The following is a 111,775-nucleotide window of genomic DNA, read 5'->3' on the forward strand; positions in this document are numbered from 1 at the left end:
ATATATAACGGTAAGTCTCGACATATACGTCGATGACATAATACCGTTAGACAATTGCTCTCAAGTGGGATAATCTCAATAGATTATATTATGTCAAAAGATAATTTAGCAGATCCGTTTACAAAAGGTTTGACAAGAGAGCAAGTGTATAGTTCATCGAGGGGAATGGAATTAAACCCGAAAGCTAATGAGTCATCTTAATGGAAACCCAACCTAGTTGACCGGAGATCCCAAGATCTAGGTTTAAAAGGACAACAGAAATTTTGAATGGCTCACCAGAAGCACTGGGAAGATTTAATCTTCTACCCATTTCTATGATGAGACAGTGCTACCTACAGCGATGAGTAGGATAAGCTATGCTTTTAATGACTCTTATACCTTAAAAATTCAAGTGGGGTATAGTAGGATACTCTTAATAAGAAGTCACCTATATGAGTGTGAAGTGGGGCCGCTTCTATGAGAACTTCTAAGGCTAAGTTCTAGAGCGCTCATGAAATACCAGGAGTTGTTCAGGGCCATATGAACACAACCGTGAGAATCGACTTTGTGCGGGAAGGAATTGTGTGTTTACTATTGTCTCAGTTTACATCAACAGCTGAACAGTTCAAGACATCATGTTCACTGGTTAGCCAGTAAATTCGATAGTAATACACTAGGGAAGGTTCAAGGCTAAAAGTTACCTATCCCGATGCAGTTACTTTCTAATAGTACTCTCTTTAGTGTCTGTATCTTCTTCATTTGTAATCTACACAAATTTTCATTCATGTGGGGGATTGTTGGAAACGGGGACATTAAAAATATAAACTTTGGATAGAATTGTAATAGATTCTGCTAAAATTTTTTTACGTATCTATAAACCAGTGCGTTCCTCTCCGCAAGGAGATGAACGTGGTATATTTACTCTCTCAAATCCGTTTCTGGGTGAATGAGAAATTAGATCCAAAGTGAAGTATTTGATAAGTCTAAATGGAAAAAATGTTAAAACCAATTAAAGTTTACATAAGTCAAGCTTGGGCTTGGATTTAGGCATGGGCTTGGGCCTAATTGTAAAGTCCGGTTATTCTTTTTACTAAATGGAACTTTGGATTGAGCCTGTTTTTGGGCTGGGTTTATTTAAATGGGTTTCACAAATGGTTGGTTTTTGGAATTTAAATTAAAAAACCACTTTTTAGTTTTTTACAAAGGGTTACACCTTTTTCCCAACCATCATAACCCATGGTTGCACCCACCCGAAAAGGCACCTTGCTACCTATAAATACCCCCCTTTGGATCATTTGCAAATCACACCAAAATTCAGAGAATTCTTCTCTTCTTCTGAATTTTCTTTTTCCTTCTTCTCTCTTTAGTCTGTGGGTTCGAGCCTTAGTCAGTCACTCTGAGTCCGAGTTCGAGTCAGAGAATACTACACCGAGCCGATTCGCCTATTCTTTTGGTTTGCAGTGCCACTACCGAAGGAAGACAAGTCATTGTATCCTAGGAGATAGATGCTACTGAGTCCGTTAGCATTATAGCGGGGCGAATCTGTCTTAACGACATAGAATTAAATTCTAGCCTCGACTTTTAATCAGGTTCATTTATTTTATAGTTTTATTTGATTATATTAAACTATATATTATAAGAAATTATATATTTATAGATTATTATTTTATATTTACAGATAATATTTAAATAAATAATATATATAGTATAATTAGACCATATTTTGGATAACAACACCAATAACAGCCTTACAAAATATCATCAGGGTTTCAATGGCAGTGCTCTCGCCAATTTCAATATACTCGTCACAATGATCGGCTGCATAACCATATACGAGTATACGTATTGCAGTTGTCATCTTTTGTATAGAAGACAACCCTAAACGACCTATTGCATCCCTTTTTTGGATGAAGTAGTCGTCATAAGCTTTAACATTATTTAAGATACGAAGAAATAGTTCTCGTCACATTCTGAATCGTCTGTGAAAGTACTCCGGTGGATATGTGCAATTCTCGTCAAAGTAGTCTTTCATTAGTTGACGGTGGCTTCCCTCTCGATCACGATGAATGTACCGCCTCTTACACGGTTTAAAAACTTCCTCTACTATCTCTGGATTCACTGAATTCAAAATCTCACAAAAGGCGTCTTGATTACGTTGAATCATCAAGTCAATAACGTTATCTGATGAAGAGGATGATGAAGAAGGTGATGAAGAAGATGAAGAATTAGAGTCTGATAAAGGAAAAAATCGTGATAAGGAAGCCATTGGAATTTTGAGATTGAAAGATATGCGAATTGATATTTTGTTAGAATGAGTTGAGATAAACGTAATAATGATGAGATGAACAAATGGTTGTTTATATAACATGAAAAATATAGTTGTTAGAAATATAGCCGTTAGGAAAAAGTTAAAAAATAAATTTAATTTTAAATTTTAAAAATATTAATATTTTTAGAGAACGAAAATGCACTATTGGAGTGTATGCGATAACTAAAATTTGGATACTCTAAAACGCTGACGTGGCTATAAAAAATACTGATGTAGTTATTGAAAAATGCTGATGTGACAAATTCAAAAAATTTAATTTTAAAGAATATATTAGAAATGCTCTAAAAGTTGCCACCTTTTGGCATCTGAAAGTTAAAAATTGTGTTAAAGTGATCAAGTGCAAAGGTTGCAAGACATGGATTGATTGCTAAGAAGCACCGACACGTGTGTTTAGCCTAAGGTACCGGTGTTGGACACGTGTCCGACACCTTAAATCCGTGTCGCAATTTTTTATTATTAAAAATTGCAACGGAAACGGCTGTGGACACGTCGGGACAAGGCTGAAGACACGGCGGTCTGTTGATCAAAGTTTTTTTTTTTTTCATAACATAGAGTACGAAACAATGTATATAGAGTATACATCCAGTATATACATATAATACACACAAGAAAAATAATATGGAGAGAGATCAGAGTTAACATACAAGTCATTGTATAAATTGTAAAATGATACAATACAACCATATATACATACACAGAATGAAATCTTGGCTCAGATTGTTTGGAGTTGTTTGCCTTGATTTCATCCGATGAGTCGATTCAGGGCCTGTGCTTCAGTGAGGTCTTGGTGAGGAAAAGTACGGGAAAGAGCCGAAGAAGAAGACCTTTCAGAATGAACAGACGTGTCAATGAAAGAGAGAGAAATATGGAAAGAGATAGAAGTGTCAGATACAAATCTTATCCCTTTTAATGGTTGTTTGGTTACAAGAATTGCTTTGGATTATTTCGGAATAGAAAGACATTCTTATTCATTTGGGCTTGTACATCTTTATTTTATTTTTAATAAAAATAGTAGGACTTAAATATCATGTTTATTAATATAGATACAACAAATTGAACAAAATTTAATTTAATTTATATAAAAATAAATTATATTATTATTTTATTACCGTATCCTTGTATTTTTTTGAGATTTGCCGTATCGTCGTATTTGTGTCGTGTCGTACCTGTATCTTGTGTCCGTGTCTGTATCCATGTCCGTGTCCGTGCTTCTGATTGTGTTGACAAAAATTTACTCATTGCTTATTTTATCCTTCATAATTGATTTGACGAATGAGAAGTTCAGTACATTTGTGGCATGCAAGTGTATTTTTGTTAAAATAATTGACTTATGTGTCGCTTGCCTGTGACCTCTTCAAAGCCAAAATTTCAACTTTTGGCTGTTAAAGGAGGTAATTGCAATAATTTGCAACTAATAAGCGGTTCATTGCGAAAAAATAATAATAATAAAAAAAAAATAAAGAGATTTTGTTTGCATTTTTTTTTGTAGTACAAGGGTTTAATGCAATTTGGGAATTTCTTTTTGGGTCCCTACATTCTCAATTTCTGATATATTATTGTGTCACTCTTCGGATTTTCTCTTCCAATTTTACCATGATATACCTCTTCAATTTTCCGACTTTACTGGAGAAACTGTCGCCGCTTTTCACCACCCTTGATCCCTCTCATTTTTCACAAAGACGCAAAACTCCCTTTGTAAATTTAAATTCTCATTAACATCCCCAGCAAATGCGCTGTCACGTCAGGGATATTTTCGTCTTTCCACAAAGAGAGAGGGGCATTGAGAATCCAAAAATATCCGCGCCCTCTCTCTCTCTATTAAGTCTCTTTTAAGCTGAAACGTCCGGTCTTGGAGCCACCGAACCATCTCAGTCATCACTTAATCTCAACCGTCCATTCGATCATCTAACGGCTCTCAATAGTCGAGGAGTAGTTACCCCTCTCTTCTCTCTGTGGTTTTTATCATAAACCCTAGAAGGTTCCTGCGCTTCGCAGCCCCCTTCTTTCTCTCCTTCTTGTTTCTCTCTCTAACACAAGAAAAAGACTCGAGACCTTCACAAACACACTCCGATCTTCAATCTTAAAGGCATAAAGATTCTGGAAACTGTTAGATCGAGAATCATAGCGTCCCTGTTTCGATTCCAAACACACAAGATGAGATCTTAGCTTCGATTCTTCGATTCTTTGAGGTTTCTCTCAGGTACTGTCTCTTCTTCGCGATCGATATGTTCTTGATACTCTTTTGCATGTACTTTTAGAGAGAGAAACAGAGTTTGTAGATATCTGTATTCTGTTCAGATTACGAGACTCTGTACTGAACAAACTGGTTCTGAGACTGAGTCAGTCCGAGTCCGAGTTTGGCTGAGTCAGAGTCAGAGTCAGAGTCAGAGTCAGAGTCCGAGTCTGAGTCTGGCTGAGTCAGCGTCCGAGTTTGGAGGGAGGGATTGTGATTTATTATTATTTATTTTTCTCTAAGCGGAGAGATTGTGAATTGATGTGAAAGTTGGTGACTCCGAGTTTGGTTAGAAGTACTGAATTAAAGGGGAAGTTGGAGTTTTTGCATGTGGTGAGCCATCAGAGTGCGAAAGGGAGTACGAATTGGTGACTGTGTGTGTGTTGGTCACGGCTAGATTGGGTGGAGAGGACTGAACAAAGGGAAAGATCGAGCCAGGGGTTTGTCTTTGTCAAAACCACGTGCCGATGCCTTCGGTGGGGATGAGAAGAACTACGAGGGTGTTCGGGGCGAGGGTTTTGAGGTCCGGTAGACGATTGTGGTCGGCGGGGGCCGTTGAGGCTAAGCACATGAGAGCTGCTGATGGGGATGAGTGGGCTGAAATTCTTGATAATTCTGGAGACGGGGGTGATGCAAGTCTGTGCAAGGAAAATGGGTGGCATGATACTGGTTTTAAGCATGAAGAAATGGATGTTGATGAAAAAATTGGAGAACCCATCTCTGGAAAAAGTGCGCCGAAGGGTTCAGTAAATAGTAATTGTGTTAATAGGAGGAGGTGGGGTTCTGTCTATCAGAGAAAAAGGAAAACAACAGATACAAAGAGTCCTGAACTTTCAGGTCCTTGTGAAAAGAAGAGGGCTTTGGGGAATAGAAGGTATGGGAATCAATTCACTCGGAAGCAGTGGAGAAAGAAAACAGAAGAGAGTCCTGTAGCTGAAACTAGTTATTCAAATGCGGATCTTGTGGGACGAGCTGTTTTGCAAAGGCGTAAATGTCGAGTTCTTGCTGCTTCTGTTGAATGTTCTTATAGTAGCAGTTGTTGGTTTGCTCGTTTTTTGAATTTGGTTTTGAGATACATGAGGAAGACAAGGGTGACAGTGCCACAGCTTTTAGCTTTCATGTTCTCTGAGCCACTTGCTCAAGTTTTCTCTTCACATGGCATTCATTTTCTACAGGTATGTTGTCATGTTTTTGTTATAGATAGATTTTGTTTTTGTTTTTGTTTTTATACTATTTCTTTGATTTACTTGCTGCAATACGGGAAGCACTCTAGTAGTGAAAGTTTTTGTGTTTTATTTTTCTATTGCAGCATCTGCAATAAGTTTATTTCTTCTATTAAAATTGCTAGGGGGGGAAGTACTTTATGTGAAGAATATTAATTATTTTTTCTGGGGGACCTTTGTTGATGAGTAAGAGTCGGCTTTGTGTTCAGTGATTTGGAAGTTGCTGATTTTTTTTTTTTTTTTTTTTTTTTTTAAAAAAAAAGAAGACATTTTTTGGAGTTCACTTGTAAATTTTTACTGGGTTTGGTGAGAATCACATTTCATATGATAATTTTCTAGAGAATATTGAATCAGTTTAGAGCCCTTTTTTGGATTGCTTTTCTACTCCTTAAAAGCCTTTTATTTGAAAAATTACGATTTAGATGTGTTTGGTAACCATTATAAGTGCTTTTAATTGTTACCAAATTTAGTTCAGTGGAGCGTATGAATGAAGCTAAAATATGCGAATATTCATTAGACAATTTTGTCCATTTTATTTTTTATAAGTGCAATTACACCCATCCCTTAATAAAGTAGTTATTATCAAATATGGTAACGATATTATTATAAAATCAGCAATCCTAAAAGGAAATTAATTCCCATTTTTTATAACTGCAATTACACCCATTCGTTAATAAAGTAGTTATTATCAAATATGGTAACATCATATTAAAGGATATTATTGTAAAATCAGTAATAGAAGTATTAAAAAAAAAAAATTTTTACCAAATAAATTAAAAAATAATTTAATTGTGATAAGTACTTATTATAATGTGTTACCAAATACATAACATGTTTTTTATTGACAGCAATCTTTGACAGCTCTATTGATAAAAAAAAAGGGGGCTCTTATTATGTGGGTTTGTTACTGTGTATTTTTGTACTTTTTTTATTATTATACTTATAACCCTTTTTGTCTTTTCTCATGCTTTTAGGATTCTCAATCCATTAAAAGCTCTGGAAGTTGCAAAATTTTTGGGTCCAAGAGTTCTATACCATTGTTTACTGTGGACTTCTCTGCAGTTCCGTCCTGCTTCATGTATTTACATTCAAGTATGCTTCTTAGATATCTGTGTCTGCCCTATACTCTTGTAAATCATTCAATGGTTATAGACACAAAGGACGACGGAATGGAGCTCGATGAAGTCCCTCTTTCATGCATTCCTTCTGAGAGAGATCTATGCGGAAGCAAAACCATAGCATCTGGCAATGATAATTCTGGGAAGAGGAGGGTGTTGCAGTCAACTGTTGGAGCACCTAAATTAGCTAGTAGAACTGTTCAGTCAAGGAATGGCGTTAATTCTCGCAGTATCCAGAAGAGGAGAAGTTCTCTGAGATCGAGGAGAAAGAGAAATCCATCACTGTTAGGCATGCGCAGAGCTGATGGAGCTTTACTTTCTGATATTTTTAGTTTTAGGCGTGATGGCATTCCATTGTCTCCTGTAACATCTGTCCGTGAACTTAGGAGTTCATCCTACAGGAGTTCCACGGCAAACATCAAAGAAGTGAATTCAACCTTGGCTGGATTGACACAAGACATAGATTCAGCCTGTTGTTCTGCAAACATACTGGTTATTGAATCCGACAAGTGTCATCGGGAAGAAGGTGCTACAATTACATTAGAAACTTCTACTACAAAACAATGGTATCTTGCTGTCAAGAGAGAGGGGATAATGAGATACAGCCTCATGGCACAAAAAATTATGAGACCCTCTAGCTGCAACCGTGTCACCCATGACATAATATGGACAGAGGACAATAATAGTTGGAAGCTAGAGTTTCCCAATAGGCAAGACTGGTTTATTTTCAAGGAGCTTTACCGTGAATGTTCTGGGCGCAATGTGCAAGCCTCGACGAATAAGACCACAATCCCTGTGCCTGGAGTACAGGAAGTATTTGGGTATTCAGGAGTCCATTCTATTATATTTGTACGACCAGATTCATACATCCGTTTTAAAAATGATGAGGTGTCAAGAGCACTGGCAAAACGGACTGCAAATTATGACATGGATTCTGAAGACGAGGAGTGGCTGAACAAATTTAATATGCAGTCCTCTGCCGAGAATGAGCTGAATGAGCATGTCTCAGAGGAGAACTTTGAGTTAATAATTGATGCTTTTGAGAAAGCTTTCTATTGTAGTCCAGATGATTTTCCCGATGAGAAAGCAGCTGACAAACTTTGTCTGGGCCTGGAAAGGAGAGAAGTTATAGAAGCTGTGTATAGTTATTGGATGAGAAAAAGAAGACAGAGACGAACGGCATTGGTTAAGATTTTCCAGGTAAAAGCAGCACCATTTTTCAGAAACATTATTTTTTGTTGGCAATGTCTCTAGTTTTCTGCTATACTTGCCATGTTGGATCTCCTGCTGCTTTCATGCTGTCTATGCATAGTTTTCTCTAAATGTACCATTGCAGATCATTATCACAATTGTACAATGCTAATTATATTTTCATAGAAGTCCCTTACTTGTGTTTTCATTAATTTTTAACCAGGCCTCTGATTTTTTTTTTTTTTTTTTGGGGGGGGGGGGGGGGGGGGGGGGTGTGGTTGGGGAGAACTGGAAAAGGGTGGTGGAGACAGTAAGAATTATAAAGAGCGACTCTTACCTGTAAGAAGTTATTCTCCTCAATGTTTAAAATGAAAAGAAATGCCTTTCATTGATCTGTCGCTCTTTTGGTTTCCATTCAAGTTAAATTGTTTTGTAGATACTCTGTCATCGGTCTATTTTAAAAATTAATTAGGGGAACTTCTATTTTTTAAACACAAATCTTCAGTTAACTGACTGGTTGAGTAACATGGTAGATGAGTAATTACTGTTTTACTAACAAAAAACAAGTACGTCCTCGGGATATATATATATATATATATAGATATTAAAAAATCAAATCTATTTCATTCTTCTCGCATAATATGCAGAATTCAATTTTTGTAATCATGAAACGTTTATATTTCTTTCTATTTTTTGAAAGATCAAACGCTTATATTTCGGTAGTATTGTTACTCTGACCAGATTAAGATGACGCTGGAGAGCTGATTGATGCAGGAGACTGGCTATATTAACTTCTTCTGCACTCATGGTAATATATAAATTCCATTGAGTTGTATTATACGAGTGAAGTAGTGTGTTGACGAGTAAGGGCAATGAAGTAAAAGTTGTGGTGCATCCATTGAATGAGTTACTTATCACTTAAACTAGGAGATTTTAGGAAAAAAATGCTTTGATCGCTGGGAAGTGAAGTTTGGGATGGCTTGCTTGACCATTGATGAAACTGGAATCTGGTTTTTATTCTTGCCCTGACATTGACAAGACGAGACTCCTAGGGGACTTTGGTCAAGGAGGGTTATAGTTGGGCCTCACAAAGCTGTTGTTGTGCCTTACCTGGCAATTTATGTATAGTGTTAGTGGAACCTTTGTGGTTGGAATTGAAAAACAGGAGTTTTGCCTTTGTTTCATAAAAGTTGTTGAACAGGAAGCTAGATTGAGCTTGGCTTGGTGTTAAGGTCTCTTTTAGACAGGTTTTCAAAAGGAAAAAAATATCACCATGGCGGCTGTGGCTGGTTGAAGTGATGCTCTTCTTTCTGATGTGGGCATTCCTTCATCTGATCAGACCCTTGTTTCAGAACACTATTATGTTTAATTTAGATTATGTAATCTTAATTTACATCATGAAGAGGGGATATGAAATATTTTTGACTTTTCTAATACACACACGTGTGTGTGTGTGTGTGTGTGTGTTTGTGTGTGTATTGAGCCTTCTATTTGGGAGGAATCATTTGATAGAAGTTAGTTAACCATTAGTTATCTAATGTTTGGATTAAAAAGGGACTGGTAACTGTTAGAACGCTAGTGATGCCCAAATGCCTGTTAGAACGCGAGTGATGTCCAAATGCATATAAATGTTGCGGGACAAGTCACAAACTCTGTTATTTATTTGCCAAGTGGGTGTAATTGTTAGAGGTTCTTGAGGTCTTTCACAATTGTTATGTCGCAAATAAGCTACAAATCTCTGTAGCTGATTCAGTCTGTTGTACCTGTCAAGTAAGAGTTGGTTGAGATGGCACATTACATACGAGCTCATGCTGCCTTCAGAAAACATAGATGAAGATTATGCAATGTCTCAAATCTGTTTTTCTTTTTTGTTAGGTTGCCTCATCTGGTAATGGTGTGTCACTTTAGCAATATGAACCTGCCTTTCAGGAGGTTACTACATAGCCCTGTAAAAGAAGTGTCTTTTCCTTGTATAAGCATAGGGGATTTGATTCGTGTATGTGAACTGAAATATGCTGCATGTCTAAGAAACCATTTTAATTCATTTGTATATAATCAGCTGCTGCATTTTTATATTCTAACTCACCACCTCCCTTCTTATTTTATTCACTGTACGCATATTATATTTTATTCCTTCTGCTGTTTATGCTTCAAATTTGAGTCACTCTGATGATGTTTCTTACTGCTCTCATTGAGCTGGTTATCTGATGAACATCGACAATCTTTCCTGACAGTGTTATCAGCCTAGGAGACCTCGACTAAATCCCAACTCTGTTCTCCGTAAGAAAAGGTCTTTCAAACGACAAGCGAGCCAATCAAGAAAAGGCAAACAACGGACTTTTTTGCAAGGTTTGTGCATCATTTGTAGCTCTGTCATTTGTTTCTGATTCTTCTTAATGTTCTGAGATTGCAAATATCTTTGTTGCTTCACAAAAATGTAGATAGGGAAAACATGGGAAATTGTGACCTTGAGAAAATTTGTTGCTTCAGTTTCATCTATTCATCAGCTTAAGAAGCTTTTAGATTGTAATGTTGTTGTATTTTAGTATGGGTGTTGTAGGTTATGGTAATGTAAAGCTTTATTCCTGTTGTTACTTTAGTTACAATTGTTACATTGGCAATTTGTTTTTTGTACTTGTTTATGGGTGTGTCTTGAAAGACTTGATTCATCATGTTTCATGAGATTGCCTTGTAGTCTGAAAATGGCAACTGCATGCATATGTAAGCTGTTAGTGGGATATGATTCTTGTTGATTTGGCTAAGCATCTGTCTAAATTTTGTTTCTTTTGTATATTGTATCTTTAGAAAAGAATCTCATTCTAAAGTAATATACAGCCTTGGCAGTCGAACAAGATATCTTCGATGAACAGAGCTCCCTGCTTAAAGTTGAAGAAGCCAAAGCTGCAGCAAGTAGATCTGAGGGGTTGGCTGTTCTCAAGCGTCAAAAAGCCCAGGTGCTGATGGAGAACGCAGATTTGGCAACATACAAAGCTACAATGGCACTTAGAATTGCTGAAGCAGCTCAAGTTGCAGAATCAGTAGATTCCACCGCCTCTTTTTTTCTCGATTAACGGGGTTAATAGGGTATCTTTGTTGCTAATTCAAATGGCCAATTTTTAGACTGCAGGAGAGATGACAGCGTCATGGCTGTTTTTTAAGCCTTTTTGGGTGGTCAGCCTTTGAAGAAAGTGATGTAATTCCGTATATATTTGATTGAATGTACATTTTGTATTATTGGTATTTAACCTTACAACCAAATATGTACAAGGAGATTTGCTTGATTTCTTCAAACAGAGAAAAGCAAAAAAAAAAAAAAAAAAAAAAAAAAATTCCCAAAATTCTAACCTAACCTTTTTTGTACATAATATCTGTAACATGACTATAAAACTTGGAGAGCATGGTATGTGCTTGTTTTTTTAATGTGTTTTTTGAAGGGTTCATTTTTTAAAGTTTGATTACATATTTCTGGATATTTACTGTTGAAAAACCTAGATAGAATAATGGACGTGGGAGATGGATGTTCGTTTAGAGGTTAGTTTTGTGTTGAGTGCTTTCGTTTTTCTCTTATGTAGTTTAAGGATCATTTTTCTTACACAAATGAGGTAATTAAAATGATATGGTTGTGAGAATCTAATAATATCAGATATGGTGTCAATGAATTGTTCCCAAACATTTCTTCTGACTCTTTCCACTTGAACAGGTTTCTCTCTTGGAATTGGCGTTTTGAATGAATTTGGAATCGTAAGAAAATTGAGTCAATTTTAGTTTATATTTGTTTTTCTTAAGCCTATGGTATGGGTAAAATATGCGGACTCAGGCTTTCATAAAAAAAACAAAAACATTGTACTGGGAATAACAACATGAATAGTACAATATATTTTTTTAATTATTTTTTTTTTTATAATACATGAATTAGTAGTATTTAAATTGGGCCGGCCCGTGCCCACAATTGACCTTTGATGAAGGTCGTCTCTTGGTCATGTTCGACAGTTCGAGACAACTAAAACAAAATCGACGCATCTGTGTATTATTTGTGTGCGCATAGACACGCATGTAAAACAGAATTGAATCAGTCATCTACTGTGTGTGTATATATATATATATATATATTAGGAAAAAGCATGTACACTTGATGAATGTTTTGTAACTTATTATATTATTTGGTAAATTATTTTATTAAACAATTACTTATTTTACCTAATTTTTTAAGTTGTTTTAATAATGATTTGAAACTCTTTTATTTTAATTCATTTTTTATCAATTAATAAATATTTTTTATATTAATAAATAAATACTGAAATACTAAAAGAAAATAAAATACTCCTTCTGTCCCTTATTAATAGTCCATCATTGTCCTTTATCTTTTTAAAAAATTTCAAACTTTGCGTTATATATATTTAATGTTTGAAGGACAATTTAGTAATTTAAAAAGGGGACAATGCATTAATTGCATGTTCCATTAAAAAGTTCTAAAACCAAAAATGGACAACTAATGAAGGACGGAGGTAGTACCTAATTTGTGGTAGAGTTTTATAGAGTATTTTTTATATTAATAATTCTTGTCTAATTAGATTTCCTTTTATTAAAAAAGTCATAATAAAAGGTAATTTGTGGTAGAATTTTACAAAAATAATTTAATTTTTTATATCAATTAATAAATATTTTTTTATATTAATAATTCTTGTCTAATTAGATTTCCTTTTATTAAAAACTTATAATAAATAGGTAATTTGTGTTAGAGTTTTATAGAAACTCTTTAAACATATCCTTGTCTAATGTGATAGAGTTTTATTGAAAATAAAATAGGTAATTTGTATTAGAGTTCTATAGAAATTATTATTATTATTTTTTAAATATATCATTGTAGTTTTTTTTATTAAAAAACTCATAATAAATAGATAAATAGGTAATTTGTGTTAGAATTTTATAGAAACTCTTTAAATATATCATTGTTTAATGTGAATTATGTGATAGAGTTTTATTAAAAATAAAATAGGTAATTTATGATAGAGTTTTATAGAAATTATTTTATTTTCTTTAAATATATCGTTGTCTAATTAGATTTTCTTTTATTATAAAATTCATAATAAATAGATAATGTGATAGAGTTTTATAGAAAATAAAATTACTAATTTGTGATAAATTTTATAAAAATTATTTTATTTTTATTATAGAAATTTATATTCTTAGCTATCATTATCGTAAAATTTTATTAGTTCCCTATTGTACACAATTTGTAAAATGTGAGTGAGATACGTACCAAAGCAAAAAAATTAATAGGTGCTCTTAATGTGTTGAAAAGTAATTAAATATAACGTGTTAATAAATGTACACTGCCACTGCCGAGATTAGAACACAACATCAAAGATGGTATACGTGTGAAATTAGTGTACTCATTACTCCATTCCACATGGAGACAATATAAATATTAATTCATAATAAATAAATAATTTAAAATCAAGTTCAACCGAAAATCGAAAAACATTAAAATTAGACTCAAAATAATATATTAAGAATGAATTAAAAATAAAAATAATAAAAATTGAAAAAAAAAACATATAAAAAATTTTCAGCAACAAATTCAATTTAAAAACAAGTCCAACTGAAAACCAAAAAACATTGAAACCTGAGAAAAAAAATACAATCAAAAGTAAACTTATAAAGAGTAAATTAAAAATAAAAACTAAAGAAAAAAGAATAATGATACTTTTGAAAAATAAAAAGTAAAGGAAAAAAATAACAATGATGACGTAACTCAAAATAATAATAAATAATGAATGAACCAAAAATAAAAAAATAAAAAAGAAAACAAAAATAATGAATCACAATCCAAAGTAAACTTACCAAATCAACCACTTCTAAACATCAATTAGAAAGAGAAAAATAAAATAAAATAAAACAAATCAACTACTTCTAAACATCAATTAAAAAGAGAAAAATAAAAATAAAACAAAAGAAAAAAATAATACTAATGTTTCTAAAAAGAAAAAGTAAATAAAAAAATTAACGATCCAACCTTCTCAATACAACGAATTAAGAATAATAAATTTTGAACCATCCAAAGTGTACAAAGAGTAAAATAAAAATAAAAACTAAAGAAAAAAGAAGAATGATACTTCTGAAAAAGAAAAAGAAAAAAAAAATGACTCAAAATAATAATAAATTAAGAATAAACCAATAATAATAATAATAATAATAAAACATAATAATAATGCTTATAAAAAGAAAAAGAAAAAACTTACGAGACCAATTATAAAGAGAAAAGAAAAAATATGCACCACAAGCCTGACCTAATATATATATATATATAAATAAGTTATATGTGATAAAGTTTTATTGAAAATAAAATAGGTAACTCAAATTTTATTAGGTAATTTGTGTTAGAGTTTTATAAAAACTCAATTTTATTAGGTAATTTGTGTTAGAGTTTTATAGAAACTCTTTTTATAAAAATTATTTTTATATTAATTAATAAATATTTTTTATATTAATAAATAAATACTGAATTAGTGAAACAATTAATAAATATTTTTGTACCATTTTTTTTTTTTTTTATAATCAATGAAGAATTAATCCATTCGTTAGCTATTTGAATTTGACTCTTTTATAAATTTTAAATGCCAAATCGTTTGCAAATCATTTCGTTTAGACTCTTTGCGATAGATATTTCATATAAGGTCGTGAGGTCCAGCTGGCAAAAATTAATCACACTTGGGTCAGTGCGTTGACATCATCACACTGACAAAGAACCATTTCGCTGGGAATCCTCTTCATCATCTTCAAGATCTCGCCCATCGTTCTCGTCACGAGCCTCTGCTTCATAGGCTTAACTGTTATCATTGGCAGAGGACTTCGACGACCCACCGGTCTTCTTCAATCATCTCGCCGTCATCCTCTTCAATCTTCATCAACAGCTGCTGGCCAAGGCGGCCCAATCATCTCGCCGCTAGGCGCCCGACAATCATTCCTGCTTCAGCCGGAAATTTCAAATGATCGCCGTGAGTCTTTTCATCCAGCCACCCGCTGGAACTCTTCACCGGAACCGGAACGTTCATCCCACCGGCCAAACGGTCATCATCGGCATGCATACAAACTCATCGTTGAACAGAACGACTGTCACCGTTCAGACCTTGTTATTTGGAATCATCTTCGCTTCTCACCGGATCTCGGTGAACAAACTCAACTTCGGTGTTGCACATCGTCGGCACTGTTTGTTGGGTCAACGAGCTTTTATGTCTGCACCGTTTGTTCGGTCATACCAACACTGTGGTGAAACCGGCTCTTGAGACACAGGAGAGACCGAAACGTTTTTTTATTTATTTTTATCTGCACTCCACCTGGGATTCTGCCTAACAAATTTCATTTTGCTTCGTATAATTATCAAAAGGTCACTACACGACATTATACAAGATAATATATGAATACTATTGACATATAACTCAAAACATGATACCATGATAATTCAAAGTGTTGGCTTCTAATGCAGTCTATGCCATTAATATAGGACAAAGGAAACTTTTAATCTTTTACAAATAAAATAAACACACAGAAACATGCACCATTTATTTATTTAGTTTTTTTTGTCTCGGAATGCTTTATACACACTTCAAAATTTGAAATAAAAAAAAATAAACAAATTATAAATCATGGAGAAGGAGAAAACAAGGTGAAACATCCATAAAGTCAAGGGCCCGTTTGGATCGAGATAACATATAGCATTATGGTTTGGTATGATATGAAAACAACTGTTTTGATATTAGTATGTTTTTAGTGGAAATCGGAATCATATTTGGTAAGGACTGTTTTGTTTTTGATAATTGTATATTAAAAATATGAAAACGCGTTTGGTAATGGCATGCGTTTTAAGGAATTCGAAAACAAAACACATTTGGGAAATTAGTTTTGTTGTCAAAAATTCTGAATCAATAACAGAATATCTTTTTGGTAAAGACTATTATGTTTTTGTTTTGAATAATTATATATATATAATACAATTATAAATTTATATGTAATAGTGTTCATTTTTTTTTTTTATAATTTGAGATAATTTGCTAAAAAATATAGATATATATTCTGTATTAAAGAGTTGGGAAAAAAAATTATGAATAAATTTACATGTATAAATAAGATCATCTGTGATGTTTATGAGGCATAAACATGATTAGTAGCAACCAAATTACAAATCTAACTTTGTAATAATCTTTTAATGAGATGATATCTTTGTACTCCATTTAACTTTGTTTTGTTTCATATATATATATATATATATATATATATATATATTATATAAATTCATTATGAATGAGAGAGAGAGAGATCTTTGTAGTTTAAACTAATAAGAAGCAAAGCCAAAATATTGATTTTCTTGAATTGGTCAGAGTTGAGGTTTGGTGAACATTGAAGCTTGTGAATAGTATTATTTCACTAAGATTAGTTTGAAATTTTATGCTGGAGATCCTTCAAAGTGCTAATATTTTTATTGTTAACTCATGAGACCATTTTCCCTTTTCTTGAGTATTTATTTTGATAACCAACTTCTGAATATTTCATACAATCTCCAACCATAATCAGAATTGATAAATAGGAAGAAAGATTAAAAGCAAGCAATCAAGGAAGATCTCTCTCTTACAAGATTGAACAATAAATCACCCCGAAAAAAATAAAAAAAATAAAAAGAGAGGCATGCCATCAAACAACCTGTTAGAAAAATTATTGCCATCCAAACAAGTACTTGAAAATATTTTGTAGGATTTTAATCAATCATAAACAACACACCAAACCACAAGTTTTTTTTTTTTTTGTACATCACAAACTTAATAAATTGTTGTTGCACCATTCACATATATACTTGCACATATAAGGAGTTAGACATTTCTTTAAAATAGTATGTGTGTACGCAATATCAGATTTGGGCTTCTAAACAGGCCCTAAATTTCCTACTATGTTTTCATTTTCTCTGATGTGCATGTGGCATGTTTTCATAAAAACCTATTACATTTAAAAGTGCTAATTTCAATCAATTATGTTAGCTAATCATAGTGCTAGGCGCACTCAACACTTTATTTTAAGTTGCATTACTTCAAACAGCCACGGATCTACCTTATGTCCCTAGTGAAATATATATATATATATATATAACCATTGTTTTCTTCTTTTTATATTAAATACTTATAAAATTTTAAAATTGCCTCTATTGAAATTATAAAAAAATTCTACTATAGCCCCCATAATAGAAGATGTCTGACGTATCGGCCTATACGCGATCCTCTTCAAGTTATGAAAAAATTCTACTATCGCCCTCATCGACTAGTATGCGATCTTTTTTCAAGTCCGATACGTAATTCGTATCGGCCAGCTTATATTGACTTTGTCCGAATCCGTTATACCGCGACTACGACTATAACCGATTCTGCATTACATAATTTTTTGAGTTCGTGCTGACTTCAAGTAATGTGTTAAAACACACACACACGCACATATATATATATACACCCCTATAAATGAGAGCTATTTATTGTAGATCAACAAGCGTTCAGCAATTTAAGTAAACAAAGAGAACAACAAAGGCATACCCTCACTTTACATCAAAAAAATAATAATAATAAATAAAGAAAGAAAAAGGACAAAAAGCAATCTACTGAGAAGTACTAACTCCATCCTCATGCAGTCAGAGATTCCTTTCTCTCCAAAGGTTCCAAATAATAAAAGCAAAAAATTTCTTCCAAACTTGACCTGATTAGAATTATTAAAAGAATATTTTAGCAAGAAATTTAATCAAATTTGTTTTAACAATAAGTTTTAACATCATTATTTGATTTCAACCGTCATTACTTCTCGAGCTGAAAATGATAATGTCAAAACTAAAAATAAAGAAAAAATTAAATTTGAAAATCAATATTTGTTATTCGGTATTAACTGATGTGACACAATGATAGAAATACTTCAAAAAGAGAGAAATAATATCTTATTTATTAGTAATAAAAAAATCTTTGCTCGATTCTATTTATATTGAAATTGCCAAAAAAAATTTTGATCGTGCATGTAATATAATTCTTAAAAATAATAATTTAAAGTAATTTGTCGACACATAATTTAACTGCATTATAATTTATAGGTATAATTTTTAAAAATAATAATTTAAGTAATTTGTTGAATCATAATTTAATTGCATTATAATTTATAGGTATAACAGTATAATTCTTAAAAATAATAATTTTAAGTAATTTTTTGATGAATAATTTAGTTGCATTATAATTTATAGGTGAAGATCCCAAAACTCCATTTAGAAATAAATGAGTCCCTATCACTATAAGAATCCCCAAATATATACTCATTCCGTCCCTAATTAGTAGTTCATTTTTTTCTTTTTTACCATATTCCAAATTAGTTGTCTTATTTGAAAAGTTAAAACACATTTTCTTTATATTTCCATTATTGTCCTTCTTTTTAAAAAAAAAATTCAAACTTTATAATTATATATATTTAAATTAAGTGTAAAGTACAGTCACACCCCCTAAGGTTTGGCAAAAGAACACTCAGAGAAAACTTATCTATTTTTTAGACAAAGACACTCCTTGAAGGTTCAAAAATGGACAAAGACACCCCTTTACTTGAAAAATTGACCAAACTACCCTTTGACCATTTAAGAGACTTTTTTAACTCTACAATTTAATAAATTTGACCAATCTACCCTCATGAACAATTTATACATTAAAAAATAATAATAAATAAATAAAAAAAGTCTCTTCTCTCTCAATAGTTTGGAACACAGGAGACTGGCTCATTCAAGAGTGACCAACTGATACCTTTACTCTCACAATGTGTGTGGTCCACGTGGATCCCAATCTGCCAAAAAAAAAAAAAAAAAAGGCATTGCGAAGCCAGCTCTGGGACACTAAAACTGATTGTGTACAATCAAGTTCACTTGATTAAATTCTCTTCCTGACTTGATGATTTGATGATGTTTCTTATGCTGCTTGAACAGATTTGAGTTTTATACTAGATTTGCAGAACAGATGAGAAAATTTAAAATTGAAATGTGTTGTGAACAAAGAGAACTGGATTTTGGCTTTATTTTTGACAATTATGTAATTGTCTTACATTTAAAATTATATTCACGATTTATTTTTTACAGAACACTCTATATATTTATTTATTATAAACAAAAATAGGGGTTAGGGACAGTGATGTCATTTTATAAAAAAAAAAATTTTATATATAAATTGTTCATGAGGGTAGATTGATCCAATTTATTACATTATAAAATTAAAAAAGTCTCATAAACGATCAAAAGGATAATTTGGTCAATTTTCTTTTAATATAAAGAAATATCTTTATTTATTTTTGAACCTTTAAAGAATGCCTTTGTCCAAAAAATAAATAAATTTTATTTGAATGTTTTTTTACCAAATTTTAAAAAATGTGATTATACTCTATCTTTAAATTAAAAAGAATAATTTGATAATTTTAAAAAAAATAATGCATTATTTACATCTCCCTTCAAAAGTTATAAAACCATATAAATGAGTAAATGTTGCTTTCCACTTGTCGTCTTCAATGCCGTCTCAGCTTCCATCTTAGAGAGAGAGTCAATCCCTTTCTTCCCCTCAAATGTGACGAAACTTGGAATTTCTCATGCAAGAGCTTGAAACACTCTCTAATACCCATTTTTGTCACCACCCACGATGCCTCGTTACAACCATCCCCCACATTCTTTCTTTATATATACAGATATATTCATTCAATCATTCACCATCAATACCCAATTTCACAACTTCACTAATGAAGTCACACTTGTGATACATGAAGCAAAGTTGTTGGTATCAACTGTTTTGAATCTCTGTTTCTTTCAGTGCTTTTATGGGTTTTTAGTGGGCGATCGACGAAGTTCTGTGCTGAAACAAATAAAGGGTATTACAAAAAAGGGGTCTTTTTTTGAGTGTTGTTGTAGCCGGTAACAATGGCCGCAGCATTGGCGGGAGATGACTTGGCGAGGTCGTTGAGCAGGCGGGGGAGCTTTTCCTCCGGTAGCCGGAAAGGCTGGGCGTCTGCCAGCATCCGGGAGGTGTTTGCCGCCCCCGGTGGAGATGTGTTCCAGAAGAGTGGGAGGGAAGATGATGAGGAGCAGCTTGTGTGGGCTGCGATTGAGCGCCTCCCAACATATGATAGGGTCAAAAGAGGAATTCTCAACAGAGTTTCGGACACCGGAAGGGTTTTTCATGAGGAGGTTGATGTTGCCAATCTTGGAATGAAAGACAAGAAACATCTCATTGAAAGCATACTCAAAGTTGTGGAAGATGATAATGAGAGGTTTCTTCTTAGGCTCAGAGACAGGACTGATAGGTAATGTTCTAATTGGTTAATTATATGTGTGTGTGTGTGTGTTTTTGAGAGTGCATTTTGTGAAGATTTTGATTTTGGGTCAAACAGGGTTGGGATTGATATTCCTACAATCGAAGTCCGGTATGAGCATTTGTCAGTGGAAGGAGATGCACATGTTGGAAGCAGGGCTCTTCCAACTCTCTGGAATTATACCTTGAATACACTAGAGGTACTTTGTTTTGTTTCTTCAGTTTTCTTCATTAATTAATTTAATTTTTTGATTTTCATTTGTGTGTAGATTTTTTTTTTCTTCATATAATTGGAATTCTAGGAGGGACTTTTTGACTATCAAGTTTTACTTATCAGCTGTAATTCTAGCAATATTTTCATTATTAGGGAAATTTCAGGTAAAAAATAGATGTTTATACCTTTTTGGCCTTCTAATTATGCTACTAAAACATCTTGATTCTAAATTGACTTGTTAAAAATTGTTCTATAGTTTTGCTTCTTATTCCTTTATTTTTTGTTGGATTTTTTTTCTTTTTTTTTTTTTGAAATTAACTTGTGGAACCTTGATAAATTGATTCATTTTTTTTTTTTTTTTTCTCTCTCTTTTCCAAATGATTCTTTAAAAAAAAATCTCTTTATTCATGTTGGTTTCAAGTCCTTCATGTTTCTTGGACATCTATGTACTGAAAAAATCTTTATTCATTCAAACAATTGATTTTTATTTTTATTTTATTTTTCTCTTTCTCCTTTTTCACAATATGTTGTGTATAGGGGCTTCTTGGGCTTGTGAGGCTTTCCCCATCAAAGAAAAGGGTTGTCAACATACTCCGCGACGTGAGTGGAATTGTGAAACCATCAAGGTATATATGTTCATGAATTGTGAAACCTTTTACACAGTTTGATTCTATAAGCATAAGATATGTCATAACCAAAACAATTCCAAGTACCTAGCACAGCCATTATCGATTTGCATTTGTGTTTTGTATCTTCGAACTTCCCTTTACAGGCTTTGCTGTCTAAATTTGTGTTTTTCAGAATGACACTACTTCTGGGGCCTCCAGGCTCTGGGAAGACCACATTGTTACAAGCACTTGCCGGAAAGTTGGACAAAAATTTAAGAGTGTGTAGAACTCCAATCCATTAAGAATTATTTGTCTCATTTTTTATGGTCGTGATGTCTTATAGTCCCAAATACTAAGTTCTTGACTTTTAACTTTTGTGGACAGGTAGCGGGAGAGATAACTTACTGTGGTCATGAAATGAATGAGTTTATACCTCAGAGAACTTGTGCTTACATTAGCCAGCATGATCTTCACCAAGGTGAGATGACTGTCAGAGAGACATTGGATTTCTCCGGACGTTGCTTGGGAGTTGGAACCAGATATGAACTAATGGCAGAACTGTCTAGAAGAGAAAAAGACTCTGGAATTAAACCTGATCCGGAGATTGATGCATTCATGAAAGCCACAGCAGTGGCTGGCCAAGAGTCTAGTTTGGTCACAGACTATGTTCTCAAGGTTTGCTCCTCTTGCCACTATTTATATGTTTTACTTTTCAACTCAATTTTACATAGCAAACTAATTCTTAAGGTGAATATAACAGATACTTGGACTAGATATCTGTGCTGATATTATGGTGGGTGATGAGATGAGAAGGGGTATTTCTGGTGGACAGAAGAAGCGTGTCACAACTGGTTCGTAAAAGGCATCTATTTGGAAAAATTAAGGTCCAAGTCATTTTGATTATGTGAAACAGTCTAATGAAAATTGAGTTTTTGCTGAATGCAGGAGAAATGTTGGTTGGGCCGGCAAAAGTTTTCTTCATGGACGAAATCTCAACTGGTCTTGACAGTTCTACAACTTTTCAGATTGTCAAGTTTATGAGGCAGATGGTTCATATCATGGATGTAACCATGATTATTTCTCTTCTTCAACCTGCACCTGAAACTTATGATCTTTTTGACGACATCATTTTTCTTTCGGAGGGTCAAATTGTCTACCAAGGTCCACGGGAACATGTTCTCGAGTTCTTTGAGCGTGTGGGATTTAAATGCCCAGATAGAAAAGGAGTAGCTGATTTTCTCCAAGAAGTTACTTCAAAGAAGGACCAAGAGCAGTACTGGTTCAAAAAGAATCAACCTTACCGATACATTTCAGTACCTGAGTTTGTGTCTCATTTCAACTCTTTCCACATCGGGCAGAAGGTTTTCAGTGAACTTGGAGTGCCTTATGACAGAACTAAAGCCCATCCTGCAGCATTGGTCACTGAAAAGTATGGTATCTCCAAGATGGATCTCTTCAAGGCATGCTTGTCGAGGGAGTGGCTATTGATGAAGCGCAACTCCTTCTTGTACATATTCAAGACTACCCAGATAACAATTATGTCAATATTTGCTTTTACGGTGTTCTTTAGGACGGAGATGAAGGCTGGTCACCCTGAACATGCAGCTAAATATTTTGGTGCACTGTTTTTCACTCTCATAAATGTGATGTTTAATGGGATGGCAGAGCTTGCATTGACAATTTTCAGGCTTCCGGTGTTCTATAAACAAAGGGATGCCTTATTTCACCCGGCATGGGCTTTTGCCCTACCAATTTGGCTTCTCAGGATCCCTCTTTCACTTATGGAATCAGGGATATGGATCATCCTCACATATTACACTATCGGATTTGCCCCTTCTTGGAGCAGGTATGTGCTTGCATCTCCATCCTTAAAACTTTAATCAGTAATATTCATGTTGAAGTACACTGTTATGTTGAGGACATGAATGAAAGAAATGTTCAGTTTAACCTCAATATACGGTTGAATGGTCATTACTAACTTATCACACTATCAAAATTAACTATTTTCAGGTTTTTCCGCCAATTTTTGGCATTATTTGGTATACATCAGTCGGCTTTGTCTCTCTTCCGTTTCATAGCAGCACTTGGAAGAACACAGGTTGTAGCGAATACTCTCGGTACATTTACATTGCTTTTGGTTTTCGTCCTTGGTGGATTCGTTGTTGCCAAAGGTTAGCATTTATATCTAATACTATTGATACTTTTTTTTTTTTTTTTTTTTGTACCCTTTAGCAGAAGTGTACTAATTCTGCAGAACACTAGTCACATGATAAATTTTATGCTGTTTGACACACTACGGAAGTTATTGAAGCGGCCATGTCACCATGTCATTTTTGTGATATTGTAAATTATCATAATTTTCTCTACTTGCAGATGACATCGAACCATGGATGATATGGGGGTACTGGATATCTCCCATGATGTATGGACAGAATGCTATATTCATCAATGAATTTCTGGATGAAAGATGGAGCGCGGTATGCTCAGCCAATAGTTTGCAAACAATTGTGTTTTTTTTTTTTTTTTTTCTTTGTTTAGCTTAAAATTTTCTACCTTCTTTATTTGATTATCTAAGATCTGTAATCTTTTTGTTTCTTACAGCCCAATCCCGACACAAGATTTCCTGAAACTACTATTGGGAAGGTTCTTCTTAAATCCAGGGGCATGTTTGTGGAAGAGTGTTGGTACTGGATTTCTGTTGCTGCACTCTTTGTGTTTTCTCTGCTCTTCAATGTTTTCTTCATTGTAGCGCTGACATACTTGAATCGTAAGATGCAACTTGTGATACTAATATTTCTGTTTCAGTTATGGGATCTGAATACTTCTTTGATAATAATTTGAAATTCTTATGCAGCTTTGGGGGATTCTAAATCTGTTATCATGGATGAGGAAGAAGAAACTAAGAAAAAAAATCGCCCATTCTCTAACACAAAGGCTCCCACAGATAGGACTTCAGCATCTACAGCCCCATTGTCTGAAGGTTTGATATTACACCTTCCTATTTCTCTTCAAAATTTTAACACTGTTGTTTGATCTACTTAATATGCTTCATCTGAGTGATGCAGTCATACGACTATTTGTTTGAGTTAGAATTTGTTGAACAACTGAATTCATTACAAAGTAATAGTTCCATAAATGGCTCCTTCACTCTCAATAACCATGAATGTCTCGGCTCTTTGTTCCCCCTCTACACATTTATCTCATTCTTCCCTAGACTTAGTGTACTTCGAATGCAGAAATTTGGCAATGGATAGAAAAATAATTCAAACGAACAGGTTGCATACCCATATATGAGAGTTGAGACTAAAGAGTTCTAGGAAACTAGAACAAGACTAATGGCCCAGTGGGAGGTCAAGGGTTCAAGTCTCAGTGGAGGCATGTGTGTGTCAGTAAGAAAAGAAACTAGAACAAGATCTTCTGCAAAAGTCACATTTCTGAGAATGTTTACATTTGAATGTTATTGATGACCCCTTCCAGTTCCAGAGGAGTAACCAGGTTCTATATGAGCCCCACCAAAATAAGACAAAGCTATACATGTTTGCTTTTATTCTGTGTGTTAGTACTTCATGCACTGCAACATTCTAGTAGATTGTGTCATGATCTACTATGGTTATTGCTTGGTGTTAAATATTGCAGCGGCCTTACTTTCATTTGGTGCTGTCCATACTGGGGCAAAATCACTAGATACAATCATATAACATTGATACCCATGTTTTGTCTTATAGTTGCTGATACAGCTTGAATTTTATATGACAGGTATTGATATGGCGGTGAGGAACACTCCACAACATACCAAATCAAGTGCTGTAGAGAATTCAAATAATAAAAGAGGAATGGTGCTACCCTTCCAACCCTTGTCCCTTGCTTTTGATCATGTGAATTACTACGTCGATATGCCTGCCGTAAGTCACTTGTCCTGAATTTTTCAATATATGTGTGATTAGATTAGGGTGTTTTCTTCTGTTTCACTCTTTTTGTGCAGCATCATCAAATACTAGAAAAAGAAGGCTGATTCCTGAGAATCCAACAAATTTTATGAAACTTGTTCATCAAAAAAGATTAATACATGTGGTTCAACTACCAACATTAATTTACTCAATTTTGGCTAGTTGATTATTTTAACTGTCTAAATTGATCATTGATGAAGGTTAGAACAGATAATTTTGACCCACCTGGTATGTGGATTGATCAATTTTCTGCTGTTTTGAAATGAATAATAGTTCATCTTAGTCTCATTATACTCAAAGTATATGATGCTAACCACCTTGAGATGTGGAAGAATCAAAACAAAATTTGAAATCTAAAGCAGCTTCAATTTAAATCTAGTGTAAAGGCTCTCACTAGCATAACATATGGTTGGTTCCCCAGGAAATGAAGAACCAAGGCATTGAGGAGACTCGTCTTCAACTATTACGAGATGTCAGTGGTGCTTTCAGGCCTGGTGTTCTAACAGCACTAGTTGGTGTGAGTGGTGCTGGAAAGACCACCTTGATGGATGTCCTAGCAGGAAGAAAGACTGGTGGGTATATAGAAGGAAGTATCAGCATTTCGGGGTACCCCAAAAACCAAGCAACTTTTGCTCGTGTCAGTGGTTATTGTGAACAGAATGATATCCATTCTCCACACGTTACAGTTTTTGAGTCCCTTGTGTTCTCTGCTTGGTTGCGTCTTGCTGCAGATGTAAAGCAGGAAACACGAAAGGTGCGTCTTCTGGTCACCCAAGCCTTGCTTTTTCATTCTTCTTCTAACCCATACAGTCTGTTTTTTCCAATTATATTCCTCCCTTCTCAACCATGTGTTGTTGCATTGCGTCTAAAAATGCTATTCTTTAGTCAACTGATGATTGCAGTATGGCCACATGTCTAACAACTTAAATTTCAAGCGAGGGCAAGGATTGATATTGTTTAACCCTACTGTGCTGTAGATGTTTGTCGAGGAAGTAATGGAGTTGGTTGAGTTGAACCCACTGAGGGATGCTCTAGTTGGCCTTCCAGGTGTAGATGGTCTCTCGACTGAGCAGAGGAAGAGGCTCACTATAGCCGTAGAATTGGTTGCAAATCCCTCCATCATTTTCATGGATGAGCCAACTTCTGGTCTTGATGCGAGAGCTGCTGCAATTGTGATGCGAACTGTGAGAAACACGGTGGACACTGGGCGAACTGTTGTCTGCACAATTCACCAACCGAGCATAGATATTTTTGAAGCTTTTGATGAGGTATTTCCCAACTTCATGGTTTTGCATTCTAGATTAGCTTGGAGTCCCATGCTCCTTCTGAACTTTGCTATTACTCTTGGTGCAGCTCTTCTTGATGAAAAGAGGAGGGCAAGTCACTTATGCCGGACCACTAGGTCGTCAGTCTCACCTGTTAGTAGAATACTTTGAAGTAAGTATCATTTCTCATCTGCAAACTTGGTAAACATGCTCACAATATTGTTCAGAAATCAAAGTGGACATTTATCTAACATTTATTCCACAATGTAATGATACTCACTCATCTGTCGTGACTAATATCTGTGATCTCTTGCAGTCTGTCCCAGGGGTAACTAAGATTAAGGATGGTTACAATCCTGCTACATGGATGCTTGAGGTCAGTTCTTCTGCAGTTGAGAATCAACTTGATGTGAACTTCGCAGACATTTATGCCAACTCTGACTTGTATCGGTATGTAGAAAATTACACTTCCATCTCATTCATTCTGCTTCTTTTGTCGTCTCTTTTTCTGAATAAAGTCTAAACTACGGCAATGTGATCTCTCTCCCTCTCTCAGGAGGAATCAAGCTCTTATCAAAGAGCTCAGCAATCCGGCACCAGAATCGCAGGACCTATATTTCCCATCCCAGTACTCCCAATCCTTCCTTACTCAATGCAAGTCTTGCTTCTGGAAACAGTACTGGTCCTACTGGAGGAATCCACAGTACAATGCCATCCGTTTTTTCATGACAATAGTTATTGGTATTCTGTTCGGAGTTATTTATTGGGACAAAGGAAAGAAGATGTAAGTGATATAACTGGAGTCCTGAATGTACTTTTCTGTCCTAAGGAATATACATTTGCTTGTTGATTGCTGTATTTATCATGGAATAACTTTCCGTCTTTAACAGGCACACGCAACAAGACTTGACAAATCTGCTAGGAGCTATATATTCTGCTGTTCTGTTTCTTGGAGGAACAAACACTTCCGCCGTGCAGACTGTTGTGGCAATCGAAAGAACTGTCTTCTATCGCGAAAGAGCAGCAGGGATGTATTCAGCACTGCCTTACGCATTTGCTCAAGTAAAAAGGATGAAAATTCAGTTTCGAGTACAAATTTTCAAATAAAACAAATTGACGTCAGAATGAAGAAAGCTAATTTCTAATATTTTATGCCCTGCAGGTGGCTGTAGAGATCATTTACGTCGCGATCCAAACTTTCATATATAGTTTACTTCTTTTCTCAATGATTGGATTCCAATGGGGAGTTGGCAAGTTCTTATGGTTCTACTACTACATAATGATGTGCTTCAACTACTTCACTTTGTATGGGATGATGCTTGTCGCCCTTACTCCGAGCTACCAAATTGCTGCAATTCTCATGTCATTCTTCCTCAGCTTCTGGAACCTGTTCTCCGGTTTCCTCATTGCTAGGATGGTAAGTAAACAAAGTCTGCAAGACACATTATTCCAATTATGCTTCCATCTTTTGATCAATACATTTAGTGAGACCTCTTTATAAAATTTCGATTCCTTACATATGCTTGGAACCATATATGAAGTTTTCAAATTCATCAAATATTTATTTTAGAAATTATGCAAAAAGTATGAATCTTGGATTCTGCATTTAATTATGAGCCTGAAATCACATAGAAGAAAAATTATTTCATTTTTTACTTTGATACACGGTTCTGCAAAAATGATTTACAAACAAATCAAAATCTATAGCTGAGAGGTTTGTGAAATCCCTAAATGGCCAAATAAGAAGAAAACACTAATCAATTTTATGGATTTTAATAAATGGCTCAATTTCGTGTGTGTGTGTGTTTTTTTTTTTTTTTTAATGCTGCCTTCAGCATTGAAGTACTTTGTCAATTTCCTTATTAAATTTTTTTAATAAAAAAAAATTATCTGCTTTTAACACCTTAAAAATTTGCAGCAAATACCGATATGGTGGAGGTGGTACTACTGGGGTTCTCCTGTGGCATGGACAATCTATGGCCTTGTGACGTCTCAGGCTGGTGACAAGGATGAGATGGTTGTGGTACCCGAAGATGGTGCCATGCAGGTGAAGGTTTACCTTGAGAAGTACTACGGCTTCAAGTATGATTTCCTCGGAGCTGTAGCCATCGCCCATGTTGGTTGGGTACTCCTATTCTTATTTGTCTTTGCCTATGGCATCAAGTTCCTTAACTTCCAAAGAAGATGATAAGAACACCTCAGAACATCATATTTTTTTTGCATACTCAGCTTTCTGGGAATAACTTGAAGGAAGACAAAAAACAGTTGTTTGTATTTTGTTGAATTTTGTAAATTGTGACAGAATTGTACTCATTTCCTTGTTAAATGAAGCTGCATTGTTTGATTGATGTCCATGGTTGCTTCTTTATCATTTCGCTTTAATTCAAATTCATATGCATTATATTTAAAAGCAGAATGGAGCAAAGATGCTATAATTTTATTTCCTTCCTTCCAACTTGCTTCCTTACTGTTGGTTTATCGAAATAAACAATCCCTGTAAGCTCACTCATGGGGATCGTTTAGAGCAGAACATAGAATTGAAAGCAAATACACCATCCAATGGATCCAACCGATATTTTTCCAATCTCAGATAAATGTATAAAATTTATTTCATCCAGGACTCCAGATGGAATGTGAATTCTGCGTCATCAACCTTCATTTTTTTGGGGGCAGTTGAGAAGCTTTGAACTCCTAATCAAACAGTCTTTTTAGATCCTACATCAACACTTACCACATGTGACAATGGCTTTGGTCTTGAGATTTTGTGGGAAGCATTTCAAAGAACAAGAAAGCATCACATTGACTACAAATTTCTAAATGGTAAAGCCCCTCAGGCTGCTGATTCATAGTGGACTACTTCACATTCACCTTAGTGGACTGCTTCACATTCACCTTCACCATTATGATGAATTAGTTTTTTTTTTTTATTTTTTTCTTTAAGCACGTGTATCGACTCCACAATACACACACCATTCAAGTCAGGAGTGCAGTTCGAAAGCGAAACCTCAAGAACTTACCTTCTGCATCCCTACCAACGCTGCCATGCCTTTGATGGCTGAATGGTTAAACCACAAAAAGCATTTTCGATCATTTTAAATAAGAAAGAAAACCTAAGTTAAACAGCTAACGAAAAGAAGAAAAAAGGTATTTAAGAAGAGTCAAATGGACTTCCCAGAAAGAGGGATTCAATAAGCAAAAAATATTTTGTTCAATTTAACATAAAGGAGACCTTTAGTAAGCTGCAGTTCTCCCTTCTCTTTTTTCCTAGCAAATTGTGTCAAATGCATGAAGCAAACATACAGCTTCTTAGAATCATATATCCAAACTTGCTAAAAGCAAATTGGTAGAGAATTTAAACACCTGAAATATCAAAAGTAGCAACAATTCTGCTTACATAAAGAGGAGGTTTGAATATAAGACAGAATAGCCTAGCCACACCTCCTGACGTCGGTTATTAAAACAAGTCGCAAAACATCTGCCATAGGAGAGTGTTTTCCATTCTAGAGGTGGGAGACGCTTCAATTTCAATATATTTTTTTTCTGCTACCAGTCATACATCATAACATAGCGTCTTGTTCAAATTATGATTAGTAGGTCCTCACTGGGGTTTGACAGGAGCATTTGCAAGGTCTTGAATCTCCTTCTTGCTCTTGATTAGACACTTTCTCTTGGTATCAGAATCGACTTTATCCAGGTCCTCAGCAATGCCCATGTAGCCATACAACACAAGATCCTCCATGTTTGATGCCTGCTTTTCTTCATCACCACCATTGCTACTTTTGCCCTTGCTGGAAGCTATTTGCTCCAAATCTATTCTCCCACGTCTCTTTTCAGCAAAATAGTTATGAAGCCTCTCTGCATCTTGCAGACCAGAGAACGTGCCCAAGAACTTCACCACCAGAATACTATGGTTTGCAGGCTTCCCAAGGCAAACCTTGATTTTTCCCCCACCAAAACCTTTACCTACCATTACGGGAAGGAGGAGAAAATTTTAGAAGAAAATGTCATATGTTAGCACCACAAACCAGACTTGGGCAGATAAAATATTCCAATTGTTCGTAATTTTCAGCTGTTTTCCAGGTTAAAGCAAAAAATAATTACAATCCTTTATAATTATCAAATTAACTGTTCTTATTCCAGAATAATAATAGTATCTAAGATCAATATACATTGACAGCATTGTTGTTTCAGCCAAGAATAATTTAGTTTTGAACAATCATAGATATTGTATACTCACCTCTAAGAAAATCCCCAAGTGCGTCTATACTTATGACTTTCCGCCCTTTAGGATCATTGTCTGAAATGGAGATGTTATGAATGACAATAGCAGGAGGCCAGAGTATAAGGTCCTCTTTCTGAGCTAAAGCTTCGTCACTAGAAATGGACTCTGGAGCCCATGTGATAACGTCTGGGGCAACCGAACTGTTCCACCCCATCAGAACACAAAGTGCTTTCTGAAGACCCAAGTGCTGCGCTCTCAAACCAACCTTGAGAGACATATAGGCATGTGTTACCAGGCGTTGAGTGTCCATGAACTCTTTCGATAGGCTGAAAGAACACTTATTTATGAGCAAATGGAAAAGGAGAATATTACTGCCAACAAAGAACTCACAAGTCTAAGGAAGAAAAAAATCAAGTTCAAAGTACTATCAAGCAAACCATAATATTGACATATTGCAATTACAGCCAGCAAAGCATGTAGATTGATCTGGTTCATATCAAGTTCAAAACGTGTCCAGTTGAATTGAACCACTTAAAAAAAAAAAAAAAAAATGTCAGCACGCACCATAGCTATCTAACATGGACATGAATATACATGTCAGTAGCACAAGGACAAAGCTGAAAATGAAGTAATCAAGTTTATTTATAATCAACAAACCCTAATAATGCCCTCTTTTATCCCCCAACATTACTTGTAAAACTACTTTATACCTGCCTCATCCATTAACCCCCAATATACACTAATTAACCTTCCACTTCCCGGTAGAGAGATTTTGCCAAAAACAAGCACAGAAATCATTCTTCACTCCAAAAATTCCAAGGTGAAATGGATAACTCGTGCAATCACTAATAATTAAATCCTGACCAAATATTGCAATAGTGGAGGCACATCAAGATGAGGAATAATAGCCAACTAACATTTTAAGAAGCTGTTTCAAATCAGCATGGCTGCTCTGCTTATTCGGTTAATCCTCTCTTTTTTAGAGGTTTGAAGGCCGTCCTTAGAAAACTCTCACAGGCAGCCTGAATCTCAAAGGTTAGACCCGTTTAAGCCATGATGTGCCTCTTCAAGCTGTCTAAGAGCTAATCAAACCTTAGAAGTTCATAATATTTTTTGGAGACTAGAAGTCCTGAAGATAAAGCGATATGCTGAAGCAATAAGAAATTAATCATTTATGTATCAACTCAACCATCTTGCACAACTCTCTTCGTTAAAGAATTATAAAATTATGTCCAAACTCCAAACAAGAGGTGCACTGGGTTTGCCCTTTCTATGGTTGCCTCGATCTAAAGGTCGTCTTAAAAAAGGCCACTACTAAATGTGGCTCTGTTAATCAAGGATGCTGCGAAGAACTAACTTTTGTTCATTATTTAACAAAATTGCTGCACTCATGCTCGAACACATTCTCAAGCTTGATCTAAAGCTCCTCCTACATAGACAAATAAATATCATATCCTTATCAAGATGTAGCTAATCTAAAGCTAACAAATCACCCTGTTACAGTCCACAAGACCTTCAATTTGTGGCAATGGGCTTGGCCAAATGGTTAAGGAAAACAAATAAAATAGCAAAACAGAATACGGATTATATTATCATCAATAATTACAACAAACAACTCAACCTAACCCCATTCAGTCCAAGCTGAATCAGCTTACAGAACCCTCAGATGAACTTCTTCAAGGGGATTTATCTAGTAGGAATTACAAGTCTATTCAAGTAGCCCCCACAAAAAAAAGAGCACCACAGATGAATTTGCAGCTATCTTAAATTCTGACAACCCTTGTCAAACAATAAAAGGAATAAGATGATCCTCACAGCCCTTCATTCCCTCAACACTGAATACATACTTGAATATGTTCATTTAATCTCTTTTTCTGTATTAGAAACAAACTAGATAATGCCTTGGATTATTAAATTACTCAGTAAGGATTTCTATCTTGTTGCTCCAAACTCATGTATTTTTGTCACAAACAATCCTTCACATAATCAATCTCTTTCTCGCAACGTGCAAGGGTATCTTCAATTTTCAAGCAGCATTAAAAAAGCTTTGCATAACCTAAGGAGGATATCTTATACCAGCTGAGCTTCAAAAAATAGATGGCGTTGGGAGGGCTGAACACGATACAGACATATTCTTTGGCATTATTTGCTCAAATATGGCTGCTCTATTCAAATACATGTTGTCACGATTGACAGCCCGAGCATTTTACCAGTGCACCAAGCAATGGCCCTTCACCACAACATCTATATCTATATATATACACACACACACACACTGTGTATTTATCTGTGTATATAAAAAATGTAAGAATCAAAACCAAAACCCCAACCCTCTTTATGAATGCATGCCAACACCATTTGTATTTATCAAGCATTGCCAACACTTGACTACCATGCTACTGGTACGTTAGGCGTTGCTGTTAGGATAAAAAATGTGCTTTTGTCAGTACAGCAGCCAAAAAATTGCTGTTAGTAAAACGCATGTTAGGTGTTTTCTCAATTAAAATATTTTTAATGTGGTTGGTAGCAATATTTTTTAAAACACGCCTATTGCAAATTTTCCAATAATGTCCTTTAATAGACTTTTACTATATTTGATAATAATAACTTTATAAAAGAAGGGGTGAAATTGTCTTTATAAAAAAAAATAAGGATAAAATTGTCTAAGAAAAACAGGTGACTAAAATATTGAACCTCTACTTAGAATGCAGTTTTAAAAGATACAAATTTTAGCTTCATTCAAAAGCCCCACTGAGATAAAATTGGTAATTATTAAAAGCTCTTTTAATGGTTACAAAACACATCTAAACATAAATTTTTGAAATAAAAGAGCTTTTAAGCGGTTGAAAAGCAATCCCAAACGGGCACTACAATGGCTTTATGACCACAATAAATTTTATATTTTATTCTCATAATGGTTCCACCAAGGGTTATTATCTTTTTATTTTTCTATTATGTCTTCATATAATTATGATCAAAAGGCAGCAAATGCTCTCTTCATTCTCTCGCATCATAATAATTCAATATATGCCAAGCAGAAAATGGATACTAAAAATGAGGGAAGTAGGATCAACCACCTCATCCATCTATATATCACATTATCATGATTTTGCACTGAGCACTCCCTATAACTCTACACCTCATGGCATGGTATGTATTAATAGCCTCCACCATCTCATTTGCAGATAAGGGCAGCAACTGAATTTTGATTAATAAGGCAGCACCTACAACCCCAAACTATGAGTTATCATTGAAGAGGAAAAAAAAACAAAGGGAAAAAGGCTTAAGTAGAAGGCAACCCCACCTGAAAATTTCAAGGAGCCAACTGAATTTGCCTTGAAAATTAATATTTGCAAACAATAGTTAACTCCAAAAATTACTACTATACCCCATCCATCTCCAAACTTGGTCGAAAAAATTAAATAATAGAAAATTTACAGCTTGTTTGGTGGGAGGGATAATGAATTGAAGGACGATGGGAGAAGGAACGGAGGAATGAAAAGCCTTCCCCTAGTTCGCTAGAGGAGATAGAGAATGAAAAGAAAAGAGGAAAGTCCCTCCCCTTTAGGCCTACCATATCCTTTCCACCACTTTTGGAAAAAAGGAAAGGCAGTATCATGCTCAATTTTTCTTTTGCATTTTTCCCTTTCCTAATAAGTAGAATCCTTGAAGTATGAATAAAGGTGACGTTGTGCAAACAAGGCCAAAGGTTAGGCCCATACCTCCACTCTCCCAGCACCCTTGTTTAGTTGGCATTACACTTGGCCTTCGTGATATGTTTTTCAGGGGAAAATACAAGGCATGGAATGGAGAGAAAGATAAGAGAAAGGGGAGAAGGAGACAGAAAGGAAGGATGAATGAGATCTGCCCTCTCCCCTGTACAAAAATCCTCTTCAAACTCTCTCTCACACACACAAATATATGAACAAATGTAATATATATAAACAAAAGTGTGTGTGTGTGTACACATTTTATATAATATATAAATTTATATGTTTATATGTTGACCCATTTGATAACGGCTCCTTACTTTTTCTCTCCTTCATTCCCTTTTGTCCACTTTTCCATTCTTCCTATCAAATGAAGGATTACCCTTGGCCCCCACACATACAAGGAAAAAGAAAAAGGCTTTTTTTATATTTAAATTATGAAGGTTATAAACTTTTTATAATCATCAAAATAAGTAAAGTCCTTTTACTTTTTTCATCATTTCCTTCCTACTCAACCAACCCAAATGCAAGAAAGGCTCCTTCCATTCCCTAAGAAAATCTCCTCCATTCCCAAAGAATATCTCTTCCATCCCTCCTACCTTTTTTTTTTTTTTTTTCTTTTTTCTTTCCAATTTCCATCCTTCACACTGAATGGAGCATTAATTATCAATAAAATCACAATTAACTAATAAAATAAGGAAAATGATTCTTGCACCAAGTAGTTGTAGTGAATTGCTGGACCTACTGTTTTTAATTGGTCATTATGCAACAAATAAGGAAGTGGGAACCTCCACTTACTTGTATTTAGCATAAATAACCAATCAACTTATCATTCAGTTAGGTAATTCACTGCAAGTTTTCGGTGTGAGTATCACTACTCAAAAAAATAATCACATAACTTAAAGCAGGGTCTGCTAGGGTATTTAATAAAATGGACTAGATTGGGACTGCATGTCTCATCCTATCAAAAATAAAGGAAATCGCATTCAACATTGGTTTAGGAAAATGCCACTTCTAACCTAATCTTTGGGCAATTGAACCACCAAACTTCCTCAACTTCACTAAACTCAATAAATCTATCCCTGTTGCTTCTCACTAACCTGGACTCCTTTTTTATTTTCAAAATTTCCTCACCGCCCCTGAAAGTCCAAAAATAACCTAAGGAACGAAACCTTCAAGGTTAGCAAGTAATCACATGATTGCAGCAAATAAGAAACAGATCACGGTACTTCGGTATCAGCATATTCAAACAAGTACTCCGCTTATAAGGAAGAAAATCTTGAAAAAGAAGACAGACCTTCTGCCACACACGATGCAGTACAAGCTACCAGCTCTTCCTTGCTCCTTGTATCTTTTTCGAACAGCTGGGTTCTCATTCAACTTTTTAGTGAATGATAAGAAGGCCTTCCCTACCAGTTGATTGAACTCCTCAGAATCTTCGGGTGGCTCAGACTTTGCATAACTCATCCAATCTTCTGCTTGGTCCACTTCATTTGCATGTACATCCACTTGATTATCATCCGCTTGATCTCCATCTCTACTTCTTATCCAAACATTGTGTTGTTTAGGAAAAACATGCCTTCTATTAGAACGATGAGAATTATGCCAGCTTAAAGGACCAGGTCTTGGAGGATCCTTTAAATATCTACCACCAGGCTTATAATGTTTGGTAGAATGCTCTCGCACTCGATCATGAGATGACAACCATTCATCAGATCCGGAAACTCCGTGACGATCAGCCCTATCAAATGACCTCTCCACTCTTCTATATGGGTTGTGGCCATGGCCACGTCTTGATGAAAATGAAGCACTCACATCTTCACCCATCAAATCCTCATCTCTGTCATGTAGTTCTTGCATCCTACTAGAATTGTTCCATTTACTTGACATAATACCTCTAGTATTATGCCTACTCATTTCTTCATCCATACTGTACTTTCTCTTGAGCACCCTATCAGATGGGTCATATGTTATATGCTCGTCTGCATTGGTTCTGTGTATTCTTCCAGCACGTCTGTGCATTTCTGCTTCATATTTAAGCGCACTCCTCGTACTTTCTTTATAAGATGCTGGACCTGCATCACTTCCGAAACCATAATCTAATCTCAAATGCAAATTTTTATTGTCTACTGAGACATCCAAATGAGACATTTTCTCTTCATTTAACATTCTCCTTCCGAACTCAACATAAGAAGTTCCAGAATCTACATACTCACCTCCTTGCTTTGATTCAATTAATGATCTGCTCATACCAAGGAAATCTGGAACTGTTTGCCTTTGCATGGAAGGTTGGTCCCATAAACTGCCATCTCTCAGATTTCTGTGAGAACATTCAGTATTATCAACATGTTCTGCTACAGAGTCCATCGTACTTGGTCTTAACAAGTCTCTATGATGGTAGTCTGCTTGCTCACTTGAAGCCATCCTTCTGTATAAATCATCAGAAGGATATCCACGTTCATCACTCTCTCTTCTCCCTGGTCTAGTATATAGATAATCCCACTGCTCGGCCCTTGTCTTGGTGGGACTAAATGTGTCCCGCCTATAGCCTGTCAGATCCTTGTGTTCAGCTTCCTGGTCTCTTACAGAGTCAAAAACAAACCTTTGGCCGTACCCTCCGGAACCCAAAGGTTCTGTTAGTTTTGCAGAGCTCCTTTGATATTCATTGGTGAAGTTAGCCCTCGAAATTCCAGAAGAAGTGCCACCAAAATCCTTGAAGGTGGCCATATAATCCTTAGATTGAGATTGTGGCACTGCGGGATAAGTAACATTCCTTGAATGAAACATGGGTTTTTCACCTTTTCCATATGGTTCCATAACTGATGACTTATCCTGCAGTGATGGGTCTTGATACCGAACCTTTTCATCCATGAAATGACCTAAATCCAAATGAGCTGATGAAGATGTGAAATTCCCACCACCTTCAACATATTTTGAGGTGGGTCCAAAATCTGTTATCAGCCTAAATGATTCCCTAGCTGTGCTATCTTCTAAAAGCATAGATTTCTGACCCAACATACCCTGCCGAACAGCATCCGGGAATCTACCACCATCAATATCCTTCTCTCTCATAATTCTTGAAGTACTATACTCATACCCATACTCATGCTTTGGACCTCTGTTCGCATCAGCATTCATATCCTTATAGTCAAAATATTCATGGCTACGCTGGGATTCCACTGGAAGTAAATCCCTACGTGAAACCCCTTCATCGTAGTGAGGCCTTTTATGCTGTGATTCCACTGGAAGCAAATCCCTAGCTGAAATCCCCCCATCATAGTGAGGCCTGTTATGCAGTTGCCCAAAAGGGGGCGACCTCGACCTCATCCTATCAACTCTACCACCATCCAAATCCCAACCATAACTCCTCCTTCCCAGTGAGGTGCTCCTTCTGTCCCCATCCAAGCCTCGCCGAAGTCCCTCTTGATTATGAGGGCTCAAACTCCTCCTAGACCGTGGCGATCGCTCCAGCACATCACGGCGAGGCATTGCATAAGGGTCAGGACCCAATTCAATTCGCCGGTCCCGTAACTTCCCCACCGGAGATTGGACCATTAAATCTTCACGCCTTCTCGATTGCATATTTTGCTACCCAATAAAACAATTAAATCGTTCTGATCTAGAAAATCTTCGATTTTTTTTTTTTACCCAAACGAGTCTGCTAAACCAATCAGGGTTTTACAGATACTTAGATATATGTGCAAATATATCCAAACCACTAACCCTAGCACGGACAACGACCCATAACGCAAGCCCTAACCCTAAAAAACCCTTCTAACAAAGATTAGAAATACAGATCACAGACTAGACTTCGAAAAGGGATTTCCATGTCAAAATAGATAGAAATTAGAGAGGAAAATCTGAAAATTTTCAAACCTTTTGGAGCAAATTGAGAGAATTCATGTTGCGAAACTGTTTCTGGCCTCACTCTCTCGGCGATCAACTCGTACTATGTGTGTATGATAAAACGGAACGGCGATTTTGTGAGTCTGTATATGTATTTTGATGCATTTTGTTCATATGAGTCGAGAAAGAGGTTCATATGAGAGAGTATACGATAAACGCGCACTAATTCATGATCTCACGCGGCAGAGGATTTCGGTTCTTTCATTACTGGTATGCACGTGCCTGTCACGTGATTGTTCTTTTGAAACAAAAGGGCAAAAAATGTACTAGTTGTATATATACTATCAATATAAAAATAAAAATAAAAATAAAACAGGGAAAAATTTTACAAGTTAGATCTTGAAATGAAAATTTACGGATAATTAAAAAAAAATTTTGAGAATAGTAAGTGTTAGGGGATTATTGTTAGAGGCATCTCAAATCGAATTTTTATGAGAAGTGAAATAGGTATTTAAAGATCGAGTGAGCTCAATCTAATAATTTAAGTTTTTGAATTGAATCTTGAAGCATCTAACTCGTTATCGTTAGTATTAGAATTAAACACAATTTTTTATTCAATGTCACACCAAGCGTCCTACCTGAAGAAGTCTAGATACCTTTCGGGTAAGGCAGGATGGTATGACCACAACTAGAGCGTTGTAAGTTCATTCGGTTGAGAGAGAATATTGAGTATTAGCTCCAACTATAATAGCTTAAGCTCTTGGATCGAATTTCTTTTCTTTTTTTATTTTATTTTCTTTTACTTTATTTTTTTCTGTTAAAGTAAAGTTCTATAAATACAAAAGGACAATAAACAAAACCCAGCCAAACAGGCCTGTAAAGTGGGGCCAGAGCCCAAACAAAGGCTAGTCGCCTTACAAAAACTAGAGGCCCAACCCAAGTAGTTAAGTAGTTAACCAGAGGCCCAACACTGTTAACCCAAGTAGTTAACAGTGTTCATATAAATGGGTCTGTGTCCCCCAACTCTGTACAGATCTTATAGTGTATGTTTCAAATCAAGTATGATTTTGTATTGTATTATAAACTGTGTAATCTATTAGCTTAAAAATTAAAACCTTGTATTCTTTTTCTTAATATTATTTTCAAATTTCAGGTGGTTTTGTGTTATAAGGAGATATTTGTCCCACATCGGATTTGGATGGAAATTCATAAAGTCTGTATAAATGAGTGGGTATACAGTAATATCCAACAGCTTGAACTTTTTAGTAAATGGACAAGCACCCACCCTTTACCGTACTTGGTATCAGAGCTAGACACGCCAAGCGCCCCGTTCAAAAGATGTCCGAGTGAGCCACTCCGTGTAGGCAGGGTGGCCTGATAAAATATTTGTCCCATATCGAATTTGAATGAAAGTTGAAATATGTATAAATGAGTGAATATATCTTTACATTTTATATAGTTGCTAATTCAGGGAAGCAAAGGCCCATTCTTTGTCTGACCCCAGCTTCAAGAACAATTTTGTGGGATTATGATGTCTAATCTTACTTTAAAAACAAATGTACATTACCCACAATTAATTGCATAATCAATCATCTATAAGAAGGTTAAACAATAAACATTCTATCAATTGTAGTTCTTCTACAAATTAAAGTGGCCGTATTAAGCTGACCTCCCATATTGAATATTTAAATAATAAGAAATCCCTCTGGGATTTTAAAAATAAAATTATCTACCACGGTTAGCGTTGGCTTGACCCAAAGGTACACATATGGACAAGAATGCCTTTTCAGACTTTCTAAGGGTGAAATTGGATTTTAAGCGAATTTTAAACACAACATCACAATACTTACAGATTTTATGACATGAGAGGTCACTGTTACTTAAATCAGAATTATAGGTTTCAAAATTACTCTTAGTCCAAATGCAACCAGTTGCATTCTAAACAGAATTGGTGGTATTTTCTTGAATGTGTGGGATTTTAACTATTTCTAAGATTTTTTTTTTTTTTTTTTACTTTCTAAGCACAATGATGAAGTCCGTGGATCAGTATTGTTTTTAAAACCAGAAGGGAAATTCTAATATTTTAGACATTTGTAGAGGAAGTTTGAATATAAATTTACTTGGTTTCACAAGAAGGATTAAGAGGGAATCTCAGTGAAGGACACGGTGCACATATGTTATCCTCTTATTTAGGCAATCCTATTAGAAAGGGGAGTTGTATGTACGGTATGGTAATATATTGCACAAGGCCTTTAACACAGTCGTGAGTCATAAATCAACCATCATTGGTTTAACTTAGAGAGATGCCTCTAAGACGGGGGACTCTATTTACCTCTGACTCTCGCTTGACAACCATATAGAATGTTCGTGAAAGTCAGGTAATATATTGAACACATGGCTTGGAGCTTCACTCAGGAGGTATTGACTATAACGGGAGACTGTAACAGAGTGTGTTAGTGATATTGCTCGGTGAGGTGGTAATATGTTCCGTGGCACAATGCTAGCCCACTTAGCATCATTCTCATGGTCTAATACATAGATTGGGGAGTTGCGATGTTGGTGTGAAACAGCTTGTAACGCAAGCGATCATGGTGTGTCGTTATGTCACGGCATGCAATGATCCCAAAACAGGAAAAGGGGTCTATTGTGGTATGGAGGCTTGAAGGAGGGACTCGCTGGGTGTGTTATATAACCAGGGTATATAGAAGAACCAGGGTATATAGACCTAGGATCTCAGTGGAGCAGGTGACCACGCTTCAACCAGGAATGACTAAGTTAAGTGCATGGGGTGCTAGTACGGAATAAGCTGAGGCATATGTCAGCACTGCCAGGACTCCTATAAATAAGGGTACCGGGTGACGCAAATGACAGATTTTTTGGAAGCCCTATTCCTCTTCATGCACTTATGACACTGTAGGTGCAAAATTTCGCTCAACCAATAATGATTAAGAAAAATAAAACAACTCACTCAATCAATAGTAAAAATAAACAAGAACAATATATCTCGAAGCGTAGAATTGCTTGATCCCTTTATTGGAGGTCTAAGCCTCTATTTATATACAAAAGATTGTAAAATTATGGTAGGACTCGCGTTGCTTGCCCTCCAATTCTTTCTATATAAACATTCTTTACTAATAGAGTTCTTTCCGTTGTCTAATTTTCCATACATAGAACTTGCCTTGTACAGAACTTCCTATCTCAGAATTTTCCTTCTACGGTAAATCCTTCAACTGATAGGACTTGTGCATTCTTGAAAAACTGGGCTGAATATACCTTGAACCAGCTGGGCTTGAATAACGGGCCGGATGTTTAATATTAACATGTTGGGCTGATAATCTTTTAATTCGGGCTTCAACAGGGCTGAAGGTCAAGTAACAATAGTATTGGGCTTGTGAACAGTGATCTTGGACTAGTATCAAACTCAATTTGGGTTTGACCGAGGTGGGCTTTATAAACTTATCAAGGATATATTTATATTTATGATGACGTGGATTATTCTCATTGGAGGGGATTTTTCCCTCCACACTTAGCCCCCAATTCCTTTTTTAATTGGAGTACTATTCCTAATAAGAAGGGAATTGAAGCTGTACGATTACGTAATAAGTGGATTTGAGGCGTGATTACTGATATTTTGACCAAAGGGTTTTGCATAAGAGTTACTTCCGCTTTTACTGCGTTCATTTCATTCCTTACGTTCTTCACTTTGTCACATCACTAGGTTAGAGCATTTGTCATGGCAGAGACTGGAGCACCTTGGAAGCCATTTATATCTAGAGCTGATAAATCAGTTCTTCACTCTGGTGATTCTATGATTACCGACCCCTCTGTAGCACTAACAGTTGCTCGGGGAATGTAATATGGAGTTGGAATAACTGCCTCCATCTGCTCCTGTTCGAGCCATTGAGGTTCGTCATTCTCCCTTTCTTTTTGTCTTCTCTCCATCAAGAAGTTGGAGAAAGATCTTTGGCAATTCTGAAAAGAAGGTCTCGTATGCAGCCATGAATGCAAAGATTTCATCTGAAACGAAGGATGTTTATAAGATAAGAAGTGTTTGGCCGTGTCTGAAGCTAAGGTGGAGACACTGGAAGCTGAGGCCCAGCGTTTGAAAAATGCAATTGGCACCCGTGGTACTGCTGGGAAGTAGATGCAAGGTCGTTACTCTACCTTGGTGCGCTTGTCAAGGGCTAAGGCCTTTCGGTTTGGCTTTGTACAAGGTTCGGGAGACAAGTTGAACGATCCGGAGGCCTTTAATGCTGACATGGAAGTGTCCTTCCCTTATCCTGAGGGTCCACAAGCCCAAGAAGCTGAAGTGTTTTTTGCTGAAATGGTGAAGTCTCATCAAGATGATCATCTAGCTCCAACCTCATCAGTTCCTGCAGCTCCCAACCCTTCGATTCCTCCAACTCCAAGTCCAACTGTGGTGGACACTTTTGACCCTACTCTGTTATGGGAATTTGTGACTGCCCTTACATTGCATACGCTTTGTTGCACAGTAATGTCCTCCTGTTTCTCAAGAAAATACACTTGTTTGAGGACCTCATATTTTTTGTGGTCCGAAGTGTACAGTTCCTCGACGCTGAGCCTGAGAGGAAATGTACTGAACCGGACACTTAGAGTCCTAAGCAAAGTATTCCTCGGCGCTGAGCCTTAGAGGAAATCTGCTGAATCGGACACTTAGGATCAGAAGCGAATCGGTCCTCGGCGTTGAGCCTTAGAGGAAACGTGCTGAACTGGACACTTAGGGTCTGAAGCGAAGTATTCTTCGGTGCTGAGCCTTAGAAGAACTGTAATGTAACGGACCCTGGAGAGCCGAGGCATGTAGTTCCTCGGCGATGAGCCTGAGAGGAAGCTGTAATGTATCGGACTCTGGAGGTCCGAGGTAGTAAGTTCCTCGGCTATGACTGTAATGTACCGGACTCTTGAAGTCTGAGGTATGTAGTTCCTCGGCTATGAGCCTGAGAGGGACTGTAATGTACCGGACTCTTGAGGTCCGAGGTAAGTTCCTCGACCATGAGCCTGAGAGGAACTGTAAGGTATCGGACTCTTGAGTCTGAGGTATGTAGTTCCTCGGCTATGAGCCTGAGAGGAACTGTAATGTACCGGACTCTTGAGGTCCGAGGTAGTAAGTTCCTCGGCCATGAGCCTGAGAGGAACTGTAAGGTATCGGACTCTTGAGGTCCGAAGTATGTAGTTCCTCGGCTATGAGCCTGAGAGGAACTGTAATGTACCAGACTCTTGAAGTCTGAGGTATGTAGTTCCTCGGCTATGAGCCTGAGAGGAACTGTAATGTACCGGACTCTTGAGGTCCGAGATATGTAGTTCCTCGGCTATGAGCCTGAGAGGAACTGTAATGTACCAGACTCTTGAAGTCTGAGGTATGTAGTTCCTCGGCTATGAGCCTGAGAGGAACTGTAATGTACCGGACTCTTGAGGTCCAAGGTAGTAAGTTCCTCGGCCATGAGCCTGAGAGGAACTGTAAGGTATCGGACTCTTGAGGTCCGAGGTATATAGTTCATCGGCTATGAGCCTGAGAGGAACTGTAATGTACCAGACTCTTGAAATCTGAGGTATGTAGTTCCTCGGCTATGAGCCTGAGAGGAACTGTAATGTACCGGACTCTTGAGGTCCGAGGTATGTAGTTCCTCGGCTATGAGCCTGAGAGGAACTTTAATGTACCAGACTCTTGAAGTCTGAGGTATGTAGTTCCTCGGCTATGAGCCTGAGAGGAACTGTAATGTACCGGACTCTTGAGGTCCGAGGTAGTAAGTTCCTCGGCCATGAGCCTGAGGAACTGTATTTATGCCAGATAGTCTAGGCTTAAAAAAGAGAGAATATGTTTTCTTTTCTTAATATCTCTTTAGGGCTGCTTATACTGCCCCCGTCATGAAAGGTACTGCCCCCATGAAGGAAAGAAAAATATGTCTCGTTTGATGGCGGCGATGTAGATAATTTTCATGTAATTATACGCATCGGCACTCTTTGTGCTTTGGAGGAGTTTACATGAAAATTTAACCTTCGACGTATTTGAGTTCGAGGTAATTTTCATGTAATTTTATTCATCGGCACTGTTTTGTACCTTAGAGAATTTTTTCACGAAAATTTAACCTTTGATGTATTTGAGGTAATTTTCATGAAATTTTATTCTTGTTGCAGCTCATTATGCATTAAAGGAATTTTGAAGTCTTCGGACTCTGGAGGTCCGAAAATGAATTTTCTTCCTCGGCAGCTCGTTGTGCCTTTAGAGGAAATTTGAAGTCCTCGGACTCTTGAAGTCCGAAGATGAGTTTTCTTCCTCGACAGCTCGTTGTGCCTTAGAAGAAATTTGAAATCCTCAGACTCTTGAGGTCCGAAAATGAATTTTCTTCCTCGGCAGCTCGTTGTGCCTTAGAGGAAATTTGAAATCCTCGGATTCTTGAGGTCCGAAAATGAATTTTCTTCCTCGGCAGCTCGTTGTGCCTTAGAGAAAATTTGAAGTCCTCGGACTCTTGAGGTCCGAAGATGAATTTTCTTCCTTGGCAGCTCATTGTGCTTTAGAGGAAATTTTTTTTTTTTGGTATCTGGTATCTACAGACTCTTAAGGTCCAAGACTTTTTGTGGTTAAGCTTGCCTCCACTTTCTGGCGCTCTGACGCCATATATAGTATAATTGTATAGTTGGACTATTTGCCACTTCACTTGGGGATCGATCTTTATTGCAATGCACATAAATCAAACCCAAACATTAACCAACCTACGAACATAGAGCAAATACAAAGTTATTCGTAAGCAAAGTATCAGAAGCATGTAAAAATGATTACACGTAGCATATAGCAACTGATTGATGGAAAGTAAGAATTTTAAGAACCTCTTATGTATCACAATTGAATTTGTAATTCTAATTAGCAACAAGTATTTACTCGTTCTTGTTTATCAAGTACATTAAAGTTACTTAATCCATGAAACATTTTAGGACTTCAAGTAATAGATCAAATAGCACAACTTGTGCATTCAATAATGCCTTTGGCTTCGGATCTTTATTTAATTATAAATTTCAGAAGTCAATGTAGAGGGTTAAAATCTTCTTTCAGTTGAGTATCGATGAAGTGATGCATCCCTCTGAAGAGTCTGAACCAACAATATAAAGTGTTGTGGTTCTAAGGTTCTGATCAATTATCAACCTTCAGTGAACAACTAATGGATATAATCTAAAAGTCTAATCAAAGTCAATCGTGAACGAGACAGCTAGTGGATATGACTGAAATTGCAATGCTAAAAATCCTCGATGAGAGAAAAAAGGATGAATTCGTAGATCTACTATAATATTGACAGTCACACACACACATATGTATATATATATGAGGAGAGATGCAAATTAAGTGTGAATAAAAGTGATTACTGATCACAACCGAAGAAGGAGAGACTAAATAATCTGTTGAGTGTTGACAAAGACAGAAGTTCAGGTGGCCTCTTTTTTTATATTTTTACTCAATAGAGTGTGCTGAATAAGCAATTTGGTTCAAACTGAGTCATAAATCTTTATGTATAATGAGCATTTACATGAATAACAAAATATGATTGCATCATGTGTAAATATACATATAATATTGATATATATGTATATATATATTTAATATGAATTTAATTTTAATAAAGATTTTTATAACGAAAAGCTTAACCCTAACTGTAAAAAATTAAAGTTGGAAACTTATTTGATTAGAGAGATTCGCGTCTGATAAGGCCTGGGATGTTTGAAATGCCCGGCTGATGAATCTGTTAAAGTTTGTGGCGTTGAGCGGCAACCCATCTTTAAAAAATTTTTGAAAGCCTTTATTTCGCCGTTAGTCTTAAAAAATGGACTGCTGAGAAGAACTTTGCCGACCTGAGAGCCCAACTTCTTTGGTTCTTATAAGACTAAGCTATCTTGGAAGACAAAGCTTTGAATGCTCTAAAATGAGTCCCCAATTCGAATAGGCAACATAATTTTTTTTTTTTTTTTTTTTTTTTCTCCAGAACTGGGTTACCACAGAACCAATTCTCAAATGAGGTTACCAAGCGGGTTTAGTTCTGGACTAATCCAAAACTAGAATAGCTTTGCATTTGTAGTCAAACAGTGACCAGACTATAGATATATATATATATATATATATATATATATATATATATATATATATAATTGGTACAAGTTAGTAATTAATAGAGGAGGCGAGCAAGGAGAAACTGTGATGGACTGCGAGCTGCCTGTGGGCGATGGCTTGACCAGGATGAAGTTGGCCGGCGAGCTCGCGGCAGAGATGGACGGCTGGTGAGGTGAAAACCGCCGATGAAACAGATCTGCGAGCTTGGTGAGGATGCAGCAGGTGCTAATGAAAATGGTCGGCGAACCCGCGACGGACGGCTGGTTCGGCTGGGATGAACTCCGGTCCGGTCATAAGGAAGCGGCTGTAACCTATCACCGGTGCACCGGCGGACTTGGCTGGTAGTGACAGTCTAGGCCGCCTTGGCGATGGTGGCTTGTGTAACTGTGGGCGACGGTTGTTATGAAAAATCGACCGATCTCAAGCTTCGACATGCTCGTGCGAGCCCAAAACCTCATGCAAATCACTATAAAAAGACTCCAGAAGGAGTTCTATCAGATCTTATCCATGAACCGAGTTCATTTGGATCCCGAATTGGTCTCTGCCCGATCCTCCCTTGCCTCCACCTGTTCCAGCACGTCCGAGAACGACGACACACCTGATAATGAGATTCGGACCACCAGCGACTCCATCTCGGAGGTCGAGCATGTCTCCAACTTCGTCATGGCAGATTTGGGGTTTATTACCGAATGTATGATCTCTTCGGATTGCCAACTAATTGGCTCTTCAGTCCACCCACATCGTTTCTGCTCTTGATGATGCTCGAGAGAAACACATCAATTTTCTTGCAATCTTAAATTTATCAGTAGCATCTAATTTTCCAGTAAGCTCAATTATCATTTTTTCAAGTAAAGGCATAAAAAACTAGACCCAGCTCATCGGTTTTGACAGTAACTGCAGCACCCCTTAAAATTTCAAGTATCTGAAAATTTGGTGAACTTCTAATGAAGCAAAGAAGGCACGAAATCTGATCCACGTCATTAAATCCCAATTTATGTTACTGAATATACTTCAGCTGGTTAAACATAATTGGAAACCTCCTTAGTACCATACCTGCTGCAAAAAACTTCACGAAAAATGCATAGAAAGTAAGCCCCTGAATTTTAGGCAAATCACCAAAAATATTGGTTATATCAATGCTTCCCAACCCCAATCGATTTGCTAATTCTTTGCACAGTTATATACGGATCACTGTCAGGTTTGGGATTTCCAGAAATTGTGGCCAAAAGCAGCAAGAAATCGCCGGAAAAAGTGTTCCGGCTAATTTAAGTTTCTTCAAAAACATGAACTTATTTTTTCCGGCTAATTCAAGTTTCTTCAAAAACATGAACTTATATTTTTTTTTCCAAATTTTTTTTTTTCTATTAACCTGATGGTTGAGTTACAGACTCAAGTTCTGAAGACCAACTCGACTTAATAAGCTTGAGTTCAGATTAGTATGAACCAACAAATATATTTTGCAGTAACAGCACACGTTTATGAGAGCATACTAATTGTTAGCAAAAAACATTCACTGGAGATCGCGGATTGGGCAGTCTGCCCAATAACTGAGATCTTAACATATTGACCCACCTAAAACCCTCTGTTCATGTGATGTAATACTCAAATAATAGTACGCCAGTAGCAAAGTAAGACTAATTAATCACTTCTAGCTAGCGCTTATATAATAATTATGCATGTTTGGATTTGTTGATCAAGATTATATATATATATATATATATATATATATATATATATATATATATATAATAGGAAATCAAGATCAGAACACTTATCTGATTAATTCATGGCTTTTTGGGCTTGGATGGACATCTGATTACCAGGGCAAACACAAGGGATGCCTCTTGGGTTTTCCATTCATCAGCCGCTACGCATCGTAAGCGCGTTGTTAATGGAAAGAACCATGTGGGCCGGCTTGCGTTTTTAGACATCGGCGCTTGTTACATGGAGACGGCTTGCGTTTTTAGACATCGGCGCTTGTTACATGGAGACCTTTGGCCATGATAGTCATTCGAGAGGACTTGGGTTCAAATCCTGGACTTGAAGATTTTAATTTCAAGTCACGTTGCTGGATTTGAAGATTTTAATTTGCAGTGTTGTAACTTTGGTAGGGATATATTTCTATACGATTCCCATAGACGGCGCCAAAGTGTAGGTGCAAAATTTCGCTCAACCAATAATGATTAAGAAAAATAAAACAACTCACTCAATCAATAGTAAAAATAAACAAGAACAATATATCTCGAAGCGTAGAATTGCTTGATCCCTTTATTGGAGGTCTAAGCCTCTATTTATATACAAAAGATTGTAAAATTATGGTAGGACTCGCGTTGCTTGCCCTCCAATTCTTTCTATATAAACATTCTTTACTAATAGAGTTCTTTCCGTTGTCTAATTTTTCATACATAGAATTTGCCTTGTACAGAACTTCCTATCTCAGAATTTTCCTTCTACGGTAAATCCTTCAACTTATAGGACTTGTGCATTCTTGAAAAACTGGGCTGAATATACCTTGAACCAGCTGGGCTTGAATAACGGGCCGGATGTTTAATATTAACATGTTGGGCTGATAATCTCTTAATTCGGGCTTCAACAGGGCTGAAGATCAAGTAACAATAGTATTGGGCTTGTGAACAGTGATATTGGACTAGTATCAAACTCAATTTGGGTTTGACCGAGGTGGGTTTTATAAACTTATCAAGGATATATTTATATTTATGATGACGTGGATTATTCTCATTGGAGGGGATTTTTCCCTCCACAGACACTTTTGCCCAAATTCTCTCCCCTTGCCATTACAGCTTTCTTCCCTCAATCCGATAAACTTTTCCGATTACTCTTGATCCACTCAGGCTCTCCCCAAGCTTTTTTTTTTGGAATCTATTAACCATTATCTACAACATTCAAGGATGTCAATGTAATTTACCTATTTTTTGGGGCCTACCTTTCAACGCAAGCATCATAACACTAGCTAGTAAAGAGCAGTATATATAACCCAACATTGTCGCTTCACAAACTAGCTTACTCATATTTCAAGCAATTAAAGCTGGAACTAGCATATATGGTACCATTTGTGGATTACGTTTGTTATCAGCAACCCACAATGTTGGGAGTGTCATACTTCAAGTACTATATACGGAATTAATTGCCAGCTCAACAACTTGGGAAAATGAGACAAAGCAAACTATATATTTATATATGACAACGTAAACTCATGATTGCAACTTAATTTCATTTATAAAAGAGATTCAAATTATAGATATTTATGCATGACAATATAAAGCAGTAGGCACTAGTACTCTTGGAATATTTATCTTTTCTCTTGCTTTTCCTGAAATGTTTTACAAAGGAAGCAAAGTTGCCTAGAGAGAGAGAGAGAGAGTAGAGAGAGAGAGTAGATTTGTAAAGCAAAAGCAAAAGAAAAAGTGATATGAAAGGAGAGAATACAAATAAAGAATAAAAGGGGTTGATTTAAGTTGAAGAAGCAAAGTTGTGAGTTGTTACCATCAATTGTTACGGATTGCGAAAAATGCAGAACCAGGGAAGCTTTGGCAACAGCGGGAGGTTGTCGAGCGACACCGATGAGGAGTTGTCAAGATTGGCCATCTCCTCGTTTCAGGCTAGAGAAGAAGAGATAGAGAGGAAGAAAATGGAGGTGAGAGAGAAAGTTGAGTATCACTTGGGTCGAGCTGAGGAAGAAACTAGGCGTTTGGCGCAAATTTGGGAAGTAAGTTCAAAATGAAATTAGTTCATATATAGCATAAGAAAAGAATAATAGAAGTTTTGAATATTGGAAATTTTTCTTATGGCTTTTTGTAGATTTTTAGGAGTTCAATCGACACTTTTGTAATTATCAAAATTTTTGTTGTACTAATACAAATAACACAAAATTTAGTAGTAAAGGAGGAGTCTTTTCAGAATTTTGATTGTTGAACATGGGCCTTTGCTGAATTTTGAAAATCTTGTTAGGCAAATGAAATTAAAAAAGGAGGGATCTTTTTTACTTTTACAAGTTTTTATTAAGGTCTTTTATAAATATTTTAAAAATTCAATAGGGGGCACTTTTAGAATTATTAAAATATATGTGTAAAAAATACAAATAAAAAAAAATTAATTAGGGAAAATTGCCCCTACGGGTCCTATCGTTGCTCCGCCACTCATTGGCTCCTGCAATGAAACAGCACTGTTCAATGCACAGGAATACAGGATGACCACAAAATCTTAAGTAAAACATAGATGGGTTGACATAATGTGAAATTCCCATTAACATATTTCTTTCATGCATTTTTTTTTTTTCTTCGTTTTTTTCATTTATTATTTGCTTAAAGTTGCCTTTATTTTCTAAGTAGATCTTACCTATCATTCACATGGTGGTAGTTCAAGTAATGGTTTGTCATTACTTGACCTAGCTAGCTAGGTAAAGATCTAAAAGAATTTTGGAAATAATAATTATCTAATTTATTAGGCCAACTGAACAAGCCACTAAATGTAGCTAGCAACCAGTAATAATTTTAAATCTGAATCTCTCTTTTATATCACCTACCTTCAGCAACTCTCTTTTTGGCCTTAAGCTCGATGCACATTTAGCAATCTAATAAATTTAAATAAAGTATTCATAATAAAATATTTATTAATCTTTTACAATCCATTAGGAGCTTGAAGTGATGACAGACCCCACAAGGAAGGAAGTGGCAATTGTACGTAAGAAAATAGACATGGCTAACCGAGAGTTGAAATCACTTGGACAGAGCTGCCAGAAGAAGGTAATACTTATCTCTATAATTACTATATATATTTCCAATATTATATAATATGTGTGTGTACACACACTCAATGGCACGTGATTAAATTGAGAGCCTTATAAAAATAAAATTAAAAATTAAAAATTAAAAAAATTTAAAAAAAGGCTCTGTTGAGTTGAGTATTATCAGTCACATGCACAATTTATAGTCTTTGTCTAGTCGAGAGATGCACAAATTCTTTTTTATTTATTTATATAAACAGTTTATGCATATATAAAATGGAAGGTTAGGAATTGAGTCATATATTTGATGTCATTTGTAACAGGAGAAAGAATATAAAGAAGCACTGGAGGCTTTTCAGGAAAAGAACAGTGAAAAGGCTCAACTAACTACCACATTACTAGAGGTAAATCTCAAAGTCAAGCTTCGACTAGAAAAAGGAATAAGTAATACGGGGCTCCATTTGATTATTATCTACGTAACTTCCTTTTAAATAAAAGTTTGAGAGTTCGAGTCCCTAATTACATTTAAATTTCTTTATTTATTTGTTTACTTTTTACCAGATGGTGAATGAAAGTGAGAAATGGAGGATGAAGAAGCTGGAGGAACTGAGCAAGATTTTAAATCCCGTACACTGAAATATGCTATGAACCCTTTCTCTGTCTCCCAAATTGATGTTCTACATTTAATAAGATTATTCCTATTCTTGTATGAGTTTTAGAAGGCAATATGACACCTCAATTTTTTCTGATGTAATATCACAATAATTGGTGTCTTAACACTATTTGGCCCAGATGAAAGTTGAAAGCAAAATGATGAGAGCTTAGCTCATTTTTAGGGGTCTTGTATTATCAAAAAAACATGAATGAACTGCATTGCATGGATTTAGAATTCATATGAAACCTAGGTCACCAAAATCAGTAATCAGAAACCTGCAAGAGCTCCTTTGCCAATGGACCAAATGAAAATTTCATGGGGCTTAGCTCATTTTTAGGGGTCTTGTATTATCAAAAAAACATGAATGAACTGCATTGCATGGATTTAGAATTCATATGAAACCTAGGTCACCAAAATCAGTAATCAGAAACCTGCAAGAGCTCCTTTGCCAATGGACCAAATGAAAATTTCATGGTCTGGCCAAACTTTGAGAATGCTACCCTTCATAAGAATAAAGGATCCAAAGCACTCCAACAAACATAATAAAATATATATATATATTTTTCTCCTTGCACCAGGTTGAACATTAGGGTTAAGCCAATTAGTCCACCAAACCCTCCACCTCTGCCATTTGGATAGTTTCATATCCTTAAATGAACTTCTCAACTTCCACCAAGCATACCAACGTACTACAGAGAATTCCATGAGTATATAAATACATACAAATGAATGCAAGACCGCAAGACCATAACGACAGACCTGACCAGAACTCATATGAGCTTTGCTTTTTGCTATTTTCATTATGGACATGGTTACAATGTGCCGTGGTTTACTGATGTGAGTTAAGCACAACTGACAATTTGAGCTGCAAAGGAAACTTCACATCACTTTTTGACAAGCTGCTGTTTGCTCTCCTTAAACGATCACTGGACCATTCCTTCCGACACAACCTGTTTGTACTCCGCCAGCAGCCTTGGAATATCATCCATACGCAACTGAATATCATTAGAAGGAAATCAAAACAAGAAACTACAACAAAGTCTGTGGAATGAATATGTAATGCATTTACAGCATTCAATATTTCGAAAGAACATAAAAAATTATGAAGAATATAAAGAATATGTCTGAAAAGAGTAAAATCAGCGTTCGAGGAAAGATTGAGGAAGTGCCCCCACGATTGGCTTTAGTATAAACTTTTTCTAGGATAGTGGGTGAAGAAAATGCAAGAATTGCATCCTTTTGGGGTTCAGATAATGTTCCTCACAAAACCTAGCAAAGGCCAATTATATACGGAATTACTTGTTCATTTATAACACGGTACAGTTAACTATAGCATTCTTTTCCTTCATGTATTATGTTTATTAGTCCACCACTCTGATTGTAACCAAAGAGTATATAGAACGAAACCCAGATTAGTGTGGATCAGGATTATACATATCGTAATGCATGTAATGACATGCACATTAAATTACTCAGTTCTGAAGAACAGTTGTTTGAAATAATTTTCCTATCGTTCAAATGAACCAAATTTGCAATGTGACGTTATAGTATCACAGTAAAAAGGAAGATCACACTAAACATGTTGAAGAGATGAAACATAACCAAGGTATATCTTTTTGATCAGAGGTTGAATCGATCGTCAGAAGAAGAATTAGGCCAAAAATTAGGATACATTCTGGGAAAATAAAACTTCCATCAAAGAGAAGCAAATAAAAGGCTTTTATATTAGTTTCTCTACAAGAAAAAAGTTAAATTAACTGGGAAAAAAAAAAATTCAATTGAGAAGATTCTCATGGCTTACTTGGAGAGAGAGAGATTTTGGTTTCATGTGAATATCAGTAATATAACAAGAAAGCAGCTTGAAACAAAAATTAACACGCTCTACAGGGCCCTACATCATACCTGCGAAGCCTTTTTCACATGATAGAAATGATGGGCATCTTTTTCAGGAAATCCGGATTCTATGGATTGTAAATTAGATCCAACCTTCTCTCTGTCACAATCATGGCATATAGTCAAGGAAACAATTAATTAACCATGTCATTGAGTGAAAATCGAATAGAAACGGGTGCAAATTTCATAGTTCACAAAGGCTATCAAAGAATTTTGTAAAAAATGATGAGAGGATTATCATAACGAATGGAATTGCTAAACTTTACCTTACCATTTTTGTCTTTTCATATTCTTTTCTTTCCAAAGTCAGTTTCAAATTCATTGCATGTAGTTTATGGTTGATGGACTAAGAGAATCAAATTGTAGTTGCAGACATTAATACAAGAGATAACTCTTGAGACTCAGTGCTGGTTAAGTAAGCTTGACTAGAACTAATTGACTAGATTCCCACAATCCAAATCACAGAAATATGAGATACAATATTACAATGGTTCTTCCACTGTTCATGGGAAAAAGAAAAGAATTATCATTAGGAAACCTGCTTTTTGTGATACTAATGGATACCCCGACAATTTTAGCTCCGAAATCCAGCCTTCCACTCAGTAAAGTTGGATAAATGTTCAACCGGTAATAGAGTTAGTGCACTAAGCCCTCTATAGCAGTTAAATGTAAAACACATGGCAATCGCCACCATAACCAAAATACAGCAGAAATGCAGTGATCCAAGTTCTTTAAATAATATTTAAAATTAGGGCTAGGATTTGTTGCAAAATGGCTTGCAGACAATAAGAAACTGACAGATGAGCATTTCTAAAATAGGAATGGTGTTTTTGTCAAGGTCATTATTAATGTTCTGAATACAAAGGGTAAAACAGTTCTGTAATCGCAAGGAAATAAGAAACTTTTTGAACACTTCAACCTAAGTTTTAACTTTTAACTTCTCAATTAAACATCCATTGCCACCATCACCGCATATTTTAGACTTGTAAGTAGGGCCATCAATGAGTTAGTCAAGATCCACATCCAATTCAAATTAGATGATATAGATCAAGATCCATCACTTCAAAGCTGAATTTGATTCATCTGAATTGAGAAATATAACTATAGTTGGCTCAAACCAGGATCTGTATAGATTCCATCCGTTTAAGATCCGAGTCCAATTAAAATTCTTTAGTATAACAGACTTTATACATGTTTTTAACATTGGTAATCGATGATTTACTAGGGATATTCAAGAGGATATCTCATGATGTATGACATTTGATAAAGAAACTAGAGTAGTGGTTTGCTCCAAGTTAGTACAAAAAGATACTCTAGAATCAAAAGGTTTTAAGCAATCATGCCTAAGCCGCTGTTTCTAAAAAACACCGAAATTGATTTTGAGATATTTATAACTGAATTTAAAGTGCACAATTTGCAAATCTGGAAACAATTAATTTTGAGTGCTGAACCTATTAAAATTGTCTGCTTTGTTGAAAGTACGAAAGTAGTTTTTGCAAACTTTTGTGGATTTATGTGATCAAGATAAAGAAACAATGCATAACCACTCTTACATATAATGACGGGTGATCAGGCGGTGGTAGTCACGAAGTAAAGGGGCAAGTTCCTTGAGTGGTATTGACCGTGGTTCAGATTTCCTCCAATGCTCACGAAGAACCTGAGCTGCCTTTATTCACCATCAAGGACACTTTTAGTTTGATGTACCAAATGTAAAATGGCCATTGCTTAGTGCTGGTCAACTGTTGAGTGTTGGTAAGGGAGACAGGATACTTGCTTATTTGCACAAAATGGCTGCCTGTATTCTCCCAAATGAGAGCCGTGATTTTACCGTTGGACTAAGCAATGGTTCCCTTGATATACAGCACATGTATAAGTTATAACATAAACATATGAAACTTACCTGACTATCTGAAATATGTCCAATGCTGGAAACTCCTCCTCTAACCAGCTGTGATGCTAGTTCCAGAAATTCTTGGTCTTCAGACTCGTCTATGATTTGAAGGTCAGGACTAGAAAGTGAAACAGAAATCTTTAATCTTTTTTGTAGTTCTGCAAATGCAGATTCTTCTGTTTGGTTTTCCTGTCAACAGTATGGAGAACCCTTGAGAATGTGTGATAAGATGGAATGTGCCAAAATCATGACACCGTTAAGGGAAAGCTAAGGTCCTTTTTAGGATACTTCTACATTCTAGTTCTGATTTAAATTTTGTTCAATTATGTAAGAGTGATTATTTTGAACAAGTTTTATGATGCCAACAGGACTTCAAAACAAAAGCCTTAAAGAATTTTGTTCCAAGTTTAGGACTCAACTACAAATGGAGTCCTATTGATTCGGAGGTAAATTAATTTATCAGCTCTATGGATGTTTAAAATTATGTAACCTGATAATCAATGGAAACACAAAATGAACTAGTCCTACCTAAAAGGTGTTCAAAGACCATATTTATCAAAAGGTCAGAGATCATTGTTCGAATTCCATTTTCATAAATAAGATCTCCTATTGGCAAACCCCATACAATCTCAAACCCAACCACAACACCTCCCCCTCCCCTCCCCTCCCCCCCCACCCACCCCCCAACCCAAAAACACACACACGCGCAATAGAAGAAGAACATATTAAAAGGCATGGAGGATGTTATCAGATGGTTTTGCAACCAGAGGCATGGAGGATGTTATTAGTAGGGCTGCAATTCACAGATCGGGTTCATGTTCGGGTTGGGTTTAATCAAAACCCAGACAATTCAGGTTGGGCTCGGGCTCAACCCGAACCCAACCCAAAACCCAAAATTAAAATTTTTTTTTTTTTTCTCTTTTCTCTCTCCTCTCTCTCTCTTCTTTCTCTTTTCTCTCTCCTCCCCGAAATTTTTTTTCTCTCTCCTCTCTCTTCTTTCTCTTTCTCTTTCTCTTTCTCTTTCTCTTTCTTCTTTCTCTTTTTCTCTCTGCCCGAATTTTTTTTTTTTTTTTTTTCTCTTTTCTCATCTTTCTCTTTCTCTCTCTCTCTTTGCCGCCGTCCCTCAGCCGATCCACCGCCGCCGCCGCCGTTACTTCCAAAAATTAAAACAAAACCCATACATACAAGTTAGCAATTGCAGAGAGAGAGGGGGGCAAGCTTGAGAGTTGAGAGACAGCGGCTGAAGCTTGCGAACGGCGAACCCGAACTGGAACAGCCGGCGATGGAAACTGAAACATATGGGTTTTGATTTTTTGAACAATCTGAAATGATCTGAAATATATGGGTTTTGAACTTTTGATTCTTGCACACAGATCTGAAATATATGGGTTATGAACTTTTGATTCTTGTAGATTTTGTAGTTTGAAGTTGCAGAGAGAGAGAGAGAGAGAGTGAGAGAGAGTTGAGAATGAGACTGGACGATTGGGGAGGCTGAAATGATTTGCCCTAATTTTTTTTTGTTTTTTAATAATATATAGATATATCTGTATATATATCTATATATATATAGATATATAATATATATATTTTCGAAAAATATATATATAAATAAATTTTAAAAACTCAACCCGTCAACCCGACCCGACCGGCCCGAAAATATTCGGGCTGGGTTTTGACTATAACCCATGTAAGGTACAATTCGGGTTCGCCCAACCCAACCCGATTCGGGTTGAGGTTGGGTTGGGACTGGGCTGGGTTGGGTCAGCCCAACTTGCAGCCCTAGTTATTAGATGGTTTTGCACCCATTACCTTGACTGCAGATTGGAGGCCATTATTTGCCACTGTAACATCCTTATTTACAGAAGCACTTTCTGGTGGAGATGCCGGCAAGCGCTTTGCGATAGGATCCTCTATGTATCAACCAAAATGTGACAAGCAATTAGAAAAGGCCAAAGGTTGAAGATCACAAGTTACAGAGGGAATCTGAAGGAAACAGAAAAAGAAAATTACATACATCATCTTGGAAACATATAATAATCAGCTGAGAATTTCTAGCACTGACTATTTTTGCAGCTAATTCAACATCCCTTTTAGTTGATTGTTTCCCCACAATAAAAATTCATAACATGTCACAACAATGCCCAGGTGTGACCCCCAAATCCGAGAAAAAAGAAAAAGAAAAAAGTGCAGCATTACATAATGAAGAACACGCGAAACATACTAGTTGAAAGCAAATTTAGTACCTTCTGGAACCAACCACCATAGATCACCAAATGTTGATTTGCCATCAAAGCCTCCAAACATTAGATAACGTGAACCAATACAAGTCATAGAATGATATGCACGAGCAGGAGGGGGTTCATTGCTGGTAGGTAGGCGCTTCCATTGAACGTACACTAAAAATGCAATACGGCAACATAAAAGAACTTTAACAAACATTGATAAAAACAACACTTAAACAAGGTTTAAGAAAAAAGATAAAAGTTTTGTAATAAATATATATATTTGTGTCAAAGAATGGTAATAACAGCTTAAAAAATGTGGAGGATAACTGAAGAACAACATTGAATGGACTGCAACGTTATTTGAGTGCTAATTGGAGAAGCTGGACCATATTTCTGATACAAAAACTGACCAGAACATTTATTTTTGGTTCTTCATATCTAATCTATGTAAACAGTTGACAACAATTGTTTAGTTTAAACTTTAAAGTTGGCAGGCAGACTTCTCAAGAACAATACGCTCCCATTTTTCTTTGTTTTATAATTGGTGAAAGATTACTGAAAACCAATACCATTGGATGACGATTGTGGTGTTAAGGTTGTCCTGTTTGTGCAAGCCATCCTGTAATTTTTGTGTCGTGTTGCTTACTATAAATCGTCAAGCAGCAGTAACATGGAAAATTAATTCCAGTCTAGATAACGTGGAAGTCATGGTACAATCAATTTTCCATTTGGCAAACCCAATGATTGTGGTGTTAAGGTTGTCCTGTTTGTGCAAGCCATCCTGTAATTTTTGTGTCGTGTTGCTTACTATAAATCGTCAAGCAGCAGTAACATGGAAAATTAATTATAGTCTAGATAACATGGAAGTCATGGTACAATCAATTTTCCATTTGGTAAACCCAATGTATTAGTGCAGGAAATTAAGTGGCTCCAATAATCTAATGTAGTTAAGCTATTATAACGATGCAACTTAAAACAGTTGGATCACCTATTCTCCCAAACAGAAAAGCATATTTCAGGTTTTGTGGTTCGACATATTATTAGCGGTTACCAGATAAAAATTGCACAAGTGCATCAATAAAGCACACTCTCACCGATGTACTACACAGGGATGAAGCAACACTCAACTATCATGCTATTTACAAGTCTGTGGGAGGTCACATATTCCTATGAGGCCACTGAATGGAAGAGTTGAGGTTATTAAATATTACTTGCACCTGTTAAACATATATGCATCTTCTAATTTTCCAACTCAGTGCTTATCCAGTTTTCAGATTTCCTAAAAGTTTGAGTTGGTTATATATTGAATAAAGTATGGATAGCTTCTTCCTCACCCTGTTTTAATATGGTGTTCTGTGTCCAGAGTTAAATAATTGAAATTCTATGGGGCAACAGCTTGTTGATCAATTAGAAAGTCATAAAGTGACTGGAAATGATAATGATGCCAGGGCTGACGCTAACTGGGTTTTGGTATAGCACACCCTAAGGCACAACCGAAACCAATCATACTAGAACCAATTGCCCACAGATCATGTAGTTACAGATAGGAGGTAACTTGTCATTACAAGATGAACATTTACACAGAGTACACTAGTTATCAAAAAAATGTTGTTCACCCTTTTCTCTGCACCAACTAATTTTTTTAAAGTTTATCAACTATCCATTATACATTTATATAAGTGGATGTCGCCATTTGCAACCATGATAGTCAATTAGCAAAGAGAATGACATTGATCATTAATCTTCATGTGCTACAAATTTTATAAATGTAATGTGGTGGCTATTATTAGTTAAAGACATCTGACAGAAGTGGACAAACTTTGTTAACTAGCACAAATGTTCCATTTTGCTTTTGGCCTCAAACAGTGCTAACAGCGTACTATAACTATCAATGAAACATTAAATTGTTCTTTAGACTTCAAAAAACCATATGAAACTCATCAATCATCCTCTTTCACCAAGTCCTCCAAGTTTAAGGGTGCCTAGTTTTAACAATACACGATGTCTAGATTGTATAATATTGGACTCTGAGGCTCTAAAGAATGGCAACATTAGGTTCTAAATCTCGCCTAAAAGATGCAAGGAACATTCCTTGTTTATGAATGTCTAATCTCAAGATCATGGTTCTTCCTTTCAAGTTACCATTTATATTAAATAGGAATGTTTTATGCATGTCTGAAAAAATGGACCCCCCATTCTTCATTATCATCTCCTTTATTGATACGGTTCCTTTATGCTGGAATCATATAATTCTTTCTTCAATCCCACTCAACATTTAGATAGTGACGCATCATGCACCACACAAAAGGGGCTGAAGGTGCATTTACAGCATCTGTAACCTCTAATGTCATACAACCACGTCAGGTCTCTTAAAAAAGATTGAAGCTTCGAGTCCTCTTTCAGGAACCCCTTCGATTAGCAGTTTGAACCAACCCCTTCGATTAGCAGTTTGAACCCAAATGAAGGGGTTTGTCCTTGCTCCATGAATTCCATTATTTGAAGTTTTCCACTTATAGTTCCTTTGCACTTACATCACACCATTTTTTTGAACACTTATTGAAAAATTCCTCCAACTACCAAATTAGAGAAAAGACGTGGGAGAAGATGAAGGCTACAAAAAAGGCACTGCACTAGGAAATTTTCTTAGTCCTTGGAAAGGGAAGAATCTAGTGTTGTATCCACTCACAAGGGTTCATCTAGTACTGTGGTAATGATTACCTACAGATATCAACTCCAGCTGTTAATATTATCTCTATCAACGTGATTCTCAAGTAGGATGAATAGTGGCAACCGCATTAAATGAAGATGGAGATTGCATTTCTTTAAGGGAACCTATAGCCAGAAGTCAATAAGGAATATTCACCAAAGTTCAACTTCTTGATGAACCAAAGAAGTAACCAAAAGCAAGATATAAAAGATCCAACAGGGCCATGAGAATGGTAGGGAAGGAAAAAGGAAAATTAAGATCATCATAGCTTGATTGAGAAACGAACTAAAAATAGGGAGAATGCCACTCATTGTATATGCAATATGCATGCATAACAATCTGCAACAAATTCAACGGCTAAAAGCTCTTGTCATAGAATTTCAGATCAAATTTGATGACCATCAACATAGTTCATAGTAATTCAAGTAGCAATGTCCAGAGAGCAAAGTTTCAACTCACCAGAAAATTATGTCTGGACTAACCTATAAAAGAAAGTGAAGAACTATTATATGGGAGTTGAGCTAGATAATAGTCATATATAACAATATCACGGATATAAGAACAAATGTAATGATTGCTTGGAATAGTGGTTGGCTATGATAAATCGGTTGAAAAATCCGTACACACAATATCACCTCAACCTGACATTGCATTCGTTATAAATATGATCATTCAATGTATGTGCACGCCAAGACTTACAAATACTAATTCCTAAGGCAATGCTAATTTTACCTAGGTACCTTATAGGTGCTCAGTAAAGGCTATTCAATTCTAATATCATGGTATATCGGCGTGAAAACATGGATTAATGCTAATCGAGTTGGTAAAGTGTTTTAATAGGTGTCCATGCTTGACCATTACAGTTAGGGATGGCAAAATCCCCATACCCGGCGGGTCCCCGACCCACCCCGCCTTGTTTATGGCGGGTTTGGGGACCCATTTATGTAAATGGGGAGGGGATGGGGATTGTATTTGAAACCCCAGCGAAAGATGGGGCGGGGGCGGGGGCGGGGGTGGGGGCGGGGGGAGGGTAACCCCACCCCGCCCCATTTATAGTGCATTTTTACAAAATTGCCCTTACATGTTATAAAATATTACTAAATTACATAACTATATATATAATATATTCACTTCTGAAAGTGAAACCCAAGATCTATTCCCTTGCAGCATAGAGAAAAAACATAGTCGTTGTGCATCAAACATCTTATCATGTTTTAAATTGTTATAATTGTGCTGAAACTTTATTCAATTATTAGGTTGAAAAATATTATGGTTGCGCTGATTTTGTTGAAGGTGAATTGGAATTTAAAAAATGTAATGCGGGGTGGGGCGGGGATGGGGGTAAAAAATTTGACCGGGGATGGGGATGGGGAATGAGATCCCTGCCCCACCCCGCCCCATTGCCATCCCTAATTACAGTCTAAAAATCATTAATTATTTTAGATTCATTCCACAAGGTAATGGAAATTCACTCATTATGGCTTCGAGATTTATTGATGGAAAGGAAGCATGGTTGACAATCCCTTGACTGTAACACATCCACTAAAAGTTTTGCACCAGTTCAATGGGGCATGACACGGGAGAAAGAACATTTCACTAAAGAGAGAAATTTGTTTTGGGTGTGATTTGCATGCTATATGTCATTAAAAATCAACAACTAACGTATGTTGTAAACAATTATATAGCAAGAGTTGAATTACAATATTATAGATAACCAGTCCATGTTAAATAATTGTGCATTTTTATCCGAGAAATAGACAAATAGTTGGGCATCAACTTGAGGATTTTTCTCGTCACTTGATTTGAGTTATAGCAAAGGCGCATTCATCTCACTTGCATACAGATATAAAATATGTTATCCCACTTTGGATTAGTGCATTTTATATACCGAAATAAATTTCAAGAATGACTAATCATTCATACCCAGGTGCATTGCTCAACTGACCACAGAAATATTTTATTAAAAAGGCAATGCAATAAAGTTGTTATAGTGACACTTGCCGTGATGATATCCAATATTCAAGCTAAATAAATGGGGGAGTAGATTCTACTTACGAAAGAGGAAAAAGAAAAGGTCAACCACAACCCCAAAATCTTAGTTCCGTGTTGTTTCTGAAATTCATGTTGCAGTTTGACAGTTCGGCTGCACCTATGAACAGATAAAATATGGCACTATTATTCTGTGCCAACTACATATATAGATTACAACATTTTCGGACTGACTTCAGATGATATCACTGCAGAGACACTAATTGGACAAAAGTCAAATTTCTTATTATTGTCCTTCAGGCCATATCATTCACAAGATTATTTCATCTTGGACAGCTTGACTCAACAAAACCTTCAACTATAGGGTGTGCTACGCATACTCTTTTGCCATAGTACCTTTTCAAAATAAAGGATGTTCAATGTCACATGAGCATGAATGTGGAATGAGTTGTGAAAATTGGAAGTTCGTATATAGGAATAGTCAAAGAATCTATAACATATCAACAGATGGTTAACTAACATAAAAACCAGCAAGCATCCACTGGGTATCCGACAAGAAAAGCACTCACCCCTGTCTAAAACGACACAATCATTGTGATAAATGTCATAACGACTCAACCAACCACCAGTCCCATGCCCTCCAAACAACAACAACTGCAAACAAAATTATTTTAAGAAAAGGAACGAAAGTCATGTACCAAGTACTAGAAACAAGAAATTCTAACAGAAATAACTTGAAATAATTAAAAAGTATTATTGTGATAATACACACAAAGTTTCATATGGTATATAGGTACACAGGTTTTACCATAAGTCGGTAGACACGAGTCAAAATGTATATCAAGCTCATAGCATAAGCAGTTATAGAGTTATAAGGAACAACACACAAAAGCTTAAATAAGGAATTATATCATTCTTTTTCCCCTTAACTATGCAATATTCGGGTGCAGATTTCAGTCATTCTCTGAGTTAATATACAGTAGTTGCCCAAGTGATACTTGTAGTTGATTCAATCATTGCTACTTCTCCAAGAAACAACGTAACTTGAAAGGAGTCTCCCTCTGTGACTGATTGATCTAAGTTATTTTGTTTTGTAAGTTAATATGACCATTTATCTGTTTCCAAGTATGCAGTAGTTTCCAGGGGGTCTATAGCTCTTTCAAAGGTGTTAAAGCAAGAATGAAAATGATCCCAACTTAAATTGTACTTACTCCCTTCTTTTAACATATAACATCTTAGTCTATGATTTGCAGCTGTATAATTAATCAAGAAATTGATGTTGATGTTGGATACAGAGATGAGGCACACACTGCGGCAGCTCAAAGAAAGTGAATGCCACATCCCAGTGGACAAGAAATACATATGCAACTAACATGCATGTTGATGTGCTTCATCATTGAAATAGGGCTTATATGGTTGTGTTGGTGTTATGTATACAGTGGTAAATTAGTGCAATTCAAGGTGTTCACACTTGAGTCCAAAGCTTGGAGTGCCAACTCAACCATCAAAAAACATCATCTAGTTTTTTAAAACTTTTTGTGTTACCTAATAAAAGTAAAATGAGGCATCAAAGAGAAAAGAAAGTTCTCAGAGGATGTAGAATTACATAGTGCCCTCCAGATGTAATGGTATGGCCACAACGAGGTGAAGGAGCTTGACCCGGAAGCTTCAGTTGGGTCCATCCAGGAGTTTCATTCTCTTCCTTCCACAACAAACACACAACATAACTCAACTCAGCCAATTCAATAAGGCGTCAAAATGAATATATTGATGCAAGAAGTAGAAATAAAGACAACTCATGCAGCACTGGACAAGCAGAAAAAAATAGACACGGACACACAAATATAGTCATGTAGAGAACTTTTGTTAGAAAATATGAAAAGGGAAATACCAATGATAACAAGATACAGAAGAATTTGTTCGGAACTGCTTCAATAGGATGAAAACAAATAACTGTAAATGACACATACATGCTTAATGGAAACACCAGTACTCCCATGCACTGCTTGCTCCTAGTTGCTTAGGTGCATATAGGGTCCGATTTGTTGCCTTCTACTCAAACTCAAGTAAGGTCATATCAAAATTCCATAGAAATCCTAAGTATAATCGTAGTCTCAAAGTTCTTCTTCTTACCAAAGTGACGATAATGGTGGAGCCATGTATACACCCAAATGTTAGACTACCTTTTGTTATTTTAAATTAGAGGCCAAATTTTACAAATTCTGAAGGTGCACAACTCCTCCTATCCCCCCACCGACACATAAACATACAAAACATTTATACTTCAAGTATGGAGTATGGTCCCTTCAAGCATAAATTGAATTTTCAGTCACACCCCTTATTTTGAAGATACTCAAACTGCCCCTTGGCTAGCCTTAACCAAAGATTAGAGGAGACTGCCCACTTGTAACACAATCATTCATGAGATGGATTGAAGTGATATGTAACGAACGCTGAGGCCCTTAAATTCAAATAAATAATTTATTTTTTTTTATAAGTAGAGATTGTATAAAAAGCATTCAAAAGGGTGAAAGCAACCCCCAAAAGCTACACAGGGTCAAATAGGACCTCTAAACCCTCAAAGACTCCAAAAAATCTACAAGCTCCTCCAAGGATTTACAATTTCTCCCAAGAACCCTACAAAAAAGAGTATTAATAATAGAAAACTTCAACGTACCAATAGGGGATTCTCCTTTTCTTCGAAGGATCTCCTATTTCTTTCAAGCCATAAGCACCACCGTACACAAAAAGGTGTAACCCTCCAGAAATCACGAACTTTGTTTTGCTCATTTTAGATTTAAAAAAGAAAAGAAGAAAATACAAGAAATGCTAGTGGCCATAAGTGACACACCATCCAACATCTAATGTCAACATGAGTGGGTGTTGCTTGATAACCCAAGTCAACCCTTAATTCTAAAGGGATTAAGAGCTTGTGTTTGATAATGCAATTTGAATATCACTTAACAAAGTAAGATCCACTTAAAATGGGGTTAAATTTTAAGTGTCTGTGACTGCACTTATCACTGAATGCTGAACACTTAAAATTCAAATATATATATATATATGTATGTGTGTATATATATATATATGTATGTGTGTATATATATATATCTCAATTTTTAATTACCACTTAATAACTTTAGCCATTTGGTCTTTAAATTTTCAGAACTTAATTTTAAATTTTATCAAACAGCACTTAGTTTGTGCGTCTCGAAAAAGGATGACATCATCATGTTATATTTCCTTAAAAAAGATTTTTTTCTTATATTTCCTTACAAGAACAGCCATATAATAGATTTTGAGAAGAAATCGAAATATGCAACATGGTGTAAAGTAAATCTATGAGATACAAGAATGGAACTAATTTCAATAACTTGAGGAAATAACAGAAAATATCTCAATTGTAAATTACAGAAGCAAAGATGGATTAAAAATTATAATACCTTCATCAACAAGACCCTTCAAAGCCCACAAATCACCCATAATTGGTCCTCCACCTCCTACACAAGTTGGCAAAACCACTTAATAATTAAGACCACATAAGTGGATGCAAGCACACATTTAATGCATGCCAAGAGGGAAATCCAGTAATAGACGTTGGCTATATCCTTCTAGTGCTGGCATCAAAGCATGATAAACTAATTTCCACGATTGGAGCAGTTTTCTAAGTATCACTCTCCAAGACATTGTTAAAACTGTGATCCAGAGAAATTTGAACTCTGCTCTTAACATTCAATCAATATAGTTGCTCTTAACGGGAGAATATGCTTATGTCCAATAAAATGACCTATTCCAAAAGTCAGAAAAGATTAACATATAGAAACCTGTTGTACGCAAATCACACACTAACTTCAAAAATCTTAAATTTTTGCAGAAGAACAGCCATTCTTCTATAAAATTTGATCACACTTTCTCTAATTTGAAATAACCAGGTGTCACGTGATGACAAATGAAGTAACCCTCGAAATCAAAAATTACTAGTCAGTAGTTTATTATGCAGCAACTGATAAATAATTCGCAGATTCTGCAATTGACTTGCAAATTGAACTTACACATAAAAGAGTACCAAGAAAATTTACTCATTACTTTCAAATTTCAATGTAGCTTTCACACTACAAAAGAAAAAGGCATCACACAGTACTGGTTCTGTTAAAAGAAGATGCTGAGAGGGTACAGCGAGTAAAACTTTGCCATTTAAATTATTTGCATAAAGTGACTACCCTCCTAGTTGAACTCGTGTTCTAACGCTTGGTAGTCCAAAAGCTTTTACCACTGCACAAGCAATGGTCCATAGCTTTCATATTATAATACATACAAAATCATGAATATCTCCTTTGTCAGTAAATTCATATCACAACCATGACATCACAAACTACATTATGTGGCAAGCCATGCTGTGTGCCTGCAGAGGTTGCAATGATCATATTAGACATTTCCACATAATAAAATCATCGCTCAATTTGCATCTTAGGTCTTCCCTTCCCACCTAAATTCCCTATGTTCAAAACCTATATCAGTGGTCCGGTCAATGATATTACCCCCGACATCATAGCCTCTACCTAGGAATTAGATTTGAAGAAAATGGTTTAATTCTAAGTTCTAACTAGAGTGGATGATGAAAATGAACTCTCCATTGCTGAAGTTAGCACTCATCTTTGTAGAAGACATCCCCATCCTCACCAATTTCAAAGCCACAAACCTGAAAGAAGTACCAAATCCTCAATTGCATTCTTGCTTGAATGTCGATCCAAGAGCACTCCTGGCGAAGAAGGGGTAAATGGGTGCGAACTACCGTGTCACACAATGGTGCCAATAAGTAGGAGAGAATTACTACTTTTTTTTTTTTTTTTTTTTTTTTTTTTTTACTTTTGAAAAAATCATATAATAATCATATATCATATTATTATTATTATTTATATTTCTAGTAACATTTTATATGATTTGTGAGATTTATGATGACTTCCTTTTTGGGGAACTGGTATGAATGACATGGTATTTTCTCTTGTCATAACTGTTAAGTGAGGATCATCCAGTGGTCCTAATTTTAGATTAGGACAATCGGGTGACATGATATTGTTAGGTCATTGAAGTTTAATCCACAAATTATTGGGGCTGCCGCAACAATAACTTAACGCTAAGGTTGTCATAACTTCAGCAGGCTCTCAACGCCTGTATAAGTTTTAGTGATCAACTTACAATCTTTCACCATACATGTCCTTTATCACGTCAATGTATCTTCCTTTGTGACTCTTTTTTTTCTAAAAATGCTCCATATTAGATTTTCTGAGTACCCTAGTATAGGCTTTCTATAAATCAATAAAAACCATATGATCCAAACACTTGAATCAAGAAAAGAACAATAGACGCTTGCATATTTATATGGATACTCAGACATAAGAGGCACAAACACTCGAGAAACAAAAAGAGTTTAATCTATATAAATATGCAAGAAACAAAGAGAGAGAGAGGGAAAAAAAAATGGACTGTAATTTTACTACGATAAAAGCAATTCCTGGATTCTTTAGGCAAATGCTTTGAACGTACAATCATCTTAAGAAATCAAATTATTGAAAATGCAATGAAATGCATATGCAACAAGCATAACCAAATAATCATTTAATATTACTTCAGAGTCTGTTATAACACTCAAAAGTCAAACCAGTTCATATCACATATCAGAGATGGAGGACCATTATGAGAAGTATTTATTTATGAAACCACACACTGTACAAGGTCATCAAATGCTATTTCACCTCTACCGCCATAGACAAGCAACCTTTTCTCAACCATAGTAGCTGAATGACCACATCTTGGAGGTGGCAACGATCCAGAAACAGATAGCTCAATCCACTCAAGTGATACTGTTTGGAGAATTAATAGCATAAAAAACAGATTTAACATGTTAAACATAATATCATTGAACACAAAAAGAAAGAATTTATGGCACCAATGAGCAAAGAGTTTACTTGTGTCCAAGATATAGACATCTGACAACCATTTTTTACCATCCCAGCCACCATACCTGCATTAGATTGAAGCTTGCTTAAGAGCAGGAGGTGGACAAAAACCAATACTAACAAATTCATTAAGGATGTAAGTATCGGTACCCACATAATAATTTTCTGATTTCCGATAGCTGAAGCAGCAGCAAAATCCCGTGGTGAAGGCAAGTCACCAAAACTGGTAAGCTCTGACCATTGCCATATATCTGGAAAAATATACTCTATTAATCCTCCATGAAACAAACATTAAGCCGATCATATCCAGATTCAATGCATTTCTTTATGATTACAGTAGATCTACTTAGAGAATCATAGTAACAGACTCTTACCAGTATCTAGGACCCAAAAGTCACCCAACCTGAAGATACAGCTTCATCAGCAAAAACATTTGCGCAATATATATACCAACTAATGTAACAAAGATTTGCAAGAGAAACACAGATATGTGCTGAAAAAGCACAAACCTCTTACTACCAGAACGGCCTCCAAAAATGAACATGTGGCAGTCAATTGAAATAGCTATGTGAAATGCTCGTGGGCTAGGACCCACCTGCCCATCAGACCCATTGCCAGTGCACTCTGGTTGAAACCATAATTTGTTATCTGAACGTTCACAAACTCGTTTTAGAAGTCATGCAACTTCAAAATCAACAGCAATTTGATCACACTAATCAACATATTTATAAAATTCGTTGAGACGTGTGGGTATTCATGTGTGTGTGTGTGTGTGTGTGTGTGTGTGTGTGTGTATAAGTATGGAGAATAATATGTTATGAATTTCAGGATACTCAAAGATAAGAAAAATAAAAAATAATAACCTGTCCTCGAGAAGAAAAACATGAAACACAATTCATAGAGAGAGAGAGGGAGAGAACTAACTAATACATAAGAAAACCAAAGAATAATGGAAGAAGTCAAATGCACAAACATATCGCCAACATGCATACATGTAATGTCCAATTGAAAGAAACAACATAAAATTTTTGCTTTTATTTGACTGACAACACATGCACCATTTTTCCTCCTTCCAAATGGAAGGTTGAGGGTTTGAGTGCCCTTTGGGGGCAATAAGTGTCTTTGTGTGAGAGAGCTATGTTACATGGACTCGAGTACATGTGTTTGGTGTAGGTATTTATTCACGCGTCAAACGTGTTAAATTCTCAGACAAAAAGGTACACGGACACTGCCGTCACACTGCTAAATTTTCAAATTATTTTATATTTTTATTTTATTTTCTAGAGTAAAATAATGTCTATATAATATTTGTTCAGTATAGGTATTTGATTTATTTTGAGGTAATAATAAACTGCAAATCATTGCCTATTCTATAAACCAGGTGGTTTGTGGTCATTCGATGACATTAGCAAGGACCCTTGTAACTAAACAAGAATCAAAACCTAGGAAGCACGGACACTTCTATAAAAGGCTGTATCCATGTCGCACACTAACAAAGTAGTTGAACAATAGTATCATATATGATACAACAATCATTACAAAATTCACCTAATTTCATCTTTATAAATAATTTCATCTTTATAAATTCTGCCAAGTAACTCTTAGTATAGAAATTAAAAATGAATTAAAGTTCTATTATAGATTCACTCAATGTGTATATAAATAAAATATATGTTTAATATAGCAGAGTCCATGCCTTATCCATGTCCTACCTTTTTAGGATTTGACGTGTCAATTTATATGTATTGTATCGTGTCCGTGTCCATGTCCGTGTCTATGCTACTTAGATCAGGGCTATTTGCACACTAATCTCTTCATCACCTATACAATTGCCAAAATTTTACTTACTTAGCTGATTGCTCAGTCCTACTACTTTTTTAGGTCTAATGAAGGCATTAGGTGATCCAGCCAGGAGAGCCTAAGCCAACATGTGGGCAGCAGCCTAAGATACACCTCAAATTTACTGGCCATGCTAAAAGCTATTTAAAAAGTTCTGATTTTCTTTCTGAAAACACTACCACTGATATAATTTAAAACCAATCTGACCAATCTGCATCATAGTTTTTAGATATTAAGTATCTAACCTAATCTGCATTGAATCATGCTCATCAGCCCATGTGACACCAAGGGAAAAGGGAAAAAGAATAAGACCGGGGTAGAGGACGCATGTACCACCTCAAATGTTTACCTAGTCAAAGATCTACTTCTAAATCACAAATAGATCAGGGTTGAAGTTACTCAACCAAAACGTCCACACTCTCCTACATGCAAACTTAATAGTATGTGGGACTCCTCTCTCCCTTTGAATTGTTTAGAACTTTACCCCTGTTTCTTCACTAATGGTGACTTTCTGAGTAAGCTTTTCCAGGTAAAATGAGCTCCAAAATCTGTGTTAACAAGCACAAAAGCAGTACTTGTGAAGAAAATGTAAGCATAAGCAGAAAAGGTAAAAAAATTAAGTTCTATATTTTATGTTATCTGATTGGACCTATAAAAACAAAAACATCAATCCAATCAACATAACGCAACTACTCAATTTGGTTGAATATATTAATCTTTTTCTTTCTTTTCCCTTTTCTTTTTACAAAAAGCATCTTCAAACTTAAGATTCAAGAACTCGTTCAATTCTTTACTCTTCCTAGTTTTTTCAGCAACCAAATGGGTGGTTAATATATTTTTCTCAATCCTTCTTTATTGTGCATTTTTTTTAAGAAAATGCACAAATATTCATCATCCAAAAGCTCTTTAGTCAAATATGAGCACTCAAAACCAAAGTGGAATACAAATGCATTCAGAGACTCCACAAATAAGTGTGCATGTGATAAAAGCTCAGCAAATAATACATGGTCAATAATCAAATTTCAAAATACAAATTTAGAAACAATAGAGAAATACAAATAAATTACCAATAAATCAGTAGTACAGAACATTCAGAAATAACACAGAATATAAACTTTAGATCAATAAGATCAGAAAATGAGATTTTCAAATTCAACATCAATCTGATGACGTTTCCACTGAGAAAAATTCAAGAATAGAATAGACCAGAATGTACCGATATCGTATACAGTGATGTCGCTGAGAAATTTCTTGTCGACCAGACCTCCGAACACTACGATCTTCGATTTGCCGATGTTGACAGCACTGTGGCCACTGAAAATCAAAAGAACAATTTACGATGATTTAGATTAAAGAACAAAAAGGAAAGAAAGAAACTGAAAATTCGGATTTAGAGCGAGAGAGAATTGCCTTCGAGGTTGAGGAACAGTTCCATTGAAATCAGAGGAAGAAGCTCGAACCCAATAATGCATCTCTTTCTGCTTAATCTCTCTTTAGTTTTGCTTCTCTGTTCTGAACGAAAGGTTGAAGAAGTGACAGAGACCAATAGAGTAAAACATTCTGTGAAATGCTTATTAATATGGTCCGGCAGATCAACCCGACCCGTCTACACCACTCTTCCATTTTCTTAAATTATCATTTTGTTTTATTATTATTATTAGGGTAAAGTCCATTAAACCCCCTGAACTATTGGGGTATGTGCAAGGAACCCCTGAACTATTGGAGTATATACAAAAAACCCACCTGAACTATATATTTTTTTGCAGTTTACCCCATTCACGCGAATTGATTGACTAAAAGGGATGATGAAGCCGAGGAATTTGTTGCTGGGCTCGGTGGGTCTCCTGTCATAGCTTGATCATAGCCGTTGCACCACTAGCCAAATCCGTCGGCCATATATATCGCACTTCTTTGCACCGTTGCGTCAGCCCATCTCCGTCACCGCCTTACCCTCCATTCAGCTCACCTTGCTCGTCGGTCCATTCCATCGTCCATTCCAATCTCGCCGGCCCATTCCGCCATCTCCATAGTCGAGCACATCATCGTCCATGTTTCGAGCACATAGCCGTCCACAGTTCACCGCCGAGCCCCCTTGAGCTCGTCGTCGCCTCCACAGTTCACGGCCGAGCCCCCTTGAGCTCGTCGTCGCCTCCACAGTTCACGGCCGAGTCAACCGAGCTCTCATCACAACCGAGTCCTCCACGCACAAGTTGCCATCATCCGAGACCAAGCCATCCCGTCGACCTCGGATTTCTTTGGTCTCTTCTCTCTCTCTCTAGCTCTCAGTTTTGGGTTGTGTTGGGTGAAAGACATCTTTTGGCGGAAAAAAAAAGTAAGAAGTGTATAAGTTAAAACGACGTAGTGTACGTGTTATAAGGGTAAACTGGTCTTTCAAAATTTTCGGTACCGGAAGTTGATGTCATGGGGGTAAATTGCAACAAAATCATAGTTTAGGGGGATAAATTGCAATAAAATCATAATTCAGGGGGGTAACTTGCAATAAAATCATAGTTCAGGGAAGTTTTTTGTAGTTTAGGGAGGTTTCTTGCAAATGATCAATAGTTCAAGGGGGTAAATTGCAACAAAATCATAGTTCAGGGGGGATTTTTTGTAATTCAGGGGGGTTTCTTGCAAATGACCAATAGTTCAGAGGGTTTAATGCACTTTACCTTATTATTATTATTATTTTTTGAATGGCTTGTTTTATTATTTCTTGCTTGAATTGAATTATTACATTTTAGATAAGACAATACCTTGAGATCAAACATATATTTCGGGGGAAAAAAAAAAAAAAAACATAATTCAATTTAGTAAATGATTAAAAAAATTATAAATTCAATTGAGCACGTGATCTATTGTCTTGTATGAAAAAAGAATCACGTCTCTTTTGATATTTTTGCCATAATTGTGAAATTTTAAATTTTTTATTATTTCTTTATAATATGTAAATCACGGATTTGAAGTGTACATTACCTCTTTTTAGACGGTAATCATGGAAGACTCTGCGCCAAACTATATATATATTTTTTTTATATATATTAAAAAATATGTAGAAAAGGTAATTGAGGAACTAATATTGAATTTGACATAGTATATTTCTTTTATGTTTTTATCTCAACATTTTTTATATATTTTATTTTCCCCTTTCCTTTTCCTTTTCATTCATTAAATCCAAAAGACCAAACAGATTTGCTATTTGAATAAAAAGGATTGAATTTGAACTTAAATAAAAGATTTGCGATTCTAAATGAATTCACTAAACTGATATTAGTTTAAAGGACAACCTTCCCGGCATGAATTCCTCAAGCATAATCTTCTTAAATCAATTCATCCATGCTATTATAACTTATATCTAAATTACTAATGTTATGATCGGTTACATGAAATTGATACGGTCAAAATTAAAATCAGAAGAAAATTAGTTTAATTAACCCAAAAGGGTTGCCCTTGCTGTGCTGGATGCCAAAGTTATTTACCTTCCTGTTTTGGAGTTGAGGAAACAGTAGTTTGTTTTGGCTTGGAGTATCCCTGAATCTGTTATTGTTGTCCAATGTCCATGTATTTTTCACCTCAACCGGTGCTAAGTCTTTTTGTACATAGGGTTATGCCCCTCTCTATACATGTACCTCTATATATATATATATATATATATATATATATAAATAGAAATGATTGCTTACCCAGAAAAAAAAAAAAAAAAAAAAAAAAAAATTTGAATATATAACAAAAGTTTTTGACCATGAATGTGCATTTTGTATTTTATGACAAATTTGAACGACTACAATTAAAATCTTTAATAAAAAACTCTACCAATCAATGGAACTAGCTTCGTGAATCCTAATTTATGGAGTGTCTTTTTCAATTCACATAATACATGTGTTCAAAACAATGTAGGTGTGATAAAATTAGATGGATCAAAACAATGAAATAACACATTTTTGTAATAAAATTTAATGATGTATATGATCTTTATAATCAATAAATTTTCACTTTAGTATTGAGAAAGATGACACAATTTGTCATCCAACAACTACTTTTGATTTTGAATTTAAAGATTGGGTTAAGTGCAAAAAACTTCCCCCTACTATCGATATTATATCGGTCCCTGTGTGGTAAAAAATCCCTCTATACTATCAATTTAGTACAAATAAGCCATTGAAGACTTAAAATGACGATATTACCCTCACTTCAGTTGAATAAATTAATAATTATAAATCCAAATCATGTAAAATGACGGGAATACCCTCAAGAAGCATTTGTGTATATATATATATATATATTTATTATACTTATCAGTTTTATTATATTATCAAATTTTATATATATTTTTATATATTATCAGTTTATTATATTTTTATATTATCAGTTTTATTATATATATATTTTTTTATTATATTACCAGTTTTAACTTTTATATTAGTATCAATTTTATTGTTTTATTCTCTCTCTTTACTCTCTCTCCTCTTCGTCTCTCTAAACCTCAGACCCATTTCATTATTCTCCTTTTCCTTCATCACCACACCCTTCAGGTGATGGATTTAGGGCCAAACCAATCTTTTCATTGTTGAATCCTGAAAAAACCTTGAAGTGGGCAAAGAAAGATCCACACTCACCATCAAATTTTCTCTACCAGAAGCCACCACACCAACTGGGTCTAACCCAAAAAAACTTTGATCTACAACACCAAACCCACCGTTAAATTTTTTCCACCAGAAGCCGTCGCTTCACTGCCTCCGTGCTACACAGTCGGTGGGAAAGGCCCTGGCCGTTTGTTTACTGGCTTGCGATGGACCAGTTGTGGTTTCCATCGCCATCGTCGTTGTTGCCATCTAGATCGTGTCGCTTTGTTGTTGCTTGTGTGGCCATTGCCTTGCTCCGTTGATGCTCGCCGGTATGCCACGGTTCCAAATGTTGCTTGCCTTCTGTTAGGTTTTGTTAAAGGAGGAGAAGAGGGGTGTTTGGTTCACAATTACATCTATGAAATTGAAAAATTAGATAGACCCATTTTAGTATCAGAGAGATCATTACATGGGTTTGGATTAATTGATCAATTTGATCACTCTGTTGTTGGATTTTTGCAGAGTATAATTCTACTCCTGATCCTTTGGCAGAGGCTTTCCCGTCCACATGTTGAACACCGGAAGATCGAATAATTCATAGACAAATTGTGTTTGATAAAAATTATAATTATAAGGATCAGGAGTGTTAAAAAAAAATTGTGTAGGACAAGACGAAGTAGAACCGTTGTAATGTGGTTGTGGAGGTTGTTGGGAAGGACTCTGATTGATCAATGGTGCAGGGTAATAAAGTTTCAGCAACTTCTTTTTTCCACTTGTAGTGCTGCGAGAATTGATTTCCAAGGATAAAGTAAAAACAGAGAGAGAGAGAAAGTGAGGAGAGAGAGTAAAGCAGGCGTTGGAAATCGGAAAAAACAAAATAATGTCAGCAGCCAATAGGACACGTGTGCGAGTGTGACACTCCTCATGAGGGGGCAAAATAAGAATAAAAAATGATAAAATAAGATTTTCATATTTTTTTTTTTTTGTCAAAAAGTGGTTAGGGGCTTATTTGCACTTTCCTTTTCTTTTTTTTTTTTTTGTTTTGACTAATATCCACATTTTTAAAAAGTAAAAATTAGTTTTGCATAAAGTCTATATACGAGAGGGTTTTTTACACTTAACCATTAAAGATTAAAAAGATTAATACCAGAATATATCTTACTGTTATAAGTGAAACTTGTCTTACATCGGATTTGGATAGGGGTTGAAGTGTGTATAAATGGGTGGGTATGCAGCACTACTCAATAGTTCGAGCTTTTTGGTAAATGGGCAAGCGTCCACCCGTTACAGTTGGTATCAGAGCCAGACTCAGTCCTTAATCCGGTGTCACGCCAAGCGCTCGGCCCGGAAAGCGTCCGGGTCTGCCTCCAGGTAGGTAGGGTGGTCCGACCGCAACGAGGGCGTTGCGGGGGTTCGGGTGGGGGAGAATGTTACAAGTGAAACTTGTCCCACATCGGATTTGGATGGGGGTTGAAGTGTGTATAAATGGGTGGGTATGCAGCAATACCCAATAGTTCGTGGGCAAGCGCCCACCCGTTACACTTACCATGCAAACATTAATGACAAATAAACAACAAAAAAAAAGTAAAAAATAATCAATATTCTATTACTAATTAGAGCATGGCAATATATGGAAAATTAGGTAACCAAAATGCCAAAGTATCAAAGCAGTTAGCCAGCTTTATTCTGAACAAATCAATAGACATCAAATGAAAATGCAAACGCTAAGCAAGGAGAGAGAGAGAGTTCCATTTTATCCATTTTTTGCCAGAAAACATTCAATGATCGACTAGGTTATTAAGTAGAGATCCTCAACATTTATAATATATATATATATATATATATATATATATTGGTAAGTAACATTTACAATATTCATATTACAGCACTCCTCAAATTACTAGTAACTAGCTCATCCTTCTTGTTCTTACAAAGTTTCACCAGTTCTTCCACCACTCCTTCAATCTCCTCCTCTCCCTTCTCTCTTATGCTTTCACTCAATTCTTTTGCTTTCCTCCTCACAGCTTCACCATTTCTCTCCACTACCACCCCTTTTATCACTCTTGCAACCTCTTCTCTCTCAAGCCTCCCACTCTCATCTCTCTTGACCTCCATACCGACACCGACCTCCTCCACCAACCTAGCATTCATCGGCTGATCAAGTTGCATAGGAATGGCTATGATTGGAACACCAAATTTCATACCCTCCATCACTGAACTCCAACCACAGTGACTCACAAACCCACCAATATTTGAGTGCCCTAGAATCCTAGCCTGTGGGGCCCAACCCTCCACAACCATCCCTCTCTCCCCTACCCTTTCAAGAAACCCCTCAGGCAGTGCTGCTTCAACCGGAATTTTCTCATCCATTGGAAACCTAACAACCCATATGAAATTAACATCACTAAGCGCCAACCCATTTGCTATTTCCTCCATATCCTCCTTGCACAAGAAGTACTCACTCCCAAAGGACACAAACACAGTGGAACCCTTATCCTTCTTGTTAAGCCATTCAAAGATCTCCGTTTTCTCCTCCTCAACAATGCTTTCCTGGACAAGTAGACCAACAGGTACCATCTTCTTCTCATATGCCACTGAGAGATAATCAATGTACTTACCTTCTATCTCTCTAAAACTCTTGATCAATATAATTTCAGACGATAGTTTCGCGCATTCTTCGAACCTTAAAACATCTTTTACGCCATTTGAAGATGCTCCAAGCATACCCTGCATGCCAATTCTCTCATGATCTCGAATATACATCGCTGGGTATAGGAATTCACTGTTAGGGTCCTTGAAGAAATGGAGAAGGAAGGAACCTGCTGCTGCACTGGGGCTGAGGAAGAGAGTTGCCGGAATGTTATGCGACAAGGCCACCTCTGGCGCCCAGTGTTGGAGGAAGTCATAGATGAGCAAGTCAGGGTTTAGGGTTTTTAGGATGGTGGAGAAGGAGGGTTTGGCCATGTCAAAAGCCTTCTTGAGGGTGGGCATAAGGTGGGGTGGGAGGCCATTGGTGGTGTGGTAGTGAGAGGGAAGTTCTGGCAAAGTTGGGAGATGAAGCTCTACTAGTTTGATTGAAATGGAATGCTTTTGAGTGAGCTTTGCTTTGATGGAACTGAGATTGACTGGTGTTGAACATAGGTATATGTTGAAGTTTCTCTTTGATAGTGCCTTTGCTAACTCTAGAAATGGGGATATGTGACCATACGCAAGCCATGGAAGCATTAGAACACTAATGGTATTGCTTTGTCTACCCTCCATGAACTCTTTTCCTCTCTATTCAAATACACAATATGTCTGTTTATATTAGGTGTACTAGATGAATATATATATACACTATTGGCCCCTAGCTAGTTTGTTTGCAATGGATTAGTATAGTAAGACCAGAACGTGGCAGGTTGGAGAGACCAGGTGGCATTAGAGGTGCACATTGGCAAAGAAGAGAGGCTACACGAACAAACATACATGCAGATATGTATATGGTAAGAGAGAGAGAGAGAAAGAGAGAGAGAGAGAGTAAAGCACGGAAGCAAGAGGACAATATTGTTGTGGACTCTAGTCCACAGATCATTAGAACTGGTTGTGAAGTTTTCCATCATTGATAGACTTCAATACATACATGTATAACACAGGTAAGCATATACACTCATTTTCTGGTAAAAGGGTTTGTCAGTAGGCATGGTGGCCGAAATAGAATTGATTTCTTATTATCATGAAGACAAATTCAAGTGATAAAAGAATAGTAGGCGATAGTAGTTATCAAGAAGGTTTTAGGAAAGTCACATAAAACTAAAATTTAAGTACACACAAAAAATTAAAATTGTAATAGCTAAATTTTAAGCATTGAATTTTTAAATTTAAAAACCTATTCAGTATGTCTAGTTTTTAGTGACGAATTCAGCAAGAAAAAATTGGTTTCATAAGTGAAAAAAATCTGAAATTTGAAAATAATCTTAGTTTTCGGTTTACAGTTTTATCTCCAGGATGCAAATATATTATATACGAATATAGAAAAGGGATCTGATATTTGCACTTCCCTTTTAACCAAATGCACAGTCCTCTTAAAGAAAAATAACGTCAAGTGTCCCTAAATCATAAATAGGAAAACCAAGTGCTAGATTATGTTTGTCATTTATCTTAGGAAAAAGCAAGAAAAAGAATGCTTTTGATCAACACATCTCTAATCTTAACCTCAGTTTAATTATTCAAATATTGAAGATATTAATGTGATTCTCAAAAAAACGACGTGATCCTCTATGCCAATTAAGTCTCACAATAAGTTGATCCTCCCTTTGTGGAGAAATGATTTATTCAGTGGACCAAGTTAACCACGTCAATTATGGTCTCAAGCATTGAGAACTTGATATACAAGTCTTTTGTCAGTTTTTTAATCCATTTTACATGCTTATCCTAATGTAAAAAAGCTTAGACAAGTCTTATATGTCAAGTTATCAATGATTGGGACAATAATTGATGTTCCACAAAATAATTTCTCCATTGCAAAGAGGGGATAATAAGAGGGTATATTTTGTCAACTAGAAAAAAATTAATCCTCTACCGCCAAAGGTGTTATGTGTGTTCAGAAGTGAAGGGCGTTTCACTTAAAGGTCTCCTCATAGAGATATTTTGAATGATTTGAAACAGACACGTGATTACTATTTTTAATCATTATCAAGATTTTTAATCCCGATTTTTATTTTTCTTCCATCAGTTGGACGAGTTCCATTCCTCTTATACCCCTTTCCAATTTTTTTTGTGCCACCAAAGTGGTTTTTTTTTTTTTTTTTTCTTCAAAGGGTCGAACAAAGTATATTGCCAACCACAGGATGAATTGGTGCTTGGAAATGTTGGAGGAGTCCCAGACGAGATGATACCAATTGGGACTCCTTCAACATTTACTATTTTTAATTATTATCAAAATTTAACGATGTCTGATATTATAAACTTTTATTTTACAAGATCAATACTTTTAAGAAAGGTGATACAATACGTCACCAAACCACTACTTTTGATTTTGAATTCTACTATTAAGTATCTTAGCAAGCAAACAATTAATGACAAGAAGAAGAAAAAGTAAAAACAATAAATAATGTTATGAAGCTAATAACGGTCACAATGGTTACTCCTTTTGAATCGGCTATGGGCCTGTTGCCAATTGGGCTTGTATTTCCTTTGTTTTACCTTAGTTACATTTGTAATAAGGTCCTATTAATAACAAATACTAAAGCCCAACACTGTACATTACACTTTATACAATAAATAAATAAATAAAAATTACATCCGCGGTTTTGTTTTCTTTACACATTTCTAAGTGGTAAACAAATTATGATTTATGATTTCCCTTCCTTGATACATGCATGGCAATATATGGAAAATTGCCATGACAGTAAACAAAAAAAGGAAAAATAAAATTAAGTAACCAAATGCCAGAGTAACAAAGCAATTAGTCAGCTTTTATTTCTGACACATCAAATGAGCAGAAAAAAACAAAAGAAAAGAAAGGAAAGAAATAGTGGAGAAAGTTTTCAATTATTACACATATTTTTGCCAGAAAAAATTAAAGTGATAAGGTTAATTGAAAGTAGAGATCTTCAACATGTACAATATTCTGATAATTACATCACTTCATCAAATTACTAGTAACTAGCTCATCCTCTTGTTCTTACAAAGTTTCACTAGCTCTACCACAACTCCATCTATCTCCTCCTCTCCCTTCTCTTTCATGTTCTCACTCAATTCTTTTGCTTTCCTCCTCACAGCCTCACCACTTTTCTCCACTACCACCCCCTTTATCACTCTTGCAGCCTCTTCTCCCTCAAGCCTCCCACTCTCATCTCTCTTGACCTCCACACCCACACCAACCTCCTCCACCAGCCTAGCATTCAGTGGCTGATCAAGTTGCATAGGCATGGGCCCATGGCTATGATTGGAACACCACTCTTAATACCCTCCATCACTGAACTCCAACCACAATGGCTCACAAACCCACCAATATTTGAATGCCCTAGAATCTTATCCTGTGGGGCCCAACCCTCCACAACCATCCCTCTCTCTCCTACCCTCTCATGAAACCCCTCAGGCAGTGCCTCCTCAACCCTAATTCTCTCTCCTACTGGAAACCTAACAACCCATATGATATTTACATTACTAAGCTCCAACCCATTTGTTATCTCCTCCATATCCTCCCTACACAAGAAGTACTCACTCCCAAAGGACACAAACACAGTGGAACCCCTAGCCTTCTTGTTAAGCCATTCAAAGATCTCCATTTTCTCATCCTCAACAAGGCTTTCCTGGACAAGAGGACCAACAGGTACTATCTTCTTCTCACTTGCCACAGAGAGAAAATCAATGTACTTCCCTTCTTGTCTCTCTAAAACTCTTGATCAATATAATGTCAGATGATAGTTTCACGCATTCTTCGAACCTTACATGATTTTTTATGCCATTTGAAGATGATTCAAGTATTCCCACAAGGCCAATTGTCTCATGATCTCGAATATATATCGCCGGGAATGGGAATTCACAATTAGGGTTCTTAAAGAGATGGAGAATGAAGGAATTTGATGCTGCACAGGGGCTGAGGAAGAGGGTTGCCGGAACGTTATGTGACAAGGCCACTTCTGGCGCCCAGTGTTGGAGGAAGTCATATATGAGCAAGTCAGGGTTTAGGGTTTTCAGGATGGTGGAGAAGTTGTGTTTGGCCATGTCAAAGGCCTTTTTGAGAGTGGGCATGAGGTGGGGTGGGAGGCCATTGGTGGTGTGATAGTGACAGGGAAGGTTTGGCAAAGTTGGGAGATTAAGCTCAACTAGTTTGATTGAAATGGAGTGCTTTTGAGTGAGCTTTGCTTTGATGGAACTGAGATTGACTGGGGTTGAACATAGGTATATGTGGAAGTTTCTCTTTGAGAGTGCCTTGGCTAACTCTAGGAATGGAGATATGTGACCATGAGCTAGCCATGGTAGCATTAGAACACTAATGGTATTGCTCTGTCTAGCCTCCATGAACTCTATTCTTCTCTGTATCCAAATAAACAATATGACTATGGTGATATTAGGTCCACTAGATGAACATATATATATTCTTTTGAACCCCAGCTAGTTTGTTTGCAATGGATTAGTATAGTATGAGCAGAACATGGCAGACTGAAGAGACAAGGTGGCATTGGAGGGACACACGGGCAAAGAACAGGGCCAAACACATGCTGATATATATATATATAGAGAGAGAGAGAGAGTAAAGCATGGAAACAAGAAAACAATATGATGTGGACTGAGTTGTATTGGCATACGTAAGGGCATTGGACAGATGGTAAAGATCCTCTGATGTTACAGTACAACCATGAAGGATTGCGATTGAATTGCGCTTTCAATCACAACCCTCCATGATTGTACTGCGCACAATAGAGGGTCCCTGCTAGTTAGACTTAACCCTGCCAACTTTCCAAAACCCATCATCTGTCACTCATTTCCCACAGCTCAAAAACCTAATCTTTCTATTCTGGACAAACCAAACCCCACACTACCCAACTCTCATGCTCTCTGCAGCCCAAGTCACCTTACCCACCAAAATCACTTTAGTGGGAAAATTTTCTCTTTAGGACAATTTTTACAACATGAATAATATTATTAATTGAAGGGTTAATTACACTGACACTCGGTAAGGCCTAATTACACATAAATGCAAATTTTGTCAAAAAGTTCGGAAACACCCGCAGTCAAATTTAACGCACTAACAGCATTAAAAAAACACATGAAATGTCAAAAATAATCTAATTTGTTAATGCTTTTTAATTAAAAAATTAATAATTTCTATCATTAATTTAATCTCAAAAGTTATTTTCTCTTTTTCACACCAACTTTTTTGGAATTAATATGTTTAATTTTCCATCAATGGTTATTACGCGCAAAAAAAATCATTAATTGCTGCTTTGATCATCCATTACTACTTTCAATAATATATCTCTAAAAAGCTTAATGTGACAGTTTTCGCATGAAGAGGATCAATCCTCAATGAACAAACTGTATTTTTAACTAATCAGTCCTGAAATCTACTATACAGTATCAACATCTTGCTACTTCCCAAAAAAAAAACTAAAAATTCTTCTAACCAATGGAAGGTACAGACGTTTTCATACTTAATAATGAAATCTCAGATCGATTTTGTACATATATATATATATATATATATAGGCAGAGAGAGTGGAATTGATACCTGCTTGGTTTGGACGAAGGTTGTTGAGGAAGCATGTACTTTAGTTTCGAACATGTGTCTGAAGGTTGGGTCATGAGGGTTTGAAGAAAGGGCGCCTTCAAACCGTCAACGCCAGAGTCTTCTCGTCGTCGTTCCTCCGCCGCTTTCATCACCGGTGTTTCGCTGCCGCCGTCGCCGGAGCCACTTTACCCGCCGTGTTCCTTGTTCTGTTACGATTTGGGAAAGGCAATCAAGGGTTCACATTTGAACCCATTACCCGAATTCTCATATCGACCCGCATACATTTAACCCATATTTGATCCCGTAGCCCACAAGTGAAAAGGGTGTTTTAGTCCCAAAAAAAGATTATTTATTTATACAAAAAGGCAAATTAGTCTTAATACGAAACATACTTACAATCGGAATATGTATTACAATCAGATGGTAAAAGATTGAGGGCCCCCGAGGCCGGCCATATATCCCAATCCAAAATAGAGGCTTGTGCCGCTTGTTTCTACCAAAAAGCCTGTTTAGTCATTGGATGAGTAAGTTGTTTATTTGTAATTAAGAAATTTGATTGTAAGATAATAATTATTAGTAGTCAAAGAATTATAATTTTTGTTTAGTCGTCAAAGAATTATAATTTTTGTCAAACAAAAAATGTATTGAAAACTAAATAAATAGAGACAGGTTAAGTGAAAAAGGTAAAAAAGAAATTTGGGTTGAAAAGATAAGTAATGTGAGAAGGGGTGAGGGTGCTCAAGAGTGGAGGTCAAGCCTCAGAGTGAATGGTGATTGAGTCTAGTGAGTAAAGTGAGTGGGCCGCGGGTATTCTCTATAGTTCTACACTCTCTTATTATTTTGTAACGGTAGAAATTCTTTTTTACGTGGATGTAACCCTAAAGTTAAAGTATTGTGCTTGATTGGTGTATGGCATGTTTGATGGTTGTGTGATTCTTTCTTTATGGTTAAATGAAGGGGGATTTAATTCCTAACAGCTGATATTAGAGCCAATAATTTGTCTTGGCAGTTTTAGCCTTTATTAGAGCCAAAGGAGAATCTTGAAGACATTTGTCTTGTCAAAGTCGTCATGGGAAGTTTGTCAAAACAGATGGTTGATCATGAGATGTCTTGGAGTTTCAATCATAGATGAAGGTATGAAGATAAAAGCCTATGAGGAACAAGTTTTATGACAAGAAGTGAGAAAGTGAGTGCTAGTTCCCAAGAAACGATGAGTGCAAAAATGGCGTTGATAGAGTGGATGAGTGATTGGTGAGTGTAGTCTCACTGAAATTTGTGGGTTACTAGAGTGAGTAATTGAACACCAATGGTGATGGGTTTGGGATGGAAAGGAAGGAATAAGATGAGAGAAGATTAGAGATGATTATTTGGTTTCGAGATGGAGGGAACTTCAGTCGAGGTGGAGTTATGGATGAATGCATTAATTGATGGAATTTGAATCAAGATGGAGATTGTTAGGATATGTTTCAAATTCTTGTAGATTGATGATATTCCAAGAAGTTTGATCAGTCACACTGTTGTGGACCGGTTGCAGTTTCTGGGACCGATTGCACTTTCTGGGATATGGATTCTGAAGAGTGCGACCGGTCGCACTTGCTTGTTGTATCTGAGAAATTGTTTTCCTTAATTAAGCCTACAGACTTGTACGGCAAGTTGTTCCCTTGTAATTAAGGAATTTGATTGTAAAGTAAGTATTGGCCACTAAGGAATTGTAATCCTTATCCAACAAGAAATGTGTTGAAAACTCTATAAATAGAGATGGGGTTGGGTGGAAAAGGTACAAAAGAGACATGGGTTGTTAAGGATGAGTGAAGTGAGGAGTGGAGAGGGTGTGCATAATTCCAAGTTGAGAGTGGAGGTAGCCTCATAGTGAATAGTGATCGATTGAATGTAGCAAGGAAAGTGAGTGGGCATTCTCTATTGTTGTACATTCTCTTAATAGTGGAAGTTCTTCTCACCTAGCCCTAGATTTGGGGTGAACCACGTAAAATATTATGTTGTGCTTGATTGGTGTATGCTTGTATATATCTCTATATATGTGTCTGTTTGGTGGTTATACGATGATATGCTTCCATTGTGCTTCAATGAAGGAAGATTTAATTCCCAACAACTGGACCTGTTTACTCATTACTACATGGAAGTCATTGTAGCAAAACCTAAATATCATCCACCATGACCTTATAACTGCATCAATGGGCTTTAACGCATGATAGACTAACAATTGCCCTTCGATATCAACATCATGATAACCCCACTGTAGCACAAGCTGAATACTCTCCCTTGACACCATAGCTTTGTAGCAGTAGCACGGACTACTGATGTAAAAATAGAGAAGTCTACCATTTTCACAATATTTAGACCATTGATAATATGAAGCGTGGATATTAAGTGTAAGTCTGCCATTACTTGGAGCAACCCATCTGTTTTAAATGACGAAAAGAGGGTTTGGCACTGAGTCGGCCTTCTCACAAGAGGTCACAAAAGGGGTAGGCAGTACTCACCGCTCTTGTGAGAGCCCCAACAATCGGATTCAAGGTTTGTATCATTGCTTTGGAATAAATTAACTTATCAAAGTTGTCTTTTCACAATTCAAAGGGCATGCAAGTTATTATACGTCAGTATCATGACATGTAAAGGGAGGAGGTGTAAGTGGAACTGTGGAAGACGGAGCTAACATTAGGGGGAATATGGGTATCACACGTCAAAATTTTCATTTATTTGTAATTAAACCATATCTCAGGTCGTGTTAGTTAACCCGAACTCAATTATAAAGTAATAATAAATAAATTGCAAGAGATGGAATCCATTATTAAAATTAATATATTGTCCTAAAACTGATAGTTAGTCTCTCTCTTTATGCCACAACACTATCTATACGTACATATATATCTCCATTGAACGATTATTTCAATCATTACAAAGTGTAGTTTTGATTACAAATCTGCAAGTCGGGAGGTCATCCCGAGGGACACATTCCCACAAACCCATTTTAAGCTTTTAAAATAATGATCAAACACTCCATTTTGGATCCAATTTCTAATTCGCTCGAAAATGGTATTGAACAAGTATATATACTTAATCTCCTGTATTTTTTAAAAATAAAAAATCGCAGGAAACTCGGTAACATAAATTTATCATCAACCAATGAAATGCTTGACCAGTGAACCACCTAATTCAACACCAACATCCAAATTATAAGATTCAAAAGATTATGGCATGAGTGAATTATAAGAGAAATGCTCTAGTAATTTATCCATTTTATTTTCATTTAATGTATATAATAGTTTTATTATGGTCTGTTTAAAAAAATTTATTTCAGTAATGGTGTGTAAAAAAAAAAAAAAAACATACGATTATGTGTTTAGAAGAGGGCGGCTGTTAGCTAAGGTGGTTTTATTGTAACATGGAGTCATGTGGTTTGAAACAAATAAATAGCATCTTGTGTACAGAGGTAAGATTAGAAACATATGATCTTTCCAGACCCACGACGACAAAAATCTCGTGCACTGAATTAGTTTTTTATTATGTTTCTAAAAGTTAATATTATGTGTCTAAAAGTTAATTACTTCTTCTAGCTACTGCTTGCCTTCTTTCTTCATCTTACAAAATGTAACGGGTGAGCGCTTGCCCATTTACCCAAAAGCTCGAACTGTTGGGTAGTACTGCATACCCACCCATTTATACCCATGTTACTTCCCATCCAGATCCGATGTGGGATAAGTCTCTCCTTGTAACATTCTCTCCCACCCGAACTCGCAACGCCCTCGTTGCGGTTGGGCCACCTTGCCTACCCGGGGTGGTTCACCCGGACTCATTTCGGGCCGGGCGCTTGGCGTGGCACCAGATCAAGGATTGGGTCTGACTCTAATACCAACTGTAACGGGTGGGCGCTTGCCCATTTACCCAAAAGTTCGAACTGTTAGGTAGTACTGCATATCCACCCATTTATACCCATATTACTTTCCATCCAGATCCAATGTGGGACAAGTCTCCCCTTGTATCACAAAGTTATAACAACTCCTCTACGTACCACCCCATCTATCTTTTCCTATTTTTTTTTTTTTTTTTTTTTAGTTAAAGGGTAAGCATGCATAGAAGATAAAAGAATGTACAGGGAGTAGCCAAGTGAGGGGGAACAGAACAAGGAACAAAAACAACAAGGGCAACCAAATGAGCCCCCAACCCGACCCCAAAACCCTACAAGGAAAAACCAGCAAGAACAAGCCTTACAAATGAAACAAGCAAGTATGAAAGCAATGACAAAAACCCTGCAGTATCCCCTTATACTATATCAACCAACCCCATATGTGATGAGTCAATCCAAGAGAAGCCAGGGATGTCCACCAGCAAATGTACAACCTTCCAAGAACAGCCTTCTAAATATCCTCAATGGAACCCTTTTGGTTTATCTCAGCTCCACTCTTCAATGCCAGTGATGCAAGCCTTGCTCTAATGCAGGTTTTGATGAGACAGATGGTGTGCTGTACATTTGAGGATTTGTTCATGAAGGCCCTAGCATTTCTTTCTTGCCAAATGTAATAGACAGCAGCTGAGAGCAAGAGCTTGTGAGTGGTGAAGTGCTTCATTTGCCTAGTGTTTGAACACCACGAAATGAGGTCCTTCCAACAGTTAGGTCTGATGTAGAATCCAGCAACATGCTGAACGAAATCCCAAATTAAGCTACTAAATTTACATTTGAAGAATATATGGTCAACTGATTCCCAATCAGATAAGCACAGGTAGCATGCATTGGTGTAGTGTTTGTGCTTCATTGGTTTGGTGTCTAGAGTGTAAAGTCTCTCTGTGATTGCTAGCCAAGTAATGTGGCTATGCTTTGGGATGTGATGCTTGAACCAAATGAGCTTGTGCCAAATAAATGACAGTGAATGAGGGTTGAAATATTCCATAGTGTGCTTCTGGGAAAATCTAATGGGGGTACTTGGTAACCATTCAATCAAATCGATCAGGTAACAATGATGAGGGTTGCAAGCTTTGAATCTAAATAATAAAGAGTTAGAGTAGAAGAAAGGGATCTGCTGTAGGAAAGCTAGAATTGCCCATTGAGAGTTGGAAATTAGGCAATCAATTAACTTTGACACCAAGTTGAAGAATTTCCACCTCAAAAAGACCCAACTGATTATATTATCACTCAACTCTCTTGCTTTCAATCTAACTTCTTCAACACTTTTTCTCTTTCAAGTCTTCCGTTTATATCTCTAACAACCTCCACACCCATACCAATATCCTGATCAACTAGTTTTGCATTCAGTGGCTGAGCATATTGCACAGGTATGGCTATAATTGGAACACCATACTTCATACCCTCTAGCACGGAACTCCATCCACAATGCATGACTTGCAAACCCACCAGCACTTTCATGTCCTAGAATTCTTGCCTGTGATGTCCATCTTTCCAAAACCATTCCCCTTTCTCCTACCCTCTCAACAAACCCTTTCGGCAATGCCTCTTCAATCTCGGTTTTCGTCTCTCCTGTATGAAACATAACAACCCATATGAAATTCACATCACTAAGCTCCAACCCTTGAGGTATCTTTTCCATTTCCTCCTTGGTCAGAAAACATTCAATGCCAAAAGAAGCAAACACAGTTGAACACCTATCCTTCTTGTTAAGCCATTCGATAACATTCGAATATTGTTCGTCTTCTTTGATGGGGTCTTGAACAAGTGGATCAACTAGCACAATCTTCTTCTGATCAGCTAAAATGGAGAGATAATCCACGTATTTTCCTTCAATCTCTCTAAAAGTCCTAATCAAAACAATGTTAGAAGATCGTTTGAGGCATCCAATGACGCGATCCAAGTGGTCCAAGTGGTGACCGTGATACTTTCACAACCATGCAAATGAAAGGGGAATGGAGTACCGGGACTAATGAAAGGATAATTATGGAAAGAAGAAACCAATGCACTGGTGGTAATGAACTCCGTGGCCGGAATATTATTCATACTTGCAGCCTCTGGTGCCCAAGGTTGGAAGAAATCATATATAAGTAAGTCTAGTTTTAGGGTCTGTAGTATATTGGAGAAGTTAGGGTTTAACATGTCAAAAGGCCTTTTTTTTTTAGAGTGGGTATGAGGTGGGGTGGAAAGTTTTTGGTGGTGTGGTAGTGAGGAGGAAGCTCAGGCAAGGTTGGAAGATGGAGTTCTATTAGTTGTATAGAGAGTGAAAACTCTTCACTGATGTTTTCTTTGATGGAGATGAAATTGACAGGTAGAACACAAGTACATATGGAAGTTTCTCTTGGTGAGTTATTTTGGCTAGCTCTAGGTATATATTTAGAACACAAGTATATATTTAGGCTCCTTCTTGTTGATCATGTTTATCATATATATATATATATATATATATATATAGTACACATTAAATAATATTTATTTCAATAACTTTATCATGTTCAAGAATAATTGAATAATATTTAGTATATATACTCAAAAATAGTTTCTAAGTATATAACTGTGATACCCCCTAATTTTGGAACACGGATTGATCAAGTCCGCGCACAAAATCAAGGGATATCAAAACAATTTAAGTATTTAACAAGCACAGAATACAAAGATGAATAATAAAAAATAAATAAACCGCTGAAGAAAACTAATAAATAAATATTACTTAATGATTCTCCAACAATTACAATTCGGAAATCCCATAACTCAAGGACCCCTTAAACATTATCCAATAATCCAATACTATTTAAAAGTACACAAGATGAATAGACGAATGACAGTCTCCCAGCTGCGGATCCTCAACCTCGAGACTGGAACCTCTAATAACCTGAAAAATAAATTGTGGGTTAAACCATACGAGCAAGTTCACTCTACCAGGCCTCTGAAAACCAATAAGCAGATCATCTCTGATCAAAACCAAACCTAATAAAGTTTTAACTTTAATAAAGCACGATATACATGTCTATATATAATTATATATACTATACTAATCACATCCATTAATAGGTTTATTAAATTTCCATACCTATTAAATAATTATTAAAATAATATTCATACCTAGACCAATCTACCATTTCATTTTATAAAAACTCCTTTGACCTTAATCCCATCCTAGTCAGTTGTTTAATCATTTAAACAACAAATTATAATAAAAGAAATACTCTATTTAATCCCAACCCGATAACGATTTTAATTGTTTAAATCACATATCCAAAATCCAAGTTTTGACAAATCATCCACGTCTTCCCCAATATTATTTTATTAATGTAAAATAATACATTAACCAGTAAGTACTAAACTATTCTCATTTAAGAATATCTAACCCTAATCCAATCCATACATACAACAACTATAGATGATATTTTAATCATCTAACACATAACAACGTAATTATGCTTTGGCAAATCAACCATGCCATTGTAAATATTTTTATTTATATATTGGCAATTCAACCATGCCTCCATAAGTATATTTATTTATACATTGGCAATTCAACCATGCCTCCGTGTATGTATATTTATACATTGGCAATTCAACCATGCCTCCACAGGTATATTTATTCATACATTTAATTAGCAATTCATCCATGCTTTCCATATATGTATTCTATTCATACAAATATTTAGGTAATATATTTAATCATTTGACAATTCATCCATGCCCACACTTTAACCATGAATTAACTTTAAAATTAACAATACGCTAAATCATACATAGCCATCACATGCATATTATACGCATATCATTAATTTAACAACCAGTCTATTAAGATATGCCAAATAAGAATGATAATATTAATCATCTTAAATGATTTATATATATATATACCTACACATATGTTATTCAATGTATTTATGTGTTTAACACCTTCTTTAATAATCCTTGATTATTTAAAATCAATATACATACATACATACATATATATATATTCATCATTCCATACAACTCATAGACAAATTAAACTATATATACACATATATAAATAATTATATATATATATATATATATATATATATATATATATATATATATATACACTTCCTTCCATAACAAATTATTAATTTATTATATTTACACAAATTAGTGCAACTAAATATGTCAGAAATAGTTTCCTTTAAATACTCCATATTGGTTTAAATAGTTTTCCGACACTTTCTCACTAAAACATAAATATCTCCTAGTAGGATGGGAATCTGATAATGAAATTGGTACCATTGGAAAGAAGACGAAAAATCCTTGAATTTGAGCTCAAGAATGACCCAATTTCGATTTAAAATGACTAAGTTATGACCGTTTTAATTTTTAGTGTCGAATTAGGCCAACATAGTTTCCCACGCGCGCCCACGTGCTTACTATGCACTTGCACGCGCTGGATTCAAGCCTCCTTGTGTGCTGGTATTGGCTAAGCTCTTTCAGCTACCGTGAGCTCACCACACTGAATCCATCACTTCCTTTATGCCGCATCCAATGGTCATAAATGAGTGCGTAAATGAATACGCTCACACTAGATTATTTTCTATTAACTATAATAGATCTAAGGTCCAGATCAGCGAGTGCACCATCTTCTCATGGTCTGCAATACACCAAATAATCCCATAGTTGACCAGACCACTTCTATGGTCCAGATACACATGCGCACCAAAGTTTTATGCGCCGCGATGCACCATATCAATTCACATAAGTTTAATTAATCAAATGGCCCTAATTGGCGTATACACCCTATTATCCTACACCGCGCCGCACTGGATCAATTTTTTATTGTGCCGCCGCTCCACATGCGCCAGTTACCTAGTATATATATATATATATATATATATATATATATATATATATCCTAACAAATAATAGGAAAATAAATCCTAATAAATTCCTAAAAATATCAGAAAAATTCCAGAAAATTACAGAACAATTCTAGAAAATAAAGAAACCATAATTAACTCTCTTGGGTCACAAATCCACCTATAGATTGATTTTAAAATATACATAACACCTATATATATCAATTAAAATTCAATAATCTAAAAATCAAATATAATAGTTTATACTTTTTAATTATTCCGATCTAACCATAATTTTTAAACAAATAAATTTAATTAAAGCCTTGATACTCAAGGTGAAATCCTTATGAGTTCTAAGAGGAAAGTTAGAGAAAACTCGCCTGAAGGTTTCGAAACGAAACCGACGCTTTAAGCTTTAATTATCTCTTCCAATTCCGACGTCCTCCTTTTCAGATCCGACCTCCTCCTTGTCAGCCCTTCTTCTTCCTCTCTCTCTATCTGTTTTATTTTTCTAACGTGTAAAACCTTTAACCCTAAAGCCTTATGTGTATTTTTATACACCTTAAATTCCAAATCCTATTCCAACTAGTATTATGAATTAAAATAATAATCTTTAAATAATTTATATCTATAAACATATATATATATATAAATATATATTCCTTCCATAATTAACTCATTAGTTAATTAAATCATATATACTTATAAATATCAATAAATATATATCTATATATATATCTTTCCATAACAATTATTAATTAATTATATTTATATATAATTATATATATATATATATATATATATATATATATATATATATATAATTGATACAAAAGTGATCATTTAAATAATTAAATAACCACGGACCTTCATTAATTAACCCAATAAGGTTTCATACAAACCCAAGACCACATCTTTTGGTCCAACTTTCCTTAAGCCCAATCCAATTAATTTAAATAAATAAGATAATTAATTAAATACCGAAATTAAAATAACTAATTACATGAAGCACATAAACAAACAAGAATTTACAACTAAGTCATATAATACCAATAAAATCAACACACCAATAATTCAATCAATAATCAACCACACAAACAATCAATCATCATACATAATCACGAAATATAACTTAATTAAAATAAGATAATTAATCTAGCACTCAATAAAATAAAATAAATCATTGAAAAATAAAATAAAATAATTAATCCTAATTAATAAATCTTTTAAAATTATCGGGGTATTACATTCTTCCCCCCTAACAAACGGAATTCCGTCCTCGGAATTCACAAATCCATGAAATAAAAACTTTGATTATTTAATTTCAAATTTCATTATTCCTTTTATCCGTGTGGAAATTAACCCATCCACACATATTCATTATTAGCAGACACATCACGTAATTAGCTAATTCCATATTTATATAATTGATAAATATAAGTACACACTAGAGACTCTCACTGGACTAAAGCAGTTTCAACCGGATAGTGGGTATCTCATGTAAAACGCACACAAAGGTGGTTACGAGTCCTCCTTCTACCAGAGCCCACACATCCTTAAACCCAGCTACCTATCTCAATCGGCAATATACGCCTCCATCCTAACCACTGATCCTGAGACTCAAGCTTATATCATGGCCCATATATGTGTGTGTGTATGTATATATATATATATATATATATATATATATATATATATATATATAATCCATTATATCCACATAAAAGTAAACTATCCAACCATATTATTTCAATGGCATACCATCCAACTATTCCGTTGACCTGACACGAATAAGTAGGACTTAACGCTATGGTTAATCCGTTCCCTTATAAATATATAGGTAGGACTTAACTTTTTTGGTTAATCCGTCCCTGAAATGCCACCGTCCCATACCGGTGTATTAAACCATACAATTCATAAATAAATAGGTAGGACTTAACTATTCCGTTAATCCGTCCCTAAAATACCTCCATATTATTTTATTGGTGCATAAATCCATAAAACCCATACTTCAAAATTAGGGGAAGACTCAACGATTTACCAATACCTTCTAAATCGGTGTCTTACCATTTTCCTGATAAGACTCAATGATTTACCATTAGGACACACTAACGGACCGAATATAGAATACAATGAATCCTAAACTTAAGCTCTAAGTAAAAGAGTACACAACGCGGAAGTCACACAACGAAAGACACCCTAGGGACACTTGAACCTGGAGTGCTCTGATACCAACTGTGATACCCCCTAATTTTGGAACACGGATTGATCAAGTCCGCGCACAAAATCAAGGGATATCAAAACAATTTAAGTATTTAACAAGCACAGAATACAAAGATGAATAATAAAAAATAAATAAACCGCTGAAGAAAACTAATAAATAAATATTACTTAATGATTCTCCAACAATTACAATTCGGAAATCCCATAACTCAAGGACCCCTTAAACATTATCCAATAATCCAATACTATTTAAAAGTACACAAGATGAATAGACGAATGACAGTCTCCCAGCTGCGGATCCTCAACCTCGAGACTGGAACCTCTAATAATCTGAAAAATAAATCGTGGGTTAAACCATACGAGCAAGTTCACTCTACCAGGCCTCTGAAAACCAATAAGCAGATCATCTCTGATCAAAACCAAACCTAATAAAGTTTTAACTTTAATAAAGCACGATATACATGTCTATATATAATTATATATACTATACTAATCACATCCATTAATAGGTTTATTAAATTTCCATACCTATTAAATAATTATTAAAATAATATTCATACCTAGACCAATCTACCATTTCATTTTATAAAAACTCCTTTGACCTTAATCCCATCCTAGTCAGTTGTTTAATCATTTAAACAACAAATTATAATAAAAGAAATACTCTATTTAATCCCAACCCGATAACGATTTTAATTGTTTAAATCACATATCCAAAATCCAAGTTTTGACAAATCATCCACGTCTTCCCCAATATTATTTTATTAATGTAAAATAATACATTAACCAGTAAGTACTAAACTATTCTCATTTAAGAATATCTAACCCTAATCCAATCCATACATACAACAACTATAGATGATATTTTAATCATCTAACACATAACAACGTAATTATGCTTTGGCAAATCAACCATGCCATTGTAAATATTTTTATTTATATATTGGCAATTCAACCATGCCTCCATAAGTATATTTATTTATACATTGGCAATTCAACCATGCCTCCGTGTATGTATATTTATACATTGGCAATTCAACCATGCCTCCACAGGTATATTTATTCATACATTTAATTAGCAATTCATCCATGCTTTCCATATATGTATTCTATTCATACAAATATTTAGGTAATATATTTAATCATTTGACAATTCATCCATGCCCACACTTTAACCATGAATTAACTTTAAAATTAACAATACGCTAAATCATACATAGCCATCACATGCATATTATACGCATATCATTAATTTAACAACCAGCCTATTAAGATATGCCAAATAAGAATGATAATATTAATCATCTTAAATGATTTATATATATATATACCTACACATATGTTATTCAATGTATTTATGTGTTTAACACCTTCTTTAATAATCCTTGATTATTTAAAATCAATATACATACATACATACATATATATATATTCATCATTCCATACAACTCATAGACAAATTAAACTATATATACACATATATAAATAATTATATATATATATATATATATATATATACACTTCCTTCCATAACAAATTATTAATTTATTATATTTACACAAATTAGTGCAACTAAATATGTCAGAAATAGTTTCCTTTAAATACTCCATATTGGTTTAAATAGTTTTCCGACACTTTCTCACTAAAACATAAATATCTCCTAGTAGGATGGGAATCTGATAATGAAATTGGTACCATTGGAAAGAAGACGAAAAATCCTTGAATTTGAGCTCAAGAATGACCCAATTTCGATTTAAAATGACTAAGTTATGACCGTTTTAATTTCTAGTGTCGAATTAGGCCAACATAGTTTCCCACGCGCGCCCACGTGCTTACTATGCACTTGCACGCGCTGGATTCAAGCCTCCTTGTGTGCTGGTATTGGCTAAGCTCTTTCAGCTACCGTGAGCTCACCACACTGAATCCATCACTTCCTTTATGCCGCATCCAATGGTCATAAATGAGTGCGTAAATGAATACGCTCACACTAGATTATTTTCTATTAACTATAATAGATCTAAGGTCCAGATCAGCGAGTGCACCATCTTCTCATGGTCTGCAATACACCAAATAATCCCATAATTGACCAGACCACTTCTATGGTCCAGATACACATGCGCACCAAAGTTTTATGCGCCGCGATGCACCATATCAATTCACATAAGTTTAATTAATCAAATGGCCCTAATTGGCGTATACACCCTATTATCCTACACCGCGCCGCACTGGATCAATTTTTTATTGTGCCGCCGCTCCACATGCGCCAGTTACCTAGTATATATATATATATATATATATATATATATATATATATATATATATATATATATCCTAACAAATAATAGGAAAATAAATCCTAATAAATTCCTAAAAATATCAGAAAAATTCCAGAAAATTACAGAACAATTCTAGAAAATAAAGAAACCATAATTAACTCTCTTGGGTCACAAATCCACCTATAGATTGATTTTAAAATATACATAACACCTATATATATCAATTAAAATTCAATAATCTAAAAATCAAATATAATAGTTTATACTTTTTAATTATTCCGATCTAACCATAATTTTTAAACAAATAAATTTAATTAAAGCCTTGATACTCAAGGTGAAATCCTTATGAGTTCTAAGAGGAAAGTTAGAGAAAACTCGCCTGAAGGTTTCGAAACGAAACCGACGCTTTAAGCTTTAATTATCTCTTCAAATTCCGACGTCCTCCTTTTCAGATCCGACCTCCTCCTTGTCAGCCCTTCTTCTTCCTCTCTCTCTATCTGTTTTATTTTTCTAACGTGTAAAACCTTTAACCCTAAAGCCTTATGTGTATTTTTATACACCTTAAATTCCAAATCCTATTCCAACTAGTATTATGAATTAAAATAATAATCTTTAAATAATTTATATCTATAAACATATATATATATAAATATATATTCCTTCCATAATTAACTCATTAGTTAATTAAATCATATATACTTATAAATATCAATAAATATATATCTATATATATATCTTTCCATAACAATTATTAATTAATTATATTTATATATAATTATATATATATATATATATATATATATATATATATATAATTGATACAAAAGTGATCATTTAAATAATTAAATAACCACGGACCTTCATTAATTAACCCAATAAGGTTTCATACAAACCCAAGACCACATCTTTTGGTCCAACTTTCCTTAAGCCCAATCCAATTAATTTAAATAAATAAGATAATTAATTAAATACCGAAATTAAAATAACTAATTACATGAAGCACATAAACAAACAAGAATTTACAACTAAGTCATATAATACCAATAAAATCAACACACCAATAATTCAATCAATAATCAACCACACAAACAATCAATCATCATACATAATCACGAAATATAACTTAATTAAAATAAGATAATTAATCTAGCACTCAATAAAATAAAATAAATCATTGAAAAATAAAATAAAATAATTAATCCTAATTAATAAATCTTTTAAAATTATCGGGGTATTACAATAACTGTGTTACATTCTTTCAAAATCGACGTAAGAAAACATGCATTTTATTTATATTATGTTAAAAAAGAAGGTAATAATAATAATAATAAAATCTCTATATATTTTGTGAAAAATAGGTGCATAAAATAGGAAGCTTAATATTTAAGTTCTTACTAGCGAGGATTTACATTACACTAATCGCTCATGTGGTCTAATGAAAAGAAAACACGTCATCTTTTATTAAACAGGTCAGAAAAATAAAATAACTCGGATTTACCCGAATGAAATCGAGTAAAGTGGGTTCAGCAATTTTTTTTATTATTATTATTTTTTCAAGGGAGTTTAATGTTGCTCTCTGGTTCTCTTTTTCTGCTAGCACCTTCTTCTCCCTCTCAAGCTTCTAATCCTGGACATCATCATTCAATTGGCAATAATATTTACAGTATAATCTTTTTTTTTTTTCCCCATAATTTAGGGTTCTTTTTCTAGAAGGGAGCTTTACATGAAAGATTATGTGTTAGATTTATTGATCCAAATACATGTTAATAACCTCAAAATTGTGTTTGAAATCTATAAGTTTTTTATTTTTAAGCAATAGTAAGAATTGAGCCCTAACCATTCCATTCCCATTTTAGATTTTGAACACATGCAATAGCATGAATTTTTTTTTTTTGACAAAATAATAACATGAATTAATTAAATAGCATTCATGTAATATTTTCCATACCGTTAACTGTTAATGATTCCCAAAGAAATGGCATGGATGCACTATCTTAATTAATTATCACACGGCCTCCTGTCTAAAGAGTTATCGGGCATATTATAATATTATATATCGTGCACGCAACTTACTGATCTCTTCAGTACCGTAGGACAATTGATTTAACAAAATCAATATTGCTTTTTGTCGCATAAGAAAGAACCTCCTCCTTTCTTATAATGAGGTGGTTAATAAAATATTAACATGTATTTAAGTTTTAAAAGAAAAAAAAAATGATTGACTACAGACAAACCCTACCCTCTTTCTCTCTCATGCAGCAGCTATATATATTATTTATGTATTTTGAATCTAAAATCAAACATTATTCTAAATAATATATATATATATATATATATATATATATATATATAAAAATTAGATTGGCATCTTCAGAGACAAATAATAACTATATATTCATGAAAAATGATATATATCATTCATTTTCATAATACACATTTTTTTTCCTAGGTTTTTTCGTTGATATAGAAATTAAAATTTTCCTTTTTTTTCTTTGACTTATATATAAATTTTAGAACTTTTAATGTTCATCTTCCTCTCCTTTTCTTTTCTTTTCTTTTCTCATCCCAATCTCTCTTAAATTTCAAAACAATCCATGTTCTTCTTTTCTTTTGTATCTAATTACAAACTTAATTCTCATCCAAATAAAAATAATAAAAATAGATCGATTAAATTTTTCTATCGAAAAAGTTATTTAATTTGGTATAATGTGTCGTTCATACATTATATATAATATGTAATTCTGTATTTGAGAGAGGAACATCATCATTCGTAATAGAGCCAATGTAGGCCTGGGATCATTTCCCCACCAATGTTTGATTTTAGATTCAAAATATAGAAATAATATATAGCTGCGTGAGAGAGAAGGAGGGAAAGGTTAGTTTCTATTGCATGTAGTCACCATTTTTTTTTTCTTTTAAAACATAAACACTTGTTGTTGTTTTATTGAGCCACCTCATCATAAGAAGAAAGATCTTTCTTATGCCGCCTAAGGCAATCATTGTTCTAAAACAAATGTATAAAACCGAGGAAAAGTAATAAATCATATATGTGTGTGTGTGTGTATTTTTTGAAAGTTCAATTTGATATAAGTAAATATACAAGCCCATAAATGGGATAGAAAGAAAATAAAATTGATAGGGCCAGCTAATCAAATTGATTAGGGCAAGAGACCTGAGATCTCTTTACGTAATCATTAGATTGAGACTGTTTTGAAATTTAGGAAAAAATTAAATAAGTCATTCATTTTATGTTACGTTTGGTGTGTAGGAATGGAATGGAATAAAATGCCCATTCCAACAATTTCTTTATTTGGTATGCAATTTAAAGTGGGAATGACCATTCCATTCCCAAGTAAATTTTTTTTAAAAATAAACTTCCCAAAAAACCCTCATCAAAGTACAAAAACCATCACTACCTTCCACCACAACCACATCCGTCTTTCACCACTACCACTGCCTTCCACCGACCACCACCACCGCCACCGACTTTCACTATGGCACACCGCTTTCCACCACCACCACCGCCACATCCTTTTATCACCGACACCGCCTTACTTTGCTGCAACCACCACCACCACTATTGCCTTTCAACACCACCACCACCTTCCACCACTAACGCCGCCATCACCTTTCACCACCACAACCACCTTCCACCACCACCGCCTTTCAACATAGCCACTGACTTCCACCACCACTGCCACCACGCCACTATCTTTCACCAACGCCTTCCACAACTACCTTTCATCGCTACCACCACCGCCGCAACAGCATCCCACCGCCGTTGACGCTCCGAGGCCACCACCGCCATCTCCTTCCACCAACATCACTGCCATCTCCTTCCATCACCTTCCACCACCATCACAGCCATCACCTTCCACCACCGCCTTCCACCATCGCCACCGCCACCATCCACCACCACCACCATCGTCACCACTTTCCACCATCACCACCTTCCACTACCGCCGCCTCCACTACCTTCCACCACCACCACCACCATTACCACAATCACCTCCATTGGCTTCCACCACCGCCGCCTACACCACTATCTCATTCGACAACAACCACCACATTATTGCTACCGCCTTCCACCAACTCCACTGCCACCTTCCACCACCGCCGCCACCGCCTTCCACCATTGCCACCGCCGCTGCCTTCCAACATCACCACCTACACCACTACCGTTTTCCATCTCCACCACCGCCACTACCACCATTTATTTTTAAAAAATTATTAGAGAATGTTATTTTGTTAATTTAATTTATTTTTTACTAAGAGGGATATTTTGGAGAATTCAATTTGAAATTTATTTCATTCTAAATTTTAAATTGATCCAACCAAATAGTAGAATGGTTATTATCATTCTATTCCTACGCATTTCATATTTACAACCAAACAATAGAATAAGAATGGTCATTCCATTCCATTCCTATTCTCATTCCATTCCTACTTGTATTTCATTTCATTCCAGCACACCAAACGTAGCATAGTGTTTCAATAAGAAAATGAGAGAAATTTTGTGGTAGCATTACTCTTGATTTTATTCAATTCCTTTATTTTTAAAATTTTAAAAGTGCATTAAATAATTCATTTAAATTTTTACCTACCAAGAAGTTAAAATTTTATTATATCATTATTGGTTAGATAACTTAGGCGTAACTTTAACAAATACGTTATCGAATTTCACTCATGAGGTCTAGAAGTTAGACGTGTCACTTAATTTAAGACGGTTAATATGATAAGACCTGGGATAAATGGATATTTTGTGAAGTTTTTAACAGATTGAAGCATTGTTTTCTCGTGACCATCACTTATATATACATATATCTATTCGATCCATCTTTCATTAATGGGGCAAAATTTTGTGGATAAGTTTGTGACAAATTATTTATTTAATTTATTTCTGATTAAACTTGAGATATTGGAGAAAACTTAAAACTATCGCTATAGATGTTAGCTGACTGCAATAACAAGTTTTGTGGAGAAGTTAGCTGACTGCAATAACAAGTTTTGTGGAGAATTTAGAAAGTTTGCTTGTACATTTCTTTATCTTTTCAATTTTACTTTGATTTAAACTTAGTTTGTATATATACCACCTTTATACAACCTTTAGGGAGCCTTGTATATATATATACACTTTAGGAGAAGATATAATTAAAATCTGGTATTTTATTTTGGTTTATATTATATGTATCACTGACAATATTATTAGATATAAATCCATTAATTATTGATTTTTTTTTTAATTCTTATAAAGAATAAACTAAAGGAATTAATATAATTAATTAATATTTGTAAAGAAGTAAACCAATAATATTATTCACAGACTCTGCTGCCAAAAAGATTGTTTTTAAGTGTAGACATGAGGTGGAGTGGTAGTGGGTAGAAAGCTTGAATTGACGGGAAGTTTCTCTTAGGAAGGGAGATGTGTGACCATGAGCTATCCACGGAAACATTAGAATACTGATTTTGCTGTGTTTGGTCTCAATGAAATCTCTCTCTTCTTTAGGCTCCTAGTGTTACAAATGTCCACGTTGGATTCGGATGGTAAAGTAAATGGATATATATATATATATATATATATATATATATGAGTTAGATATAAGCCTAACTTAATTTTTGTATCCAATCATGAAGCACTCATATGTTACAGTTAGTATCAGAGTCAGACCCAGTCCGAAGGAATCCAGATGCACTCCTAAATATATGGTGGAGTCCTGGTGCGCCCCAAGTAAGTAGGCTGGCCCAACCCCACGAAGGCTATCTAATGAGACATTTAATTCACTATATTTTTCTGAAATTATGAATAACCACATTAGATTAACATAAGGATTCTGTTAATTACTTCTATATATTACACATTTAATAATGTTTATTTCAATATCTTTATAATGTTCAAAAATAATTAAATAATATTTAGTATATATACTCAAAAATAGTTTCTAAAGATATGTTTCTTGAGAGACGGGGCGGTGAATCAAATCCGTTGACGCAACCATCACAGGTCTGGAGGATATGTTTCTTTAGAAATATTTTTGCGATAATTTTTCTTCAGATTTCTGAAATTTTGTACCTGCTAAATCTAACTGGGAAATTAAAATGATATTACTTGGAAATGGATACATGATACTTATTATAACCGTTTCAATGATTAGGATACTAACTTGAAAAGGGATAAGGAAGAGTTGTTGTTGATGTGGCTTTAGGGTTTTATCCAACTCTTTTAGTTGTGTATAAGAAATTAATCCAATGGTCCAGATTAAGTCATGAGTAGGGTTAATGGACTATTTACTTAATAATAAACTTTATTTGGAAGATACTAGGATCTAATTCTAAAGATTAAAATATTAATTAAACCAATATATAATTTATGCTAAACTTGTATGTATGGGATAGACTTCTAAATAACAATTTAAAATTTTAATATATTTTATTTAAACCAGTTTCTTTAATATTGTTTCGCAATCGAAATTTTACCGATTTGAATCAAAACTCGGTTCATTTGCTCTCTTACCTAGTGAGAATCGTTCAAAGCTTAAAAACTACGAAAATATTATAATGAAAGCTCATAGAATGAACAAAGAAAAGCATCAATACTATCACAACAATATTAATTCAAAAGGTACTTTTGGATAGCGATCAAGAGCTATATGTTTCTATGGGAGAAATTATTACGGGGTACATGGTTCCGACTCCCGACTAATACGGATTGACACAATCAAATGTGTAAGTTTATTCAATTTTTTAATTACTTGTCAAGTGGTGATTGATCGAGATCATATAAAAACTTCTCTTTCTATTGATTGGCCCATAAGCAGATTCACACAATCTTAATTTTATTCTGCGCAGAGCTATTCATGTTCCTTTCTTGCCAGTGTTGTAGATTCTGCTGTGGAGGTAACCCTCTCTCATGCTGCTATTAAGTTTTTTGGTGTTGCAATTCTTTGTTTCATCTTTGTATTTGTGTTTTCCCATATATTTTGATTTATGTTCTTTAGTACAGTATACTTAACCAAAATAAAAAGATAGTGGGATAATTTCACTTACACCCTGGAGGTTAAGCGTAATTATAGACGGTACTCTTTACGTTTCAAAAATTACACTGACCTCCCTCCGACCTCCCTTCAACCTGACCAACCGACCTCCCTTCAACCTGACCAACGTTAAGTTTCGATAGAAATCAATGTGAAAATACTAATATACCCTCTATTATAATATTAATAACATTTTTTTTTTTACCAAAAGACACTCTTACCCTTTTCCTTTTACATTCAATCCTATTTTCACTCCATCTCATATTTCTTTCATTTTTATCTTTATCTTTATCTTTATCTTTTTCCTTTTGTGAACCATAATTAACGGATGGTCAGATTTCCAAAACCTATATCTTTATATATAGACATGTGTGTATATTTACTTTATTTTCTTTCATTTTCTTGGCAACCAAACATAAATTCTTTCAATTTCATCAGTGCCATTGAGTTGAAGATCCGACGAATTATTTAATGCAGCAGATTGTATTTATGATTTTTCTTTTAATTTTTTTATGATAATTTCGTGATATGTGTATACACGCTATATATGTGTATATATATTATAGCGTGTCTCTTTTCTTTGGTCCTTCTCTTTGGCTTCAAGGTGGATGATTGATCTCGACTGAAATGCAACCATCGGCGCCCAATCGTTAATATTTTGGACTACTTTTATTATGGACAACTTGCAAGCGGAGCAAACTATCACACAACAACAGGCCAAAACCAGAAGTGAGGCCCAATTCAAATAGCCATTGACATCAGTCAGAGACCTTGGTGACCATTAGCAATGGCTATTCAATTGTCCGGTGATCTTTACCAGGAGCTCTCTTCACGAGCACCAATGGTTAAGTCTGGGAGCCTAGTGGGAGGGCGAATGCACTCAAGCCACACACCCCAATCAACCAAGAAACTACGAGATTCAATACAATCCTTGAGAATTCCAATTCCAATCAATTTTTATGATTTTGTTATCTATCATAATGAGTCATGATATCCAGGTTTACAAATCATTTTCCTAATAGTTGCATTGAATTGCTAAATCTACTTCTTCAATTTGTCAATTATGCAACAAATAAAGAAATAAAATTCTCCACTTAGTTGTATTTAGTATAAATAACTAATTAAAAATTATTATATTAGACAATTCAATGCAATGTGTGAGTATACTATTACATAAATAGTCTAAAATCACTCATATTATCATATACTCCTTGTATGCGTGTGTATATGTATATTTTTAAATGTCATACATATATATATATATAGAAAATTTGGCCTCTGAGAGAGAACCACGTATCGTTCAAGATCTAAATGTATCACTGCTTTCTTTACCAATCAGCAGAGACGAAGGGAGTTCAAGATCCAAATGTATCACTGCTTTCTTTAGCAACAGCAGAAACGAAGGAAACGTAGGAAGTTAAGGCTCAGGGCACATGCTCCTAGATTTTATCCCTCTTATATTCTATATATACTTTTTATAATAATGTATATGCTTTTTTTTTTTTTTTTTTTTTTTTTTGAAAATATGAAAAGTGCTCCTCTGAGTTTTTTCTTCTCTTATTATATATATATATACACTATATACGTTAAGTTGTCATCCTCTCTTTCTATGTATGTGTATATAAACATTGACTTAAATTATGTAGAGTCAAATATATATATATATATAGATGTATGTATATTATATGCTATGTCATACGATACTATAATATATATACCTAAAAATAGAGTCGATCAAAATACTAATTTTGCCCTTGCTCATGTACAAAATATGTCTATCCGGACTTGAACTCTAAAGAAATAAAATATCATACCATCCTCAAAATACTAATTTTGCCCTTTTCATATTCAAAATATGCCTATCCAAACTAGTAATCCGATAGTTTCTACTTTGGTATTCACCTACTACCATATATACTGAGATTAATAGCGCTCTTAAAATTCTGTAATTCAATGGTCATTGTAAGACCCGTGTAAAAATATATCTATATTTAAATAGTTATTTAATTAAATTGTTATCTCTATTTGAATATAAAGGGATATTGAGATTGAGTTACTTAAGTAATTTAAATTAAAAAAAATTTCAATCACTAAATTATGACTCCCTACCTTTATAACTATACACCACGTTTTATTTATAAAAAAAAAATTAAAAAAAAAAGAATAAATAACACTCAGGCTCCCGAGGTTAGGTCATTTATTAGCTAATTTAAAATTTTACTTATATTTGAATTTCACTTACAGGGTCATAATACTTTTGAGGTGTTAAATGACTATATCATCCTTTGACCTCCTATTGACTATTTTTGTGACCAACTTGCCCCCAAAATACACCTCTTATCTTCCGCCTCCTCCTCAGGCAATCATCATCCCCAATTCACCCATCAATATCCAGTACTTTTGATATATATATATATACACACGCACAAATAAAAAACAACCATATATATATACTGCTACTGGCTTTCTTCTTCATATTGCTGGTAAAGAAGCAATCCCACCGACACTCAACTCGCATCGATCCATTGGATGAAAATCGGCGTCGTCCGAAATTGGAGAGTTCATCACACCTGGCGGTGCCTTCGGAAGCTGCGAATGAGGACGAATAACTTGTACGTCACCGTTGTTTTCAACGGCTGTATTTTCACTCGAAACGTCATTTTGGAGAGGATTTTCTTGAATTTCACTTTGTTTTCCAATCATCGGCGGTTCGCTGCCGCGGTCTTCAACACAAACTATTCATCCAACGAACAACTCACTTTATTTTTGTATTCTCCGAAATCATCGCAATTTAAATCAACGGGATATGAGATTTTTTCGTGAGCGTATCTTCTGGAAATCGTCTCCTCCTCCTCCTCTTCGTGAGTAGATGCGAAGTCTCCGTTGAGGATTTTCTCGCCCTTTATTGGACTTCCTCGGGGACATTCTTCTGCTCCGGAAACTGCAATTTCCGATTGAATTTTTCTGCCGTTCCGGGGGTTAAGCATTATTTCCTCCTCTTCGTGAGTAGTTTTTTTTTGCTTCCGTCACCGGCGTTAGAAATGAGATTCCCGTGGTCTCCTTCCGCGGATACATCCATTTCTCTGGTGGAAATGGAAGTATTGAAATGCTAAGACCCAAACGAAGAAATCAAAGAAATATGGTTAGAGAGCAACTGCTGTCAAGTTGGACTTTGAGTGGGCATATTACAGCATATAATTTTTTGGACCTTCTTGGCATGAAAGGCCTGTACTTCGGATTGTAATGTTTTTAATTTTTTCCTTCTCTGCGGTCAATTGTATTATTATATGCTGAATTCGTGGTACTTCATTATTATTCAATTTGTTTTTGTTTATGTTTTGATGTTGTTCCGATTAGATTTATAAGTGATATACATGTAATTAAAATTATACTTTCAATGTCAAGAAAAGCCATAACAAGAGATAAGCTAAAACCTTGATTTATGATAAGTGGCAGCAAGAATTCTGGCTGATCAGGTAGAGAGAAAGAACGGAGTAATCAGGGCGGTTATATGGAGATGGTATGGTTGCGTTGTGGCAGCGGTGTGTGGTGGTTGTGGAATGAGGATTGTGGTGGTGGTTGAAGGGGTGGGTGAAAGAGACGGAAGAGATGAAACTGTAGAGGGGTGTTTTTGTCATTTAAGATTAAAGAAATTTTGTATCAAAAATTTGAGGGGGAAAAGGGTCCATTCGCATGTGTTTGAGGTCAAAAAGTAAATTGAGGTGTATGTGAAAGTTAAAACTAAAATCTTCATTTAGCACGATACAACGTGATAGGAGGGAGACCTAAAAAGAGTGATCTAACATTCTAATTAAGGAGGAAGAATTAATTATATCCTAGACAAGTTAATCTTACTTTGTACACTTATATATATTTGTAATTTTGTTTATTAAGTGTTCTGATTAATCATTATATGTGATGTTAAGGATTGATAGTATTGTAATGAGATTTTAATTGAAAATAGATTGGCAGCGTCATGCTTAATAAATTATTAAAACTTAAATAATTAAACTGTTAGAATATTTATTTGGTGATTATTGTTTTGTTTATGTTTGAGTATGAAATCAAATGTGACAGTGTTGTTGTAAAATTCATTATAGGTGAAGGGCATACATATGTGTGTGCGCGCGCGTATTTGAATGAAATATTGCAACACGTAGAGTTGGTTTGTTATGTCTGTGTATATATAATATATAGATATATATGGATATATGATTAAATGAGAATCTAATAAAGAGGAAAGGAGGAACTTGTTCTTGTCGAAATTATACATGCATTGATTGAATCGAATTTTTTTGAAAGAATATAGTTATACTCTGTAAACAGAAACAATAGTCATGAACTTAATTAATTTTAATATAGAATTTTGGGTCAATTCGAAGTTGGAATGAAATATTGGTATTGGTTGGATCTGGGTTCACTCGGGAAGAAGGAATTTAGTTTTTGGGTTTTACTACAATGCCATTGTAGGGTTTGGCATGTGAGAGAGAGTCAGGCCCATTTCGAATCTAATCTTAGTCAACCACCGGGCCCAATCTGTGGAGCCACACTCGGTCCAACAGAATTAGAATTATTTTTAAATTCTTATTTCTTATTAGTTTTAATTTAGAATAATTAAGGAAAAATATTTTAAACATTTCAAAAATTATTAAAATTTTCAGAATATTATATTTTTGTATAATGAATGTAGTTTTGTTAAAATCCAGATTTTAAATGTTATTTGGGTACGTTTATCAAATTAAATCTTGAAAAAGTATTATTTCTCAACACTAAAAGGGAGAGTACGGAACAACTATTAAGAGTTAGATTCTGAAATTTTGCAAGGTCATATATATAAGGCTAGGCTATGTCCATAAATTTTGTACTCTCACTAGTTAGGTCTTTAGGGTTCTATTTTAAAATTAAAGTGTATTTGGGTATATTAATTATTAATTCGAATTATTAATTAATAATATTTTTCATAATTCACCATAATTAATAATTAATAGATGAGTTTGGATTAGTCGGATGGTAGTCAGGGATTGATCCTATGATGACTTTTGGGTATAGTCAGGGACATGCCTAATTAGAAGTGCACTATCATTTTATTATGGCCATGGGTCTAATGAGTCCTTATTGTGTGGACGTGATCAGGGATCATTTGGGGAGTAGATGTACAATCCAGCCACACGTGTGTTTTCAGGAATTATACAATTCACACCACTTTATTGGATGGGAGCCCGGGGCTCATATGAGATATGTGAATTTATTAAAAGTAAATGATGGTTATTAATTGAGTTTATAATTAACTGGGATATGCACGGGAATACAAAGTAAGGTTAGCTTGCTGAACGAAGATTGTGTTTAGTATTTATTATTGAACTTGTGAGCTCACCCAATTATCACATTTCAGGTACTCGTAGAATAAGAACATGATGAAGACATACGACGAGGACGGATTTTAGCTCATTGCATATTTACTTATTTTTACTCGGTTTTCCTTTATTATGATCATTCTAATAAAGTTGGTATTTTGTGAGACTTTGTTTAGTTGATTTAGTGATTATGGATGTTTTATTATGTTAGAGGAAATTTCACCTCTATTCATTATATGTATAATTTGTCAGACTTCATGTTTAATAAATTAAATAATGAGATTCATTGTAATTTTATTTATGATAGATGTAGGTTGAGAATTGATAAAAGTTATATTTTAGATTTTATAGGCAGGACTAGTGTTTCTTGTGTTAAAATTTGGAATGTAACAATCATTCATTTGTGCTGCTTACTCTTACGAAGCGACAAAGTTGAACCAATTCCTCCACCACCCAATCTCTCTTTTCCTCTCCTTTCAATCTAATATTCGCACTCAATTATGTTGCCTTACGCCTTTTATTTTCCCATTTTGCCATTTGAACAACTTTGTCATCAAGTTAACTGTTTATTAAAATTTGTCCCGCTCATTTTTCCCTTATATGAATGTATACAATTTTGTTTACAAGATAATATAAATTCTAATAATTTTTCAGCCTAATTGATCAATCTGAGATATATACATATATATATATATATATATATATATATATATATATGATTTTTTTTAGTAACACAATCCTTTAGTTTATAGTGAAAAATAAAAATAAAAAAGATCGATTAGTTTATATAGTTTAGCAAAAATCAAACCCAATTTATCCCAATTTTATTTTGATTTGGACTTATTTAGATAGTCGTATAATCCGTAAGTGACGGATGATCTTATTAATTTATGGCTTAAGTCCACTAAACTCCCATATGATTTTAAAGAGTTGTTCAATATCGTTCTCCACCTTTTTTTATTCGAAAAAAAAAAAAAAATTACTTCTAAAAAATAAAATAACATAAATACCTATAGTAAGAAAATTAAATTAAAAAAACTAGATATTTTAAACAAAAATACCATAAGATCACTTTCTTTTCAACTAGAATCATCAAACGTCCTAACCTGTTCTCTTGTGTTTGGTTCTTTGTGTTTTTTAAGGACGTGCCAGAGTCTTCTGACTCAATGGGATTGGATAGCCAAATTATTCTTGACGTTGACCGAATTCGTAATCAGTCCTTTTGTAAATCAAGCGATTACTAAATAAAGGATGACCCATTCCTTTAAGTTCTTCAACACTTCGGACTTTCAGCATTAAAAGTAAAATGGATGAATGGAATAAAACAAACTACACAAATATTCATCTATTCCAATAGACTTAAAAAATAAAAGTAGATGGGACCGAACTGAAGCATCTAACTTTTATTTCATAAGTAGAATTATAATATAAAGTACAAAAATTGTTGAATTCTAATACTAATGAAAAGACTTAAGAAAATTTGCTGACCTCTTACGCGATCCCTCCGGTGCTATTAATAGAGAAACCTTGCAGCGGTTGAAAGCAGCTTGAAATTCCATTTGAATTCAAACACCCCTTGTCTCAAGTCTTATCCAAAATGTACATGCTTCCAATTAATCCCTCTGGTGGAATAGAATCCTTCGATGATATGGCAGTGTACCATATAATCAAACCAAGGAGTTATGTTAGTATATATCACTATATATATTAACCTGAATTCTGATTTTAAATAACAGCCCCAAATATATTATAACAGCCTTTGTCAATCAGCATAGCTGAATTAGATAGGTGATCTACACATATGGAAATAATTCTCCTCTAGCATGTTATAGTGTTCCTAGTCAATCAGCACCAGGTGGTTGAATCAAAACCTTCATCAAAACAAAATAGTCAAATCATAAAGTGGTATGTTAATTAAGACTCATTCTCTGAAAAAATGTTAATTAAGACTCTTCTTCTAAATAGAAGTCTTAAAACAACACATCATATTGTAATCCAAACTGATCAGCACCTCATGATCGAATGAAAATATTTTTAAGCAACGGAATAGCACTAGTGGTCAAAAAATATTTTTAGGGTACAAACATCTTGCAAGTGCACTATTGGAATATAGAATTAATTCTTATTGTTGAATATAGAAATAATTCAATATTGTTCGTATTAGAATATTACATTATAGGACAGAGATGATATTGGAATATAGAATTAAATGGAAATGAATGCAAGAACATGAATAATTAATTAATTTGAATTTCTAGATCTAAGGATTCTCTATTAAATATACCAGTGATATGTATCTATAACACATTCAGTCACAGAGAGCATTAATTAATTCCTCCCTAAGCTGCAGTTCTCTCTTTTCATATATACAGACATATTAAAGGCATATATGTACCTCGAAAATATACCGTTGGAATGCATCAACAGCATCGCACGTGAAGTAGTGGCCAAAACCACCCAACAATTTGGACCATCAAAAAAGACCATGTCTATATTTAAATCTCATTTCAAATTAAAAATAGTCTATTTTTTTTTTTTTTTTTTATACTTATTTTAACTTTAAAATCTATATACAAACTTATTAAAAGCAATATATATATATATATACAGTAGAGAATACCAAGACATGAAAATTTGGGCGATCGAAAATCCACAGTTGGAATGCACGTGAAGTGGGAAACTGAGGTGGCCAAAACCATCCACCAATTTAAATCTCATTTCAAATTAAAAATAGTCTCTCTTTTGTTAATTTTTTTAACTGAAATGATTTTTTCACTCTCGATCAATTAATTTACCTCACGCATTAATAAAGCTGCCTTTTCTCTCCCATTAAGGCCATCTCCAATACTAAAAGTTATTTTCGCATGCCAAATCTATATTTTGATAGGTGTTATAGTGTCAAAATGTTATATTTTATCAATTCTATTCTAATGGTGCATTTCATGCAAAATACTATTTTTTTGACACAACCACATTCCATGTCAAGTCGTAAACTTTAGAAGGAAACTAAAATTAAATCTAATTAAAAAGAACAAAAATCTAAAATATTTGATCAAAAAATACCAATATATATATATATATATATATATGTATAAATTTATATATTTAATTATATTATTATATAATT

The 111,775-nt window shown here is 35.1% G+C and overlaps 6 protein-coding genes and 2 pseudogenes across 10 annotated transcripts; 3 read left to right on the forward strand and 5 right to left on the reverse strand.

Annotated features, from left to right (window-relative positions):
- Positions 1 to 4,141: 4,141 nt before the first annotated feature.
- On the forward strand, positions 4,142 to 11,522 carry LOC132311854 (uncharacterized). 3 transcript variants are annotated; one of them, XM_059809990.1, is made up of 4 exons: positions 4,142 to 5,716; positions 6,739 to 8,082; positions 8,815 to 8,881; positions 10,308 to 10,422. In XM_059809990.1, the coding sequence occupies exons 1-3, from the start codon at positions 5,009 to 5,011 to the stop codon at positions 8,836 to 8,838; spliced, it is 2,076 nt and encodes a 691-aa protein (XP_059665973.1). In that variant the 5' UTR covers positions 4,142 to 5,008; the 3' UTR covers positions 8,839 to 8,881; positions 10,308 to 10,422. The 3 variants fall into 3 exon arrangements, with proteins under 3 accessions (XP_059665973.1, XP_059665972.1, XP_059665971.1); XM_059809989.1 differs by lacking the exon at positions 8,815 to 8,881 and adding an exon at positions 10,879 to 11,017 and having other exon boundaries at positions 4,143 to 5,716; XM_059809988.1 differs by lacking the exon at positions 8,815 to 8,881 and adding an exon at positions 10,909 to 11,522 and having other exon boundaries at positions 4,144 to 5,716.
- An 8,178-nt stretch (positions 11,523 to 19,700) lies between these two features.
- On the forward strand, positions 19,701 to 28,858 carry LOC132311857 (pleiotropic drug resistance protein 2-like). Its single transcript, XM_059809992.1, has 20 exons — positions 19,701 to 20,415; positions 20,503 to 20,623; positions 21,175 to 21,263; positions 21,439 to 21,523; positions 21,630 to 21,920; positions 22,006 to 22,096; positions 22,191 to 23,091; positions 23,256 to 23,416; positions 23,619 to 23,722; positions 23,847 to 24,012; positions 24,100 to 24,133; positions 25,000 to 25,147; positions 25,614 to 25,946; positions 26,170 to 26,460; positions 26,546 to 26,629; positions 26,774 to 26,907; positions 27,014 to 27,241; positions 27,348 to 27,519; positions 27,620 to 27,874; positions 28,376 to 28,858. Exons 1-20 carry the CDS (start codon positions 20,033 to 20,035, stop codon positions 28,643 to 28,645), a joined length of 4,341 nt encoding a protein of 1,446 aa, XP_059665975.1. The 5' UTR covers positions 19,701 to 20,032; the 3' UTR covers positions 28,646 to 28,858.
- A 746-nt stretch (positions 28,859 to 29,604) lies between these two features.
- Positions 29,605 to 38,474, reverse strand: LOC132311856 (uncharacterized). Its single transcript, XM_059809991.1, has 3 exons — positions 35,687 to 38,474; positions 30,695 to 31,005; positions 29,605 to 30,420 (listed from the first exon to the last, which is right to left on the reverse strand). The coding sequence occupies exons 1-3, from the start codon at positions 37,969 to 37,971 to the stop codon at positions 30,056 to 30,058; spliced, it is 2,961 nt and encodes a 986-aa protein (XP_059665974.1). The 5' UTR covers positions 37,972 to 38,474; the 3' UTR covers positions 29,605 to 30,055.
- Positions 38,475 to 49,711: 11,237 nt separating this feature from the next.
- Positions 49,712 to 51,921, forward strand: LOC132311859 (uncharacterized). The gene is made up of 4 exons (XM_059809998.1): positions 49,712 to 50,075; positions 51,001 to 51,111; positions 51,416 to 51,496; positions 51,654 to 51,921. The coding sequence occupies exons 1-4, from the start codon at positions 49,878 to 49,880 to the stop codon at positions 51,726 to 51,728; spliced, it is 465 nt and encodes a 154-aa protein (XP_059665981.1). The 5' UTR covers positions 49,712 to 49,877; the 3' UTR covers positions 51,729 to 51,921.
- A 362-nt stretch (positions 51,922 to 52,283) lies between these two features.
- Positions 52,284 to 71,809, reverse strand: LOC132311858 (protein GLUTELIN PRECURSOR ACCUMULATION 3). Of its 3 annotated transcripts, none has more exons than XM_059809995.1 (16): positions 71,659 to 71,809; positions 71,465 to 71,562; positions 68,919 to 69,057; positions 68,784 to 68,812; positions 68,564 to 68,660; positions 68,419 to 68,474; positions 68,206 to 68,313; positions 65,896 to 65,952; positions 64,059 to 64,150; positions 63,022 to 63,106; positions 57,775 to 57,927; positions 57,341 to 57,441; positions 55,541 to 55,720; positions 55,194 to 55,306; positions 53,650 to 53,740; positions 52,284 to 52,742 (listed from the first exon to the last, which is right to left on the reverse strand). In XM_059809995.1, exons 1-16 carry the CDS (start codon positions 71,718 to 71,720, stop codon positions 52,671 to 52,673), a joined length of 1,533 nt encoding a protein of 510 aa, XP_059665978.1. In that variant the 5' UTR covers positions 71,721 to 71,809; the 3' UTR covers positions 52,284 to 52,670. The 3 variants fall into 3 exon arrangements, with proteins under 3 accessions (XP_059665978.1, XP_059665980.1, XP_059665979.1); XM_059809997.1 differs by lacking the exon at positions 71,659 to 71,809 and adding an exon at positions 70,733 to 70,796 and having other exon boundaries at positions 71,465 to 71,506; XM_059809996.1 differs by lacking the exons at positions 52,284 to 52,742; positions 53,650 to 53,740 and having other exon boundaries at positions 55,306 to 55,435.
- A 2,843-nt stretch (positions 71,810 to 74,652) lies between these two features.
- LOC132314906 (UDP-glucosyltransferase 29-like) lies at positions 74,653 to 78,068 on the reverse strand. Its single transcript, XM_059813676.1, has 2 exons — positions 76,695 to 78,068; positions 74,653 to 74,819 (listed from the first exon to the last, which is right to left on the reverse strand). The coding sequence occupies exons 1-2, from the start codon at positions 78,066 to 78,068 to the stop codon at positions 74,787 to 74,789; spliced, it is 1,407 nt and encodes a 468-aa protein (XP_059669659.1). The 3' UTR covers positions 74,653 to 74,786.
- A 2,075-nt stretch (positions 78,069 to 80,143) lies between these two features.
- Positions 80,144 to 81,812, reverse strand: LOC132314907 (UDP-glucosyltransferase 29-like; annotated as a pseudogene).
- A 6,374-nt stretch (positions 81,813 to 88,186) lies between these two features.
- Positions 88,187 to 89,269, reverse strand: LOC132314267 (UDP-glucosyltransferase 29-like; annotated as a pseudogene).
- Positions 89,270 to 111,775: the final 22,506 nt, after the last annotated feature.

Source organism: Cornus florida, unplaced genomic scaffold (genome assembly GCF_030987335.1).
Source record: "Cornus florida cultivar Cherokee Brave unplaced genomic scaffold, ASM3098733v1 CherokeeBrave_3.0.0_Hap2_Chr06, whole genome shotgun sequence".
NCBI classification, from domain to species: Eukaryota; Viridiplantae; Streptophyta; class Magnoliopsida; order Cornales; family Cornaceae; genus Cornus; species Cornus florida.

Coding starts and splice junctions, on each gene's coding strand:
- LOC132311854 (XM_059809988.1), top strand. CDS start 5,009: ATGCCTTCGGTGGGGATGAGAAGAACTACGAGGGTGTTCGGGGCGAGG. Junction 5,717..6,738: donor ATGGCATTCATTTTCTACAG/GTATGTTGTCAT, acceptor TCATGCTTTTAG/GATTCTCAATCCATTAAAAG. Junction 8,083..10,307: donor CATTGGTTAAGATTTTCCAG/GTAAAAGCAGCA, acceptor CTTTCCTGACAG/TGTTATCAGCCTAGGAGACC.
- LOC132311857 (XM_059809992.1), top strand. CDS start 20,033: ATGGCCGCAGCATTGGCGGGAGATGACTTGGCGAGGTCGTTGAGCAGG. Junction 22,097..22,190: donor GAAGAAGCGTGTCACAACTG/GTTCGTAAAAGG, acceptor TGCTGAATGCAG/GAGAAATGTTGGTTGGGCCG. Junction 23,417..23,618: donor TGGATTCGTTGTTGCCAAAG/GTTAGCATTTAT, acceptor CTCTACTTGCAG/ATGACATCGAACCATGGATG.
- LOC132311856 (XM_059809991.1), bottom strand. CDS start 37,971: ATGCAATCGAGAAGGCGTGAAGATTTAATGGTCCAATCTCCGGTGGGG. Junction 31,006..35,686: donor TGCATCGTGTGTGGCAGAAG/GTCTGTCTTCTT, acceptor GTGTTCTTTCAG/CCTATCGAAAGAGTTCATGG. Junction 30,421..30,694: donor ACTTGGGGATTTTCTTAGAG/GTGAGTATACAA, acceptor CCGTAATGGTAG/GTAAAGGTTTTGGTGGGGGA.
- LOC132311859 (XM_059809998.1), top strand. CDS start 49,878: ATGCAGAACCAGGGAAGCTTTGGCAACAGCGGGAGGTTGTCGAGCGAC. Junction 51,112..51,415: donor GACAGAGCTGCCAGAAGAAG/GTAATACTTATC, acceptor CATTTGTAACAG/GAGAAAGAATATAAAGAAGC. Junction 51,497..51,653: donor TAACTACCACATTACTAGAG/GTAAATCTCAAA, acceptor ACTTTTTACCAG/ATGGTGAATGAAAGTGAGAA.
- LOC132311858 (XM_059809995.1), bottom strand. CDS start 71,720: ATGCATTATTGGGTTCGAGCTTCTTCCTCTGATTTCAATGGAACTGTT. Junction 63,107..64,058: donor TTACATCTGGAGGGCACTAT/GTAATTCTACAT, acceptor TTTTGTTTGCAG/TTGTTGTTGTTTGGAGGGCA. Junction 53,741..55,193: donor CTGATCACCCGTCATTATAT/GTAAGAGTGGTT, acceptor TGATTGTGACAG/AGAGAAGGTTGGATCTAATT.
- LOC132314906 (XM_059813676.1), bottom strand. CDS start 78,068: ATGGAGGGTAGACAAAGCAATACCATTAGTGTTCTAATGCTTCCATGG. Junction 74,820..76,694: donor TTACTAGTAATTTGAGGAGT/GCTGTAATATGA, acceptor AGGTTTTTTCAG/GATTCAACAATGAAAAGATT.